This window comes from Pezoporus wallicus, unplaced genomic scaffold (genome assembly GCF_028554395.1).
Source record: "Pezoporus wallicus isolate ANWC-B61680 ecotype Strahan unplaced genomic scaffold, APGP_CSIRO_Pwel_v1 contig_7068, whole genome shotgun sequence".
NCBI classification, from domain to species: domain Eukaryota; kingdom Metazoa; phylum Chordata; class Aves; order Psittaciformes; family Psittacidae; genus Pezoporus; species Pezoporus wallicus.
In genome coordinates, this window is record NW_026635623.1 from 1,168,600 (window position 1) to 1,312,778 (window position 144,179).

Consider the following 144,179-nt stretch of genomic DNA (forward strand, 5'->3'; position numbering starts at 1 on the left):
GGGGAGCCACAGTTATAGAGGAGCAAGCAGCCAGGAGAAGGCAGGTCCAGCCCTGCTGCCTCTGCAATGGAGGGCAAGGGCTGGGCAGATGAATGTTACTTCTTGGTACATCCTCCTCGCTTCTGCCTGCCAGACCTGCTCTGTTTAGAGCAGGCGGCATACAAACTGGAATGGGAGATGCTCTAGTAGCCCAGCATGCAAGAATACTATCTCTATTTTTTTCCTTTCAAAATAGACTAAACTCAGCAGCAAGACAAGGTTCACGGTCATGATGTGCCACCTTCCTTTGGCTGCTACTTTGCTTAATTGCACTTAAAGGCGCAGTTCAGTCCCTACAGTCATCTCTTCCCTCAAACACTTCACTGCTTCTCAGCACTAGAGTGCCAGCTCTTCAGGTTTTATGCATCTGCTTTCTCCCTGGGACACGTCATCTGGTGCTGTGTAGAAAACGAGGGTGTCTGGACCATCAGCATTTCCATGCTGAAGTCCCCTCCTTATCACTTGGCTGTGTTAAGCACTTACCCTGCAAACATGAAGTATTTATGTACCCCACCAGCAGGCTGCACCCATGCAGGAAGCTGGTCTCAGCATGTGTATGCTGCAGAGATGGTGGCAGATGAGTTCATCCTTTGGTAGCAAGCAACATCAGGATGTATTCCAAAATACGCAGCCTTTTGGGGCAAAGATCTGTGCTAGAAGTGACGAATGTGTTCTGGTGAGTGGTACACCCATCACCCAAGCTTCAGGCCCTGATGTAATGCCTCTGTGAAAACAGAGCGGGCAGAGGAACAGCAGAGACCAAATTATCCTTGTTCCTTGTGCAACTCAATTCCTCACTTGTGATACTAGACTGGTACCCTCCAGGGAGAAGAAACTGCACTGCCAGAGGAACATTCACATCAAATCTTGAGTTTCTGCATTTCTAAAAGTTCTTCTGAGGGCTTAAGGAGGACTCTTTTAGGAAACCAGAATCAGAAGCCTTAAGGGAACAGAAGATTTGCAAAGGGCTGTGGTGAAGGACTTAAGGAGGAATTCTGCTTGGCCAGAGTTGGTGAAAAAAAGAGAAAGGAATAATGTATTCATACTGAGCAATTATTTTTTCTAGAAACGTTCTCCTGCCTAAATGATAACCAAGCCCTGGCATTGCTGTGTGCTATGATTTAATACCCCCATAATTAAAGACCGTTGTCATCCAAAGTCCTCACTGTGCAGAGAAAAATCAGCTCAAGAGCAGCAGAAATGTTTTTTAGAAGTTGAAGGCTGATGAGCATGAATTCACTTGTGAGAAAGCTTCCGACACACAGTCTTCAAACCTCCTGTCAGCTCCCACCCTGTCCCCAGGGCAGAGTACCGGTGCACTTTCCCCAGGGTACCCTGCCACAGCCTGCTGGCCTTGCCCAGGTAGGTTTGGTCAAGGGACAGCAGGGTCCGCAATACCCACCCACGCCTTTCCCACTGAGATAACCTGAGGAACAATGGGCAAGACAAACCACGAAATGATCCAGGAGCACTGAGGTGCTCCATAAGTGATGAGGTTATGGAGATGTAACCTCACATCTCACTAGAGATGTTGGCTCTGTTCTAGCTACAGTGAGCTCTGCAATGCTCACTGCATTGCATGAGGGGGGCTTAAAACAAACCCCTGTACTAGGGGTTGCACCATTCACACTCCAGCCCTTGAAAAGGTCCCAAGTGTTTCTTTGGAAATTACTGCTTTGACAGGTGAGAAGTCTTTATTATCACACTTAAGGTGCCTGAATAGATCCCCCAGCCTCCTCACTATGCTTCAGCCATGAGGAAACAGTCACATAAATAATTTAAAAATCAATTAATAGACCAGTGACTCAATAAAATGACAACTCTAACACAAACCAGGGGCACAAAACTTCAACACTGTATTCCACTGAAAGGACTTCCATCACTCCTGAACATGCTGTTTATGTGCAAAAACACCTTTCTTGTAGCATTGTGATACAGAGCTTCCACAAGTATCTTTTAGCTCACGTAAAGCATCCATGTGAGCAAAGTGAATTTACCATGAAACTAAAGTGAGTGTCAGTGTAGACTGTTTTCAGATGTCAAGACAGACGACTATGAACTTTAAAACCTCCCTCTTCTGCTTTATTGACAGGTAAATTGTTCAAAAATGTTCTCACAATTCAATAATTACAAAGACTTAGACTTACATTAAAAAAGTAAAAACCAGAAAACCCCCAAAGCAGTAGTGTCCAGCTCCATCTGAGCCCCTTTATAAAGAATCTGTGAAAAAGAGCAAGTACTGTCGAACACTTAACATAACAGGATTAAATGTTGACTAGAACACTCAGTTCAAACTAAAGATAAGTGCACGTCCTATACAGTGTTTCAGAAAAGAACATTAGCCATTGGTGTATCATTAGCCCATTTAAACCAAATTTTAAATACGTGACATCCAACTGTCATAGAATTGGCACAGAAGGCACACTAGTGTGACAATGACAAACTGGATATGCCAGCCGCTGAATTAATTACAAGCTTTTAATGAAACATGGTCACAAATCTTTGATTACTAAATGTATAATACATGGAAGCATGAGATTAAATATACACACAAAACATCACCACTGCACGTGGGCCATAGCAAAATATACAGGAGTGTGTTGTGCATTTTTCTACATGATCAATACTTGATTAATAATCATGGGGTCTTCATGCAGGTGAGGATACAATGAATGAGAAAAGCAGCACCCCCAGTTACATGTCCTTCACGTTCCACTTTGGTAACCAAAAAACCAGACTGATGTTTTAGTGCGATATAGTCCCTTAGATCAAGCAGACTTTGAGGGCAATGTGTCCATGAGAAGGCTTCCAGCTAAACAATGTAGTGTGTCCTTACACCAAAAAACCCATGAGAAACAACTTCTCGGAAGGAGATAGGCAGGATCTAGGAGTAAAATTTTCTTTCCCAGCAGTAATTACAGATATTTTAAAAGCCCTGACTAATGCCTGATTGATGAGGACTAAAAAGCAGGGTATAGGTAAAAGATAACTGGGAGTAAGTCCTATGTACAAGACTAAGAAGTTGGTAGAAAGATAGAAAGACAGTTATGCAGCTGTATACGTAATGGCTAAATGAATTAAAAGGCCACAGAACTATAACCAACTTTTATTTGACTTCCTGGTGATTCTACTAATGTTGGAAACGACCTACAGCTTCCTAGCATTCTCCTTAAGATTTAGGAAACAAATAGTTATGGGAAAAAGGGAAGAGAGTATTCATCTGAGGATGTAACCAGACCTGCCTGCATTTCCTATTTAGAGGTTCAAATTGTGTCTAAAAGGATTTCCTGCTAACGAGACATTACATCATTCTATAGAAAAATAATATTCCTGATATTGTAGCAACATTATCAGTATCTCTCTCTATTTCTTTTTCAGCATAAGAATAAGACTATTTACTGGTGGCCTTAAATGGTCCTATGCAATAAAACTGTGTCACAGCTGTGCAGAAAGGAATCAACCGTAACTGAGCAGTGAACAATTCTGCATAAAAAGCTCGATCGCTATTTAGTAAAGAATTTTCTTCATTTCAATAGTTTGTATCTACAATCTGGACATATATTCTTGTACAACACTAGAGATTCAGTGTCAGTCTTGGCACTAGCATCCAAGAAAGCTTTGCCCTGCTCTTGAATACTCCACAGAGTAGTGGATGATTGAAGCCAGAGTAGTGAGAGCAGTAGTGTTATGCATCACAGGTTGACTGGTCCAGTCCGTCTAGCGTAAGCTGATTCCTATGAGGAGAGTTGGGGCTTGGGGGACCACTTGGATTTGAGCTGTTGGAGGGAGTAGAGTGTTTGGTGGAGTCTGAATCAGGCTGTTAAAGAGAAACATGGAAAAAAAATATGCTTACTTAAAATCAATTCTTCACACTCCAAAGCTTTCGAAGGCACTCAAAAATTAGTGTGAGCAACACTTATGAAGCAGTGTGTATCAGATTTACTTCATTGCTAAACATTCATGCAAATACTTCCATTATCATCAACAGGCCCTAGTGCAGTCCTGAAGGTGACCTCCTGACATAACAGGAATTATGGCAAAGTAAGTGGAAATTGCTACACCTCAGGCTCCCCTAGCCACTGCAAAGCTTTCCTGTCCGAAAGCATCTCTTTGTTCACTGTTACCCTGGATTTACCAGCCTGTGTTTTTTAAACAGTTTTTATAGCCTAGGAGATTTATCTGTCCATATAAACATGTAAACAATTACATTCAAATCATCTTCAATTTGGTGAGAAGGAAGGAAGCAAGCATATGAACCCTTTACAAAACAGCAAAAGCATGTGAAGTGCCTGACAAAAGAGTGAAGCTTGCCAAGTATCAGCCTGGTGATCTGGAAACAGAATATACTTACTGGAGACACCCTGTGTCAATATCTAATAAAGACAGTCTATCCACAGTTACTTCCCCAGCGTTAGGTTGGTTGCTGAATATTTGCCTTCACAGACTGGTCTCACTTCAACAGGATGGCTGGCAAGTTTCCCACTATTTCGGTGAGTTACAACTCTGAACACTGCACACATTCACAGCTAGTGAAATACTGCACAGGAAAACCTGCTACTATCACAGCAAGTTATTTTCAAGAAAGGGAATGCATATTTAGCAAATAGATTGAAAGGTAATATCCTGCAAGAATGCTGTTCACAAGGTTTTGCATGGCTCAAACAATAATAAGATCATCCGTAACAAGATTATCCTAACACGTTCCAGTTCATGCTGCGATAAAGCCAAAATCCTAAATAAAGCCAAAGGGTGTTATTAGAGCCTCCCTTTTCAAGTTTCAAACTACTATTAAGAAGTCATAAGAAATTGTAGCATCTACTGAAAAAGAAAACATTGTAAAAACCACTACTTGTGCCTACAAACAGCAACTGTCATTAGAGCATGGAACTTGGAATTCAGGAAGGATGCTGCAGAAAACCTAAGTCAACTGACACAGTCCATCATCTGGAAGATCAAGACACTTTAAAGAACATTTATATTTAGAAATTCCTATTCTCACACACTTTCAATGGCTTATTCAAGGCAACAAAGGAAGTTGGAGCATAGCTGTGATCAGAACTCTGGACAAGTGCTTTGACTTGGGGTGTACTACGGCATCCTGCAAACATCTGCCTTCAGGAAAACACCCTTCAAAAACCATAACATTACACGGGCTCCGCGGTTGGGTACCAGAAAGTACTAAAGATGCACAGATCCTGATCTAAGGGTTTGCCTCCCAGATTATTATTTGCCTAACACTTCCCTTGCACAGGCAGTGCTTGAGTAAAGCTTAGAAGAATCTACACCCATGATAAATCAAGGAAATAAAAATGACATCTTCTCTCTTGATTCAGCAATGCCAGTTTCGTACAGCCAGGACATTTCTGTTTAGTGGCTACTGGCACATACTTTTACTCTTGCTAAAAGCAGTCTTACTTATTTTAAAATATGGTTCCTACTCAAGTTACAAGACAAAAAGTCTTCCTTAAGGCAGCACAGAAAATTACTTAACTAGTCATATTACTTTGCTATTCTATGCTAATAACCCAGAGAACATTTTTAGGAGCTTTGAGGACACTTCATCAATTAGTCACATTTCCCTTGTCTACAAAGCTTAATCCAAGACATGATACTTCTTAAAATATCACTATAAAAAGATCTTTTCACAGCTTTACTTCTGGGCTGGCATCTCTAACTTCCAGGCTGGAGAAAATATTTGTGGAAGGAAAACATCTCCATAAAGAACAGTTTTTATGAAGTATTTCCTCAGAAATTTAATTTGTTGGAAGAAAAAAAAAATCTATGGCAACAGGATATCATCAGTTTCCATTTAATAAAAGCTACTTTACCTCTTTGTCAAACTCCTGGTCAGGATCAGACGTACTTCGGGAAGGCACAGCTCCTCCCACATCACTGCCACCTGTAGAGAAAGAAGGAAAAAAGACAGGTTTACACCTCTTGTTGAACCTGTAAATTACAGCTGAGAACTGACAAGCTTGCTTCCAGCCTTACTTGATGAGGGCCATGAAATATAGGTTTTGTTTCTCTGCTGCTGCTGTTGCCGTGAGAGGTTAGCTGTAGATGGACATGGTTTTTCATCCTGTGCAGCAGGTAGAACACTCTGCAGTTGAAATGAAACACCTTGTTGATTAGCAGCAAAAGTGATCCAATTAGGAGCTGTTACTCATGAAAACTCTACTGTGCTTTTGAAGCTATTACAACCAGTGTTGGTAGAAAAACTGAACTTACTTGACCACATCCACATATTTTCAGTAACAGACACAAACCCTGAGAAAGACAGAGAAAGAACTAAGCCCCACAGCAGCCACCGGAACCTGTCAGCCAGCAAACTCTCTATGAAGGGGCAGGGACTGTACCAACAACTCTGCTTTCCTTCCTCCTCCTGCTGAAAGGACAAATGCATTACACTCTTCTGGGCTAGCTGAGAAAGACAAGAGAAAGCCCGACTAGCAGCTATAAAATGGAAGGTACAGAACATAAAAGTGTACCTTTTTGCCTTCCTCTCTTGGATTTAATACTAAAATAGCTTACAAAATGCTGTATTTGTTAAATACAATATAAAAATAATGCTATAAAGCACTGCAACTTACATGCATGTTACCTTCACAGCATTAGTTTCCCTCTCCTTGTTTTTGCTCTAGATTTGGCAAAGTGCCACAAGCACACCACTCCAGTTCCTAACAGTTTGTAGCTACTCCTACCCTTGGATAGGGAAGCAGAGGAGGGACAGGAAGAGGAAGAAAGCAGAGGGGAGCCTTGCAGTGAGGAATGGTCACCCTTAAGAAAGGTTTCAGCAGAGACAGAGCTCATGTGATAGACATGCTCAAAGCCTGTTGGAGGTGACAGCAGAGCAGAATGCCATGAGGACGAGGGGGAAGGAAGTTCATTCTATTATTTTAAGAAGACAAGAAGAAGGAAGGAGGAGAGGCTGATTATTTACAAAATTACCAACAAGGTCCTGGCAGTGATACCCGTTTCTTTCAGTGTCTCATTCGTAAGTCAGCTAACAGTATTTCCTTGCATTGCACATTAGCCAGGTTTACCTTTCTCAAAATGACTAAAAGAATTTTGTACAGGGACAATACTTGAACCCCATACAGCTCATCTTCACAGTTTTTCTGAGCAAGAACAAATGCACATATATCTCTCTCTCTTTAAAATGCATTTTACCAGCGGGAGGTCCATGAGAACCTGCATTCCATCTCCTGGTCCCATATGAGCCACGTGGTTGAAATTCGTTGGGTTAGAAATCATCTTCGACCTTAGCTCAGGGTCTCTAAGCATTTCCCTAGAAGAACAGAGTGATTTTTACTATCAGCATTCCCAGTCTCTGCACATCATCATATCTTAAGTTACATACCACGATTAAATTCTTACCGCCTTTGCTGTAATCGCTCTTCCTCAGGAACCTTAAATACAAATCTTCTTTTGCTCCTAGTTCGAAGCATTTGCTTCTTGCTGTTGTCAGATGTTTCTGGTACACTGAGGACAGCTCCTGCTGTAATATCACAATGCAATCTCATATACATAGTTGACCCAGACACATCCAATAAAAGTTTCATCTCATGCAAAGGCAACATTGCTTAAAATTGTCCTGTTAGCTTCGTATCATCTTCCCATTTCTCCCCTTGCTCAGTACTCACCTGCAAATGCGTTCTTGAAATATATTAGTCTTGGTGGCTCGCAGTTAAGGAGATTGAGCGTGCCATCCATGTTTAATGGTCTGATCTGTTTTGAGGAAGGAGGCAGAGAATTAACTCAAGCCTAGCATACACTGCGAAAAAATATCTCAATTCGGAATTAGTCCAACTAAGTTCTATATCTAAAGAAAACTACTTACCCTTCGGAGGCCAATAGTCTGGACCCATTCCATAGTGTTAACATCAAATACGTCAACACCATACTCGCTGTACACTGTTACATACGAAGAATTGCAACCTGCATAGATTAAAAAGAAACATAAAACCCTAATGTGGTTTCAGTAGTCCAGAACTGACATACCTTTGGGCAAATTTCAATACATACATGTTTTCCACTTCATGAAATATACATTTTAAACCACTTTCTCCCAGCCCTGCTTTCAAACAGATATTTTTGTGATAACAGTTTCGCTAACGACAACTCCAGCATCATGGAAAGGTTTGAGTTTGACCCTTTCAAGTATTTTTAAACTTCAAATTATGAGTTCATGAAATTGCAAAATGGCATCTGAAGTTTTCAGGCGCATACAAATTTGCTACTTGGCAGGAAGTGAGCAGCTAGCTTCTCTATAGATGCAGATTACTTCATTTTGGAAGCAGCGAACTAACTCTACATCTGCTGCAGGGGAAAAGAGAGGGCCACCATCTGTGAGGTGGGTCATGAAGTCATGATGTGGATCTGTTCTCAATTTCCTTCCTCTTTTGCTAACAATTATCTAGCTTTAGATATTCACGTATGGGCTGCTTTCATCAAGTTAACAGAAAAATGTCACAATGCTTAAAGCTCACAACCCATTTTCTCTTGTCAAACTTTTTTTTTTTTTAAAAAAGCATAAAAGGCATCAGCAGACAAGTTTATTTTAGGTCCAATGAAAAGCAGAGATCCTCAGAGCTTCATACCAATACACCTTGCTCATGTAAAGACTAGAAATTTATGAGATTTAATGGAGAAAAGAGCTGCTTCAATAAACAAAAGGAAAATAACCCAGTAGGAAATCAAACACACCACAGAATCCTCTTAGAAGAACTGAAGTAAGGTTGTGGTGCTATTTTTGAAATTCATTCACAGAAAGCCTCAGACCTATCGTAAATATATATCCCAGAAATGATTTCTAGTCAAGTATTTATTATACAGGGTCATGGCTGGCTTGGAAGTCCAAATCAAAGGACACTACTGAGCATCAGACAGAAACACCAATTGCTTCTGCCTGGCCAGCTTGTAGCCAAGGTAGCACTTACCAGTCAGAGCTGATGAGCTTGATCAGACCTCAACTGGTTCGTAGAGAGACATGTATGTGTCTGTGCTGGGGCTGCCCACGCTACAGCACTGATACTTGCTGGCTCCACATCTTTGCACTGTGCTGTAATCAAGCCAAGCAGCCCCACAACACCTACACTGACTCTTCACAGAACCAGCACATTAAGCTGGTTTAGCTGCAATGTAGACAGGCCACCCAAGATAAGAGCTGACTGTGTTAGCACAGACCTCAGCCTCTCCTAGCGTGAATGGACTGAATGCCCTAGAAACATTTTCTGCATTGTACCCTAAAACCTCTCCTACAACGTGGTCCTTTACCACAGCAGAAATTGCAATGAGGCAGAACCATTTGCACTCTGATGATCTCCTGATGGAACATTTAAAAACAGCCACCATCACTAGTCACTAACACTAGGAATGAAGAGGGAGGACGAGGCTAATGAAAAGGAAAGCAATAGTTTCCTTTGGCAGCGGAAAAAATTGCTTTTTCTAAAAAATCAGCCCTAGGCCAATGCCACTCAGGATTGCATATACAAGAATGCTGTGAAACAGTTTACAGTAAGAACAGCTTCTAGTAATAACAGACAAAACCATTGTCTAGCAAGCCTAGTTTGCTGAAATGCAAAAGAACTAAAGCTGATAAAGGAAAAGGAAACATTAGCTTTAGCTAATGGCGTTTTAAAGTAAATTTGCAGCTACAGTGTTTCCTTGGGCCCTTGCTTCAGACTTCTGTACAGAACTAGGTCAGAATAAAGCAAGCAAACAATTTCAGTTCAAGACAATTAAAATTAAACAAACTTCCATTAGAGCTACGGCCTGGCCTGATCAATGTGCACCTAACTGCTTACTGTACTATTTAAACAAAAAGCTATTTCTTGCCTTCCATCATTCAAAACATTTTAATTGCTGTTTGAGATCCAAATAGAAATCCCAGGTTTATGATTAACTTCCTTTAACTACTGAACACTTAAAAATGCTCTGCATGTACTTCTGTCCTAACTAGCTGATGAAACAATGCTCCTGAAACAAGCAGAGGGGTTGAAAAATTACCCTCCACCTGCCTATATTATTTTTGGAAACTCTTCCCCTAAAAACAGAACCAAAAGGATAACAAAAATCCCACTGTAAGTTCTGCCAAAAGTTGTATTTTTACCTCCCATTTTGTTATCTTTATGAAACTGGGTTTCGGTGACACTTCTTCAATTTTCTATTGTACTTTGAGTACAGGACACAGAAGACATCCAACAGACAACTAGACAGTTACACTTTCTAGGGGAGCAACAATCTTTACAGAATTTCACAGACCAGTAGCGTTGCACTGTCCTGCATTCAGGACTATTCTCTGCAGTTTTTGATTCCATTATTTGTTCTTCTGTATCCTGTAACAAGACAGAGCTTCTCTTCTTGCAGCATTCACTATCTCAGCCCAGGAGATGGCCAATTCCAAAAACTACCATCATGAAGAACTGCGTATCCTGTTAACTCATCAAAACTTAGATGTCGAAAGACAAACCCAAGCAAAATAGAATACAATGCTGATTATTTTTTGACAAGTAAAGCAGCAACAGGGATATGACAACAGAAAAACATATACATACTACAGGCAACAGGAGTTGCAGGCCACATTAGTTCCTGCATGCGTGACCTTCGACCTTGCGAATCGACGTATACTCCCATATGGCTGAAGCAAAGCAGGTATTCCTCATTACTGAGCTCCACAGCACAAAGGGCATCAAAAGACTGCTGTGAGAGGAAGATAAGCGAGGGGTCATTAGGATTTACCAGGTTTATAGATTGTCCATCTCCCTGGATGGTCAACAGAGAGAACCCAGACTGGTAGCCAACACAGAGCTTGTCCTTGAACACTGTCATCCACTGTACAGTTCCTGGAGCCTGAATTTCACCAAATTTTTTGTGGAAAGGTTTAGTTCTGTGAATTTCATAGCAAAAAACCTGTCGCTTGACAGCCACAAACAAACACGTTGAGGAACTCTTCTTTAGCATTCCAGTTGTAATCAATTGGCAGCCTTTAGTTTCTGCAAGCTTAATGTCAAAGTTTCCTTCTGACCCATCCAGAGACGCCCAAGGGTAAAGGTGAACATGATGGTTCCGACCGCAGATGAGGATGATAATTTTCTCTTTGGGTGCAAGCTCTATCTGGTACACCTTCTTGCAGTCAGCAGCTCGGACTATCACTGCAAAGGAAACAAGAGGCGCTTAAGTTAAACAAGAAAACCACCAGGCCTGGAAACACTGCAGTGTTATATACTGATGTCTGAAAATGAATCTAAACAGTGACACGTATCAGATAAGAAAGAGTATGTATTATACATATTCAATCCTTTGTTATTAATTCTCAGAGCAAACAATCAAACAAAGCATTCCTGCAACTCATTCTTGTTGATACAAAGTCTCAGCAATGCTTTGCAGGAAAAGACTGCTTAACATCTGGGATAAACAGAAATTTTTTTACAGAACATCTGTACTATCTATACACTGCAAGACGCTGTATCTACTGAAATGGGTCCCACCTTCAGGAAAATATTTGCATCTTCAGTAGATTACAGAAGATGACCAAATTAGCAGAACACAAAGTGAAGAAATACAAACTATTTAATGATGATAATTGAGTATAAAAAATGCTGTACTGCTGGCAAATGTCTTAGCCAAACACAGAAGCAGAATAGTAAGCAGGTGTTAAACACTCATATGGAAAGGCAAAAAATGCTGTGTGATGGGGAAAGAATAAGGAGGAACCAATTTAAGCTGCAGTGAGAGAGGTTTAGGACAGGTGCCAGGAAAAGCCTTCTCACAGCTAAGGACTAGTTAGGCTACCATGGAAGCTGGGGAGTTTTACATTCTTTAAAACAGGGTTAGAGGCAACTAAGAGGGTTAGGTACAGTATGTTCTGCTTTGGGGATTGTGGGTATACAGGCACTTTCAGGAAAGTACTGAATATTTCATGGAGAACAAATAGAAGACATGAGCCAATTCCAAACTAGGAAACATAATATGCATAAGCCAGTTATATTAAAATGTAACTTTCAGTTTTCTGTTAGTTGAATGTATTAAAAATATTTGTGAATAATAATTTTAAAAAGTAAACTAGAGATTTTATGCATTTTTTTCACCAATAGTTGAATAACCATGCCAAGTTACCAAATTCTGTAAACTTTGGAACAACCTTGGCTGTTCAGATTACAAATCCAAGTGCTTTTGTGGTGTCTCTCCCCCTTGCACAAATAGATGATATGTCTCAAGAAATGTTCTATGAAATAACCAGCTTGGAACTTTGCCACAGAGAAAGATTGTTTTTTTCCCTAGCTCCAACTTCAGCTTACAGTTTAGTTTACTTGTCAAGAACTGAGTTATGTTCTGACCAAAGACCTTTGATATGAGCAGCTAGCAGCTAATTAATACTGAAAATTACACCTGCCATAAAATAAGGGATTACAATTTATAAAAATTCTATTAATATACAGGAACTTGCCATAGAAACCCCCTGCAAAACATTTTATAATTTAAAACCAAAATTGGTAAATCCTTTTCACATTTCCATATGACATGGTGATGCAGATAATCATTCATTCATGAAATGACCTTTTAAATTCAGTGCACAATTTTCTTTTACGCATGAAGCTGTACTGGAATCTCTGGAATTATTTGCATCAAAAGTTATTTTTATATCTAAATACTTAAAGAATGGTGACCACTGGAAGCTTGCTCAAAGGAATGGCATTTATTACTGCTAAAAAGAATTTCAAATACCTGCTGTCTCACTCTGCAGTGCAGATTCTCCCAGAAATGGGCAATGCCTTATTCCAAGCAACAAGCAGCAGTAACATTTCGCTTTCTGGCCCCAAAAATCACACCCCTGACTTCATTTGTTTCTGAAAGTCAAGTAAGTCTTTAAAAACCTCTATTCGCTATTTTATTTTACACTGAAATACAACTTTTAGCATGACTGCAATCCAACTTTTAAATTGCAACAAACTAAATTGCATTGAAAAAGGAAATTCAAGTTCTTCCATTGAAATTGGAATGACAATGACTGAAAACAATCAAAGGGATATTTCAGGAGTGTCTCAGTGATTTTTCCAAATGTGGAAATGGCACTTCTTAATTTCACAAATCTGTATTACTGACCTCAACATCCTCAATTCCCACATAGTTAAAGACACCAGAAAAAAACAAGCTTAAAGGTTATAAATACAGGTGAAGAGAGCACTGGGTATTTTGTTAGAAACACTACTATCAGAAAGCCAAGGTTGTTACCTCTTATACCACAAAAAAACATGGATTTAGAGTGTTGTCTAAATTTAGAGTGCCTCAGGAGTTATGAGAAATTTTAAAAGGTATGTTTGGTGCTTTTAAATTCAGAGAAAAAAAAAACACAACCCAACAAATATATCCTAAGGTAATTTGGAAAAGGATAAATGGTAGTAGATGAATGTATTTGAAATCTGCACTGCTTCTTAGAAATACATTACTTAACTTCTACAAATTCAGTTTAATTCAATTAGTTTATTCATTTTTTTGTTCATTTGTTTGTTCAAAATAAAAATATCTTACATTGGAAACAGACAGCAAAATTAACCAGACTTGTTCTTTGCTTTTCCATGCTTAAAACTGCATTTTGTATGGATTGACCCCAAATATCCCCGTACTCATGTGCTAGCAATCCTTCTGGCCTCCACGCTTTCCCCACCATACCAAGGCATGTCTCCCACTGTTACTTGCACTTGTGCTCAGTGTATCAGGGTAAAGGGAAAAATGCTTCCCTTACTCCCTAGCTGTGATGCCTAATAATACAATAGAGGGATAAGCCTGTGCTGCCCAGTGACTATGCAGCATATGCTTTGCTTTGGTATCTGGGGCACACTGTGAATTTACGGAATGTACATGGTAAGTCCTCTGGAAGACCACGCTAAATGGATTCCATTCTTCCCAAAGCAGAGGGCAGAATTCATTAAGAGCAGGAAGGAAAAAGCAGGTTCAGAAGGAAGCATGGGGTCAGGGAGATTAAGAGATAATGGAAAGTGGGCAAGCAAGGCATTTGCTTTGGCCATCATCAGGAAACAGAATGCAAGTGGTTGCGAAATTTCTGGAAGAAATAGACAACAATATGTAGTTGTTTTAATGGGAAGTCTACGAACTCTTGCGTTGCTTGCCCTGGCTGCCTAACTTCTAATTCATGCCAGTGTCGATGATACAAGCTGGAGTAAGTCTGCTTTGATGTCAAGTTTTTCTTGCTCAATTCAAGTTCTATTTAGTAAGTGCCACTGTACATCAACTGCTGCTGCGTGGGCTGTGCGTGCTCTGTGTGCTGAAGCATTTTGTTACCTGCTGTGGGAACACAGTTTAGGTGAGAATGTGTCAGAATATGCTCAGTAACTCATCCCTTTAATTTCAGCCAGTCAATTGAATGTAATGATAATGATAAAATTAGTGCTTGTATCTCACATTCACTTTTCCTTCTCATCAATTAACTGAGTACTTAACATACATGAAGGGCTGTTGTATAACCTATAACAGCATTAGAAGTGATGGAGCTCATTATTCTCTGTGCAACTACTGCATGCATTATGGCCTAACTTACCATCGCGGGTCACCTCTATCACATACAGCCCTTCTTCTGATCCAATTGCTATTCTATCTTGATCTAAACCAGGAAGGGAAAATAACAACAACAAAAAAAGGCTATTAATTCAGCTCCACTTAATCTTCTCTTTAAAACAGACTGTTTGCTTTGAACAGCTGGAAAAACTTCTGGACAAACAGATTTTCAACAGCAAATCAATTTTGCTTAACTTCATGCAGTCTGTCAAATGCATGCTATATATCATATTTCTGTAACAACCTGTTGAACAGCTGAATAGTATTATTTACTCTAAGTGGATGAAGAAATCTGAATATGAATGCAAGACTAGCATTTCCCCATGTTATTAAACTCCTACAAAGGAATTCAGGTGAGGAATTTATTTCAAGGTGTCAGGGCTCTCACTACAGAAACCCATCTAAAAGCTTCAACAACCCTCATGCACTTATGAAAGTTAAAGCAAACATACCTACAATAGCAGCAGCTAAGCTTGCTTTAATAAGAGGCAGTGTACTGTCATAAGCTTCTTGTGGAATATGCACAACCTGGTTTTTCAGTCTGTTTTTGTGGAGGATAGACTGCAACCCTTCTAGGATTCCAACCCACTTTCTCTTCTCATTCTCATTTTCCGTCAGGATGAGTAGAGAACAAGACTTTGAAGGCAAACCTAAGAGAGAAGCTGTCACCTTTTAACAGAGAGAGTTAAATTAATAAGAGTAATAAAAGCTTTTTTTTGTCAGTATTATATACATCACAGAAGTGTGAAAGTAAAATACACTTTTTTCATGACAACGCGATGATGTACCTGAGGGATAATCAACGCAGCACACAGCTAATACGACCACAGTGCTTCAAAGAACCCCACACAAGCTACAGTGGCTTTGTTTAAAAATACTCAGTCTTGCTTAATTATTCTGAATCCTAACATATGGGCAATGTACGCTACATTCCTTTCCTACAATAATCGGCACATTGCAGTAAAAGGTTCATTCCTGCTCTGAACTGAAATTGCAGTAGCATGCCCTAATTTGTCCTAATTCCTTCCCCCCCCCCCCCCCCCATTTTTTAATAACATTTTAAATGACTCACATGCTTTCTCAGTCAGATGCATTTAAACACAATGGCATTGCTAGGGTCAGTTCTGCATTTTGATTTTGCTACTTGATTTTCAAAGTATTTGTCCAGGAGGAAGAGCACATTATATGTGCATTAAAAGCTCTAAAGAAAAGCAATGTTTTGAGACTGAAATACTGCATTCTCCCACTTCCCCATGTTAAAAGGAAATCACTGTGGTTTCACCTAATTTTCAGTAAACTGTCTAAGGATCTCAAAGCAGAACACAGTCTGAATAGAAAAACTATCCAAAACCTTTCTGTTGTCCAAAGTATGCACTTAGTAGTTCTTAACCTAAGTTTTGTGTCCTGTATGAAGAGACTGGAGTGTTTGTGAGATCATGGGAACTGTGCTTTCAGTCACAGACAAACAGGCCATTAGCCATTATCAGTCCTCAGAACAGACTTTTAGAAAAAACAGAAAAAGGCAGCAAAAGCCACAGAAGTGCAGAACTGAAGGCTGTAGCATGGAATAACACACCTTCAGCCTATATGCCTTGATAAGAAAAACACCGTAAAGGTGGATGATACAGTTAAGCAACACACTCTTCCCAGAAGAGTGAACTAAACAATTAACACTCATCTTAAAGATAAAATATATCTGAAAGTAAATTTGGGACAGTATAGTGTCAAAGACAGAACTTCAGAAGTAAAATGAAAGTGAAAAGCAGTAGGAAAAGAACTGAGTAGTTTCCAATTGCTCGTAGTTGTTATTACCCTGCACCAAGCTTTGTTCACATCTAAGCTGTAACAAAGCATTAGTATTTTAAAGATGGGGGTGTAACGGATAATATTTCTAAATCTGAAAACAAAACCAAACCAAATCTGACTTCAGCTATGGTTTTGCTTCTGATCTACGACTAGACTCCTTGGTCTTTTGAGGGAGGCATCTTAATGCAGGCAAATGTGGAAAAAAAAAAAATAAAAAATCAGAGAAGTTGGTCATAATAGAAATAGCATTATTCATCATACAAGAAATCCAGTGTTTGCTATTGAAACTCAAGGCTCCTTAGCTCAAACTGTTAAACTGTGTAAGGACTCCACTACAGATACTCTTGGCAGCCATGTATCAATGGCAGCACTTAAACTACAGTGTTCGATGGCCTAATATCCAGCTTTAAAATCTGGTTACCAAGGAGAGATAGGAGTCTGAGACAAGTTCTTCCTCTTCCTGGTTTCATGGGGGGTTAGAGGTGGCAATATTTTAGTGTTTGGTAGCATTCTCGTATTGCTTTCTGGTGATGGAAGATCAAAAAGAAATGAAAATCTGTCTTTGGTGGCTACCAATATAACTGTTACATGAAATTATACATATGAAAGAAGGATCAGATTTTTACACAGATGATGTAAAGTAACAGTTTTAGCTGTTGTGTAGAAGTCGCTCTATGTCATTATGTCAGCAAGATGCAAAACTAGCAATAAATGAAATGCAGAAAATAAACTCTCTTATATCAGGTATTACTGGTTTCCAGTTTTAGAAATTCCTTTTTTGAAGGAGAATATAAAACTGAGAAGAGAGGTGGACTTTGGCAGCTTTCTCTGGCCCCTTCAAAAGGTTATCTAAAGGGATACAATCACAAACCAGACTTATAGATAATTCATATCAGATCTCTTTAGTAGGGGATGACCTGATCAAACTGGAGACATTTTGTCATGTTTATCCATGCAAGTATTCTTACATGGGGTTATATTTGACTTTTTTCTTCGATACATTTTCAGTTAAAAACTGCAGGCAGAAATTAGAGCAGCAAGTCAGGCAGGTTATAATGTATGAATGCCTTGTTCTTAAACAAATCAACCACCATTCTGTAGAGCTCATTTTCTCTCCTCAGAAGTTGCTTCCCATAGTATTCTGTGTTTGCTAATTTGCGAAGAAAGCAGGCAGATGGGAATAAAATAACCCATCAAACAAACAAAACCCATTTAGAAAAAAAGTAAAACAAAACTTAAAGTAGTAGTAAACTAAAGGATAGAAATTCACTGCAGAAAATATTTCTACATAAAAGGAGAAAGGACATGGAACTGTTGAAACAAGTCCAGAGAAGGGCCACGAGGATGATCAGGGGACTGGAGCACCTCCTGTATGAAGACAGACTGAGGAAGCTGGGGCTGTTCAGTCTGAAGAAGAGAAGGCTGCGTGGAGACCTCATATCAGCCTTCCAGTATCTGAAGGGGGCCTATAGGGATGCTGGAGAGGGACTCTTCATTAGAGACTGCAGTGACAGGACAAGGGGTAACGGGTTAAAACTTAAACAGGGAAAGTTTAGATGGGATATAAGGAGGAAATTCTTTCCTGTTAGGGTGGTGAGGCACTGGAATGGGTTGCCCAGGGAGGTTGTGAATGCTCCATCCCTGGCACTGTTCAAGACCAGGTTGGACGAGGCCTTAGGTTATATGATTTAGCGTAAGGTGTCCCTGCCCATGGCAGGGGGGTTGGAACTAGATGATCTTAAGGTCCTTTCCAGCCCTAACTATTCTATGATTCTATGAAAAACAAACCCACTGAAGCATTCAAGTAGCCGAGACATCTCCAATGCAAAACCCTAAAGGACCAAAAGATTTGGACTGCATGTGACTGTCAGCTCTTTGGCTTCCATGTTCCACCGACTTGATTCTGTATGACTGAGGATCAGAGACTATGAAAACAGTGAGTCTGTGTATTTAAATGCAAGACATTGTAGATAATGGTTACCGACCTACTCTTCTCTGTATTTTAAAATTTCAGATTAAATATAATCCACATAAAACCTAGGAAAGATGTTCATGTTATTAAAAACGAAAAACAGCATTCAGAGAGAAGATACACTCAAGAGGATATTGTACCTAAGCCAATTATTTTCTAATTTTTTTTTCTATTATACTTCAATATGGAATTAAGGAAATTGAAACTTCATTTTTTTATTTTTTATTTTTTTTAATATACAAGACAACACATGACAAAAACTAGAATCAGTGAGCACAACCCAGCTTCAGACTACTGTGTTACAGCATCAGTTCCTAAAGCAAGAGTCCTCCAAAGCCAAGAAAGAAAAACCAGGATCTGGTAATACCAATGGAAGAGGAGACTAAAATATTATAATCAAGAAAATAAAAAAAGCCGAGCATTGTATATAAGGAAGTAACAAAAGAAGGAGAACTTTGTTCTTTACAATTCAGTTATAAGAGGAGTATCACATTGCTCCTCTACGCATTTCAGAACCCCATGTAAATTCTTATACTTCTGCGTAACTTAAACATTAAATATGGGTAATGTACTTTGCTGTCAAAGCAAAACACTCATAATTAGCTTGTGTTTTCTTTAAAGGTAAATTGATAGCCTTACCCTGAATATGCAAGGGATGTCTTTACGAGTTGCATGTATTACATCCGATGCTAGGACAGAGCTCACACAAAAATCTTCATCTCTAGTAAGAAAGAGAGCAAGAGAATCACATATACGCCCACACTAACATTATTCAACAAAATCTAATTGATATTGCAACTGCTTCAATAGGCTGCAATCTCCTAGCACCGCACAGAGGTCACAACTGCCATCACTGCTTGTTATGCTCTAACAATCCTTGACCTAAACAACTCACAAGCTTTAGTTACATTTCTACAGCATTTAGGATGTGTCAGTTCGTCCACCTGAAGTTAAGTGGGGTGGCTTTATGTAGTTTTGGTTTACCAGCCACATCTAATCTACAATTAGCAGCAAGTATATTGCTCTTCCAGCCCAGCAGACACATTAGAAATGAATAATTCATACCTCAATGTGTAGCAAGAGAAGGGCCTTTGGAAAAAAAGAAAAATTACATAAAAAGCTCTTGGCAACATAATTATAGTTTGTGGGATTCAAATAAGGGTTTTCAAAACAGCTAGATTTTATTCTCTATTACAGTAAAATAAACAGACATCGGAACAACTTTTGCATTTCAGAGTGCTCCACCCCAGAGGGCTTGACTACACAAGCCTTTTTAAACTGAATATGACCAAGCTGATCACCGTAACTGCCAATTTTAGTGTAAAGATGACACTAATGCCTGAAACCTGCTCATGCTAGAATTCATAGCTGTGGTGGTTAACATCTATTAAAACATCCAAGAATCCTCAGAAGACAGATTCAAAGAGGCAGCTACAATAAGCAGATAAAGCATTGGACAGTTGATACAGTATCTGGCTAAGTTGCTTCAAGCAATGCACTGATGTGAATGCTGCTATTTGCAACACTTCCACACTTCTGCTCCTGCTGTCAGCATGTCAGAGAGAGCTGACACTGACTGAGAATAAATGCGAGAACAGAACAGCACTGGTGCAAGCTCACAGTCCTACTGCCTGGAAAAAATTCAGATCAAGGTGCGTGTGCAAGCAAACTTTATATTTGACAGAGACAGAAGGTGCTGTAACATTAAAAGGTATTACACTTTCTTGATATTTCCATAAATGGAAACAAAGAAACTTATTGGTTACTCTGATCAATGTGAGTCTCAGATCTTTTTGCAGACAGTACTCAGTGGTTGAAGTGGTTCACCATGAAAAAGTAACTTCTGTCAGAAGGCAGTGCCAAAACTACTTTTACTGCCAATTAGTTGGTGTTTTTCTGAAGACTACTTCTGTTTTAATAATGTTCCTGAAATTACTGGGTATGGGATGATCTGTGACTTGAGGTTGAGGTCAGAGTGCGTGGCAGGGAAAAGCAATCTAACAAAGTCTATTTTTTTTTTTTCTATGTGTGCATATGGAATTCAAGGAAGAACCATGCTAGTAACATTGTAAATATTAGTGATTGTAGTATAAGTGACTATAAAGACACTTCAGTGACTTGCTATTGAGACAACCGATTTAGCCTAACTATTAGCTGCAGTCTATATACAGAACACACAAGTCTTGTTGGACAGAGCTCTCATGATCTTAGTTTCTCATGTACTATAAATAAATATTCCTGATAGTAAAAAAAAATACAGAGGGTTTCTACTCTGTCATAATAATACGAACCTGAGATCCAAGACTTGACTTGCAACAACTCCAGGCTGGGTGGATTTTCCTTCAGGCACATCATATAAGAACAGCTTACAGTCACAGACAACTGCATAAGCTCTCTGCCACCCTTTCTTAACTCCTGTAGGCTTTGGGACCTGCATATAAATAACTGATTGCTTATTAAATGTAAGCACATGTAGTAGGCACAGAAAGCAAGACATTTAGAAAAGCTTATACTTATATCAATGGTATTGAAAGATGTTCTACTTGCTCTTCAAAACAGAGTTAAAAATGTCAAGTAATCAAACAATCTTTTTCCTTAAGTTCAACCATTCCCTGTTACAGTTTAATAAATATATTAGGTAGCACTAGGACAAACAATGGGGCTTGTATATTCCACAAATGCCAAAATGGTAGGACAGTTTATCTTTTATATTATGCTTACATCAACGATGACACCAATTCTTCCTCAAAACATGCTTCCCCCCCCCACTTACGAACATTGTAGCTACTAATCTACTAACCTTTAGCTGTTCCAGTAAAACCAACCATTTCTCCCACATTTAAAGCAACGAAGGTTAAATAAGTTGACGGCACACAAAGCCCTAAGGCTTTAGCACAGTTTAGGAGATCTGTTTAAACGTACTTAGAGGTTCCAACCTGCATAGCTCTAAGTGGAGTTTAGTATTCTCTTGTCCAAGAACAAAAGACTGTTACCTTTACATAACCTTTATAGGCGGTTCCTATTCCTCTTTGCACATCTACTCCAAGAGGCCTTTTGGCTTGCTCAGGGGGTATAGGACAGACCTGAGGTGCACTATCCTTGCAGGAAACATGGCATGCAAATGAACACACTAAGTACAAAAGAGAAAATGCACAGTGAAACGCCTGTATAAGTCATAACAGAAGATTAACATAGGTTAACCTTATGCTCAGCAAATCAATTAATCACACTGAAACTGGCAGTCAAATATTGCAATAGCCCACTATGCTAAACAACTGAACACACCTAGTCTGAGACTCTCCAAAGTGCTTTTATTGTCTCTTTTAAGCCTATTACTTCTACAAAGGGCAGGAACTGAATCCAGATTTCAAGGCAACTTATGAAAGCATTTTCCAGAAGGAAAAGGAGTTGGTCAGCCTCACTGGTATTAAGCAGCAACTAACCCAGTCACTGAATTGAAAAACTATTAAAGAAGGAATAAAAATTACAGGGCAGTGATAGGAAAGAAATATAGTAGCTGTTTAATTTGATCCAAGTATGCAAGAATAATGCAAAGAAAAAGTAAAACTAAACTGACAAAAAAAAAGGGGTTAAACTATTAAACACAGGCAATAGAGTTGAAAGCGTTAATAAAGTAAAAACCAGGGGACAAAGACTGAAATGCTGTGTGGTGAAAGGGACATAGAGTTTAACTATACTAATTGTTGCATCCTTTCTTATCATTTACACCACAGTGTACTTAGCAAGAGACAGGGGTTTCTAGGTCTCCTGTCTGTAAAGCGCTTCACACAGAAGCGCTACACAGCAAAAACTCAGCATATCCACCACTTCACATGAGATAGACTACAAGAACTGCAGAATGAATTAACACATGATATCAGGGCATTTGACCCACAGTTTATGGGCCAGATCTTTCCACGGAGACTTTGCTGGTTTGTCCCAGCTATCCTGTTTCTACCAGTAGGCTTGGGAAGGCAGTGCGAGTGGCACAGCACTGTGCTCTATTCTCTGCTTTCTCCTAGCCATATTCTCAGAATTGGGCATTTGGCAGATACTCTATCCACATGCAGTCCCATAGTTACAAAGGGTCAAAGGATTCCAGTAAACCTGGGAACAGCCTGTTTCTCTGCTAGAGCTACAGACTGGCCTACAAACCCCCTCCTCATGATGCCTGAGGGAACAGCCAGGAGAGAGGGCAGTCCAGAGCAGCCTTTCCAGCTTGTTCTTTGAGCTATGGTCTGCTCCCAGAAGGACAGGGGTTACCAAAAAGTCATGCATGGAAAGTGCTGCATGTGCTCTCCAAGACCAGATAATAAATTCAGCTCTTTCAGGAGGCATCGTAAGTATTTGTGACTGTGAATATCAAAGCACACAGGTTACCTAAATAGGGAAAATCCACAGGATACAGCCAGTTCCACAGGCCTCTAGAAGTGCAGCTGTATTTTACCATAGTCTCCAGCATTAAAAAGAGGGGGAATTGGGAAAAGCAAGTGTGTGGGAGTAAACATTGCAAAATTTTGTTCTACTGGAGTCATCTGTATTCTCAGGTCAAAATGATTGTGGTTTTGTTGTTTTTTTTTTTTCCTGTAGCTATCACTACGTGGAGTAGAAGACGCAAACTGGAAAACTAATCATGCAGAGTTTCACCAAAATATGAGAAAAAACCCCCAAACCAAATCTGACAGCTACACTAAGGGAAAAATGCCATTTCATACTTGCAGGAAGAGATGCAAAACAAGAGTTTAGAACTGTCATCAACAGGAGACAAAAGGAAGCCCCAGGGCAAGTGCTGGCGGAGCATAGGTGCTCCTGGGGAAGAGCTGACACCAGAAGATTTTCCAGGAAAAAAATCCTGAAGGGCAGATGAAGCAATCTGAATATGATACTGAAGGTGTCAGTGGAGAGGGTTTCACTAGCAAGAACTAAGCTGGGCACAGACATACATAAGGTTATTTACACTGTGCTGCCTTCAACAGATTTGTGTGTTCATGTGTCTAATCAAGGTACAGATAAATATTTTCAAATAAAATTCCTCCATATACTCAAACATTGAATTCAATAGTGACACATGCATCACAGAAAGCACTGTAAATAAAACCAATGGACAGTGAGACAGGCTACAGGTCAAAAGCCCCAGCAAATGGTCCTCCCAACATATGGGGTTTAGAATCAGGATAGCACAAAACAGACAGACTCAGATTTCTGGTACCAGAGCATTGCTGTAGTCTTCTCCACTATGGAAGCATAAAGCAGTCCTGCTTCCCCACTTCCAACTCCCAACTCACAATGTAACAACACTAAAGGTAGCAGAATTAATTAGCAATATGAAAGGGAACCATATTCTTTGATTTTAGAAGTCTGATGATGATATAGGAGAAAGGAGAACCAGTCAGTGGCAGCTACACCTCTCATTCCCTCTCCGTGGAAATGGTTGTGCTAGACTACTTTAGAGTTTTGGGACAATTTTTCAGGGACTTGCTGAAAACAAAAAGTTTAACTGACTCACCGTCACAGGCATAACCTTGTCGAACCAATCCCACCATAAGAGAAGTGCAGTGACTACACTGAGTGGGGCTTGTGAACGACTTGATATTGAGCTGATGAGCTTTAGGCTGAAAGACACATTCAGGATAAAAAAAACAATACAATTTTTACTTTCTGTACTTATGTAATAGAAGCAACTCCCTTCACCACCCTCCAGTGTATCAGAGTGTACATTATGAAACCTGGGCTTCTTTCAAGTAAGTGCAGCTTGTAAAAGATGTTGCAAGACAATTTTATTTCCAACTGCATAAGACACTTAAACCCAAACCTACAACCATTTCTTATCATCCCTTCTGACAAATTAAAACCCACCAACTTGCATGTGGAAACATTTGATTAAAAACACAGACCTAACAAGCAAACACATGACAAACCCAAACAGGACAAGAACAAACACAGAGGGCTAGTTTATAAATGGCATTTTTTCCTTTGTTCTTTATAATAAGGTTAGCACAGTCCCCCTACCTTTGGTACAGCTAGAGAAATGGATTGAATGGTGGGGGAAGGAGCAGCAGGCATCCTCTGAAGCCGAATTGGTTCCTGAATCACAAAAAACTGTAATTGAGCAAAATGAGGCTTCAAGAATTTGTTTCAAGATTGGGGTGGCAAAGCTTATTGTGGTCTGATTTTTTTCCTTTCTTTTTCTTCAAATTATTAACAATTTTATCATCATTTACATTGCCATTCTGATTTAAGAGAAACAGATTGTGTTTTAAAGCACTCACAGGAAAGCCTGCACACAAAAACACAAGCAGCAATACAGAAAACATACGTAAATGAGTTACACCAACATACACAGAGCCAGCAAAAAGGTTTCATTTGCAGATGTCCTCAAAGCAGTTGCAATTAACACTGACACGTTGTAAATAAGCAACATTCAATCCTTCTTCTTCATAATGAATGCTGCAGCATGTATTTATCATGAACAAGACAGAGACTTTCTAGTGAATTACTCTTCAGGGTAAAAAAACCGCTCTTACTTCTTGTTGTTGCTCTGCAGTTACAACCAAAGTAGATGGTAAAACTTCCGACTTGGGGCCCTGGGTTTCCTGCTCACTAATAGAACTGGTCTGCAAAAGTGACAGCAAGCATGTTTAGATACCACAGATCTGATGAAGTGTTCTCACATCAACAAGATGGAAGCAAAAACCAACGCTGATTTCTATGTGCAGTACACATACCTCTAACAACTTTCCACTCTGGAAAAAAACAAATAAAATTTTTCCTCAAAATGAACCCTGCCACCTGATGGAAAAGCTGTAAAACCGGAAGTACTGAAATGCAAAACATAGGCAGCATAAATGCTGCAACAGCCACCTTCTCCCAGCAAGGCTGTGTCTAATCTCTTACATGCAGGTATGGAATGATGTCTGAGAAGCTTGGCAATCAGCCATGGAATAGCTTATTTCTCATGGTAGCTTACTACAATAGGATTTTTATAGCACACAGCAGCCAGTAATTCTGCCAAAAGAAAAATTCTTAAAGTAGTGCTACACCATCTTTTAAATAATTGTTTAAAAAAGGTTGGCCTCTGTTATTAAAAAGAATCACATCTCCTTCATCACATTGACTTATATTTCACTAAAATTGATGAATAGCATCCATTACAAGCCTTCTATTAATTTCACACTTAAATTAGCAACTACTATTTGCCAGCACAAGGGGGAAGTATGCTACAATTCCAGAGCTAAAGCAGCTGGATGTGGAAGTAGGACACTGTATTACTGTACTCTAAGGACATCATGAAAATCATGATTAACAAACATCTGATTAGACATCACATCAATGATGTAATTAGCACTAAAGGCACCAAGTAATGAATCACTCACTTCCCAGCCAGTTTAGACAAGAAGACAGCTCAAGTTCAGCTAGCTCACTAAATATATTCAGATATTTGTTATTTTTTGAGTTATGAATTGATTGGTAGAGCTAGGCCAGTTAAGATCAAATTCTACCATTATGTAATATGAACTATTTGAAAATTCTAAGTGTGATTCAGCTTTAGCCATATAGATAATAAAAACATAAGAAAGTAAGCCTGTAAGAGGTTTAGTGGATTAAATTATAGAGAAGTCAAGAAAGCAAAATATCTAGTTTTAGAAGGCCTTTTTTACTACGACAGGTCACAACAAGGAGACAAAACTACTTGCAAAAACTTACTTCTTCCCAAAAGGCTAGCAGAGAAGATGTAGACGAAGAAGAAACAGAATCCTTTGTTGTAACAGATATGAGGGATAAAAATGATCACTTATCACCCACAACAAAACTTCAGACAGGATATTACTAGGCTAGCTAAATAAAATGTTTTGTATGGCCAAATGATATTTATCCAAACTAAATTAACCCAGAGGAGATGACACTGACTACAAGTACACATGAAAAAATATTGTTAACGGAAGTCATCTAGTATCAGCAATTTTAATGTAATTTGTCAGAAAATGTCACCTACATTTCCACGGCAACTATAATTTATTTCAGGATCTGTAGAATGGACTGTTGATTAGTTATGGCCTTGATATTCAATATGTCACAGTTTTAAGTATAACTGTCATTTTTTAAAGTAATGTTTTAAAGTAACAAGGGCAGTAGATAATAATTATTATTCAGATAGCAGCATGTATCATGTTTCTCTCTCTTCTCCCCATCTCATCCATACAGTACACCTCGCTGCTTAAGCAATGAAGCCAGCATGGACATTTTGTGACTGATAAAGAGCACATACACGAAGTGTATGCAAATACCACAGCATGGACATAGTTTTCTTTTCAGCAACAGTGACAATATGAAAAAAGTACACATTTCAGATATAAAATCTAACCAGATCAATGAGGTTTTAACTCAGATCCATAAACATAACAGCTCTTGGTTTTATCCTAAGCTGTCTATACATTTTGCTAAGGGGTGGGGTGGGGGTGGGGAGGCAAAAATTAAGGGAAAAAAAACCTCCTGGAAAATCTTCAGGGATCAAGAGTTATCAAGAGTTCATGAAGTAAGGAAATGTGATTTCAATGTTGCATTTAACAGCTGCTTCCTCAGGCAATGCACAAACCCTCTAAAGTGAAACGCCCATTTGGACCTGTGATTTGTATTATTAGTTTTCTTAGGATCAGAGGGTGTGTCACGATAAACTTATACCAACATCTGTGGGTGCTCCGGTTCTCTTCCCTGTTCCTACTACTCTAACCACTGCATTAAGATCTGGAGCCAACAATTTTACATATCTGTTTAAACACTCTTTGAACTGTATGAGTACTTTTCTTTGTATTAACTGGCATCTTCCAACTGCAAAGCGTTTAATCCCTTATTTGTAACAGGGTGTGCCAGCCTTTCCAAAAAAACCTGAATATAAATTATTTAGCCAAACATTTGAGATTAACCTAAACAAAAAAGCTAGAATGAGAAATAATGAATGTGAACTTCTGGGAGTATTTCCTAAAGAAACCAGCTTCTCTGCAAAATGCCAAGCTATCTGACATCTGCTGGGGATTCAATTCTGCATGACACTAATTTGGCTGATATGCCAGATCCAAATGTGCCATATAGTGCCCAAGTGTTATTTTACATAATAAAAATATAATTCAGCTATCATATTTTTATTGATACTTAATGTAATAACTCACTCTGAATGTCAGATCACGTGCAAGAGGAGAAGTGTTGAAATATTCAAAAATGGAATCTTGAAAGTCTGGAAGTTTGAGACCTGAAACCCAAAGCAGAACAGGCTTAGCTAAAAGGCAAAATCACAGGTGGTGTTGGAACTCTGTTAAGTAACAGTAGCTTTAATTACCTGAATCTGTTCTGTATTTTTCTTCCATTTTTTTCTTCAAACCTTCCATCTCTTCCAACAGTTCCCTATTTTTTGCTTCTGATTCCTTTAATTTACTAAAGCAACACAATATGATCAAAACTCAATGTGAAATATCTCAAAGGCAGAAATAGCAGTGCACAGAGTTGATAATTTCTGGCCCTACATCTCTGAGGTTTCATTTAATTCCTGGTCCTACATCCCATTTTGGAAATGAGGAGTGGCGATTTTTTTTTTTTTTTTAATATTCCCATTTTTAAGGCTGATAAATTTTATTTCCCCCCTGAACAGGTACCTCACTACTCTACTAGAGAGTGAAAACTGTACTTTAGACTCTTGCTATCATTGCAGATACCTGCCAAACAAAATTATTCTAAGAGTAGTTTGGCTTTTAATTCTCAAGAATACGCCTATTCTCAGCTTAGTCTAAGAAAAGGTATTGAATTTGCTTTTATGCTTTTTCCCCTCAGGTGCCAGAGGGAGAATGAGATCTGTATCTCATTACTAAGCTATTCACAGCAGTGAAACATTTACTTGAAGAAATCTTGAGGATTCTCATTTGACTATGTACGAAACATGTCTGTAGAACTGGATCTTTTTGGCAAAGTCCAATATCCCAAGCACAATGGGCCATTCTAAGAAAGTTGTTACTGTTCTAATCAGCAGTTTAGAAACTGGTTGAAAAAAACAGTTCTAAATCAAACAGAAAAACAGAACTGTTTTTCAAACCCAAAGAGAACCAAAGACCTTATTACCTTTCAAAAGACATATTTGCATCTTTAACTTTTCGTAGCTCTTCCTGAACTAGTTGTTTGGCACGAATTTCTGCATCAAGGGCTGACTGTAATTCCAGCCTGGCTGACATATCCAACTTCTGACTGCGTCGCACTTTCCAAAGTGGATCCTGTTGCAGTAAGTTACTGAACATTAATGTCAACAGTCTAAAGATATTTCTGTTCTTATTCAAAGACATAAATCAGTTTTTACACTGCTTCAAAGAATGCCCTTTAAGTTAGTTATGGACAGTGTACCTGCTGCATAGAAACTGGTCAACAGACAGGCTTTGTTACACAAAAATGAAGTAATGAGCAATTTTTGTATTGGTTAAACCAAACAAACACAATATGCTTGAAACCACAATACTGGATAACCAAGCATGGAAGTCAAACTGAGAGAACCCATTGAAAATACTTAGTTTTCATTGTCCAGTCTTGAAAAGAGGCATAAAACTTGCACAGTGACATACCAGGCTTCCAAACAGGAGATCAGTGTCAATATTTAATGTAAAACACACCAATCTAAAACATACTAGAAATGGCAAAACCATGAAAAATATGAAACGATCCAGGTCTTGAGATACCCAAGACACACAGAACACTCACCTAAACAATTCTTAGGCTTGCTAAGTAGTATATGCTATACTTCCGCATACAACACACAATTCTGCCCTCCTACCCCAAAAGCTAATGTTCTGAGCTTTACCAGGCACATTTGCAGTGTGGACTACATTTTTTACATTGCCTCTCTAGTCACACATGAACTTGCAGACATCAGTTGTGAAAAGAAGAGGCATTTTTTATGTTGAGAAATAATTGTCTTAGATCAGGTTCTGCTGAAGTTACAAACCCAGTTGTAATATAAAGAACAGAGAGTGTTATTAATCAGTGCATATTGTTTTATATTGTTCTTTTCTGGCTGTAGCTAAGAAGAAAATGCCAATTGCATTTGTTCTGATCTTTTTTCCTATTAAACTTCTCAATATTATAATAGTCTCTTGATGATGTAGGCAAATGTTAGCTCATAGGAAGTCGTAACTTTTTCTTATTCTCTCCTATTTATAGGTTTGGAAGGGGTGAGTAACTTTTTATTTCTACAAACCAGCAACAAATGGACTTTTTGCACAGCAGACTGTGTTGACTGGCATGGCTAGGGACATGAACTTCCATGCCTAGCTGCAAACGGCTCTCCCTTCCTTATGCAGGACATTTTGTACCTACCAAGGCAAAACAGCGGTTTTGTCTTTGAAACCATACTCTTTTGTGAGAGCTCTTCTATTTTGCAGATTTTGTTGGGAATTCATGTTACTACTGTGTGGGAAAGTTATGGCATAAGGTCTTATTGCTCTGCATGTAAACAAAGCTACATGTTCTCAGTGTGTCACAAGTTTGTAACAATATCTGTCAGCTAATACATGTTCACAAAAGAAAAACTTTGTTATCTCACAGTGTAATTAACATTATTCCCTAGCATCTTCCATACATTCCTGTATTCCTCTTTAATGGTTTAAGTTATTGCTTCTTCTCACTGTTTAACACAGTACTATTTAACGCAGTTTGTGATGGCAGATATTAGTATGAAACACCTCACCCTGTAATTCACAGAACTATCACAGAATGGTTAGGGTTGGAATAGACCTTAAAGATAACCTAGTTCCACCCCCACCGCCACAGGCAGGGTCACCTTTCAACTAGACAGGGCTGCTCAAAGCCCCATAAAACCTGGCCTTGAACACTGCAGGGATGGGATGTCCTCAACTTCTAACTATCAAATTCTGATCAGATTACCTAGTTGGATTTCACAAGCAATAGGCAAAAACTAGAAAGCAGAGCAGAGGATTTGTTATAAAATAATTCTGATTATGAACAGATAGCTGAAAGTAAAAATACAGCTTCTTAGATGTCCCCAGGACAGCCTGAATGCTTGCTGTTTTCTTACCAGTGTTCGTGACCCCAGACTAGAACTTCTCAATGATTCTAATTCTTCTGTCATCTTGGAAGCCAATGCTTGGAGATAGCCACGAGCATCCTTCTCATCACTTACCCTGTTGTACAATTGCAAACAACCGTTACTTAAAAGTTTCATGGCTCATAGCACCAAATACTGCAGCATGAAATAATCAGCGTCTGCACTGGATTTAGGGACATTAACAGAAATGGACTGAGCAGACAAAACTCTCCCGCAACGAGAAGCTGAATATATCTTAAATTGTCTGCTTCAGATTTTTCTTTTATCTGATTCTCTTGATTGTGGAGTTGCTAGGGAAACTGAAGTTTGCCTTCCACCATCAGCAAGAGTTCTGTGAAGATTCACTGTTATTGTTTAGAACATAATCTGCATATTGCTTGTTCAATTTTTATAAGGGCTACTTTCAAGTCCTTCTTGTTTTACATGCTGAAAATACTTGCACACAGCTTGCTAAAACAGCAAATAACAGAGGGAAGAACTGACCTGTAAATGAAGTGCAAGTGCTTGCCTAGTGCAGCTAGTGACGGCCTATATGTTAATATGGACCATTTAAATCATAATCATCTTCCTGAGTTTATCAAAATATTCCAATGTGGGTGATTTAATGAACACATTAGAGACAAAGCAAGTTGATTCCAAAACCCTCTCCTATGTTCTTAGTAGCATCTGACAATTTCATATGCATTACTACTTTGCAATAGTAGACTAGAAAGCAGAAGAGAGAGGGTTAATCAATACTCAAAAGTACCATGCTTTTGTTGGTCCCAGACACAGAGAAAGGGTCTACATATACTTTTGAAAAAAAAAAAAAAAAAGCCAATCAGTATTTCAGAGGTTGAAAAAGGCCATCTGATCTCTGAACAGCACATACCATTGAATAATCTCTGCAATCTGAGCTTCCCAGTGAGCAACAGACTCCTTCTTTGCTGCTAGGTCTTGGAGCTCATCTTCCAGCTGCCTGTTCTGTGCTGTTAATTTGTCCACAAAGGAGCAGAGCTGAAATAAAAAAATAATTTTACTTTGCAACTTATGTCAGTTTCAGACTTTTTACACATGCATATGTCTACACACCTATAGAATCTGACCAAACGAGACCATCCTGGGCTATCCAGAACAGACCAAAGAGCTGGAAGTAGTTCTTTTTTTGTGGAACTGGAGGCTAGCTCCTTAGCACAGAAGAAAATATTGCCAGTTCACACAAAACAAAGGAAAAAGAGAAAGCAAGTGCAGCGGTCATTGAGAAGAATGAGGTTTAACTGTAAGCAGGCAGGCAGTCTTTTGTAAATGCTTTGCTCTTCGTGCTGCCTTCATGAAGGAATCAGAAGGTGATGCTCTCTGAGCTGTGGAAATCAATCTCACAACTGAGATGCTAAAGTTACTGTTTAGCTAGATCTCTGATGTTTATATGGCAAAAACCAACTTATTTTATTCAGATACTGCCTGAACACTCACAGATCATGTTCTCACCAATGAGAAGATTACTTCAACATCAGAAAGTAAGAAAGTTAAGAATTATATTTTGCTTAAAAATATTCCTTAAAATAATTACCCTCTCATTTTCTGTTGTTAGCTTTTTATTGTCTTCCAAGAGCATAGATCTTTCACGCTCATACTTGTCTTTCATTGTTCCTACTGCTTCCTCCATTTCACTGTGCCTAAGAACAAGAAATAGAAACACACTGTAACACTGCTGACCCTGTAGACTGGGATTTTCAAACAGGAATAAACAGAGTTAAGGTGAAATACCAGCCCACACAGATATCTATGCAATGCAATACACAAAAAAAGAAATCCATAATGAATGAAACATGCCCAAAAGCTTACCTCTCTCGCTTTGTTTTCTCTAATTTATCCTTTAATATCATGATCTCTTTCTGCAGTGCAAGCTGATGGCTCTCTGAATCATGTACTTCCTTTTTCACATTTTTGACTTCCAAGACATGTGATGCTTCTCGTCGGACCAACTCCTCTTCATAAAATAGGATTTTCTTTTCCAGCTCAGACTTAATTTTGGAAAGCTCCTGCTGATGCTCTAGTGTGGCACCTGCTGTCCGGCCTCCCTGCTTCAGCTGCAGAAGATGATAAATCATCAGGAAGAGATTATAAGACCTATATTTTGGGAATATGATTTAAAATTAGAACTGTCCAATTGGTGGCACTGGGGAAAATTTTTATTTGGCACTAATTTAAAAAGGGGCTGTATCCAAGCATTAACCCCCTAAGTGACTGCTCCTGCTTCCATGACCCTAATAAGGGATTCAAAAGGGTTGCAGAGATAACAGATTTGGACTACATTGGTTTAATATCTGCTTAGAATCTAAATACACCGGACATTTTCAAGACGTTGATGTACAATGAGATATTTGAGTCTTTCAAGCAAGAAAAGAAAAGAAATCCTAACAGGATTTATTAGGTCAGGTTTCTAGTAATGCTGTAGTTTCAAGGCTCCCACAGATATCAACAGTTGAGTAAGCAAAGCTATTTCAGCTCTTTATGCCATGAGTAAACATTTGTCAAAAAACATGAACCTTTAGTGCTTCCAGTTCATTTTCCAGTTGTTTGGAGAAGACCTCACTGTGCTCACGAAGCTTGCGTTCTTTTGATGCTTCTGCTACAACTTCTTCAAGTTGGGCTTCCAGCTGTAATGAGCAATTTTAAGTCATTTCAGTACAAGACAGTGATATCTGTGTCATTCATTTCCTTTCCTCCATATGGAAGAGCAGCAAGTTTTCCTTATTTCTATTTTATGTTACACCACTATAACAATAATCTCAATGTCATAATTGTTTTCCTTTCAGTTATCCAGGCATCCATCTGTCTCATGCAGTAGAGCTATTACTATATGACTATTTGTACTGATACAAACTACAATATGTGCAGGGATAACTGCATGGCTTCTATTAATGCTAAAAGAAGGAAATGGCACTAGGAAGTCATTGCAGTTGTGAAAGAAGTAAGTCTCCCACATTTACAGGTCAGCTCCATGCCTCACTATCTACTAAGTCAACCTTTGAGCCCAATAATTGCAAAATACTTCAAACACGAACACTAAACACTTTTACCTTGCAATTAAGGAAAAAATAAACTTGATCATCCATTTATCAACTTCAGGAAGCTTATCAGAAAGACAATTTAGATTTAGTGGCAACTAAGGCAACTGCTGCAATTCAAGTAACAGTGGCACAGTTTTAAAACCTGACAGGAAGAGCAAGATTTGTTTTTCTGTATTCAAAATCAACTAGCAAAGTTGTTTTCAAAAGGTTTGTATTTAGAATTGTGGGCCAAAGTAATGAACTTACAGACTATGTTCTGAATAGAAGAATGATACAGTCATTAGGAAAGGGAGAACAGAGGAATTTACAATGACAAGAACAGGAGAATATTTAACTGAATAAGTAACAACATTTGAATGCCCCTGCTGCACTCTGCTGTAGAGACAAGGTTCCACAGCCCTACAAATCAAATATGGTGCCATAGCCCTTCAACCTTCCCACTTAACTACCACTTCTTATTCAAGGATAAGTCTGAGAAAACTTCATATCTTAACTACATTTTCATAGACTGCCCTTCAATTTGCCAGACGTTTTCAAGCAATGTTTATAAAGCAACAAATTTCTCTTCTACACTCAGAAAATACATAAAATTTCATGATTTTTCAGGGATTAAAATACTTCAGGTAAACCACAATAGCTGTTTTTTCTGCCCTCTTCTGGTTATTCACTTCATCTTATGTAAAACTATAAATTGCTTATAATACTAATTGGAAATTAACTTGCTTAAAGATACTACAGACTTTCTCTACAACGACTAACTACAGAGGAAGGAAAACCACACATTTAGTCTGTATCAACATTCCTCCCCCCAGCTGAACAGAAAAATTCAGCTAAAAAAAGTTAAAATACTCCAATGTTAAAGCACCTGAAGACAATTACAAGCTGACTATGAGTCTTCAAGAATCAAAACATAAGGAACTAAGAAGCTGGGCCTATAGTAAGAATGGTTTTCTCCAAAATAAAAATCAGCCTTGGTTCATTTCCCAATACATGAGTAAAACATTTAGAAAAAAAGTCAAGATGTCCTTTGTGAAATGTAGTAAAGTTAAATGGAAGAGGAATTGGGGCAATTTCTTACAGATGGACAAAGTAAATTATTGTTAACAGTCCAAATTTTTCAGTACAATTACATAAGAGATACTGGATAAGCAGCAGCTGAAACATGTTAGCTATTTTATCAAGCTACCTCTTTTCTGATCTTCTCTGATTTACGGATGTCCTGTCTCATAGCATCAATTTTCTGCATGCTCATTTCCACCTCTTCTTCTTTGTCACGAAGTTGCCGGGACAGCTTCTGCTTTTGAGACCGCAGGTCTCCCATCCTCTCGCTGAGCTCAGAGAACTCCTGCACAGCTAGCTTTCTCTGCTGGTGGGCATCCCTCAGTTCTTTGGACTGTGTCTTTAATCTCTCTGAGGCTTCTACAAGTTGCTGGTTTAAATAAAAAAAAAAATATAATATAGGGTCATAAACCAGATCCCCTCACCTCTTCCTAGTACGGGCTCAGCCCCATCCCAGTACAAATGGCCTGACCCAGTACAAACTGGCAGCTGTAGCCCAAAGCCCCTGAGGATGGCAGGAAGCATGCTGATGTTTGATGTAATGTTAGTCAAACCTCTGAGGAGCAGGGAGTTCCACTCAATGACCCTTATGGGTCCCCACTTGAGATCTTTTGTGATTTGAACCCCATATATTCTTTCCAAGGAAAAAGGAACTGGACATACATAAGCATCACTTGAAAGCTCAACCACCCCACATCAATTCTAAATATTATTTTTAATTCTTAATTTACACTTTTGTTTGTTTTCTGGCTAAGCAGCTGCACTGACATCCCAAGACAGCAGTTACTCTGCATCTAGTGTGGCAGCTTCAAGAATACCACCTCACTTCTAAATAATGTACCTGTACAACAGTAACCATTTTTAAAGGAATGTTTATGCAGACAGCACACTGAATGCACCCATCAAATACACTGTACCAGCACAGAGATGCTGCTGCAAATCTTGTGAAATTCTTCAGAAAACTGAGAAAGGTTCCTTAGTACAAACAAACTGTGAAGTTCCCATACTTAAAAGTTTAAAATCTGTTTCCCCATTCCCCCTTCAAATCTAGTTTAAAGCTCTTTCACTGAGCCCTTCTAACTCCTGTGTAAAGATCCTTTTCCCACTGAGACAAGTGTACCCCATCTGTCACAAGCAGGACCGGTGTCATGTAAACCAACCCAAAACAGAACAATTCTGCCAGTGACACCAGGCTAGAACCAGCTATTGATCTGCTGGCTCTTCCTGTTTCTTCCCTCTTTATTCCCTGAAACCAGAAGGATAGAGGAGAACACTACTTGTGCTCTTGACCCCTTAACCACTTGTCCCAAAGTCCTGAAGTCTCTCTTGGTTGCCCTCAGACTTCTACTGGAACAGTTAAGAATAATTTACATTTAAACTAAACCCATTCTTTAGGTGCTTGTTCCATCTAGCAGAACACTGTTGAGATAAGCAAGATGCCTAGCAACTTCCAAAAATGAAGGTGTGCTACTTTGGAAAACTACTGCACTGCTAACGAAATTTAACAGGTTCACCGAATTCTCTGTAGAGTTTTAAAAAGCAGTATTTGAAACACTAAAATTTCAATCACAACAGAACTGTTCTATATGTACTTTGCAAGACTATTTTTAAATGTATCTATCTTTGAATCAATACCTTATGAAGCTCCTCCTTTTCTTGCCGCAGCACTCTGCACTGCTTTTCTAGTCCTTTCAACCTGTGCATTGAGTCTTCATGTTCTTGTCGGAAAGCCATTGCATCTGCAAGCTGTCCTTCCAGTTTACTTATATCTGTAGATTAGTGCATATTAAAGATAACTGGTCCCAGATTTACACCAATAAAGGAAGCAACATTACTCAAGCGAACTTGCATCACTTTGCTTGGAAAATCAACTTGTTTCCTGTCCTCACCATTATAGACTAAGGTAATCCTGGCTCACTGACACCTCCAAATAATTTTAATATTCTCAGCCTATTAAAGAAATCCTCTTAAGGCTGTGATCTCTAAGTGAAAAAGCCTTAGCACAGGGCTTTATTTTGGTTTTGAGGAAAGCATCTTCTAGCCCTTGAAAACACTGAAATAAAACTGATTTGCTCTAATATCAGTTCTAGTAATTTGTCTTGTAAATAGTTTTCATTATATAACAAGCAAGGTTGCAGTCAGTCATTAGTGCATCCAGCAAGACAGGAAAAGACTATTTCCTAGAGTAAATAAGAACTAAGAGTCTGGGAAGGAAATACCATCCTGCACGAGCAAGGCTGGAGACCTAACTGACCATATCCCTGAGAATTCACTCTCAAAGAAAATGTAACAAATTTGATTTGAAATTATCACCATTCAGTGCAAAGGAACCACCTTTATTATTTCTGCTCAGTCTTAAAGTTGGCAAGAAAACCAACTGCCAATCTCTATCTCCATCTGGTTTTAATTACTCTTTATTTAAACAAATAAATAAGAAATTGCACAAGGAATAACCGTCCCTCTCAAGTTCCACTGATGTCTGTGGCAGAACAGGAAATTGTACCTGAATCCCAATTCAGGGATCCCAAGCACTGCTGTAACGATTAAAGTATTATTCCTTTTCTCACTTCAGCACAAACCTCCTCCCACCCTACACGAACCAATGCCACTTGTTAAAACAGACCTTACTGTTACTTTCTATATTTAAAAGGACACAACGGATGAAAAGCTAGATAAACTTGAACCATTTGCAGAAGTAGCCCCTTAACCTATTTTGATTTAAACCTAACTCCAGCATATACTAGAATAGCCTTTTTTGGAAGGATAATCTGTGTAGGAGAGCTGACTTTTACAATGCATGTACCTAACAAAGTGGGTATATTGCCAAACTGCAGGGAGGAAAAAAACAACCCAGCATAACAAACTCAGCATCTGAACTCACTTATGCTATCCTACAGGCCCCTATAAACCTCTCAGCCAGGTCATTAGGGTTCAAAACTACCATTTTGTTTATCACCAATTTCCAATTAACAATTAGATGCTAACAGGAGGTTTGCATGGATAAACTAATAGCATTGTCAGACAACAGATTTTCAGTGACATGGATGAGTCAGCCTTCTCTCAGGACAGATGCCAGTATTTGTTTTTCTGCAACGCTCAATGCTTCCTAATTAATGCATGACCAGACAAACACAAAGTGAACAGGAGCTCAGAAATATTTAAATGTGAACTATTATTATACATCTCCACACTTATCCTCTTACGTTACTAAAGAGCAACTAGTCTTTTCTCCCCACTGTCTCTTACACCTGTCTCCAGGTAAAATCCCTCGGAAACAATACTCCCCCAGAAAAAGGAGAAGAGAACAAGATCTGCTGAGATTTTTAGGGAAACAAGGATCACAGAAAATATTTAACTGAAACCATCCACACAATTCATCATACTCTAGACTCTCCATGATAGTATAATGCTATCAGGCCAAGCAATTGGAAAAAAAGGTGTTCATCTGGAAAAACTGAAATGCCTCTTAGTATTGAACGAGACTGTTACAAACCCTTTGCTTTTTAGCACCTCAAGAACATTAATTCTACTTATTGCACAAAACCAGTGCAAAACATTACTAGGAAGAGCAAAATAAATTGCATTACTATAATTACTTTGACAGAGGCTTACCTGTTAATTTGTTTTTCAACCGTTCAATTTCTTCATTTAATTTTTTAATCTCCTTATCACGGCTTGTATTTACTGTAACACACACTGGACCCTGGAGGTTCTGCATTGTCTGTGTAGATTCTTAAACACAGAAAAAGAAGGACAAGGCTTTCAATAAAATACATTCCCATTCCTCCTAACGAGCAGAATTAAGAATACTAACAGATAGAAACCACCAACCTTGCAGTTTTCTGTTTAAATCCTGCTTTTCTTGCTCTAATTTCCGTATTTTCTTTTCATAGCCTTCTATTTGTGAACTGCTCTTTAAGTCACGCTGGACATCCGTATCTTTGGTTACAGTGTCAGACTGCATTGCACTCTTTAAAGTGCCTCTATCAGATAAAGAGCTGAAAACAAGTACCTAAATTAGAACATTTTAATAAATACCCACAGCAGACTATAGCAGTGACATGATGGAATTCCAACAAATATCCACCTTAAATTTACAAGAACAATTAGTGCAGTAATTACTACTGTTGAGACAACTGTCAAGGTAGATAAAGTTGTTACTTCCTAGCTACTGTGTATGCTGCTGTAGAATTAGGATACCTGCATTCAGGACTTTAATAACACAGATGTATATTCCCTTTACAAGGCATAATTTTGCCAAAATTATTGAAAACGTTAACTCTCCCATGCCAAAGGTTATCAAAAGTGAGCAACTTTTTCCATGCTCAGAACCAACTACATTATCTTAGACTACCAGCAGGATTTCAGAGCTAATGAGCTAATCACGAACTGTTCCTGGCAACATTGACAAGACTTACACTCAGCTTCTCAGTGAAGAAACAGCAAGTTTATTGAAGTGACCATATGAATTGGTCACTTTTATTGACTTCACCAATTGAAGTGACACATCTAGTTCCTTAACTTTCATTCATTTCAAATAAAATATTAAATACAAAAGTAACTATTCTTGGCAGGCATGACTAAAATATGTTCAGACACTTGGAAAAAAAGGAAAGGATGAAAGTTTATCCACAGGTATACCTATGGACATCAACCTTTCTACATGTTTAGAAATATGAGAATTCCCTGGCACTAGCTGCCTTCAGGAAACAAGTTTAATGAACAACAAATCCTTTGCTTACCTATCAGTTGTGTATGTAAACCCAACGAATGGTAAATGCAATCCAGAAAAGCCTGTATGAGAACTTGGTGGCACCACTTCCTGCATGAAAATAATGTGCATGAAAATTCAGAAGAGAATCAATAAGAGCTAAAGACATTCGAGTTAGATTCAACAGTTAAAGACAGACAGCTTACAGAAAGACTTTTCCTAGTGTATACCAAGTAACAATTGGCATCTACTCTTCATTGTAGAGACTACCACTGTCTCCGGACGAACTTTATTTCAAATTAGGTCACTTAATACAATGACCTGAATTTAGGAGCCTCTTGAACTGGCACTTGAAAAGGTAGCAGTTCAAAGTACAATGCAACCAGTAAAAGAAAAGCCTAAATTTCAAGTTCCTAATTAAACCTGGCACTAATATGCATGCTATTAGTTTTAGTATGCTGGCTACTGTTAGACACATAATCAAGAGACAAGCCAAAAGCTCTTCATTTCTTGGAATACAAACTGATAAACAAAATGCCACAAAGCCCTCTGGTTCCTGTTGACTCGAATTTGTAAACTACCTCTCAACAGAAATGGAGGAGGGCAACACCTATGTACCCAGTCTGAAAACCAACCTCCTGGTTCTTAAAGGAGTGGAGAAGTAGCCATGTGAGTTTTCTCTCACCTGGACAGCTGTGATCGCAAGCTGCATGGAGAATACATGCGTATTTCCGAAGACAGATTTTTTTATTTTATTTTATTTAATAAATCCAAAAACTAGCTCCTTGGAAAGGTTTAAACGAAAAGTACAACTAAGGGTTTTGTTTCTTCTTCCCACCTAAATATGTTTAGCTTGGACTATGTAACAGCAGTCAATTCTGGCAAGTGCTACCATTTAGAATCATAGAACGGTTTGGGTTGGAAAGGACCTTAGCTTGCATATTCTCATCAGTAGTATTTAAGAGAAAGACTCACTGGATTTCTTAATACATCATCATCTACATCAAAGTTTGAGGTGTCAGAAGGACTGCTAACATCTGGAATGTAAGGTGCTTCTAGGTTTCGGATGTTATCCCAATTAAGTCCTTCAAAGAATGCATGAGACTTAAAATCCTCTATTCCATTCTGTCCCAGTCTACGCTCCCTACTGCAGATAAGTCGCTGAATAAGATCTTTTGCTTCTTCAGATACATCTGTAACATGCGATGGAAACTGAAATCGTTCCTAGAAAAAAAAAAAAACAGAAACATTTTTAGAGAAGGAATCCACTCCAGAACCTTCAATGGCAGTTTCAAAAGGAATGTGCTAAATTACACCAACAGCATTCAAAACAAATAGTCAGACGTTGTTCTAGTTCCCGCAAGCAGTGGCAGAGTACAATGCAGTACATTCAGTGACAGAATTTTGTCTTAAAATGGATTTTGAGGACAAGTAATCATTTCTCAATTTCCTTAATACAGATCTGTTTGAAACTAACTGCAATTACAGTAACTCTACTGGAAAAAGCAAAGTCTTCTTTTTTTAAAGACATACAGGAATTTTGACACACTACAATACATTAAAGATCATACGGTAAAGGCAGACCCTCACTGATCCCCTAAAGACATACTCCTTGAAATTTTACTGATTTAAACTTTTACAAATCCATGACAGTAGTCAATTCTTTACAAAACACTGCTATACTTAAAGATGCATTTTTTTAATTTCTAGGTTAAATACTTTTTTTTTTTGCAAAACATCATCTATTATTAACATAAACAAACAGAAGATCTAAAAACTGTACTTACTACTAACGTCTGAAATTATTCTACATAAAAATCAGGAAACCTTTTTCTGTATTTTAGCTTACCAATACTACCACTGTATAGTCAAGATGAGCTTTGTGTTTTGTTTTTTGTTTTTTTTCCAGTAAAGGACAATAGCATGTGTGTGTGTGTACATATATATGTGTATATATATATATGGTGTGTGTAAATATATATCTGTGTGTATATATATAACATATATATAGCTACATTTGCAACCAGTTAGTTAACTGAAGAAATTTAAGTAAGAGAGATATTAATATTCATCACACCAAGGGTTTCATCTCTGGCAAAAATTTAATGTCTTATTCATCACTGCTTCACTGTGAGAGCACAGCATTGTAAACACCAGCTAACTGCACTCATCCTGGGGAGAAGAAAATGCAACAACATACCCTGTAACTGCTTCTAGCTGCCTAGGATGACTAGGCATACAAACACATCCTCCTAATAAAGCATTTGAAAGTACATCATGCACTGGTTTACACTTATTCTTTAATATTCAAAATGAACCCAAAAGTTCCGTCGCTTCTCTACCACTTTGACCCTGGACAAAGCCCCGACCTCATGTTCTTCATGCAGTTCATGTTTTTCTACCACTTCCACTCTGGGCAACTTCCCCCAACCTAATCTTCTTCATGCAGCTCATGTCTACACTGGTTGACTTACCTGTTCCCTTTTCTGTACTGTTACCAGTGTTACAGAACATGTGCACAGCTGTGTAAATAATGCATTACTTCATTTCTACTGCAATCCAGAGGAAACTTTCAAGGGGCCTAACAGAAGAGTTGGGTTTAATTTTAGTTTTGTGATGTCTGCTTAATTTTTTTGACATGAAGTTCAGCATTTACAGAAAAAAAACATCAGTTTGAGAAAGAATTCAATTTCCGCAGTTCAGAGAAGCAAAAACCTGAACCAACAAACCTATACAAGATGGTTCTAAAACAACATGAAAAAGCAAAGAACTGTCACTTCAATATCTTTAAGTGATAACAGTTTCTCTGTAAACACTTAGTATAGCTCTTACTTCATGATTCATAATCTTCCCATAGGTTTCCACTAATGACTCTGCATAAAAGGGTGTTTCACCATACAGCATTTCATACATGCAGACTCCCAGTGACCACCAGTCACATTCAGGCCCATATTTTCCCATTCCATCTTCCATTGCTTGCAGTATCTCAGGGGAGATGTAGTCGGGCGTACCCACTGCCACTGATGATTGTACCTTAAAGAAAAGGTAAACACAATTCTCGTAAGTTTTAAGGTTCTCTGAGCAACTTACACAATAGTTCTTTTGATAAACAGAGACACCACGACATGAGTCTGGAAATGGAGATTTATAAATTCACAGCAACAAAATAAAATATTAAGAAAGTAACAAAGACTGTGAAGAGTAAGTTCCAGTCTACTTCTACATAAAAATCTACTGATGTTTTATTCTGAACACAGCAGAAACTCAAAATAATCATAGCCATTAAAAAAGCAGACAGATAAAAGTAGAACATAGTTTGCCTTTGTGTCTAATACTTTAAAATTGCAATTGGCTGCCTGAAGTTGAAATTAAAATTGAGTAAGTAGGGAGTTCAAGTCCTGTGCCTGAATTTTACAGTTTCATTTGAAGATCATAAAACAAGGTCCTCAGGCAAGTAGTCCCCTATTTTTATTATATCAGAAATTAGTTAAACGCTTACTGCATAATATGTAACTGGATGCAACACAGGGGTGAGGTGGGAAATTGCCCTGTGCCCAAGCAGTAAGGAAGCCCTGACCATCGGGGCAGTAGCAGAGCATTTCTAATTTTTAGGACTATGTTCTCAGGTTTCATGCAGAGTTATAATGGCTCCTTCCAATTTATTTTGCATTTTAACATGGTAAATCCTTGGCAGGCATTTTATGACTACAGTCAAGTTTGTGCCAAGATGCATGAATGCTGTTACATGCCATACTTTGGCAGGACTGGCACCTCTGGAAGCACCCTAAATTAGGCAAAACAAACAAAAAAACATCACAAGTGATTTAGCTTGTAGGGGTGTATCCAGTATAGTGCACAAAATGGCAGATTACCATAACAATGCTGTTCCATTTCTAAAAGGCATATAAAACTGCTTAGTAATTGCCAGAATCAGAATCATTTAAGCTGGAAAGGACCTTTAAGATCACATTGAGTCTAACCATTAACCCAGCACTCACAAGTTCACCACTAAACCATGTCACTAAGCACTACATCTACATGTCCTTTAAATATCTCCAGAGGTGCTTCCTCCACCCCTTCCTGTGCAGCCTGTTGCAGTGGTTGACAACCCTTTTGGTGAAGAAGTTTTTCATCATATCCAGTCTCCCCTGGTGCAACTTGAGGACATTTCTTCCTGTCCTATCATTTCTTACTTGGGAGAAGAGGCTGCATGAGGGCTTCATGCTGTACCCTGTCCCTGAGCTGTCTTCCTGCTCAGGGGGCTTGGTACATGGAGAACACCTGGTCTTACTATTGAAGACTGAGGCAAAGAAGGCAGTAAGTACCTCAGCCTTTTCCTCATACTTTTTCACTATGTTCCCTCTACATCCAATATAGAAGAGACATTTTCCTTAGCCCTCCTTTTGTTGCTAATATAATTTTTTTATTGTCTTTTATGGCTGTAGCCAGATTAAGTTCTGGTTGTGCTTAGTTGTGTTCTCATTTTGAATGACACGCACTTCAGGTCTAGCATGGCTTTTAGGTTCCTGGACACCTGTGATTCCAACACAAATAGTATCAAATGTCTATCGTTTTTTAACAAAGGGTCTTTGGACAGTTCATAAAAATCTCAGGAGAACTCAAAAGGCCAGTAGCAAAAGAAGTGAGTGAAAAATATTAACAAGAGATAAGGTTAAAAAGTAGCAAGAAGATGAAGATGTCAAAAATGATTTATAAGTATGTTGGGTTATACTCTTCCCTCAATTTTTAGCATGTCAATAAGCTTACAACCTACGACCTTCCCGATGCACACTGACAACGAATAACAGCTTTAAGTAACTCACTTAAAAATCCCCACTATAATTAAATTTTGCTTCATACATACTGTGCCATCTTCATTCATTTTCAGACAGGACCCAAAGTCTGCCAGTCGTATGTGGCCATTCACATCCAAAAGAACATTATCTGGCTTTATGTCTCTGTTATAATAGCAAGGAGTGAAAAAAAGATTTAAATATGAAGTATTAGTTCTGCTTGTAAAGATTAATCTTGAATCAGAATAACAAAGATTTTTATGCTGGATACCCACTGATGCAAACTCTTTTTATTGCACTACTTAAAACCCTCTCCTGCACAACTTAGAACTTTGCCCAAAATATTAAAGCCTTGCATTACATCAGATTTTCAAGCTCAAAGTTTATTGAAGTATGGTCAAAAAACCAAGCAGAACAATTACAGTGAGCCATGTTGACAGAAATGGATATGCAGCTTACTTCATCAACATAATTTTATGATTATACTCATAAAATCATAGAATACTTTGGGTTGGAAGTGACCTTGAAAGGTCATCTAGTACAACTCCTCTGCAATGATCAGGGACAACTTCAGCTAGATCATGCATCACAATAAATTGTTTAAAGGCAAGAAAGATGAAAAAGAAAGGGCAATCTTTTAATCTTGTCATTTTTTTTAATTGTTTTTTTTTGTTTGTTTGTTGTTTTTTTTTCTCACCAAAGCTGGTAACTAACTTCTGACTTCTTACCTAGGAAGATTTTTTTAACGATTCTCTACATTTTGTTCAGCATTTCCATTTGGCCAGTATTTTTCATCTGCTATTCCAGACTTTCTATACACTGCTGCACAGCACATTTGCTTCTATGGATACCTGAAAACCTTTGCATCATATGTACCTGCAGCAGTTACTCTACAAGCCAGTGAATTCCCTCAGCTCTGGGATCAGGGAAATGCCATTTCAAGGGGATACCCTAATATTAGAAAGTCTCCAATATCAAGCAGTGTCTTTCCTATTTTTACATATCTATATCTGTATCTATCTATCTATATATATATATCAAGGTATAAAACAATATACAACATGCTAAGGCTACTAAATGCCATGAAACAGAGATTCCCATTTTACTCTAGCTCATTACTTGATATTCTTTTTGATACCAGGAAGGAAGCCAAAAAGGATTTACTGAAGAGCATGTTAACTGAATTTAGTCCACCAATTAATCAAATTTTATTTCACCACTTTGTTCTCAAATTCACACAAAGTATCAGTAAAAGATCAATCATCCAGACAACTTCATAAAACAGTCCTGATACATACATTTTTTAATTAATAGTCTCAAAAAAGGCCAAAGATTTTATGATATTATTTTAAGAGCACCTAGCCAATATGTGGAGAAGAGGGCAAGAAAGGAAGAGAAAAGAGCAAGTGCAGAAACTAAAGTCAACTCAGCTATGCACCAATTCTTCAGGCTAAAAATGAGAACATCCATGTCTTCCAAAATAACATATGCCCATCTCCTTTCCTTTCTTTAGCCAATACATCCAGGATCAACTTCCAGTATGCTAGCATATTATCATGCCAATTTCAAATGTTATTATTACTCTGAGCAAGCCAAGGAAGATAATCAAGCCTATTAATGTGTTGCTTTGTGGCTTTTTTTTAGATATATTTATTCAAATAATATTATCTATTAATAATAAAACCATATGTGCTTTACCTTAAACCCACCAGTCTTGTTGCACCATAAAATCCTGTATTTCCTTTCAAATGGGAAATTCCAAGCACCACTACATGTGTCCAAAAACATAAAAAATGTGCAATAGCTTCAGCTTAATTTTTGAGGAAGAGACTAGAATTACTAGGAAGTAGAGAAAAAAAAACCATATAATCTAATCTACCTTGCTACATATATGTGGAAGTTGACAATGTCTGATTTTTTAGGTGCTAAATTCCACAGCTTCACACTTGAGGAGACTCATGAGAAAAATCATGATAGCTTTAACACGGGTCCTCATATGTGCAAAAATCCTGCCAATCTGATTTTTTTTTCCAATACAAACTTGACTTAACACAGTTTAATCAAGGGCTAATGCTTTGAGATTAATTACCGAAACTTCACTAATACTGCTGCTCATTAACAGTATTAAGACAAAATATTAAGTTCCACATATTGTCAACATTCCCTTACAGTCCCCTAAGCACAAGTCAAGCTCAGTAACTGCAGAGGACTACTGGAGCTCATATATAACTATACACAGATTTGTTTTATTTTTTTTTAAAGGACACTTCTCACAGTGCCATTCAAAGCATGAGCCAATCTCATTCGATACATCTCTGCATTTCCGCTTTGCATGCAGATTTCGCTTGCCTAAGGGGACACTGTTGCTGTTCAGGAAAGCTTAATGCCTCTCTCCGAGCTCCACTGTTTCCTATCTATGGCTTAACAGGTCATATAAGCCTTTAAATGGCCCTTGAAATCCTCTCCAGAGCAATCATGCTTCCTCCTAATCCATTCCAGTTGCCAAGCAGTAATTTCTTGGGCATTCATACATCTCCTATTCAAAGTGTATGTGTTGGCCTTGGAGCCATTCATTCCTATTTTCCCAACAGACACTCATTCATCCCTATGCAAAAATGTAGGCTGGTCATTTAGTCAGGCCACCTTCCTCGGAAATTGGTGCAATGACGTCTCTGGTAAACTTCTGAGTCCACAATATTTAATATTCACAGGGGTATTGCAGAGTTTATGCATCTTTTATCTTTTTAGTTTTTGAAACAGTGATCAAAGTCCAAGCAGAACAGTTCAAAGCATTATAGTTTGAGAATTCCCTGTCTTTTTAATGATTTAATTGCAAATAAAAATCACCTCACTTACCTGATGGTTTACACCATAAATTTCTTAAGGGAGACAGTAAAACTGTCCTTAGTTCATAGACTAAGATAAAAGGCATAAAGAGGTAAAGGGACCTGGCCAAGTTTACCTGCCAAACCAGATACAATGCCATTCAGCCAGGACTTTCAGTGGCTTATCATCAAACTACTCATATGGCCATAAGCAGATTTCAGTTAGCTAAAAAAACCTCCGAGTTTACTGAAATTAAGATATAAAGTCAGTATATAACAAGACAGCTGCAAGGCTTTCCAGAATTAGTATAATTTTGCTTCCTAACTGACATGTTATACATAGGTGTTAAATCTGAAAAGCAAACAAAAGATTGAAATTCTCACTTGATCAAGACTCTCGCCATAATGAAACAAAATATTCATCAAGTGCCTTCCATGCAGTACTCACAGCCCCTCTAAAACAGTTTCTCTTGGAGGAAGCCAAAGCAGCAGCATAAAAAGTGTACTCTTATCTTCCTGACCCATTTCCTCTGACAGACAACAAGGAACATTATATATTCTTAAATACTACAAAACACAACCTAAGTTAGCATGATGGTAGGCACTGATCCGGAATACGCATCCTGTGTTGAAAAACTATTAGACCTGCACATGCCTTCTCATTACAAAACCTTTTCAAAGATGACCTCATTTAAACAGATGCACTGATATCATCATGGGCTTACTGTGTATAATTTTGCAGAATGTCTAAAAATTTCCAGAGAATTCAAACTGCTTCTAACGTCTAGGTTGGCTCGGACAAAGGCAGATAAATATTCATTAAGTGAATTGAGAATAAGTCAAGAAGCCTGATTAAAAATAGAAGCTTTAGTAAAAGGTTAGTCAGCTAAATGTCACTGCTTCTAACATCAATCCATCAAAACTTGTTATTTAAAATGTAATAGCTTATACAGCTATTATATAGCATATAGCAAGTACTCAGAGTAATTTGCCTGTGGCTACTGTGCTCACCTGTATATGAAGCAGTATGATTACTATCAACTTCATATAACTATACATGTATTTTTTGCCCAGTGAGATGGTATCTTACCTGTGGACATAATGAAGCTCATGTATGGAATGTATAGCAAGCACCATTTCACCAATGTAGAACCGAGCCATATCCTCAGGAAGCTTGTCTTCAAACTTACTGAGAAGTGTCAGTAAGTCACCACCAACATAGTAGTCCATCACTAGATACTGAAAAGGAGGAAATAAAGCAGTCAAGTACTGAGAGACAGCTGGTAAGGAAACAAACAAACAAAAAAGTTCATGAGTTAACCCCTGATAAAAAACCAACCCCAAAACCCTTCCACTAACTCTTCCAAAACTTATCACATCACCATCTTCAAATACTCATCTTAGCACATACCGCATCATGGATGCATAACATAGCTGGCAGGAACTTGATAACACTATACATTAGGAGTGCCTGTGACAAGTCAGAAACACTGTCAAGCCAGAGGCACTACAGTGGGAAATTTAAAAATCAAACATCAATGTTCTTCTGCATATATTTCATTGCAAAAATAATCAGCCTCCTAGGCCAATCAGCCATTATCCTATCTACGGAAAGACACAGATAGGGTGACTTGAAATAAAAGGACTTAGACTTGCTATTGGTTTTTCACACCACAAAACAAGAATTACATTTTAGTTACTTCCTAGCAATATCCACCTAAATCACTTCAACTACAATGATTACCTAGTACTACCAGTCGATCCACTTTGTTCCATACTTCCCAAGATGATTTGATCCGTGATTTTAGAAATAACTTTGCTTATTCTGGAATAAAGCTTTCCAAAACAGTCATCTTATTCTTCTACTCTAGGTAAAGCAACCTACAATCCACTGTCCCTGCCATACACTGATCTTCCACAAGGGAAGCAAATTAAAGAAGACAGGAACTCAAAAAGGAACACCAAGCGCAATACGAATAATTTCCTTGTTATCTTTTGGCTTAAAAGAGTGACTCCAAAAGGCACAGGTTTTTCCATTTTTCTCCACCTTTCTCAAAGTATAGCATAATCTGATTTTTTCATCACTTATGTTAAAATTGATCACTTTGTATTGCACAACCCATCAAGGAATTTTAAACAGGTTGAAACACTGTACAGATGCAACAACTATGTTTGAAAACAAAAGGCTACAGACAGGAACTAGCAATCTTTTGAAAGGGATATTGTATTGAAGTATTTTCTCTCAAATTCAAAGCTAAGAGAGCTTACAGAGCTTTCTGTGGGAACTGAAATATCCTCCTGTCAGAGGCAAGGTAATGAACTTCCCTCAGCTCCCACAGTGTTCATAACTCAGCAAGAACTCAGCTGACCCATGAAATGAGGCACTTGGATCAGAGGGAGATGGCGATACCTATTCTATAAGAATGACAAATTTTATTCATCTTCCAGTTCACAATGATCTTCCTGCCAGGAGGCAATTCTCCTTTCACATGGGTTTAAAATAAAGACTGTTCTGACACTAAAATCTACAGGAATTGCATTTCTTTCAGGGAAGTGACTACATCAAACAGGGTGAGAGTAGCTGGAAATCAAAGAAAGACAAGACACCAAAATACTCTCATGAATACTCAGAAGCCTGTAACAGGCTCACAGCAGACAAACACACATATGCCCTTTTTTGTGAATCAGACTGGGAATGAAAATTTTTCTGGTAAGTCTCCAGAAAACTAACAGATGTGAATTTGGAAGAGACGTCCCATACACATTTGTTGTATTCGTGGACTGTGTTTCACATACACTCTATCTGCTTCAGCAAAATCACCAGAGGCTTACTTAACCTGTCTTGACTCAAACTGTCTCTATGAAAGCTCTCCAAAAACCAGAAAAAAGCCATGCTAGCATTTCCGTGTCATGTCATTTAAGAACTGGCTGTTTAGAAAACACTACCACATGGTGTATGTGCCTCTTAAAAGATTTTAAAACTACAGAAGAAGAACTAGAAAATGAATTCCAGAACATACACATTTTGTAGAACTTTCTGTTTCTTGCTTAAACGTAAGTTCTGCATCACCATGAGCTCTACTAATATTAGAGGGCATAAATCCCCTATCATTTTTAGGCTCCCCAAGGACAGCTACTACTTTTCTACCCTAACAGCTTACCTTCTCTTTATGTTTCTCATTCTGAACCTTTTATCATGCAGCCAGAGAATGATGGCAACCCTAGGTGCGGGAAGACACCAAGGGTCTCTCTCTGCTTCAGGGTCAGCTTACGTGGTTTTGTATTTATGAATCTTCAACCACCCTGACATCTGTTGGAGGGACGGTACAGCCCAGCAAAAGCAATCCAGGAGGTTCCTCGATTGTGTGGAAGACAACTTCCTTCTGAAAGTAATAGAGGAGCTGACAAGGAGAGGTGCCATGCTTGACCTCGTGCTCACCAACAGGAAACGGCTAGTTGGAAATGTGACGCTCCAGGGCAGCCTTGGATGCAGTGATCATGAGATGTTCAAATTCGAGATCCTCAGGACAGTGAGAAGAGCGTGCAGCAAGCTCACTGCCCTGGACTTCAAGAGAGCAGACTTTGGCCTCTTAAGGAACCTGCTTAGTAAGGTTCCATGGGATATAGCCCTAGAGGGCAGGGGGGCCCAAGACTGATATTCAAGGATCACCTGCTCCAAGCTCAGGAGTGTTGCATCCCAACTAGAAGGAAGTGCAGCAGGAGGGCCAGGAGACCTCCTTGGATGGACATGGAGCTCCTGAGGAAAATTCAAAGGAAAAAAGAGGCTTATAAAAGTGGAAGCAAGGACAGGTGGCATGGGAAGAATACAGGGATATTCCACTTAAACTTGAGAAGAAACTTCTTCTCAGTGAGGGTGACGGAACACTGGAACAGGCTGCCCAGGGAGGTTGTGGAGTCTCCTTCCCTGGAGACATTCAAAACCCGCCTGGACACATTCCTGTGTAACATTATCTAGGTGTTCCTGCTCCAGCAGGGGGATTGGACTAGATGATCTTTCGAGGTCCCTTCCAATCTCTAGCATACTGTGATACTGTGATATTGCCCGGGAAGCTAGGGACTAGGTTAGGAAAGCTAAGGCTCAGTTAGAATTAAACTTAGCTAGGGATGTTAAGGATAACAGGAAGGGATTCTACAGGTATGTAGCAAATAAAAAAAAGACTAGCGACAATGCAGGCCCCCTCTGGAAGCTCTTGGGAGAACTGGCTACTCTGGATTTGGAGAAGGCTGAGGTTCTGAATGACTTCTTTGCCTCGGTCTTCACCGGCAAAGGCACTGGCAAAACCACCCAAGTCTTGGAAGGCAGATGCAGGGACTGTGAGAATGAAGAGCTTGCACCCACTGTAGGAGAGGAACTGGTTCGAGACCATCTTAAAAGTCAATGTGCACAAGTCCATGGGTCCTGATGAGATCCATCCATGGGTCCTGAAGGAGCTGGTGAATGAAGTTGCGAAGCCGCTGGCCATCATATTTGAAAAATCATGGCAGTCAGGGGAAGTTCCCGATGACTGGAAAAAGGGGAAGATAACCCCCGTTTTCAAGAAGGGGAAAATGGATGACCCAGGCAACTACAGACCAGTCAGTCTCACCTCTGTGCCTGGCAAAATCTTGGAGCAGATTCTCCTGGAAGGCATGCTAAGGCACATGAAAAACAACAAGGTGCTTGGTGACAGCCAGCATGGCTTCACTAAGGGGAAATCCTGCCTGACCAATTTGGTGGCCATCTATGATGGGGCTACAGAACTGATGGACAGGGGTAGAGCAGTTGATGTCATCTACCTGGACCGGTGCAAAGCGTTCGACACTGTCCGACATGACATCCTTGTCTCTAAATTGGAGAGACATCAATTTGATGGATGGACCACTCGGTGGATAAAGAACTGGGTGGACGGCCGCATGCAAAGAGTTGTGGTCAATGGCTCAAGGTCCAGCTGGAGACCAGTAACGAGTGGCGTCCCTCAGGGATCGGTGTTGGGACCGGTCTTGTTTAACATCTTTGTCGCTGACATGGACAGTGGGATTGAGTGCACCCTCAGCAAGTTTCCCGATGACACCAAGCTGTGTGGTACAGTTGATACTCTGGAGGGAAGGAATGCCATCCAGAGGGACCTTGACATGCTTGTGAGGTGGGCTGATGCCAACCTTATGAAGTTTTAACTACGACAAGTGCAAGGTCCCACACCTGGGTTGGAGCAATCCCAGGCACAGCTACAGGTTGGGCAGAGAAAAGATTCAGAGCAGCCCTGCAGAGGGGGACTTGGGGGTGTTGGTTGATGAGAAAATGAACATGAGCAGGCAGTGTGTGCCTGCAGCCCAGAAAGTCAACCGTATCCTGGGCTGCATCAAAAGGAGTGTGAGCAGCAGGTTGAAGGAGGTGATCCTGCCCTTCTACTCTGCTCTTGTGAGACCTCACCTGGAGTATTGTGTGCAGTTCTGGTGTCCTCAACATAAAAAGGACATGGAACTATTGGAACAAGTCCAGAGGAGGGCCACGAGGATGATCAGGGGACTGGAGCACCTCCCGTATGAAGACGGGCTGAGGAAGCTGGGGCTGTTCAGCCTGGAGAAGAGAAGGCTGCGTGGAGACCTCATAGCAGCCTTCCAGTATCTGAAGGGGGCCTATAGGGATGCTGGGGAGGGACTCTTCATTAGGGACTGTAGTGACAGGACAAGGGGTAGTGGGTTAAAACTTAAAGAGGGGAAGTTTAGATTTGATATAAGGAAGAAATTCTTTCCTGTTAGGGTGGTGAGGCACTGGAATGGGCTGCCCAGAGAAGTTGTGAATGCTCCATCCCTGGCAGTGTTCAAGGCCAGGTTGGACAGAGCCTTGGGTGAAATGGTTTAGTGTGAGGTGTCCCTGCCCATGGCAGGGGGGGTTGGAACTAGATGATCTTAAGGTCCTTTCCAACCCTAACTATTCTATGATTCTTTGATCACTTGCTATTATGCACAAACATCACTGGGAGTAGATTCCAGAACCTAGTGCTTTCTCTTTCAGAGTACTGATGTCCACACCAGGTTGGAGAATCAAGCTCTGATGCCCGTTCTTGTTTTTTTCTCAGCTTTGCATTCCATTCTACTAGGATCAAGATTAACAGCACAGCTAAAAAGTAAATGCAATCTGTCCAGGATCTATAACATAACAGCATTCTACTGAGATGTGGAAAAACACGGCTATAAACATCTTCAAGCTGAGCAGAGAACTAAAAGAAATCCTTTAGGCCCTGGATGTGTGAACCACTGGTGTGGAAGAGAACCTTCTGTCCAGGTTTTCAGACAAAAGTCACTTCCTGATGTGTTTCACCTTTTTTCATGCATCATTTACAACAGAGCGATTGAGATGCAGAAATACTCCCTCTGTGAGCACCAGACAATTACATGAGATGGATGCTGAGTAACAGACCAAATTAGAAGGCAGCATGCAGAACCAGACCTCAGGCAAGCTGAGAATCTGCTGACTGGCTGTCACACAGAGTGGTTGCTTTCTTAGATACTGGGTCTTAAATTAGATGCTAGATATCTAAATTCTGTCATCAAGTGAAACTTCAACATCTAAATGTCTTTGGAGGCTTCAGGAAAAGAAATGCATCATACTGCTGTAGCTTGCTTCGAATAGATTTGTACAGGATGGTATTAGCAACACTAGATTCCTCTTTATTCTGTCACCACTACTGCGTGCTATCTTGTACAGCTAATTTTTTTCTTAGGTAGCTCCATTCTTATAAGCTATTTGGAAATATGTTATATTTAAGTTAGGTTATTCTTATACAAGTCTGAAGGCTGCTTGGTTTTGAAGGAATTTGAAATCGTGACCTATCTTCATGAGGCAGTGCGAGATAACTAGCCTTTGGGAAGTTGAAAACCTGTACCTATCACAAAGCATTCAATGGAAATATCCTGTAAATGAGGGTCTAAGACCTGACTACTTATTTGCTTAGATGTGCTTGTTATTCTGAAAATACCTTAAATATGACAGTCAAAATAATGTTTTGTTTCAGCATCTGTGAAAATGTTTGAGTATTTTCTCTTTTCTATGCTTAGTTCCTGAACTCATTAGCAGCCTTTTATCATAACATTTTTCTTATTTGTAATCATGACTTGCTAATGTATCCTATCTAAAAAGCATTGAGAAGGTGAAAACTTTCACATTTCAACTATGCCAGCTGTTACAGAAATAGCTGGCTTGCAAACCCCACCTCAGGTAGCCACATGGAAGCTGTATGGTTCAGTATATTGCAGTACACTGAGGCTTTACTGACTTTGCTCCCGACCAGGACTTCTCTGACTTCTGTGACTAAGGTAAACATAACTTGTATGTTACAGTTCTAGTAAGCCATCATTAAAAAATGTAATGGGAGTTGTTGGTTGTTAAAGTCTCTTTACCTACTGAGATGACCAATCTGCTCATTTAAAAGTGTATTTAAATACTTTTAAGAAATAGGCTACTTTTTCTTCTGAGACTTTTAAAATACCAGTATAACAATCTTTAGAATCAAAATTTAAAAAAATTTTGCCATTTTTAAGAAAATCTTGCTTCAAAAGACATTCTGATAATTTAGAATAAAAATAAAAATATTTCTTAATTTTAGAGTTAACACCTCTCAAATTATTTAAATGCAATATTATCCAAAACACTAAACTTAAGCCTGATATATTTTATACAAGGATAGATTAGTTAAAGGTGCTTAACCTCTATATACTATAGTACTATGTGAATTTCTCACTTTCCTGGAGTTACAGTCAGTCCCGTTGAAGTCTTTCTTCAAGGAGAAAACAAGAATGTTGAAACACTGCTGTGAGGCATGAGGCAGACTGATTTACTGCACTAATATCAAATGTACCAAAAATAAAGTTCTTTCATAACCTAAAGCTTTCATTGACAGATGAATCAAACATACCAAATAGTTCTCATCTTGAAAGGCATAGTGCAACGTAGTAATCCACTGACAATCTCCATTCACCAAGACATTTCTCTCCTCTCGGAAGCAAGCTGTCTAAAGGAAGAGAGCGGGGAGAAGCCATTGTCAACATCAACAAGTAGTTTTCACAGGATGAATATATATGGATGTTTTATGGGATTATTTAAAATTACTCAACAGAGGTCTCTATTCATTGGATTTTAGTATGCACAAGTGAGAAGCCAGGGAATCTCTGCAGACTGGGAGTCAAGCATTCAGTCACTCTAATCCTGACTGCAACCTTATAAAGAAACCCTAAAACAACACAACACCTCCCTTCTCCCCCTCCCCAAACTAAAAGAAACCCCCACAACCAACACAGAACCCCTTCAAACCATCAAGAAGCCCACAAACCAATTCAAGTCAACACTGAATCTTCGTTCCATACTGTATTTTTAAGAGCCAGAAAAATGTAACTTGTCACTGCAATCTGTATCAGAAAGATAATGGCTCTACAAAGGTAAGACTGGTTCTTCTAAAAAAGACCTTTGCAAAAAGAGATTAATTCTTACATTACAGCTCCAGACACTGGCAACACACTATAGGAAATAAGCAGATTCTATTATTGTCTTACCTTTGTCCAGTATAGTGCATTTAATTTTCAATAATCTTTCCTCTACTTCAAATAGTACATGGCAAAACTTCAGAGAAGGAAGCTCTGTGTAACAGGTTTTCTCAACATCTTTACATAAAACCAACTTTCATAACTTCAAGCAAGCCCTCCTTTATAAAAATATATTAACACTTTTGTTGGATCAGAATCGTCAAGATGCAGGACCCATTCAGACAGCCATTATGAAGATATTCAGCAGCTGCAGACTCAAGCGTTTGAGTTCTAGATAGTAATTTTTTTTGTTTGTTTGTCAATTGTCACTTGTCCAGATGTCTTCGAAAATGTACTACAGAAGGAATGTGCCTGGGAAGCCTAAGTTTTTTCATATACTGATTGCATCTTGTAAAGGTATCTCAAACAGTTTTCCCCCTAAGGAAGCAAAAGTCAGTTTACATTTCTACTGAAAACGACCATACTGTGGCCACGTTATAAAGTTAGCAATTATTGGTGCAGACAAATGTAAACTGTAATTAAATGTTAACTGAGAGTGGTTTAACGGTTTATGAATGCAAGGCCAAAGTATCACTCTACAAAAGTTTGGCAGCAACAGCAGCTCTAAGTAATCCTATCCTCTGCTCACAGCACCAGAGCACAGCACTTCTCAGTTCTTCTGGCACCACGATGCAAAGAGGCTGCCAACACAGAAAACTAGTTTGTTTATTTTTGAAGACATCAGTTCCTTGATCCAGTTCACTGTGCTACCTCAAATAGCGAGGGAATGTTATGAACACTTCAAAACTAGTAATGCTGCTGAACACTTCGCATCATGAATTCAAAGTATAAAACTCCCCTCCTCTCCTTACTCTAGCTTAAAAGGCCTTGAGACGTGCCTTGAAAAAGTATGACAGGTTACTTCATCAGCCAGTCAGGACTTATTTGCAACTGTCAACAGTAATACACTAATGACTATGTATTCTGCCGTCAGAACAACAAATACAAATGGTCCACCTTATCAACATAAATGGCATGCCTATCTACTTGCAACCCATTTATGGATGTCAGTTGACACTCACTAATCTTTACTGTATTTTAGTGGTTTCTGACCATATGGTTTTTTTCTTGCTGCTAGTATACAAATACGCAGTATTGAGGTAACTTTTGCTACATTAAATGAGTCATACAAAACAAACAAACCAGTATAACAACGTGCTTCTTAGACCACTTATACAGTGGATATGAAAACAGAGTCTGCTTTTCAGTGGAACTGCCTGCTTAAGAGGCTACTCTATTCTTGCAGGCTTCATTTTAAAAACTAACAAATTTTACCACATTTGGGAAATTTTAATGCCCAGATGTTTTATGAACTTGATATGCAGGTTATAAAGCTTTGCTTATCCAGAAAAGCCAAATCAAGCCAGCTAACTGAACAGGAAAAGACAATGGGGCATAGCAGAGAAGACAGTTTATTATCCTTTGCAGTTGGGGAAAAAATCAGTGGAAAGAGAACTTAACTGGACTGTTACTTGGGAAAACTGTTGCTCACCTCACATTTTTCTTGGTGGATTACCCTCTTCTACCTGTTGTGCCTGCCTGACAGGGTAAGAGGAGTCAGCTGTACACTTTGAAGACAATGTGTAGGCAGCAGTGTTCTCAGAACATCTCTACATGTAAAAGTTTCAGGTATTTAGATAGGTCATTTAATTAAATCACTTTAAAAAGGACTGAAGTAAGCCAGCAATAGCTGCATTTCATTAGAGTCTGAGAAGTCCTACAAGCATTTGGGTTTAAAACAATTCTATACTGACCAATTAATTAACCCAACTGGAATCTGTGTAGAAAGGGCACCGAATTTCTCTCATATAGGGGAAGGCTTAGCGCAGAACTGCTGATGCAGCACAGCCAAGAGTGTGAACTCTCCTGACAGCTCAAAGAAATGCCGAATGGCAGTGGCTGCCACCATAAAGCATGGTCTGATGGACAAAGTGTGACTAAACCAGGCAAAGACTGTGGTGAAGAGGGGCTTAACAAGAGGGAGCAGATTTATTCACAGGAAAAGAGCTAGCTGGCAATGACTCACTAAAAGGAAGGGAGGGACTAGAAGGGTAGGCTGGGGGGGGAGGTGGTGTCAGAAGGGGACAGAAGAATGGGACAGGGAAGGGTCAGCATGCTCAGCCCTCAGCAAGCAGCTAGTCTTTGCCCTTAACAGAACTGCTGCAAGTATGGATGCACTACATGCATTTTCCCTTCAAATCTATTGCTCATTTACCTGCTGACTGTAATATTACACTTGCCATAAGGTTTTCCTCATGCAAGAGTAGGTATTCTAGGAATACTTCCTATGGAATACTAAGGAACACTTCCCATGGCATATTCTTAGTAGGTCCTTCCCTAATCTGTTATATACCCGTTCACATTTACATGATTTGTTGTGACACTGTACAACTCCTTTTACTAAAAATACCCTCCTAAAACAGATCTACCTTCTTAACACATTTTGTTTTAGAGTCTGAAGCTGTGATTCCAAAATATTTACTTATAGTTTCACCAGTTATATAAATCTTGTTACAAACTCTAGGATCCAAAGCTCCTTAATGTATGCTTTCTGAACGCAGGAGAAAAAAGACCTTTCCTGATGTTTTTGTATACAGCTGTAAATGTCATAGGAGCATCAATCTCAGCTTTCATGTAGCCTTTAACTTGCCTTTATTATAAACAAAAATCTGGCCAATAAATTCAGGTTAAGAACTAGGGCAGACTGTCTGGTAAATGAATACGCAGTAGTGCTGAGAACAACAGATGCCTGGAAGGGACTGTCAGACTTGACTGCATTAAAACAGCTTAAGAAAAAAAAAAAAAAAAAAGAAAAAAGAAAAAAGAATCCAGCTCCTATGTTCACAAAATAATTCTTCCTAATCTTCAAGAGCTTCAATGTAATTTTCCTAATGCCATTTAAAAAATTCTCTGCATTAAAAAAAACATATTACTTACCTCTGCCCTTTTAAGCATCTCCCATTTATTCAGAATTTTCATTGCATAAATGCGCTCTGTACACTTCATTTTAACAACTGCAACCTGAAATAATAAGGTATCTTTATTTAACAAAAGCAAGGTTGAAGAAATGCAATATTTAAACAGCTTAATATTCACACAAAAGCACAGTCAGAGAAATGCAGTTTTCAAACAGCTTAATGCTCACAAATTAGTAAGTTACTAAGGAGTCATCAGCAATCAACACATAAACTGCAGCTTGAGTCTTTGCTCCTTCTATATTTCTCCTACATTACCAGCATGTGCTTGATGCACAGCACACTATGTGTGGTCAAGTGCTTCATGATCAAGTACAGGGCGATGATATAGAAGGAGCATGAAGCTTTTCATATGAAGATGCGCAGTAAAGCTGCATTGTTTGCCAAGAACAAGCGATGCTTGTATGCCATGCCTTCAGCCAATGAGGCAACATTTAAAAGGGCAGCCTAAGAAAACAAGAGATGCTGCTGTTAGGAGAAATACACTTCATTTGACTAATTTGTTGTCACATTTCAGGTTTCAGAAACTTGAAAGATATTTGTAAATGAACACGCTTTTTTATGTACTGTATGCAGTTATTTAAAAAGAAGTAAAAACAGTATCCATTTACTTATTCATCATTTTGCTGGAAGCACATTACTATGCACCCTGTGTATTAGACTTGCTTAGACAGGTCTGTTATGAACAGTAGCTGTGCACAGAGCTGTACAGTGGAAGAAGAAAAACAGAATAAAAAAAAAAACTTCAAGTCATAGGAATGCAAAGATTTTATTTTGAACAGGACTTGAATTTTCCAAGACCAAAACTAATTCTTCTTGTAGTAAAGCCATCATTTCCACACAATTTTTCTAGCTGGCTAAAGAAAAGCAGGCATCATGACTAAGAGAGCAACATTTTCACAGGACCATACATGGACCGCTTGAATATTTCTGCTGCTTCTCAGACAGTCTCTATTTCAGAAGCAGAAGACCAAGCAGCTTGCATTGCTTCCAACAGAGCTCTGAATAGCAGCAGGAAAACTAACAGAATGACATCAGCTTGCCTCTCCTGTTGCTTAAAATCTCTTTATCTATAAGGGATTCAGGAGCTATAGCAGCTCTAAGATGTTGACTATAAACCAAGGCTGGAATAGTGTAGAATCAAGCAGAGCAACAGTATACAAAGTCAGAAGTCTTGCGGAGGAAAGAGGTAAATATAAGATCTCTCTGCACCTTCCCAGTAAAGAAATTCCAGATAAGGGGGAAACTGCTCCTCCAGTAACCCAAGAATGGGACATTCGTATTTAGACAGACACCTCTCAGCAGGTGCATACCTAACCTCCACCACTCAGTGCATGAAGCTCCACTCAGCAGGTCACATAAAGAAATGAGTGACAACTAGCATACACCTGTACGCAGTCGTGTAACGGAAACCCACCTTAAGAAAAGAACAAGCAGGTACCTGTCACAGGAAAGATGTGAACCTAGCCTTAAATGCAGCTGGGATAGACACAGCACTAAGAAGCAGCTTCTCTAAGTGATGTAGAATATCCACCAATACATTACATTCCAATGTCTCCTGGCCTACAAACACCTCCTGCAGACACTGTTCATGCTGTTGGGGCAGGATAAGTAAGATGAGGTCTCAACCAAACACATGAGGTTCTTTGGCACTTGAAACTGTTTAACACTGGCCTTTAGAAACGGTCCAAAACATACAGACTTGCTCCTAGCCTTACCATGGCCTTGCTGCTAAAAGCCATTGTAACAACGTCTCTCCATACACTTAATTGTATCATTACCCTGATACAGCTGAAAGCACACTGTAAGTCAAACTGTACCTTAATTGCTTTGTGGAACTGCAAGATGCTGACACTACCCACTATAAACTCAGAACACGACAACTCAGAAAATATCCCCATCTCCACAGAAGGGACAGTCCAGAACTGAGTGCAACTACCTGCTGCAGGCAAACAAACGCTCTCGGGCAGAAGCAATTTGCAAGTAGAGCTCTGTGAGCCCTGAAGTAGCATTATTCAAGTTCCATTACAACACAACACTAGAACTGCTCTACTGTTTAAATACAAACATAGTGCACAATTCAGAACCCAGATACTCATCTACTGCACTTTATTTAAGGCCATCAGTGCCTGAAAGCACTGGAGGATGGATGAAGTTTGAAGCATGCTCCACTGCTGAGGAATGATGCGAGCCTGGCATTGAGGACATGCACAGCTGAGGAGCTGAGCAAATTTTAGAATAGTAGAAAATGAGAACAGGCCTGGAAAAAGAAAAAAACTAAAAAGGAAGCCAAGTCTGTAGGACCTATTTAGCAATTCCCCAGTTGCTAGCTATACGAGTGCTATTTATTTTCAACTGAAAGGGACTGCTTAGAAAAGCTTAATTGAAACCTTCAGAAGGAAGATAATTGCCTTCTGTAGAAGAAAAAGTAGAATTAATAAAAGGCAAGTTGACTCATATTTTCACATTAAGTGGTTATATGGCACCAGTGAACATACTGCTGCTTTAGTTGTAAGGGTGACAGCAGGACAGCTTCTTGTGTCTGCAGAAAAATTCATACAACCATGCAGCAAAACAGGGAATTGCCCAAGAATTTTACCTCTGAAAAGAAATCTGAAAGGTGCAGGAGTTGCCTCACAAAACCCAAACCTCAGTGATGTATGAACTAAAACATGAAAGCACAAACTAATTTATGCCTTGATAAACTCAGCAGTAATATAAGCAAGAATACTGTTGTAATATTGCAAGAAATCCTATGCCTGTAGTTCCGTAAAACACCTCAGTGTGTCCTCAAGCTTTCTTTTACTTTCTTCATCAGGTGGCAGTATTTCTAAGTTTACAATTGTCACATAATGCTTTGGCTGCTTCTGACATGCTGCAGTATTGTTTTTTCTTACTGCTGTATTAATTTCCCTTTCTCTGGCATAGCTCATAATAACCACTGTGACATGACCGCTTTTGTGAGATCAAACAGAAATCTCTTATATTGCAATTGTGCTAACCATACAAGATATCAGGTTGTAAATATGATGGCTCCTATACTACATACCAATCCACCACATCTACTAACATAAGAAAAAAAAACAACTCAGTGTTCAGAGGCATTCTAAAGGATACGGGTTTGCACACTGCTGCAAATAACTACTTTAAGAACAAAAGCATTGCTTCTATCTTCTATCTTTACAAGCCAACTGGCCAAACAAGTGCTTACATTATGCACAGGCTGTAAAAGACCAGGATTTAATTTTGATTAGTTCATTCTTTATTTCTATGTCTATTATAACCTACACTGTAATAGAATTTAAAAGAAAAAAAAGTATGTTAAGGATAATGAAAAAAATAAATAAAAAGAAAAAGCACAAGCAGAGGTATAAAATAACTTCTGAGGAACATTTAATAGCCTAAAGTATACCAGGCCTGGACAAGATAACAGCTATGACAGGCACACAAAATGATAAATGTCTTGAAGGTGAATACAGAACAATTATTTGCTGTTTCTCAAAACACAGAAATCAAAAAGCACCAAATAAAATTTTAATTAAGGAAGTATTACTGCCACACAACAGTTCTGGTACTCAGCCACAGGCTGCTGTGGACAGCGAAGTATTCAGACAGTATGTAAGTGCGTGCTTAATTACCTGAGTAACACACACAGCAGAAGTCTCAGTGACTACTGACCACTGTGGTTAGCGAGCCCCTGAACCCACCGCTGCTGGAAGCCTGGAAAGGTTCAGCTCTGCTCTGTCTTTGGATTCTCCTCCTGCACCTCTGTACCCGGCCAAAGGGATGGGATGTGGGCTAACTAATCCACACACCTTTGACCCAGAATAACTCTCTCTGATACCTGTGTCAAATTATGAATGTAAACTTACCCAACTTGTATCTCATTATGCTATGTTGGAATGGAGAATCAGGAGTTCTGAATACTTAACCATCACAGAGCAGTGTGGTAGAGAGATGTAGGTGCTTCTGTTTTACCAAGTCTTAAAACACCGATGAGGAAAAATGCAAGATGCAGGAGTTTCCTCACCACTACATCCCCCTGCCTGTCCGCCCTTTCTAGGCAAGCCCTTAATAGGTCTAAACTGTTACCAGCTGATTTGATTACTGTGACTGTGACTCATCATGCTCAAGATTCACTACAACAGGGACACTGCAATAAAGATCAAGTGTAGTTTTCTCACAGACTTCAGAAAGCCTGATGAAGGCTCGTGCCTACATCTCAACCAACTTTAAACATATTTATGTCAAAAAATGTATGATAACTGGGGCTAAAGCATAAGTGAGAGCCAGCCGTGGTAACTACAACCACCACAAGCCACAACACCCTATCAGATTTGTATTATTCCTGCCATCCATTTTTTCCCTGTACTTTTTGCCTCAAAGCTGTTTCACTTGTACTGCAATAAAAAAGAACCAATAGAGCTAAAATATAATTTTCGGACTTCGGCAAAAGCTAGTATTTTACTTCTTGAATTGGTTTATAGAAGTATTTAGTTGCATTTTGATCTTCAAAAGCCACATGATACTGACATTTAGGGCTGCAGTGTGCAAAGCCATCCTAATCTATGTTCCACGTTTCCTCATGCCCTGACAAAACCTACATGGTGAGAATCAGGCACCAAATAAGCCTCTACAAATATGACAGAACTTCCCACCAGTGTACTCTGCCCTTTGAGTGACACAATCAGCATTAGTAAGCAGTAATCAGTATGGCATGTGAAAGTGCAGAAATCATCTAAATGCAAGCTTGGATATACAGAAAACAACTAAGACAGTTAATAAAAAGACTTCTTGGGAACCATGCTCCCATGGTTTTTAAAAAGACAAACGTGACTCTAGAAGTCATAGGCACATACACACCACTAGGGATGGGCAAACATTAGTGCTTTGTAGAAATACAGACTCACTGGAAACTGCACACAGAGCCACACCTCAGAGAAATACTCTATTTGGAGCAGGTGTGAAGGCAGGCTATTGAGATGATCAAGGAACTAAAGAGCCTCTCATACTACCATAGGAAAAGGAAAAGCTTTACTTGTTTAAAAGAAAAAAGTGGATATAATTGTTACCTACAAACAAAATTGGAAGGAAAAGCATCAGTTATAAGGATGACAAAAGATAAAAGATCTGCTTAGCCTAATGGACAATAAAATTACATGGATAAAATAGTGTAGAATTACCATGAATTAACCTTTGGCAGGAACTTGGAATGGCTTTAGACATTTGAGCAGAAGCATTAGACAAGCCTTTCAACTGGGAGAAGAGACAAAATGTCATTTCAATTGTAAACAATTTATCCGTAATGTCTTATTACCAGATTCATAATTGAATATAACGGTCATTTCCCTCAGTTAAGTCTTGTTTACGCCACTTTTACTATTTCTGTGTCATGCTATTGATACCTTGGATACTAGCTACTGAAAAAACATTGCAAGGACTGCTCCTAATAGTCTTGGATACAAAAAGTCTTTTATATGCTTCTCATTAGTTAACGGTTTTAATACTACATCATTGAGGAAAAACTGGTCTGGACAGTGCTCTCAGTTTTCCTATGTCTGTTCTACACTTAAAATGAGCAACCAGAGCGTCTTTTCCCAGGGTTCATACAACATGGTACACATTTCCTAAGCAAAAGCTATTTTTTTGAGCACACAGCATGGATCTTCATGATTTGCAAATAAGAAATCACAAGTGCCAGCCAAGAAAGGTTCTGCAAAAGAAGAATAAAGGCCCTGAATAACACCTAAGCTCTTCCTCAGCAGTCGGGGGTGGGGGGCTGCAGAGACAAATGACTGGCCTCGCAGCAGCACTGCAGTGAACCATGTTTCTCCAGCTCCTTGCAACCTGCCTGTCACCATAGTAACTTGGTGCTGCCGTACAAACAGACACGGAGCTGGGGAGAACCAAGATAGCAACCAGCTCTTTTGAAGCATTTTTCAAAACAAAGCAACTTCTTTCTTCATCCTTTTCCACAGCAGAAAATAGTTGCTTCAATTTTATTATGGGGGGGGGGGGGAGATGAAGAGCATACTAGAAAAGCAAAGCTAATAAAGCATTTCTTCTGCTTCATATTCTGAATACTTTGACTCTTTGAATAGCTGGATGAGGAGTGTCATATGTTGTGTGCAATGAATTCTGTTAATCTACGATGTAGGAAGTCACAGTCCCTGCTGGGTACTTAATACCAATCACCAAAGCTTCTGAATAAAGAGACAGCCTTAATTGCAGTCTGTAGGCTCACTAAGCCCCAGGTTAATTTCTGGAAGAACATAAAAACATTAAACTCAGTACTCTACAGCTGTGATTACCAGTTGGAAAACACACAAACAGCTCTATGTCTTACTGTTAAGCACAGCTGTCCACAGCAAGCTTAGATTTTGCATATTCACTTTTGAGCCTCACTGCACCCTTAGCCAGTATATTACAGAATCATAGAATGGTTTGGGTTAGAAGGGCCCTTCAAGATCACGTAGTTTCAACCCTCCTGTCATGGGCAGGGACACCTCCCTTTAGACCAGGCTGCTCAAAGCCCTGTCCAACCTGGCCTTAAACACTTCCAGGGATGTGGCACCCAGCTTCTCTGGAAGTGCTTCACCACCCTCAGAGGAAAAAGCTTCTTCTTAACATCTAATCTAAAACTACCATTTTCCAGTTCAAAGTCCCCATTAGGTACTGGAAAGCTGCTAGAAGGACTTCCCAGAGCTTTCTCTTCTCCAGGGTGAACAACTCCAACTCTCTCAGCCTGTCTTCATAGGAGAGGTGCTCCAGCCCTCTGATCATTTTTATGGCCTCCTCTGGACTTGCTTCAACAGGTCCACATTCTTCTTATGTTGGGGACCTCAGAGCTGAATGCAGTACACCAGATGGTGCAGGCCCTTGCACTTGGTCTGTTGAACTTCACGAGGTTAGCACTGGCCTACCTCTTGAGTGTGTCAAGGTCCTTCTGGATGGCATCCCTTCCCTCCAGCATGTTGACTGTACCACACAGCTTGGTGTCATCGGCAGACTTGCTAAGGGCGTACTCAATCCCATGTCCATGTCACCAACAAAGATCTTAAATAGCACTGGACCCGTTACTGAACCCTGAATAACACCACTTGTCTCTGGTGTCTTTTGAGTGTGACCATCCAGCCAATTCTTTTGCCACCCAGTGGTCCATCCCTCAAATCCATGTCTCTCCAGTTTATTGACAAGGATGTCATGTGGAACAGTGTCAAATGCTTTGCAAAAATTCAGACTGATGACATCAATTACTCTTTCCCTATCCACCACTGCCACAGCCCCACTGTAAAAGGCCACCAAATTTGTCAGGCACAATTTGCCCTTAGTGAAGGCATGCTGGCTGTCACAAATCACCTCCTGATTTTTCACATGCCTTAGCATAGGTTCCAAGAGGAACCGCTCCATGATCTTGCCAGGCACTGAGGTGAGACTGACCAGCCTATAGTTCTCTGAATCTTCCTTTTTAACCTTTTTAAAAATGGGGATTATGTTTCCCCTTTTCCAGTCAATGAGAACTTCACTGGACTGCCACCACTTCTTAATTATGATGGACAGTGGTGTAGCTACTTCATCCACCAGTCCCTCAGGACCCATGGGTGCATCTCAGCAGGTCCCATGGACTTGTGCACTTTCAGGTTCCTTAGATGGTCTTGAACCTCATCTTCTACAGCAGGTGGTTCTTCATTCTCCCAGTCCCTGCCTTTGCCTTCTGTGACTTGGTCGGTGTGACTGGAGCTCTTGCTGGTGAAGACGAAGGCAAAAAAAGTCATTGAATACTTTGGCCTCCTCTTTATGTCCTGGATAATCTCTCTCATTAGGAACCACATAATATATCAGAAACAAGAAGATCAGTCTTGTTCTCTCAACCATTATTTATTTTCTTCTGCAAACACATTTTTAAGTCTTTTGATTCCAAGTGAGACTCTAACTAAGCATCCTGAGACACATACGATTACTAAATACTACACACATCAACTCTGTACACAACAGCATTTATATCAAAAGGTATTTCTAATCCATCCAGAGCACTAATACTTAGGTGGGGCACGTTAAGAGTTTTAGCTATTTTTGTGCTAAGCAAGAACAAGCAGTTGCACCCTTCTGCTGCAACCACAGTAAGCATTGCTCATTCAAGAGATCCTTGCTAACAAACAAGGGAAGGAAAACAATTGTTTCACATCCCATACTGCCAAATTTCCAGGAGGTGTCAGCCACATTATACAATCCAAGTTATCAACCTAGGCACATTCTGACACAGTTCTTTCAACAACTGCTCTTCACTGAAATACATGAATCTACAGCAGCATGCGTAATTGGTCCTTTACACAAAAGAAGAGAGATCTTAAAGACTTACATTTCTAAGGGGTCAGATGAAGCTTGCAAAGCAGCAAGTGCAAGTAGTTAAGAGCCAGACAGTTCTCATACAACAAGATCCTTCTCCTATCTCTTTCACTACACTGCAGCACAAGTACTTCCAGTTCCCTTGGCAGGCAGAAGCAAAAAACCAAGAACACAGAAGGCACTTCTTAGGCCAGCATAAGTTTCTCAGGTAAGTACAATCTCACTAAGCACAGGCTCTCAGGACATTACTTCATTTCAAATAATGGTCCCCAATATTTCTAGACAGAAGTAGTAACTGGGCACATGCGAACTTCAAGCCACAGGTAGTTTGGTGGGGTTTTTTTTTTGGTTTGGCATGTTTTTTTAAAGGTTTAAAAGCTGGAATTTTCCAGTCTGTGCTCATATTGTTTAAATCTTCTCCTAAAGAATGTGCATTTTCACTAGTTCACTCTATACAACATACTCATTCTTGTCTACAAAGAGACTTCTACATTAATTTTATTAACAGAAACCAGATAAAAGAAAACCATTTAGTTCTGATTTTATTTCAGGGTGCTTTTAAATCATTAGTAGCTTTATTCCTCATGGAGATTGCCCCTCTCTGCGCATGAGCTATCTGCCTATATGACCTGTAAAAAAACAAAACAACCCCAAAAAACTGAAAGTAACATTGGGGTACTCATTAAAATGTTCCACCCAGCTGGGTATACACCCAGGCAAATATATCCTAGGAGAGGGGGAAGAGCCACAAAGTAGTTTATGCTTCTTACAGCTAACATTTCAGGTTACATGCTATTCTGTCATGCACTCAAATAACATTTCGAATTTTGAACTTCATAACTATGAAACTTCTGAAAAAAATAAATTATATTCTCAAGGCAGTGACTCTAGAAGTCAGAGCCTTAAACATTGCTGTAAAGCATATTCAGACATTCAGTTTATCCTGCATGCAAAGTGGCTGGCTTAGTTCATTTTTAGGGTCATTTTTTTCTATTGTTTGATTTTTTGTTTTTAACAAGAGCTAATGAATAACCTTATAACTACTAGTATCCCATCAACTAATTTCTAACATAGTTCCTATGTATGTATGAACATCGTATGGAAAAATCACTTATAGCTTCCCCATTCAGTTTTCTAAAGCGTTGCTTTATACAAGTCAGATACCCCAAGTCCCTCAAGAAACTAGATTTTAGTTTCTTATTATGAAATGTCAACCTTTATACAATTGCTATTTTTTAATGCTTATAATATTTGGCAGTTGTAGCAATGTAGTATACAGAAGGGTCAAAGGATTCATTCATAAGCAAAAAGCATGAAATACTCTCTGGCAAGTGGGATTAAAAGATAATGAATTTAAAAATCAATGATGCATAATTTAAACCGATAAAAAAGTTTCAAGCCACTACAATTATAAACTAACACTTAAATTGAAATACGAACAAGATAACATGATATTAACAGATAACTAACACCACTGACTTTGTGACCACTCACAGCTCTAACAGAAGGATGAAATTAAGATACTTTCTCATTCCACTTCTGTGAAATTTCATTTCCACTGGGGTGGATGTGATACATGAAATGCTTTAGGTAAGCTCCATGCTTTTCCAAACGGAAGAATATGAAACACATTGTTGATTCAGGCACTCCAGACACTATTAATATGAGTTTCCACACAGAATTTGTATCTGTTATACACCTTAAGACTCTTGATCCAAAGCCAAGAAAGGTCATAGCTTTCCCCCCTAGCACACATAAACTGAAACCTCTTGAAGTTCTTACAAATACTTCATCTGCTGTTGTACTGAGATTTCCAGTTGGTCAATTCCTTAACTGGAGAACATCTACTGGAAAAAGAACAGAGCAAGTACTATAGAAAATGGCCCTTCCTTAAAGTTATACTGTGTGAAGGCATTCCCAACACTGACTCCATCTGAAAGTCACTATAAAGGGTTCCCATTTTTGATAGCTGTAGCATTCACGAGCCTAGCTCTGAAAAAATCCAGAAACCACTTCTAATCCCACCAAAAGACACATTGCCAAAACACTAATCTAGCATTCTTTAGATATCAGTGGTCACAGCCACTACAGCAAGTGATTCGGCACAGCAAGACCAGAACATCAGATTAAAGTAGCCTGTGTTAAGCCTTCACAACTATACTGTGTGGTGTTCAGGACTGTTGCTTCAGACTGTACCTAGGCTGGTCTCCTGGACCTAACCTAAATGTTCTGAAGCTGTCAGGAGAGTCAAACCCAGTGACTGATCCTTATGTATTCCTTGGGGCCAGGAGCACATTTGGTGCACACCTGGAATGGAGATTCTGGTTTAGTTTCTTCCAAAGGAAATCGAGCTCATGCACAGCAAAATCCTTCTGCAGGAAGTGGGGGCACTGTCTTAAAAAATGTGCTACTGCTTTGATTCAAAACCCTAACGAAGAGGTAGACTGTTACCTACTACTGCCTTGGTTCTCTACGCCTTTTATCTACTCATAAACCTCCCTGCTCAGACCTCTTTTCTGGACTTAATTTGTAGCTTTCAGCCATTCTTTAAGACTTAACTATTTTTTTCCCATTTCTGCTTTTTCCTGACAAACTCATTGCGGTAACTTTTTGCTCTAAAAGCCATATTCGAATAATACACACCAGCTAAAAAAACCCAAACACTAAAGTGTTTGTTTTTAGCTGATTTTCATGCAGTATTTCCCCTATCCTAAGATAACACTTCCTTTTTTTTGGAGGGGGATGTGTGCAGTGGGGAAGGGGGGAGTTGCAACTCACCAAGTTCAACAGCCACTAGAAAGCAAACTTGTGTCTTACATGTCAAGATGTTAGTATTTATTTGGACATTTTACCTAAAATGCTCAAGTTTGTTCAGCAGCTATTCTCACTATGCATCACATCATTAGATGATGGTTCAGATGAAGAAATGTTCTTGAAACACTAATTTCTGTCATAGGTGTCTGCTTTCCTCAAAAGCAGTTTCTGAAACAGCTTAGAATTATGCAGATATAAAGCTATTACTTCACCCACTATCAAGTGCTTATGTACACAGAAATGTCATTGCTTTCTGAACCCAGGTTGAGCAGAGTCCTGGCATTTTTCTATCTATACCTTTGTTTCATCATCAAACCCTATGTGAAATATCTTGAAATGTCCAGGGCACACCATACTTGGAAGGAAAGCCCTGCACTGCAGATGTCCTGTTCTTTCTGCAGACACCATCAGAGGAAGACACGGAAGCCTACCTAGCCTTAGCCACTGGCAGCAGAAGTTGTAACCAAGTGCTAATAGGCTGAAGTGAGCCGCTAATGGCTGTCTCCACATTTGACTTTGGTGTGGCACAACTTAAAAGAAGCTCCCTGAAAGAAATCTAAGGAGTGTTCTTCTAGAAATTCTCTGGTTAATAACCTCTTTTGCTAACATCTGTGGCTTTAGTTACATGCACTTAAATGCTGAAAGGGTTGTCTTTAAGGTTCTCCAGAAGTCTCAGGTATCCTATGCCTAGTGGAGAGGACATGCTCATGAATGCCTTTTGCCAGTGGCAAGCCCTATCAGACTTCTGTGTCTGAAGAGACTTACATCAAGCATGTTAAGAACTAAAGCTTCAATCCAGGGTCCTGCGACTGGCGAGTTGTCAAAACACAAGGCGTTCCTATCATCCCAGCATGATTCAACTTGCTGCCCAAAAAACAGATCCAGCAGCCTTTGATCTTCAAAGATGACATGGAACAGCCTTTGAGGCAGCCAAATGCGTCTTTCTGCATTACCAGATTGCTACAAAGACAGGCAGATGGGTGGAGCAGCCTCTGCGTTCCTACCATAGAAGCAGCCCAGTTCTGTGTTAAATTACAGCAGCACAGAAGAGTACATATGGCAAGTGGGAGAAGAGATCCCAAATTCAGCTGTGCAGCTGCTAGGTGGGACCACCCGGGCTATACAGACATTGAAGAAACACTTGTTTTGCTACACTGAAGTAAGAATAATCCAGCCACAGAAATAGCAGATCTGGGCATTAATACCCTTCTTCAAGGGGATCTTTCACTAGTACCTAGCTACATCCCACATTTAGAAGCATTCTAACACATCTGTGTGAATCTTTTGTCTTTAGTATAAGAAGAGGTTAACTGCAGCAAGAAATCATTTGCACAAACAATTACAGTTACATTACTACAACTGAGAGTAAGAATCTCTTACCTCACCAAATGCACCTCTTCCAATCACTTTGATAATTTCAAAGTCATCTCGATGGAGCTGCATTTCCTTTACCAATTTTGTAAATGGTCTTGCTGTTTAAGGAAAAAAATAATCAATTATTAAAGCGAAATAATTTAAGCCAAAATAACGCATAAACTAGAGGTCAAAAGCATTCACTGCATACACAGCACAACAGCAGTCTTTCAAATACTAGTAGAATTATGAAAAGAAAAAAACCCTACATTATTATTTAAAAAAAAAAAAAAATCAATCCTATATTTGGTTCTGCCTTGCTGCCAGCAAATAGAGAGCAAAGTAGTCTTTCAAAAGGATTTCTCTCCCCCCTTCCCCTTTCTTTAGGGTTTTGTGATTTAGTGAAGGACTATATGAAAGAGAGTTGATTCATTATGGGTAAACCCTAGAGAAAATCTGTCCTATCCTTCAGCCACTGGAATAATTCTCCTCTTAAGCAGAGTTCAGCTTTACTTTTGATTATTTCAGCTAGTACCTTCTAAAGCTTTAACAACCCACTCTCAAGAGATAACTGTCTCTACTTGATAGCAACAAAACCATTTCCTACAAAATCCATGGCTAATTTAAGATTTTTGCTTTGAACTATCTTTTCTGTTAAGCAGCAATCACTAGATCTCCGTAAGTACTGAGGGCTGCAACCTAATCGATGTCCAGCAGTTAACTAATCCACATATACTTTGTTTCAATGGTCCCACTGGATTCAGGATATTTCTCAAACTACGTGGTTGATAAATTCCGCTGTACCTACAGATCTCAATCTTGTCCTCTCCAGTTCCCTTTCAGAATATTTTATTTATTTCTATCATATCACAGGATGAGAATTCTTGTTTATACACATTTATTACAATTCATTACTCTAATTATAAAGACCAAATTAGTAAGAAAAAACAGTGGTGCAAGCTAAACTGCACAAGAGCAAGTGTGGTGCCTATAAAGGGGCAGCTTATGCATTTAACTTAGCACAAAAAAAAGATCGCTCTTCTTCACAAACATTATTAAACTAAAAAGATTCAGTTTTTAAAAACACATATTCTCCCTTTTGAATAAAACTTCACAGAACTACAACCTGTAATTTAACCCAGACTCCCATTTTACTCACATTATCGTTAAGCTAATGAGTTATAAGCCAAACAGACTTCCTACAAGAGGGGTCATTGCCTTGACAATGTATTTCAGATGTTAACACAAAGAAACCAAATTTTACAAACACACAGTAGATATGGAAGTCTGAACTGGAGATTACAGACTTCAAAATTCATATAACAGCTAATAAAAAGAAGAAATTGGTGTACTGAAGAGTAGGCACACTGCTTCTTTGTATTACTTAGGAGAGGTATTATTGAAAAGGTTTCCCTACAAGTAACACGCTTTTCACTGCATGTTTCTTGTCTATCCAAAGTACAAAAGTTAAGAGCAAGACTACTGGATTTTCTACTAGATTACTCATTTCAGCTGGGCAGAAATATTGAACGACTGCTACCATTTCACTTCAAAAAATGCCAGAGTCCTAGGTTGGTCCTGTTTTTTCCATTTCAATTGGTCAACTGAAGTACTACATGTTAAAATGAATTAGTTCAATAGATGTAAATGAAAAAAAAGAAAAAAAAAGTATTCCCTCCCTAAAAGGAAGTTACCGTTTTGACAAGTTAATTGTGCACTTAACTCATATTGGCTTTTTGTGTTTAGCAGGTGTTCAGAAACACTGCACATTCAGTGATCTCTCTTGGCAGGCTGAACACCAAACATGAATATTCAAATGTGCAGAAAAATTTTGAATTGGATAGGGCTTTCTCTGAAATGGAAACAAACCCTTGAAGTCTTTGTCAAGGCATCCAAGATTCCTTAAAAGGAAGTAAAATTTGGGAATAAAACCTAATATCCACAGAATCTCATAATCACAGACTTAACAATAGAGGTTATGCAGCAGATCAGAGCTCAGAGGAGGCAACACACCAGTAGTTCATTTAAACTTATATTTACTTTACTGGCATCTTGGAGTAGAACCCTCTTTACACCAGGATGTGACCTACTGCTTTTAAGTACTGGATTGAACAATTTTTACCTCTTAGCAAGTTAAATAAAAAAATAATTTCCAATTTGCTTTCCTGCTCCCAAGCCAGGAGGCTGCTGTTCCTCAACCCTCTAGTATCCAGACCAGTAACATCCGCAGAACTGTCAAAAATGAGTGAGCAGAAACTTGCAACATAAAGTATCAGAGAGCTGTGTTCACTGTGCTTGCTAGAATGATGCTGAGGGATTGATATACCCACAGTGATATACCATAAAGCTGGTAAAAAGCTCCAGCTTCTCCTTTTATATATCACTACTTTATAAAGAGGGAACTCAAAGCCAACTTCTCTCCATATACTGGAATGAATAATTACACTTTACTGATTAGTTTTGATCCCAATATTAAAAGTAGGACTTACTCTTTGGAGTTGATTTAATGCTTAATGAAAGTATTTCATCCTGGCAAACAGAAGCATTAGTTGTATTGGGGGTTTTGTTGGCAGTGATTATTGAATTTTGTTATATATACTGTTGTCAGGGTAACATTAGCCGAGAGTAATTGCAAGACTTTGTTTATTCATGACTGTGAGGCTGTAACGAGAATTTGGAATAGGTGTTCCATGTGCAATATATCTGCATGCATTACTGCTTTTTCTCTCAGGCTGATTCTACATTATTGTACTCACACTTGTTTGGAAAAAGGGTGTTCTCCATAAGGACACATAAGAAAAATCAAAACAAAGTAAACAAAAAAAAACCACAACCCCAAATCAACAAAACCACTAGTTTTAAGGAGCCAAGAAATGTATGCTCTCAAGAGTATAATACAAAACAGGAACAGTCGATGTCTTGGTCAATATTCACAATGGGAAATTAAATGCCAGCATTTATTTCTTCAATTGAAACCCCTGGTTTGTTTGAAAGACATAACTCTCTACCTGCAAACAAATTCTATCCTGATCATATTCTCCTCTTCCCTTGATAAATGGGACTAGGATATTTTGTTTGCACAAAAGGAAAACATCTACTTGAATAATTTGAAAACATCATTTGAAATGCAGTCACAGGTAAATAGGTTTGTTAGCTAGTGCAGCTACACTGCAGACAATTTGTGTTATGCCACCTGATAAAAGATATTTGAAGACTGTTTCAGAATGATCAAAAGCTGCATCAACTGCCAGCAGAGACTATCTGAGACAGCAGACTAGACGCTCTACACTGAGACCCTGGGAATGGGTGCATGCCAGCCTCTGTCAAGGTCAGAAGCATATGTCAAATTTCCTCTCATTTCTGACAGCAAGTCAGGGAAGGACAGCATTGTCAACACCATCCTCAAAAAATAATAGGAGAACTTTTCCCAAGCTAGACTGTGGTTAAAAATAAGAAGTGTTGAAGTATGTCTTGGATTTCTACTTTCTGTTCAGATATTGAACCATTCAATATATGTCAGTAATTTACTATCTGGAATCACAAAACCTAGCACCTTTACAATACAGTGGAAAAAAAACCAAACCCCACTGGGTTTATGATAACTACTGCTTCAGTGGTGGAGTTATCCAATGGCTCCAACTTGAGGACTCCTGCCTGTGTTGTTAGGCACTGAAAGTTTCCAGAAATTGATAGTCACAAAAACCACCGAGTCAAAGTTGCCAAATGTTCAAGAACATCTGATGTTTTGTATCACTGGCACCTTCAAGTTTTAAATAAATGTGACAACTGCAAGAAAATAATACACAGAGTTACAATTCAGGCTGAAGGGGAACTCAGGAGGTCTCTACTTCTGCGCAAATCACAGTCAGCATTGGTTTCAGACCAGCTTACTCAGGGTTTTCTCCATTCAGATCTCAGTAACTTCCAAGGATGGTAACTCTACAGCCTTCCTGGACAACCTATTCATATACTCAATGACCCTGCACCAAAGAGTTTCACAGTTCTGAAGTGATCTTATAAGTGATTTGGGGTTTAAGTCATTATATAACATCAGGATAACATTCAGGTATATCTACCCAGAAGCTATTTCCAAACTGCCTGGCCATACAGAAATGCATCTGCCACCACTCTCCCTTTATCTACTTATCCCCTTTACAAAACCTTGTGGTAGGAAACTATGTGAATTGCAAAATATTAATGTCAGGGAAACAACAAAATGATGCAGATAATTGTCTGTGGAGCCATACTCCCACCAGGCAGATCCAATATTTTATTTAAGATGTTTTCTTTGGAAGAAGAACATGAAAGAACAGTAAGTTTTACCATTTCCCTCAAACATCTCTCTGAACTTACACTGTAGAATCAAGTTAACTTGTTTGCCCTTTGTGCTCCCTTTTCAAAGAAACAGCATTCCTGTGATACTGCTACTAAAACAGTAGGCTGGCAGGTTTAACAAGTTAGTGCTTGAACACATGTCTTGGGAGATCCCCACACCCAGGTAGCCCCAACCTGCTTACTATGGTGATAAATACCTGTTACAACCCACACTTAACTTTTAGAGAAGTACAATCTTCTTGCTACCTAATTGTGAAATTTCCCATGTATTTTGGAAATGTTGATTTTTGTTAATTCTTCCACCCTTTGTTGACTCCAGTCTTAATGTGGCCAATTATACAACCTTGCCTCCATTTTCCTGTGCTGGCCTGTTTCCTTTTACAGTCCAGTCCTGTGAACGCTTTTTTCCAGTCTGGCTTCCTAAGGAAATAAGGTATGTGCAAGCAGACTGGCAGTCCAAATCCCATTCCTACTGCCTGGCACCTTTCAATTCCAGTGAAGACCATTAATACCCCCTTTACCAAATTTAACTGAAGCTGTCCAAGTTGCTACAAGTTTTATGAAAAATAAGAATTCCCCCCCCCCCCCCCCCCCCCGAACCAAAACAAAACCCAACCCAGCAGAGAACAGTATTTAAGTGTTGAAAGACCAGGCTGGAAGGGGCTTTAAGCAACCTGGTCTAGTGGAAGGTGTGCCTACCCATGGCAGGGGTGTTGGAACTAGTTGATCTTGAAGGGGCCTTCCAACCCAAACCATGACACAGGAGATTGAAGAAAGGTAGCTTACAGCAGAAAAGGGAAGGCAGTATGGTAGGAAGGGCAAGGGGTTATTCCACTGAGCCTAGTAAAGGAGGTAGGTCCCAATTCTACTTCACCTAAGTTCTGCTGTTTACAAGCAAAAGGTGACACATTCTGTGTTCCCTGACACATTTTCTGCTGAGCCTTTGACTTCTGCCATGACTTCCCTCCCAGTTTTATAACATACATACACACACTTCAGTTTTTCTGTCTGCCTCTTGCTCAGTGATCTGATTCTTCATCATTCATCAACATCCATTAGTCAAACTCAGTGGTGCAAGACTTTGGTTATCATTATAATGGCACAAGCTCCACCAAGTTAAAAACCTGAGAAGCACAACCTGGTTACATCTTGCAAAGTGCTTCCAGCCCTTGCAGAACAGCCTCTTGATACAGGACACTATTTCACACACTGTCAGAGTCTCCTCTATCCTTTGAGCAAGACCATCCAGTTTTATAGTGCCTGGCTAGTCAGTACTTCATAATTTTAAGATATTATCTTCTAACAGTATTTATCTGAACTGAGATGCCAGCAGAAACAGACTTCTATACACTAATACAAACACTAAGAAAAACTGAATCTTCCTGAGGCTGACTGCCAGCATTTTTCAAGAGAATAAATGGTAACTATTATTAAATATTTCATTGAAATACTTAATCTGATATACAAATGTTAAAAAAAAATCCCTCAAATTTTCCTGAAGAAGTACCACATTTGCAGCCATGATTACAGACTTTGCTTTGTTTTATGAAAGCCTTCTGACAATAGTAAGATAGAGTACCTATCCACTTTCAATCAGATACCTTGCTGGCAAATAACAGAATCATGAGGTTGGAGAAGATTTGGATAATTACATGCAAAATCCTCAAAGGTTAAAAAGGATAAAACCATCATTACTTTCAGGCACAAATCAAGACTGAGTGCTCACAGCTTTTGCACTTTGCTCCATGAGTGGCTTTATCAGTTACAGAACGGACCTTGGCATTTAGAATTTGTATACCAGTTTGTGACAACTGCACAAAAAATCACCATGCTAATGGGTAATGGCATCAGGAAATGTTTTAAAGAAAAATATTGGTCAGTAGTTCTGCTACTGATCCCAGTAGCGTCAGTAAATTGGCCAGCAGAAGAGCAAGCATTTACCTTGAAGCATCATCCCTGTTCACTGTTACTCTTCTTGCGTGGCAAGCCCCAAAAGAGAGTACTGCATAGAAGACTCAATATGTAGAAGTATGCTACCATTTGCCAGCTCGTTGATGAATGTAACCACAAACACTTAATAGCAGGCTATCTTCCTGACTAAGCGCATTCACTGCTTTTCATTCTTACAATGAAAGGACACTGAAGATAATACTCAAGATTTGTACAGACAAGTAAGGAGGAACAGGTAGATGGTTCCAAGTAGTCCAAGTGATAAAAAGTGTTGCCAATTTAATTCCTGTCAAAGCCACTGTGCCTCTCTGATCCAAGAACAAACACCAATGACTTTTAAGACAGTAGCTACAGAAAAATAAGCCAGGTGGGGTTTGTCTTTCTTGTTTTTTTCTACTGAAGTTGACCTGGGAAGATGGAACTGTTAGTACTAAGTCTGAACAAAAATGTCACTGTAAATAGCATTTCATTGGGAAACACAGAAGTGACTTACCATCCACACTAGCTTGGTGCAGCTTCATTATACACAACATTTTAGCACACAGCTATCAGGACACAGAAAGACTTTTTAAAGCACGATGACACATTCTGAACAAGAAACCCTGCACCTTTATGAGTACTAACCAAGGCATTTCGAAAAACACTCAGCGTCTTGAGATTAAAGTTCTAGCCCAAACCTCAGGAGAATTAAGAAAGCTCCAAGAGAAACTGTGTTCCTGACTGCAGCCTATAGCCCAGTTCTTCATACCCCTTTCGAACTTGTCACATTTTTTGGGAGAGGGAAAGCTGCCATGCCTCTCTTACCTTTTCCTAAGGTTCCCAGCTCTTTCAATGGGCTACACACCAACCACGATTCCCTGCTGGTCTATCAGCCTCTTGAGCCTTACAAACTTCAATACCTTTCTGTTCTGCAGGAGCCCAGTAAGATCTGTGCGCTGTCTTTTTGAAGAGGCTGAAATACTAGATCTTGCTTCTACCTGAATTTCATAAGGTTTTCAAAAGTGGACCTTTCCTTGCTCTTCAGGCTTATTAAGAAAATGCAAAGAAAAGTTTACTATTCCAGAATAAAGAAACCTTTCCACTCTTCAGTAACTGTTGATACTTGATGTCTTAAACTTCATCTTCAGTCCTTTCATTTTCTTCAAGACAATCCTATTCAGCACAAAAGACGCATGCACACCAGTGCTCTCTGAATTACAGATTACCCCTGGAACTGTCCGACATCCCAGACATTTGAGACAACTGAATAGTGGAGCTACATGACCACTTTATTCCAGGAAATCCTTCCTGCTGCTGAAAGAGTTCCTCCTTGTTCCTTTCCACCACGCTTCAATCTATTGTCTGGATCATCATCAATGCTCACCTGGTATGTCAAACCAGGGAATGTTTCCAGGAAAAAGCTAATTTGTCTATCCTGTCCCCTCCTGCTGAACCATTCACCCAGTGTGACTCACATGCTGCAGTGACATTGGATCCCTGGCCCAAGGCACGCATCAGGATGAGGCTGGAGAAGTGCAAAATGGCCTTGTTTTTGAATTTTGCAGGTGTTGGAGAGGCCCTTTAAGCCACAGCAAATAGTGACCATGTACTGAAGCGCATCAGTAACTGGAAAAATTCTTTCAAGCTTCTACATGAATCACTAGTTCCAAACAGTAAAATTTCAGTGATTCAATTTCTTTAATTCCATTTAAAAAGTTGTAAATATTGCTAAATCTTACTGCAGGATGAATAATCTAAAAAGCCTAGTTAATATATTTTGTAGAATAGTTTGAGAATTATGAATGCTCAGAAAAGCTCTTTGATTTTGTCACTTTTCAGATAATTTCTAACTAGAGATTAAGAAAAAAATTTTAGCTCACCCAAATTTCAATAACAACACATAAATGAATTTAAATGTCATCAAGCCAGTACCTCTTGCACACCCTGCTAAGAAATAAAACACTCCCAATCTGATAGCCACACTCTGCTGATAAAAGCTTACATACACTTACTTAATTATGAAACCACCACTTACATTAATGTAGGAGCAAAGTTCTAGCTTTCTGACTGCATGCTTTATTTTATCATCAAAGTAAAACTTGGCAAGACAAGCAGCGTAACTGTTTTATCAATTACTTGTAGTAAACACACATCTTTTGTTTTACCAGATACACACAAGATGCTCTCTCAAGTTACTAAAACCTTAATACATGCATTATGTAACCTAACAGTTCATACTTTACATTGGTTCTATGATGCCACCTCCTTTCTTTTAAAAGTTAGACTTCTATTAATACATTCTTCTTGACAAAGCATCCTACACAAATGCAGAATCACAGATTACAGAATCCCAGGTTGGAAGAGAACTCAATGTCCAACCTTTCCAGGCAAAGCATGACCTATACTAGATGTTCCAGACAAATCTTACAAGCGTCCAGTGTTGGGGAGTCCACCACTTCCGTGGGGAAATTATTTTAGTGGCAGATTGTTCTCATGGTGAAAAATTTTCCTCTTCTGCCCAACTGGAATCTCCAATTCTAAACCAGCAGAAACCCAACCTACAAAGACACATAATGGAGCTATCATCCTTTAGCTCAACAACCTGAATCATCGTCTCTGAAGGGTCAGGAGCTTTGACACCAGTGCAAGGAAGAACGGTAATGGAGCACAGTTCTTTTTCGGAGGCCATCACCTGAAGTAGCACACACAAGGAGAGATGAAGTGCCCATGCAATGGCCGTCACAGCAGTCCAATTGCTGCAGAGGTGGCTTGTCTTGGTGCTAACACCCAGGCAGCTGCACAGAAAGTTGGGTAAGGGAGCAGAGTGAAACGACAATTACATTTTTTGTGATGCTTCTGTTCTCAGCCAGATCAACACCATGAACCAGGAAATGTAAGACTAAGGGGATGAGCATGACATCAGCTTACAGTGCTACAGGATGCAGTAAATACTGTAAGCTGGTTTTCAATTTCAGGAGTTCAGATAGCAACAGCTACTTTAAGCACAGGTGCGGCACATCTTTCTCTTCACTTCCTGTTAAATGGCAGCAGGCAGCAGGACATTTTCTCAGACGTTACGCCCCCTATTTCAGAACTTCCCTGGAGATCCAGATCTAATTAAAAGGTGAATTAAAAGTCAGAGTTTTGCCATGGGAAAAGGTCATGAAGACATGTAACAAGTAATTACTGTAACCAGGCACAAGAATATTTAGAGTAGCTCAACTTACTCAAACAAAGAAGAGGGCAACTGACTGTCTTTAAATCTGCAGAGAATACTAGTAAGTCCTGTGCTAAGATTTGTTACACATTATAGTGGAAAGCTCAGAGTGGCTTTTTTACTATTATAAATACTCTGACTTCTTCAGCTCCCTTTCTGCACCAGGAGCTCTGCATCCACAGCCATTCTGCCTTGATCTGCTCCTTCCAATGCCCTTGGCTAAGAGCAACAAAGAGAGAGACCTTTACAGCAACACTATTTTCACAGATTCAAAGTGTTAAGTCACTATTAACAAAACACAAGGCAAGCGGGGCATTACGAGCATGGTCAGTCACCTGTAATAGAAAAATCCCTGGGATCGGGGGTATTCAGAAGACAAGCGCCTCTCCAGAAGGCAGGATGCTTACTGACACTTACGTGCTCAGAAAGGATGCAAAGAGAGTAGAAAGGGAAGAGAAATACATCTCTCAGCCTTCCAAGTGTGACAAAAACTTTACCCAGGTAAAGCAACATTCTTCTCAATTCACTATGCAACTTTTCCATAGTGTCTTACTGACTAAGCACATTTCAAAATTTGTCTGTATCTATCCCCAGACTTTTCTTATATTACAGTTTAAATTGAAAAAGGAGAGTATAGATTTTGCAGCGGGGAGAGGAGAGAATAAATCTACTGGAAATCTATGAGGAGTTCCTAAACCTGGCTTTAGACACAGACTTCCAGAAATGGAGTCAAACTGTGTGGTACACGGATCATTAGCAGAACACATTTTTTTTAGAGTGCTCATGGCTCAAAAAAAAGCCAAAACTGTCATTACTAAGAAATAAACCAAGACACCTCCAGAATTCTGTTTTAGAATATTGCCATTTAAGTTACTGTTTTGCTAAACAGCATCAACTAATTATTATGAAGTTTCAAACTGACCAAGATCATAACACCTGCTATTAAGAATAAAAATCCATCTAAGGCTTGCTTGGAAGCAGGGATTTGGTTGGTTGGTTGCTTGGTTGGCTGTTGCTTTTTTGTTTAAATAGACATTAAATAACACTGAAAGAAAACATTTTTGAATAAATGTTGATTTGGAATATTAAGGCCAGGTTGGACAGAGCCTTGGGTGACATGGTTTAGTGTGAGGCGTCCCTGCCCATGGCAGGGGGTTTGGAACTTGATGATATTAAGGTCCTTTCCAACCCTAACTATTCTGTGATTCTATGATTAGACAAATGACAGTTTATACAACTTCCGATTTTAAACTGTCCTTTAAATCAAACAGTTGTCCTTAGGGCAGTCAAATCCTGGAACAGTTAAGAGTGAATTTTTAAAATCCAATGATTTAGAGCACTACTGAAGAGATTCAACATCACATGCATATGCAAAGCATATGGAACAAGAATCTAAAAGCAGAATACTGTGTCTTTTCCTAGAGATGTTTCCAGGTCTCCAAGCATTATAAATTCATCTTTCTCTAGTACAGTCGGGATGGAGTCCTCCGCTCTTCTCTTCCTCTCAACCTTTCTTATTCAGCTTTTTGCTAATTAATGTACAATACACCAAAAAAGCTCTTTCCCCTTATAGCAATTTTTTATGTATTAAAGAACACACTTTTGCCTTTGTTTAGTATTTTTAGCCCATCACTTCCTAACACCTTTGCAATGATATCTTTCATCATTCCTTAAATCCAGTTTCTGGATCATGATTTTAGACAACAAGCTCTCAACAGACTGCCACGCCACACGACACACTGTTTAAAGGACACACAATTCTAGACATTCCCAAACCTCTTGCAGGCTCCTGGAAGCTTATACCCTCACATGCCTCCCATTAATGCACACCCCAGCATGATTAGCAGTATTCCAAGCTCTCTGGGCTCTAGCTTCTTCCTCTTTCTTGCATATGCTTAAAGCCAGTAGGAAACAAAAATATGTTCATTGTACTTAGCCAACACCAAAATTACTGCCATTAACATACAAAAATTATTTCAATCATTGCAGTCACAGTTGTAAATACCACATACCATTTCAAGGTAGATACATAAAGTGAAGTTCATCCCAACAGGTTTTTATACCAGGTGCAGCACCTGACAGAACATTCTGCTTTTAAGCTTGTTGCTTTAAGACAACTGCTCAGTTTCTTACACTCCTCCTTGCTTGAATTTATGAGTAAGATTATCCACATGCCATCTCTATTTAATAAAGTCTACACAGAATCATAGAATAGTTAGGGCTGGAAAGGACCTTAAGATCATCTAGTTCCAACCCCCCTGCCATGGGCAGGGACACCTTACGCCAAATCATATCACACAAGGCCTCATCCAACCTGGTCTTGAACACTGCCAGAGATGGAGCATTCACAACCTCCCTGGGCAACCCATTCCAGTGCCTCACCACCCTCACAGGAAAGAGCTTCCTCCTTATATCCAATCTAAACTTCCCCTCTTTAAGTTTGAACCCATTACCCCTTCTCCTATCATTACGGTCCCTAATGAAGACTCCCTCCCCAGCATCCCTATAGGCCCCCTTCAGATACTGGAAGGCTGCTATGAGGTGTCCACGCAGCCTTCTCTTCTCCAGGCTGAACAGCCCCAACTTCCTCAGCCTGTCTTCATACATCCATAATACTTTTGCCCTAGGATTTATTTCCACGCATTTAAGTAGAGAATTCCTTTTCCTTCCTCATTTGCAGCCCACCTAGACAAGAGTGTTGATCTGAAAACAGAAAATAAAGTACCAGGACATTCAGAACAAGCTTGTAATAGGCTGGCAATCTCAAATCTTCATCTATACCTCAGGCTCTATTCTGTTGGCTTTCAATCTTTTTCTTCACTCATACTCGAAAATAACAACCAAACATTTGGTTGCTTCAATGCAACAGTAGGCTGAACACCTTCATGCCAATACAGATGCAGTTGAAAAAACCTACCAGTGTAGACATGCCTTTACACCTTTCCATTTCCGGAGTAGGAACCAGGAAAGATGAAGTCACTTCCTTACAGAAATCTTCTGAAATGGTACATGGCCTCTGAGGAGACCACAAGCAGAAGGACAAGGCAAATTCTGCCAATCTTCAAGATACTTTAAGCTGTTGCAATGTAACTGTAAAGTAGTATAGATATTGAGGCAACTATTTACACAGAGAAAAGCCAAACAGTTGGCTGTCTTTCACATGATTTTAGCTATACCCTATTCCTTCCTCTTTTTCCACAAAGAATTTAATATTTTCCTTTACTAATTTATCTCCAGTGTCATCTAAGTAAACCTTGGCTACTTTGCCCATTCAGTGATTGGTTTAGCTCTTAAGTAATATTTTCCACTTGCACAGACTCACTTAAAAAAATAAAAACATTCAGTCCCAAACCACAATCTTTTAAAGACAGTCAAACATTTCACCCTTGATACTGCAGACCAGACATGATAGTTTCATTTTTGATGCAGGTATTGTGGAGCTGAGGTTCTGTTCCATACACTTCTTTGAAATTTTTTACAGAAAAGTCTGGAAGAGATATGATATTTATTTTCTCCCCTTTACTTTTCATCTCAAGAGTCTCAATATTTATGCCACTTTACATCATCTTCTTCTCTAACCTACATGAAAAAGGTGATCAGAACTGCTTGTTAGTAACACATCATTCCATCTTCAGGTTGCCACTGTGAATCCAGCAAGGACATGAATATTACCAAAAATGTTTTAATCTCTTCATAGCTTCATGGCCTTTAAAGTAACAAAAACAATTAATTCTTACACAGGAACAAAAATGTGCAAAATTATTTTAAGTAATTTTACAAGAGCTGAGTAGTTTGTGCGGTTGCTGGCAAAGTTTGCCCCGACTAACTGTTCTGGCTTCTTTTCTTCCTTTAAAATACAGCTGGAGTGCTTACAACTGTATTATAAATGAAAATCTATGAAGGACCACTTTTCTGAAGAACCACTCTGTAAGAAATGCATTTTCAAAGAACCAAGACTGGAGTCTTATTTTTGTTACATGAACATAATTTAACACATCAAAACCCCCAAAGTCTAGTAGGAGTCTTTGAGTTATTACATAAGAAAAACTTTTCTTCAAGTAAATAATTTCCATCTCTCTCTTTCAAAATCTTTTTTAACAGACATTTTAATACATAAACTCAAAGTATAGGTTACCACTTCTGGAAGTACCAGGTAAAGACATCTGGCCTGACCACCATTTGTAGTATATTGATCAATATTTAGGACTTGAAGGGATGTTTTTGCTTTCCCCAACCCTTTCGAATCCATGTACCTGCTTATTTTTTATTCCAATCCTGCAAATTTTAATTCAAATACTATGGCTCCTCAACAATCTATTTCTGGACAAATGGTAGAAGATTGCAAGTTGACAGTGTTGATTTCCTCTTCCACGAATTGTTATGCACAGCTAAATTTATTTCCTTGCCAATTTTTTTTTTTGTTTTTTTTTTAAACACAAAAGTGATAACTAACAGTCTCCATCTAAGTGCCTCAAAAAACAGAGAGCGCAGGTTCTTAAGTGTTACATGGGACATGATGGGGGAAGGAGAGATGAGGGCAAGGAGATTGAAGTAAAGAAGTAGGTCTTGCCCATGCTTCTCTTGCAGAAAGATAATCCGTTATCTTTCACCAGCTGTCACTGATTTCAGAGCTACCCACAGAGCTCTGAAGGTAAATTACTACAGCACATTTTCCAGTAGTGTCTGTATTATTCATTCTGCAGCTATCAAGTATACACTTGAAGACAGAGCCATTATTACCAATGTGCACGATGACATATTACAGCCACTGATGTAAAAGATCACTGCAGCAATGAGTGCACAAGTGTGCATTGCTGTTTTAACAACATCACTGCAAAGTGCCTTTTCTAAATATAAATAGGAAATAAGAAGTAAAAAAACCTCTGAGCAATGAAATGAAAGAGGAAATTAAGGAGAGGGAGCTATGTCTTGTATTATGAGAGGAGGGGGATGATATTTCTCTGCAGTTTTATGCAGCAAGACTCAAAGAAAAAAGTTATTGCCATTACTTCACTACCTGTTTTTTCCCCACAAGGTATCTGCACAGTGTGCAGGTACCTCCCAAGAGGGAAGCGATATGCTGCAGCTGTGAAAACTCCCACACATCAATCATAAACACAACTGAGGGCTCACAACCACAGCATCCAAAACAGCTATACAACATTTTGAACAGAGTTTCTTCTAAAAAACCAACATACTTTATAAATTGCTCACATACACAGTCCTTGCCCCAGATGGGTAATGAACCATTATATTATATAGGAGAGTCAATGAAAGTCTCCACGACTTAGCTGATGGCACGCGTTCTCTGGCAAGGATGTCTACCAGACTTCCAGGCATTTAGAAATCATGAGAATTTTGAAAAAATCTTGTTATGTCCCAGGAATACGCAAGCAACACACTCAAAACCCCAGATATACAAACCCTATGCGTAACTACAACAAACCACTAATAAAGGATTCAGTTCTTGAGTTTTGCCCCATTTGTGCATTGTTATTCTCATCACCGATAGCACTTCCCATGCTATTTTCCATATACCGATATGATTTTGAAACAATGTTGTGTATTTTGGTTTGTTAAGTGCACTATGATCAAGAGAGTATCAGCATTAAAACCATGTTGCAAATCTAACATCATGAAAGTCATACGAGCTCTTATTTTACAGATGAAACAAAAGAACAGTGACTATGTCACATTAGATCTTTACGACTATGAGGAAGATTTGTTTCACCCTGTTGTTAGCAACTGCTTAGGCAGACTCCTTACAATGTCAGATATAAGGTTATTATAGAAATCCTACTAGATGGAGATCCCTTTCTGATATAAGAATGTATCCAGCAGAAGAGCTAAACCTGTAATTTTTTGTAAAGGATGATTCAGGCTCACAGTCACACGGAGATTGCAGGATCTTCTGAGAGCTCTGTAGAACAAAGCTTTAAAATACCTCAACCGCTATCAAGGGTAACAACTAGATATACAGAAATCACACCTGGGAAAAAGCACTAGACATAAAACACAGGTTCAAAGTTCTTGAAACCTGTTCTGGCAATTCTCCTCCAGGAACAAGGAAGCAGGTGCATTTATTAAATACATGGCACAATAACGTGAACAAAATTTAGTTTTCCATCATTTACAAGCCTTAATGTTAAAAGCTTGTCAATACTTATGTTCAGAATCATGGTAAAATGCCAACCAATCAGGGTAAACACCTAAGTTACCAAAAAAAAAAACCAACAAAAACCCCAAAAGGTAATTTACACAAGTTGTGTCAACTACTTTATCTACAGTAACAAGATTCTGTTTCACGTATTTCTTTTCATTCTGAGAAGTATGAAGAACAACTGGTTCCTATTAAAGGAGCCATGATGTTAAATACATTTACTAATGGAGTGGGGGAAGATAATACTGAATCACTAAATAATTTTAGTTTGGAAGGGACCTCTGGAGATCAGAGTCCAACCTTCAGCTCAATCTGAGATAACATCAAAGTTCAATCAGGTTACTCAAGGCCTGTTAGGCTGAGGTATATCTCCTAGGATGGAGGGACTATCACCTCCCTGGGTGCCTCTTCCAGTGACTGACTACCTTCAGAAGGAATATTTTTTCCCCCTTACACAAAATCAGAATCCTCCTTGTCACAATCTGTGTTCACTGCCTCTCCTTGACACTGCACCTGAGAAGAGTCTGCCTCTGTGTTCTCCGTATTCACGCAACTGGCAGTTGAAGATCAAGATCAGATTCCCCTTCTCCAGGCTCATCAGACCCAGGTATCCCAGGCTTTTCTTGCACACCACATGCTTCAGGCCTCCAGCCAAGTCAGTGGTCCGCTGCTGGACTCACTTGAGTTTTGCAGTGTTTCTTCTGTACTGGGAACACCACAACTGGACAAAATACTCCAGAAATGTCCTCACAAGTGCTGTAAAGAGCAGGATAACCACTTCCCTCAGCCTGCTGGCTATAGTCTTGCTTTTGCATTGCGGTACAGCAGACAGGCAGCCTCCGTTTCTGCAGTAATGCAGTACTGACTTTAACTAACTGTTTACCAGGATCCCCAAATCTTTTTCTGAAAGGATACTTTCTAGTTGGTCATTCCCTGATGTTTACTGCTCCATAGTGCAAAACCTGACACTTGTCATGCTGAACTTTGTGAGGTTTTTTTAGGACAGGAAATATAACACTGGTATGCAAAAGGTAAAGCATAGAATTTCTGCTGTCCCTGCCCTCAAAAAGCACCTGAAATATTAAATAAAACATTTATAATGTGTAATAGTACCCACAAGAACAGGAAGTTTATGATTAGACTACCTGTAACTCTGATTCTGTCAAAATCAGGGCACTTCTGCTCTAGTTTGAGCCACTTAAATGCTTGCATGCCTTTAACATTTAGGATAATTACTGCAAAGTCCTTTCCTAAGAGCAGTAAATGCTTGTCCATCACTTTTTTCTTTTTAATGAAAAATCCCCCCCTTTTTTCTTTTTCAAAGTGTCAGGTCTTTTGTCTTTACAATTCAAATCAGGACAGTGGCAACTTCAGGATGCACAAGGACTTATTATTTCTAGGAAGAAAATTATGCCAGCTGAAACCAGGACATCATGGATGTAGACCTGCCTGGGTCAAGCCTGACCAGAATAGCCCTGTTGGCACAGCACTACACCCAGCAGTCTAGTAAATCCTGCTGGCCTGCAATAACATACACAGAGTGATAACCACACTTCAGCTGCCTTAATAACCAACAAATACTTCTAAGGATAAGATAAAGACAGTCTGTGGGCCTGATGCAGCCTTCAGTTCAGTATCCCTGCTGTGTGTTGTCCTGTATTACATTATATGGAGTACCAGGCCAGCAGAACCACAGTTTCAAAACAGCTGTTTGTATATTGTCATTATTCCTAGCTTAAATATTAATTGTCCAGGAAACCAAAGGCTGAACTTACTGGTAATGGAACTCTTCAGTTACATAACAGAGTAAGTTAACACAGTCAAACTCAACTCCTCTGCACAATACCACACCACATGACTACGGCATTTTCTACAACCAGTTAAAGTGCGTCTGTAAGGAAAATGTTTGTGCTTCTTCCCTGTGACACAACAGGCTAACTCATCTGTAACTTCTCAGAAAGTCTGCTCTGGAAACTGAATTGTTGTGAGTTTAGGAAAAATACAGCATTACCCATAAAAGGCAGAAAGATTAAATATCACAGACTCCTGTCTTCACTCTGTGTTTATAACCCAGCATCTAGTGGTTACTAGCTACCAGTTGTTCCATTAGAACCTTTAGATCACTTTTAGCCATTTGTACACAGAAATTTTCTTCTCCCAGCCTCCTGTAACAAGTCATATAGGGTGAGCTTCTGAATCACTAAAGTTTAGTTTCCTTTTTTTCAGGTGACTAACATGGGAGGGTTGTATCCTAAAAGGAACCACTGATAGCAAGTGTGCAGCAAGATCTCCTCCTTGCCCTAAAGAACATCAAAACTAAAAGGAAAGAAAATGCGGAGAGATGTTATATTCCCATTTCCCTCAGATGCAGTGCAAATGATCACAGACTAGACAAGGGAATCCCAATCCTTTAATTTAAAATCTTCAATACAAACTTCTTACTCAAGTATACCTAGCTGTAGAAAAAAAATACACTTCTTTGGGTCTACAGTCCAAGAATAGTCAGAAGCCTGCACGACAAAGCCTGCAGACATGCACACTAGGTGTCCATCTCTCAGCAGTAACAAGAGACAAGACCATAGCCAGGTAGCTATCATACACAGAAATGGGGGTGGAGGGAATGGCAACCTAAGTAATCTTAAAGAAAAAAAGATAGATTTAAAGACTAAACGCACTTCTTGAAAAGAAAACCCTTGGAAACATATTTCAAAATTTTAACAGGATCTTCATGCCTGAAGTCACCCTCCTGATGTTTCTCCTCTGCCTTAATTACAGTAAAATAAAAGACACTCAGAATACTCTGGCTTTCAGTATTGATAATCCAAGTCACATGGGCAGCAGTAAAGGCAGCAGCACACAGAAAAGCTTCCAGAAGAAGCCAACTTTTGAGGAAGGATGTGCAAAATTAACATAACAGATGTCATGCTGACACAAGAGCAGAAATCTGAAGGTGTGCAAGGCAATGGAGATGACTCCCTCAAGGTACACATGGATTTCTGGAAGAGGAGAGGAATCAGGGACAGAGGAGTTCCTCAAAAGTGGGAAAAAGGTTTCAGATGCCTCAGAAGTACTACCAGGCACTTACTGGAAACCTCATCCTTCCTCAAAATTTGAGGACAGAGATTTCCCCCACCCCACTTAGCACAACTCTAAAAGGGAGTTTTAGATATAAAAGTTTTAAATGCCTTCAATTAGAAAGCACATATTCTTTACCAGAAGGGGTATTTTCTGACCTCCTTTTTTTACAGTACTAGAGGGTTTAAACCAATTTAGAGCATGATCTGTTTTTATGTACCTTTCGAGAACTGGACCCAAAGCTTTTCTTTAAGTCTCATTTATCCAGGGAAGGCATACAGTTTAGCTCTTAGGCTAAGGGACCACTCCTTGCAGGGAAATTATAATATATTAAAACCTCCTATACTTTAGTGGTTGCTGTATTTAGGGTAAATCTATGCTATCAACCTAAAAAATAGTGAATCTACATCTCATGGATGTGGAATGTGGGATGTACATCCCACAGTTCCCAATAAAAGTACAATATGGCCAGAACAGCTGCAACACTCCTTTAAGACTGACTTCCATATATCTACTTTAAGTGAGTTAAAAACTCATTTCATCTTACTTATTACTTCATCTTTCACTGCATTTTTAATGAAAATCAGAAGAGTATAATACAGGTTTAATCTGAATTACAAGCCCAGACAGAATTTTGTACAGAATTCTCTAAAATCCTGAATATGCACATCTTGCTAACCTGGCATAAACACATTTCAAGTAGGACTTCACAAAGCAATTATCCATGTTTATTTTTATGTTGGAAAACAACTATAATTGGTGAAAAGAATCTGGGATATATATATAATTTTGTTGTTTCTGATCCTTTCTCTTTTTGGCCTTTTTGGGAAAGGCAGCTGTACATATTCAGACCTCAATGGCACTACCTTCAAGCAAACTAAGAACTACACCTCAGCTTTCATTAATGTACCCTTGATTAATAAACTCCACATATTTTCAATGATTCAATATTTGGTGAAGACATCCCCACTTTTTTCCAAAGCTCAGACTCCTTTACAGAGGTCTCAGGTTGGGTATCCTGAGTCAAGTTTCAAGCCTTAGGCAACGGTTAAGTAACAACAGGTTTCAGAGTGTTAAGACCCTGATGACATGAATGACAGAAACTAAGATCTCAGGCACTTCAGGATGCCTAAGGCCTCAGCTGGCAATGATGGATGCACACACTTAATTTGAATGCACCCTAAGTATATCTACAGACACGATTACTGAGGTCTATGCAAAATCGGGGCTTAAGAAAACAGTGTGTAGATTCCTATTGAAGAAAGGTACATTCATTACAGTGAACAAATAAGTTTATAAATGAAAGCCTGCATTCTGGCAATCTGCATAAACTGATGAGAAAAATAGAGTGGAATACTTTAGTATTAGGACACAGCTAAAATGAACAGATCACACTGAACCACAGAAATGTATTCAAAACTATAGACCTAGAATAGAAAAGCTTTTTAAAATGAAATCCTTTGAGAAAAACAAAAAAATGCTAGAGCTTCAGTAGGATATATTAGTAAGCAAAATACAAGCTCTTTGGTAACTACATCAAGAATATGCTGAAATTCTCAAGTGTACCTTATGGAAGACTTAGAAAATGAACCTCAACTCTGTTTGAAGTATTATCAAAGGCAAAAGCATAAAAAGCTTTAACAAGACCCTTCTATTTTTCTAAACAAATTTGCCTGTAGTCCATCCTACTCAGCTTTTCAGACACAGGTAATGAAAAAGATGTATCTATATTCTGTTTTTGATTGTTTAGGTTAAGTACTATAATTTTTCCTTTTTGTAATACCCATCTAAAACCAGCTTGCACAAACTGCCTCAAATTACAAGCAAGGGATAAAATACAAGTTTCATAAATTTGAAGAATCTATAGTAGTTTAACATTCCCAACTAATCTCAGCTGCAGATCAACATTTCTAAAACATCAAACATTAATATATAACCATAAAGTAAAAGTAGCTTGCTAAAAAAAGCTAATGAGACAAGTCTCTTCAGTTCTGACTCACAGTTAAAATAACTTGTTTCTAGTAGGTGTAGAAGAAACTGACTCACTCACACATATGAATTATTTGCAAAAAAAAAAAAAGTTAGTTCAGCTTCATTTGATAAAAAAGTTCATTATACTGAATCTGCTGACTAAACCAACATCCAAGTCATTTCCACTGGTAACGCGTAACTGTGCCAACGCCTATAAAAATATTAGTTTAAAAGATGTAAATTAAGGAGCTTTTTTTTCAAAATATGACAAATGAAAATTATGTGGATTTCTAAGTGAAACGAGTCAGAAAAAAATGCTAGATTTATGGATGTAGATGAAACCTTACCTCTGCATTCTACACCTTATCATGTACCATGAGTGAGAAGCTACTAGCAGCACACATTTTTTTTCTACACAACAATAAATTTATGACTTATTTACCTCTTTTAAGTTTTTATACATAAATAAAAATTAAAATCAAAAATATAAGCCACAGCCTTTAACATACCACATAATTCCTCAAGCCCTCACTACTGCTATTCATCAGCAACTCTATCCAGAGGAGGAAAGTGACAATGACTTCCTCCTATGGGACACAAGAAAAGCTTCACCCAGGACATGAGTCATTTTAACAGCACATGCCAATATATCTCACATCCTCCAGACCACTTTACTTTCCCACTGTCAAAACATGACTGTGACATTCAGTGCTAATGTTTCACAGCATAAAATTTTACAGAAAAAGTCATTAGAAGATATTGCTTCATTCTAAAAATAACATATTAGAAAAGATGTACTGTAAAGGGTCCATCATACATACAGCAGCAGGCTTTGAACCTCATGCCCCAACTACAATGCCATCAAAGCAGTTTGGGCTACTTCAACAAGAATTAATCCTAACATACTTTTCAGAAGAACAAAACCAGTTTACTCAAAACAGAGAATGCAGGAAACTGGGATTTGGTGGCCATGTTCACACTACTCTGCCAGATGACTGTCAAAGACTTTATGAGCAAAGGCGATCCAAGCTACAGTGCCCCATCTCTGACCACAGAAAAGCCTTCAGGGAGCAGGAAAAAGCTCCAGCTGCATCCACACTGCACTGTGCACAAAGAAACCATGGCTGCCGCTGCCACCACCACCACTGGCCTTTCCAGAACCTCTGCAAGACACCCTGCCCCAGTGGGCCCACATCCACACCCTCCTGGCTGCTAGCTCTAGTATAAGGGATTGTAATAGGCTTTGGCAGATAGCGGATGGAAGTAGGAAGAATTCAGGCCAGAACCTGAAATTCATCAGCTGTCTTCATTATCCAACCACACTCACTTCACACGTGTGCCAAACAGGCTTATCACTCACTGTACAGCTTTTGCCTGCACAGAGAAGGATATTATACAAGCTAGCAGAGCCCGACGTCTCTTCCTGGCTTTCTATGTGTATTTCTGTAAGCAGGGGTGGCAGGCAGGAAGCGCTAAAGGGAAGGATGAGAGGAATTTAAGCCCTCAAGTCAAGATACACAACATGTTATCATGTGACAGTTTTTCCTGGTGCAACCCGAAAAGGCCAAAGATCCTCATAACCAGCCCTCCAAGTCTGATAATTCTAAGGTCATCTCAAAAATACTTATGGATAGCTTCTGCCTCCTACAGCAGCACACTCAGCTACACATTGTGCCCTCACCCCTACCTAGTACTTTCTCTAGTACATCAATGCCTGTGGCAGTCAGAGGAGTAGGTCTACCCTGCAGCTAGTTTTCAAGATGCTCTAATGCAGACTGGGAAGACCTTTTCTCAGGTCCACATCTACACGTCTAAGTACAACTGTTTTCAGGCTGAAAGAACAGGCTACACACTCTTCTGCAGAAAGGCCACCTGTAAGGTTCTCCATTCCCTCACTAGATTATTTTTTTTATTTGAAAGGTTAAGCTGCCTCTTTAAGCAGAACTAGAAGGAGAAAGTACATCTGGGAACAGACCTGCAAAGTTCACAGAGCTCCCCTCCCTCCAAGAGCAAGATGCAAACCTGAAGCCCCAGTTCTAACCCAACAGTGTGAATCACTGCACCAGCACAACAGCAACCCTTTCTGATGAACTTTACATGCATGATTTTTCCCATCTATGGCCTGTTGCGCCAGACTGTCTTTGAGGGCTTGGCAGCAGGTGCCCAGTTGGCCTTCTTGTGCTAACCACCTGCAATCTTCTTTCTTTTCCCCAGAGCTTCAGCCCCCTTAAAGTTCCCCCTCTCAGGAGGGATAAAAGCAAACACCCAAACATAAAACAAACAAAACCAACCAACAAACAAAAAACACCAAAAAAACAACCAACCAACAAAAACAAAAAACCAAAAACCAACAAAACAAAACCAGCCAACAAATAAACAGCCACCATCCAAAAGCAGAACACCAGTCCAGCCAGGCAGCAGACCTTGCACAAACTGAGAATGCAGAAGATAAGTCAGCATTCAAACAGATGGCTCATAGCACATCAGGAGAAACAGTCCACAGAAGTATGCCATGCACCTACCTAAAGGTAAAAAAACCCACATTTCAGATCAATCTAAACTACTGACACTGTTTTTGAGGTGTTCTCACAGAGAGCACTAGCCAGTACATAGTCCAGGAGTGAGACAACACTGAATGAACTATGTGGGGACATGTGCCATCCTGCCCTCTGTAGCATGCCAAAAGTACAGAACAGGGTCAGAGAAAACAAAGGCTGGAGCAAGAAAGAGAGTCAACGCAGCACCAACAGCATTTTGAATACAAATAAGTCCCATTCCTGTCAGGCTGTTCTCTCAACATGCTTGCCTACTGGCTGCAAACTGTGCCAAGCAGCTGTTCAAAAATGGAGCAGCCAGTTGCACCAGTCCCTGCTGACTGGAAGCAGAGGGCAGCGAGCACCAGCCACAGCCAGCTAAGATAACTCCCGAAAAACAAGGTGATGTCAGACAAGCATGAACATGATGCCAGCCAGCAAGGTGACCTGCAAGCAGCCATTCTAGTGCAGCATTATGAAAGATTCAGATTCCTCAGTATGACAGGACAAGGAGCTCCACAGGGAGGAACACCCTGTACCTGAAAGCTGAAGGACAAGCAATGCATGGATCTGAGCTTCAGCCATGCTGCTCCAGCACTTCGTACTTCTCTCCTTGTCACAGAAAACAGGAACAGCATACCTTTTTTTGCAGGAAGTGTCTCTTAGGAGGTCCCTCTGCAGTGCATGGACAATACCACCCACAGCACCCAACCCTGGTGTGCACCATAATCCATTGGATAAGCCCAAAGGCCACACAGACTCCTCTGTGCTTGTCAGGTAGTCTTCACTAGTGGCCTAAATCAGCTTCAACAAGGGAGGTACCTCCACAGACTTTCAGGCCCACATAGACTGTATTAAAGGCTTTCTAGGACCTAGGACTGTCCAGTTCCAGCATTTCCCCAGATGCCAGCTAGGTCGCTCTCCTGACAACTCAAAGGACAAGCAAAGATGGTCAAGCAATTTGGCTTCAGAAGCACAAGTGTTGTAGCAGCTCAGTTTCGCTGATGACTTTGAGAGGAATGAGCAAGTACAACCAGAATAAACAGGACTCCTCACTATTTCTCACTCTGGGAGCAGCAGATGTAGCAACAGTTTAAAAGGCACTAAGCACAGATCTGGGAAATTCTTTCTGAACACGTAGACATGGGTCTGCTAACTAACAGACTTGGTCTCAATTCCCAGTAAGAATACTGGGCATAATTTCAATAGCTACTATATAAACAATACAGTGATAACCAATTGGGTGAAAACTTATCCAAAAGGATTCGTAAATAAAAATAACTAGAGGAAAAGGTCTTTTGAGCTCCTCACTTGCAGCTCAGCTAGCTCTTCTCCAATGACAGTTGGCGTAAAGGTATGCGTATTATAATTCCGGTACATGGAAAAAATATAGTCTGTTCGAAAGCTCCATTCACCATGGGAAAGCTATGATGGCCGAGGTTAAAATGGCAGATTCTTACAACATTTCTAAAGCAATGGAAGCTGCAAGCTGCCTCAAGGCGAAAGGCCACACCCTACACTCTTCTATGGTTAGCAAATAGGAAGATGATTTTGAAGAAATAAGCCTGTGGCAGGACTGCAAGGAAGCAGCAGCAGGATTGACAGGGCAGAAGCAATGAGATCCAGCATTTGGGGGTCACCAGCCTCTGCAGGTGAGGTGTGAGGCTTTTACAGATGTTGAACAGGGAGAAGGTGGTGTGTCACAGGATAAACATGAGGCATAATTTTTGGAATCCCCACTTCCCTTTTCCCACAGTCATCAGCTCCATAATATGAGCAGCATCATTGCTGCTGTCACACCACACAACTCAGCATCTCCTCCGCACCCCACAGCCAGGAAGAAGCTCTGCCTCAACTGCCACACCTGAGCTCTATTTTGGCAATTATGAATGCAAGTCCATTAGCCATGCTGAATCATTTTAAGGGAATTTTATATGTGCGATACCTCACACCCAGTTTTAAATCCAAAATACTAAAGAAATGCTTGTTATGTAGCTCAGTTTAATTTAACCTTAATACCTATGCAGCTTATTTCCATTGTCTGTGATAAGTCTCCATTTTGTCAAAAGGAAATTCCTTCCGTCTCCAGTTGATAAAGAAACACTGATCTTCAAAGTATATTCCAAATATTTAACTACGCTCTCATGCTTCTACAGACACATAACAGCACAGAAAACTTGTGTACATCAATTCGGAATATCTTCTAACAGAGAATCAGGCTGTAATTAAGACTGCACATCCTGACATGAGGAAGATTAGCGTGTTTGGCATGATATTTTCCTTATTAGCTGGAGGCAGAAACAAGTTCCTTGTCAGTGGAAACATACTGTGAGGGCATTAGGACACAGATAAAAGGTGCCTCGTTGGCATTTGTTTTTAACAGCTTGAAGGAAAGACAGGAACAGAGAACACCAACTATGATTGGAATACTATTGTTGATGGAACACAAATACAATAATAAATAGCAGTCCAAATTAGGTCCATCCCCTTACCATCAAGAGCCTGGTTTATAAACTTTTATCCCTACCCTGCAGCACCAGATGGTAGCTCACATACATTTCAATTATTTATTGAATAGGCACTTTGTTATACGAGGGTAAACCCACACTGCAGTAAGAACTACACACTGTTTTTACTGCAAGCTATACTTTTCATCAAGTCAGTAACATTTTCACATTCAGTGAATAAACAGAATTAAAAGGAGCGATTTTATAAACAACTGGACAATCAGTCCCTCCATCACACAGAAAGTGACAACGCAGGGATCAATCAGTAAGACACAACCCCCAGCAGTGCTATAGAAAAAAGCATATCATTTTTTGGGCTGCCTTAAATCCTTTCCTCAACTTCAGTGCTTGAAGTACCGTCCTAAATTTGTAGGTGCTCACTCATTCAAGCCGTCAGCTTGGGAACAAGAGTGTAAAACCAGATTACACTTTGTAGAACACATACAAATCTCCCACCACAAAACAAATAATCATGTTCCCCAGGCTGCAGCTTTGCAGGGCAGATGTGATAAAGTGGTTAATTATTCAGTTGGCAATCGCATTACTGACGTCAATAGGAGAGTCCAGGAAGTGAATCCTCTTAGTCTGTTAGTGTATGACAAAGAGTGGTGGTCCCCACAGAAATTAAGGAGAACCAGCTGTCCCTACATGTTAGTGTAGGTCTGTAATGCTAAAGACATACATTTGCATTTACTGAAGTAAATCAGCCCCTCCCTCCCCCTTAGGAAATCCTTTGTTTTGGTCGCTGGTTTTCTGGGGGGGGCTTGGGGTTGTTTGTTTTTTTTTGGTTTTTTTTTTGTAAGAGGGCTCTTTAAAAGCCTAATTAATTGTACATGCAAGGAACAGCTGATAAATGGGACAATATACTTGTGAGCAGTGATCTCTCCTCCCTCCCCTCCAATTCTCAATCCATGAAGAAGTTAAGCCACCTTTATCATACATGTTTATTCATAACTTAGTCAGCCGAATAAACTAGTCGGCCGTCAAGGCCATTTTAACATAAATTCATTTAGGCATGCAGCAGGGAAAGATCTCTCTCCCCAAACGTGTAGTCAATAGTTTCAACTAAGCAACACTGGAGAGAAAACTTTTATCCCAAGCATTATTACAAGTATCTGCGTTTTCTTTTGTCAGCACGATCCAGACTACTGGAGGTTTTTCATTATCAGGCTGCTTAACAGTAGGAAACCATTAAACAAAGCTGTTATAAAGGCTGCTTAGAATTGCCCTATCCTTCGGGGGCATGCCCAAGACTGCATGATGAGCGGTAACTGCTGTTTCTTCAAGACATACACACACAACATATGCCCCCTTTATCAGCAACAATCCGGCTCAAGAGCTGTATCTCAAAGCCGGAGCCTGCTGCTCTCCCTCTCCTCCCCACCGCAGGTACCGAGACTCCGAGGAGCGCTGCATTAGCTTGACATTTCGGGTTAATCCGAGCAGGGTTTCAGGCCAAGGACACTCCGGTGCTGTTCCTGCTGCGGCTGCCAAGCAGTTCGCCTGGGGCCGAGCGGGGCAGGGAGGAGACCTGCCGGGGTCAAGCCCCGGCTGGTTGCGGGACCGTTCCCCAGGGAGGCTTCGTATCCAGGGGCGGCGTCCCCACTCCCCGCCCGGTTCGGCCGCCGATGAGAACGGCGAGGAGCGCACTCCCGGGGCAGCCACCGCCCCTCGCCCGGGGATCCCACACAGCCCCCCGCGATCTGGGCCCCGCCCCCCTCCCCAGCTGCGGCCTGGCCCCGTCTCCCCATCGCCATCCTTACCCCACTCGAGGAAGTCGGAGACGTATCGGTCGCGGCGCAACGGCGAGTCGCGGCTGCACTCGGCGTAGACGCCGACCAAGAGGTCGAGCAGGGTCTCCACGCTCAGCACGCTGTCGTTTCGCTGCGGCCCGTCTAGCACCAGCTGCTCCAGCCGCTTCAGCCGCACCTTGGCCGACATGGTGCCGCGGCGGCGGGCGCAGGGCAGGGCACGGCACGGCCGGGCGGCCGCGAAGCCGGCGGAAAACGGTGCTCAAAGGCCCGTGCGCCGCGCTCAGCCGCGCCGCACCGCCCGCGCCCCGCGCCGCCTCCCGCCCCTCACGGCCACGCCGGGGCCGAGCGGCTCCTTCCACGAGCTCCGCCTCAGGCACGGACGGTCCATGGGCCGGACCCGGCCACCGGCTGGCTCCGGCCTCTCCCCGGCGGCGGGGAAGAGCTGCTCCAACTCCCACTCCTCCTTCCCCGGCAGCGACAAACCCAGGGAGTGCGGCCCCGGCCGCACTCGGCCACGCCCACCACGCAGCGCCTCCGCGCGTAGACGTAGGCAAGACCACGCAAGATTGGGCCGAGCGCCGCGCCGTAGGAAGGTGGGGTAGAGTTGGGTTTGTCCGTTCATGGCCGCGCTTCGGCAGATTCGCTACGGAGGATGTTGGGAAAGGGGCGGCGCTGTGCTGTTCACTTCCGCACTTTCGTCTCCCGGTGTCATCCCAACAGCGGTTCGGGTATTAGGGCAGGGACGGCGGTGCTCTAGAGGCCGGGCAACCCCCTCCGAGCCACCCAGGGCAGCAGCGGGCTGTGTCAGGCCATGGCTTCTGTTGGGAAGACAGGGGTGACCCCAGAGGCCTGCGTCCCCGCACGCCTTCGCAGTGCACTACTCGTTGACGGCGCCGATGTGGGGCTTGGGAGGCTTCTCCAGGCATGGCTGGAACCGGGCCTTCCCTTTCACCTCTTCAGCCACGATTCCCTGCCCTGCAGCTGGGCTTGCCCCTGTAGATACCCTGGCAACGGGCCCAGAGTTGGCAGGGCCCCATATCAGGAGATGGCGCCTGGAAGGTCTAGCTATCTGAACCTTTCAGAACCTACCTGGTGATAGGGTTTTATTTCAAAGCACCAGCTAGCCTGGGCAAATAGAGCCCTGTATGTTAGCAGCAGCTGTCCACACTCCCTGGAAGAAAGGAGCTGAGTGTAAGGCACTCAAGCTTTCTGCAGTGTTTTTTTTTTGGTTTTTTTTTTTTTGCATTACCACTTACTCTGAGAACTGTTCTCTCTGGAGGCTGCAGCACCTGAAGGCAAGATGCTGAGTAGCTTGAGATGGGAGTTTGTCTCTAGGAATGCAGCCAGTCAGGTCCTGATGCAAAGCTGAACTGGGAAGGATGCATTTTCCTTACTTGTCTCCCCTGGCAAGTAGCTGGAGTGCTGTGCATTGAAACTCATCACACTGGAAAGAGAGACAGCTGAGTGCTGGTTCTGTCAGGGCTGGGAAACCCTCTGCCTCCGGGGCTGGAGCTAGACAGGCGTTTGCGCCGTGGTAGCTGCAGTTGCCAGGGGTCCTTCGCAGTCAGACATATCAGTTGATGAAAGAACTGTATGTTTTCAACCATCACCTTCAGGGCCATTGGCTAGACCAAATTCAACCAGTGCAGCATACATGGAGCTGCCCTTTTCAAAGGATCAGACACATAACCGGACAGAGCTAGATGGACTATTGTGTAGCAGAAAGTATTGCTCCCAACGTGACAGAGAGGTCCAGCAGATGATTACAGACATACTTGTTTCTAGAAGCCCCTGCCCTCAGGCATGTCTGACACCAAATACCTGTTAGATCTGAGAGTTATTCAGGTTGTAATAATACTGTGCTGTGCATTTGGACCTACTACCTGGATCAAGAAGGTACAGGCATGTTGAGACGTGTTAATTCAAAAAAATGCAAGTCAATAGAAGATCCTGTGAATCATACTTTTATACCCTGAACCTGTAATTTTAAAATAAAGATACAGTGGACTAAAATAGTTTATTTTGTTTTTCCTAGATGAGTTCTCTTTGTACTTCCTTCTGCAGGCACCCACTTGAGAAAAATATTTCACAGCAGATATCAAAGTTTTCATTGTTCTCTCTCTGTGTTCCTCCTTGATTACAGTTGTATCACCTGATCTCGAACTGTTTACTATCACAGATATGTTCATTTCAGAATCCTTCACATTTTAACAATCCCTTTTTTGTTTTGTTTTTTTTTTCTGGTGCTGTTGTTTTTTTTTTAAAGGAGAATTTAACATTTTCTACTTACTACCACTTTGAAGACTTATTTTCGGGCAGTTGATCAGAGTTGAGTTGACTAGGGAGAGCAGAGTTTTCAAGATCCTGTTACAATATCTATCTTTCCCCTTCTTATCTGTTCCTGCAGATGGTGATTATCACCACCTCCTTCAGCAAGGAAGAGATTATAAAGGAAACCGCAGCTGAATGAAGAAATAGCTGTTTTCTGCCTACCAATCACTGTAATGTTTCCAGTCTCAGTCTGGTTTTCATTAGTAAAATTCAGGGATTTCAAGAGCTATTCCTGGCTTACACCAGTCAGAGGGAAGAATCGACTCTTGTGCTGGGAAAATGACAGATGGGTGACAGATGATATTGAAGCCTGCTTTAACAACTATGGAAGGCTTAGTGTATCAGACCAGCACGTGCAGGATTATTTATGAGCGATATTGCAGGTATTCCAGAATTAGCTGAAAGATTTCAAAAACTCTTGCAAAGATTAAAAAGCCTTGTGTACTGCAAATAATGCTGGGTTTCCACCGCAAGGTTTCAGTTATAAAAACCTGCTGAGCTGAAAACTGACGTTCAGGGTACATGGTAAAGATGTATGTAAGCTTGGAAATGTAGCTGAATGTATTCTGCTTCTGTTACTCATCTGTGCCAATTCCATATACTAAAAATAAGTGTGATCTGGCTAAAATGAATTAAATGATCCATCTTACCAGTTCCTTTTTCCTGTGGTATATTTCAGTGGAAAAATACAGCCCCCTTTTCTGGGACTGATCTGATTTCAAAAATTCTCTTTTTAATTTTTTTGTGAAAAGAAATATAAGTGAAGGGTTTCTCAAGTACGTATTTTCTGGAATCATTGCAGACCCACAGAACTGAAGGCATTAAGTTCGTATGGCTACTGAAAAGTTTTTTCAGATCCAATCAAGTTAAGATTTTTATTTTTTTTTTTTTAGATTTGGCTGTACTCCAAGTGACTTAGTAACTAGTAGAGAGAGAAATTCTGTTACAGAATTTTGATGGCAACCGGAAATAGCTGTGTCACCACTTTATGACTTCAGGAAAATCCACCCACAGATCATTTTGGAATTGAGAAGAACGAAGAAATATAAAGAGTATGGGCAGAAGTTGCAAACATTGCTCATTAACAATGAAGACCCCCATGCTAAAACAAAACAACAAGTATCTGCTTTGTCATTTTCAGACAGATAATTCTAGAAAAAGAGAGAAAAAGCACCAAGCTGCAGTCTTTTATTTGCTTTTTGTTTTGATTGTTTTTATATTAATAAGCAATGAGAGACTTTGAAGAGCTAGAAAATTTAGCTAGAAAACATAAATGTATTCTTCTCATTAAGGAAATGAGATGAAATATCTAACTGACAGAGAAGTTGGCTAATGTGCAGCAAGGGAGGAGTTTTCTAAGGATTCAGAAAGCAAAATATAATGAAGTTTAAATCAGAGAAAGCTCATAGGAATGAGTTCCAAAAGTAGAATACAAGAAAGAGTTAAACATACCTCAGAGCAGCACAACTGGTTTATATCTTGTTGTTATCCTAGACTTTCCTTCCTGGAATTATGTTTTAGGAAGCTGTCACCTTTCCAGCTCTGTTTGTATTTGGCAATATTCTAAAAAATTCCTTCTTGCCAAAAGCAGTTTAAATCTACAGCTGTGATCCATACTGGGAGCCAAAAATAGTCTATCAGTGGGGGCTGTCTTTGATGACTTTGCATCATGTAAGCCTGAGCCTTGAGCTAATGTACTTGATATTAAAAGCAACAGCAGCTAAGTCACCATTGGTGTGATGTTAACAATGGCAGGAAGTATATAGAAAATTTCTCAAAGAAGACAAAGTCTCTGCTCTTTTGATAATGAATGCTAGAACCCTTCCTCAGCTTCCAGGGAGGTCTGCCTCAGCTCACTGTTAAAGCACTAGCTGAGCAAGGGAGTTTCACAAATGCTCTCATCTTTGCACGTAATGATGAGTGAAGTGGTAGGAAAGAAAGGGCAGTTGCTCACAGAGAAGCGCTGGGAAGGGCTGAGAGTCTGGTCATTTCCAATTTTTACTAAAATGCTTTCTCATAACAATAATTAAAAGGAAAAAAAGCCAGCAAACCCATATGGCAAGCTACCTTCTGCTAAGTGCTTTCTGCCATTAAGTGCATTTGTCAGCAGAGCTTCTGTTTTGCTCTTGTATCTAGCTTTTAATGATGTCATAACCCAACATTTTGGACTGAAGGTAACACAAACTGGGATATGAAAAGATTTTGCACTTGATGTATGCTTTCCTAAAGAGAAAAAAAAAAACCAAACCCAAACCCAAAACCAAACCTAAGGAAGCAAAAAATCATTAGGTGCATTAGTAGAAACTGTTAGGGATGCTATCACTTCTGACCGGTTTGTTTTGGAGTATTTAGGAATCAGAGTGCCAACACAGGCAAAGAAACCATGCTAATCCCTCTTCGAGTCTAGATGCAGCAGTTTCCCAAACCATGCTAATCACTTCTTCCAGTCTAGATGCAGCAGTTTCCCAAAGACATTGTTGGTTTTTTTTTTTCCTCAGTATTTTTTCTTTCTACTGTAGTTTTCTTACTCAATAATTTATGCCTATTTAAAGTTCACCTGAAAGAAGGGAACTTGCCTCCCTATTATTGCTTCAGGAAGCTGTTAGTCTTATTGATCAGTACGTATCCTGATTACAGACAGTTTAATAGAAGGAGCACATCAAATTAACGGGCTTCCCATTCCATTCATGCTTTGAGAGTAGCATTAACTGAAGTGGGCAGCTGCTTCCATCAAAATCATTGTGATGACACTTATTCTGAGTTTTGGGTTTTTTTTTTTTTTGTCCAGAATTTGTCTGAAGATGACTGAAGTGCAGGGAACTAGGGGTTTAGATGAGGCCATTGTTGTGGACATCTGGAGCAGAATGTCATCACCACATTTAGGCAACACAACAGCTCATTTTCATTTCAGTCCTGATTTCTAGTATCCTAAGAAAAGCAGTAGCTCAATGAAGCAGTCTGCTTAAGCACGTGGCAGTGTTGAAAGAGTGGCAAAACAAAACATACCCCCCCACCCCTTAGACTCACGCTACTTCAGGGATCTTCAAAGGAGGTGTGAACAATGGTGCAGAGATGATACTGAAAAAACAAATAGTGGTCAGCAATTATGACATCTTGCAAGTAGCAGTACCGTGTCTTGCTCTCTCTACAGCTGCCATTTTTTCATTTAATAGTGTTGTGTTACTGCAGCTTCACATTTGCCAGACTCAGTCAGATCAATCCTTACAGAAAGCATGAAAAGCATCGTGTTGCTAGAGGCAGTTTTTTGTGCCTAAATTGATGCTAGACCAAGATTATTCAATTCTGGTTTGTGGTCTTTTTTATTTTTTGCTAGATACTCTGGCACTCTGGTTCAGACAAGCTGACAGTCGTACTGTTCATTGTTGAGAATAAGACAAGTTTTAGATATTATGTGCGAAAAATAGATAGAAAATGTGTTCCGTTTTCTTAGCTAATCTGTAGGATTAGTTCTCTTGGGTTGCTGAGGGTGGCAGTGTTATTCATACTGCATTTTAAATTAATACTTTTTTTTATGTCTTGAGAGAAATGACTGCAGATGAAAAATAAAACTTTTCCAGTCCCCTCTCTTGAGCCTTTAAAAATCTGTCACTGACTTTAATAGGAGTGTTCCCATGGAGATAAGCACAACTAAGTCTACCTAAAAGGAAGAGAACTAATCTGCTTTGAATTAAATATTTTTGAATTTTAAGTAATGCAACTCTAATACACACTTCATTATTCTATGACAAAGTGCTCTTTGAGTTTCAGAAGCTGTATAATCAAAATAAAAAACAAGTTCTATTGTATTCCCTTCCCTGTGGTTCCCTCCCCACAATGGACAATCCATAGATAATAGTTTTGTGGTAATGAGAAGTTAAAATCAGAAAATACTCCAATCTGATTTTGAGATACAGTACAGAAATAGCATTCAGTAAAAATACAGTTGTACACTGCCCTAAAAGAATCAGGAGATGCTGTGTAAAAAATGCTTTTTCTTCTTCAGTTATGATGACCTGGCAAACCATTCTCAGCTGATGGTTCTTTATTATAATTTCTGAGCACTTCTGAGCAGAGGTGGGACCAAAATGGCTTCAATTTATTCACAGCATCCTGGGACAGTGAAAAAATAACTTCAGCATCAAATATCCTGAAAGGCTGCTCCTGAGAATTCTCACTTTTCTGTTCAATAAAATCTCTTCCAAAGCCAAAGTGATTTTCCCGACAATGTGCAAAGAGGCATTTTGCTCTTACTCATTTGCTCTGAACAAAGATTTCACCCAAGCTGCAGGCTGCTCTTGGCTGCACCATTACACACCAAGAGGCACTCAGTCTGGATTTACACAAATGCTGCCTTTGTCTTGTGCCTTACCCCTTCTCAGCAGAGCTGCACAGAAGCCGTCAGTCTCACGTTATGCCAGCAATTACCAAGATTTGTAACAACATTGACAACAATTTGGAAGAGACCTGAGGTTCACAGCACTGCAGGCAAGTGTGACTGCTGCCCCTGCCTGAATCCCCTTCTCCTAGCCACTGCCAGTCCCGCCCCCACAGGAAATATTTGATCCCTTCTTCCCACCTCCCTGATAGAGGCTGGCTCCCTGTCACTCTCCATGTCAGCCCCCTTCTCTTCAGGACTAGTGATGATGAGCTACTCGTCCTCAGGTAGCAGATACTGCAGGAGTGGGTTGTGGCACTCAGCTGTACTTTTCAGGAGTCTGTGGAGATCATGCTGTCTTCTGAAATCAACAGGAAGCACAGACAAAAAGCCAGGGAGGAACCTGAAGAGCTGGACATGCACCTGATAATTTAGGGCTGGGGGCTGCATGGTGGCTGATGATGCTCCTGAGAGGGTGTTCAGCCCCCTTAGAAGACGTGGCAGCAAGCTTCACTCTTCAGCTTCAGTGAAGAAGGAAAGGACAACTGGTGGTCCTGCACAGGTCTCTAGCTCTATAATTACCAGCCCTCAACCACTCCAGGCGATAAAAAGTTATCTACAGTCCCCACTCTTTTTTCTTGTTTTCTTTTTAGCTCTGTACTGTTCTCTCCATATAATGCCTGAATGATCCATGCATTTTAGAGCAACTTTAAGTTATGAAAATTGAATCTGTGATGAGCTGCCTCAGTTGGGATTTCAAATTCTCAGATGAGAGCAAGCACAGTGTTATGGGTGTGGGTGCACTTCCCACTAACATGGGGGTAGAGAATGCGCTTGCTAATGTGTGTGAGAGTGTCAAACATGCATTTTATGGCATCACACATATCCTATCAAAGCCCTGTTTTCAGTGACAAAAGACCAGACAGTGATTATCACATGCTGACAAGAGCCTGTAGTCCCAGGCGAGGAGGTCCTCCAACCACCAAGCACCATGGGAGCAGTGGTAAGGAGGGATTCCCCAATAGCCTTGGGTTCAGAGACCTGCTTCTCCATCGTGAGATATAAAGGCAGATGTTTAGTGTAAAAGGAGGCAGCTGCTACGTTTATCAGTTCTGAGTCCGTTAGCTTGATGACTTTTCTGAGTGCAAAAATGAAGACTCTGCAGTGGCCATTCCACAGGCTGAATGCTTAGCCTGGACAGCCCAGAAGAGCATGAAGTGATTGCTCTTTCTGAGAGCATCACCTCAACTACTGTGTGCATTCCTGGACCCCACAGTTTAAGAAGGATATTAAGGTCCTTGAGGAAGACTAGAGGAGGGCAACAAAGCAGGTAAATGGGCTGGAAGGAATGTCCTAGGAGGAGCAGTTAAGGACACTGAGCTTGTCTAGTTTTGAGAAAAGGAGGCTGAGGGGTGACCTCATTGCTCTCCACAGCTTCCTGAGGAGGGGAATTGGGGAGGTGCTCATCTCTTCTCCTTGTTATGCAGGGACAGGACATGTGGGAATTGTTTGAAGCTGCATGAGGGGAGGTTCAGACTGGACATCAGGAAGCATGTCTTTACCAAGAGGGTGGTCAAACACTGGAACAGGCTTCCTGGAGAGATGGTCAAGCCTGTCAGTGTTTAAGAGGCATTTGGATAATACCTTAACAACATGCTTGAACTTGTTCAGCCCTGATCTGATCAGGCAGTTGGACTAGTTGATCCTTGTAGGTCCCTCCCAATGGAAATAGCCTAGCCTAGCCTAGCCTAGCCTAAATGGATACTGCTTCTGTTCCTGACGTTAAGCAGGAATGGGGTAAATTGTTATGACTTCATTGGAGTCAATAGCAAATTGAAGAGACTCTTATGTCAGTAATTAAACTCCTCAGGGCTGATCTTCAGCTAATAGAATCCAGCTTCATTGAAATCCACTGTTGTCCAGCTGACCCTGAGGTTTTGATATCAAAGATGCTGGGTCTAGGATAAGGCCTAAATTTAATTTTGTGATGGTCCAGGAACAGGATACATTATTTCAAAGCATCCATCATTACTGCAATTAATCAGTGCCTCTCCTGGGCAAGGCCGTCTCTTTCAATCATTAAAATGCTGCTTGCCAATCTATGATTTGCCCTGCAGATGTGAAAATCTGCACTGACATAATATATGTAAAGCATAAGTGATTTGACTATTTCAGGTTTCATTTAGGTGTGTAGCCTATGGTTGCCTCAGGTAACACCAAGGTACTACTTGATCATGATAACATGATTAAGATGCAAATACGCATACCTAATTTAAATACATTTGTACTCTGAACCATCCACCTGGGCGTAGTTTCTGAGAGTAAATGCAAAGTACACACAGCAGGCTTCAGCTGAAGCAGAATCTCAGGAACAGCTTCCAAAGGTAATCACTTATTGTCATATCAGAGTTGAGGTCACCTTTTTAAAAGTGCTGGGCATCCACATGGTAGGCAAGGTCCTCACTGCTTGTATTCCAGAATCACAGGTCACGGAATGGTTGGGGTTGGAAGGGAACTCTGGAGGTCATCTGGTCTATCCCCCCTGCTTAAGCAAGGCCACCTAGAGTCGCTTGCTCAGGACCATGGGCAGTACCTCCAGGGATGTAGACTCCGCAATCTCCCTGGGCAGTGTTCTCCCTGTGCCAGAGTTCAGTCATCCTCACAGAGAAAAAGTGTTTCTTGATGTTCAGATGGAAGCTCCCAGGTTTCCATTTGTGCCTCTTTTCTTGTCATTGGACACCACTGAAAAGAGCCTAGCTCCATTCTCTTTACACCCTCCCTTCAGGTATTTATACACATTGATAAGATCCCCTCTGAGCCTTCTCTTCTCCAGGCTGAACAGTCCCAGATCTCTCAGCTTTTCCTCATAAGAGAGATGCTCTAGTCCCTTAATCATCTTAATGGCCCTTCACTGGACTCTCTCCTCTATTTCCATGTCTGCCTTGTACTGGGGAGCCCAGAACTGGATGCAGTGCTCCAGCTGTGGCCTTACCAGTGCTGACTAGAGGCGAAGGATCACCTCCCTCAGCCTGCTGGCATTATTCTTCCTAATGCAGTCCAGGATACTTTTGTCCTTCTTTGACACAAGGACACATTGATGGCTCATGTAACTGTCATATTTTCTGGGGGAAACAGGCTTTGTGCAGGAGGATATCACTCTTGGAGCCAAGCCTCACAGTTAGAGAGCCTACTTAGACACTGTTCAGCAGGACTGATAGGGTCTCTCCTCTGAACATAACAAAGAGTGTACTAAGCTAACCAACAGATCTTATCAGGTCCTTAACTAGACCTGTCCACCCATCTATCTTGCCCCAGAACTATCTGATGTGTTCCTACTGAGAAAGCCTTCATAAGAAGCAGACACCACTGAGCAAGGTGATATGCAGTTCCTATTGTAGGATCCTGCTGGACCTCTAGAGAAATATGAGGATGGCATTGGCTGGTGGCACACGCAACAACATGAGGCTACAACCCAAGGTCTCAGCCATACTGAGCCCTGGGTGGACACCTACCCCAGGATTTTGACCCTAACATCATGCAGGCAGACTCGTGTATCTAAGGTGCCTTGTAGCAACCCCTGGCTTGTCAAGATGCAGCCCTTGACCTGCCAAGATGCAGCCTGATCAGACTGGCCCTCTCCCCTCAACACCCTTTACTGGTGTTGCTGTGAGTAGCTATCCTGTCTGTGTGGGACAGGCTGTCATTCTGGCAGTGAACTTGTCAGTGTTAGCTTTACAACTGGACTCAATGATCTTAAAAGTCTTTTCCAATCGAGATCGTTCTATGACTCTATGATTCAATGATTTCAATGCATCTGGCATGTAGTCCTCAGTCTGCAGCACAGGTTAAACCCAGATGTCTTGCAAGTTAACAGTTTGTCCTGTTCTGCCTGCACCTCCTCCTACCTACTGCATTTACCCTTGAGAATAATTCCTGAGGCTCCAGTGAAGGTATGCTTCGTTTTCACTACCTTGAGGCAGAGCTGTGAGCCTCATTCATCACAAAGTAGAAGCTCTAATGGTGTTTTAATGGCTCTTTCTAGTTAGTGTATGACCATGAAGAAGGGCTTTTTTATTCCCATGAGCATACAACCAAGCCTCCAGTAACTTTGCTTGCGGACTCCTTTCCCCATCGTGCTGAAGAAAAGTGGCCAGGTTAAGAAGCTTGGTCCTTCAGACTGCAGGCTGGGCATATGCTTAACATCTCTCCTATAAGAGCCCTGATTTGTAAGAAACTCAAACAGACCTTGGGAAACACCAATTATAATATGTGCAAATGACTTATGATAGAAAAGATCTAGAAACTTGAATGTGGAATGTTTTGATCTTATGCAGTTCAGGCCACTCCCAAAATAGAGCATTGCAACCAGAGGCGTATCACAGCTATGGGAATGTTGAGAGAGCTGGAAGACTGTCTTTTAAAAATGAGCAAACCCAGTGTTTTGTAGCAGAAGCAAGCCAGCTAGACATGCAGTGTGAGCATGTATTATGATGAGCCTGGGTTATTAGCAGTCACTGATTTGGAAGCCCTTGGTGAATAAATTTGCTGTTTCAGGATAAAAAAGAGACCATGGTATCTGCTTTGTCAGTAGTCACTGCAGAAGTGAATGATGAAATAACAGGAACAGTCCATAAAGAAGTATTCCAATCATGCTAGTTTTCTCAACTTTGTCATCAGAAATGGGCAAGAGATCTACAGTGCTAAAATAGAAGAAGAAACCAATCACATGGTAAAAGAGTCCTTGGGCTATTGATAGTTACAAAGGAATGAGATCAGCTAACTGTGCCACACTTAAAGATATGGCTGTGCAGAACTGGAGATCTGTTAATCTGGAGAACTCTTAATCATGCCAGTCATTATTAACATGCTCAGGTTCATCAGCAGCAGTACTAAGGAACCTTTTCCTGGTGGATCTGTGCCCTTTGCACTAACACTCATTCCTCCACTTGTCCTCTACATCATTTCCACAGCAGCATCCTCAGATCTGCTCTGCATCCAGCACTCCAGTCCCATACCTGCCTTTCCCATCCATGCTTCCCCTGCCTCTCTCCTCCAAGCCCTGCAGTATGCCAAAGCATGGCTAATCACAGTATTTCCCATTCCTCTGTTGTTTCCCACCTACCTCTTACGAGCTTTCAACAGAGTGCCGTGAGCATCCTGGCTGTGTTTGTTGCCAGACCTGGTAGGTGAGGCTGGAGGCAGTCTTGCCTTTCTCTGTGGGAGGGCACAAATGCAGCATCTCTCTCCTCTATTAAAACACTCATTTGCACAGAACTTGCAGGAAGGCAATGTCTTTGCTATTTCTGTGCTTTTGCCAAATTTTGTAGGTATCAGGTTCTCTAGTTACTGATGCGGGGGAACACCAGACATGTAACCAGAAGAGAGGTTGCTAAGGAAATCAGAAACAATCATAACATCAGGCATCTCAGGTGCTCTGACTGTGACTTGTAAGACTGCCAGCATCAGAAATACCTGCATGATGACGAAGCAGATGAAGAACAGCCATAGATACACCTTGGAGGCATTGAGGAACCCAAATCTTGGTAGAGATGTTACAGAAATGCTAAGAAGAGTTTTAGGGTTTGACTGAGTGTTGGATGAGTTACAACAGATGTTGGTATCTGCAAGACATACACAACATGGGGAAGGTGATACAGAAGCAGCTGAGGATTTATGTGCAGCATAATGGATCGTTTGCATTCAAAATCCAGCACAATCTCTTGCAGAGGAATGTGATGCTGCTGAAAGTGGGTACAAAGCTGATAGGATGAAGCAAAAGATATTTCTTGCTGGACATGAGGGAGCAAAGTAGAAATGCATGTGAACTTTTTTCAAAAGTGGCAGTGAAGGAAAGATAGCAAGTGGGAGTGAGTCCTATGAAGAATAAAAATGGGAGCTTTAGTCTAAAGAATTCAATTGCAGAAAGGCAGAGGATCACTTTAATGAGGTCCTTAACAGAGAGGTGAGCAAAGGTGAAGAGTAAGTGGATGTTTTCCCGGCAGCAGAGCTGTTTGCAGCAGAAATTTGGAATAAAAGATGGAAGAGATGCTTGGGAAGCTCAGGACCAACAAGGAAGCAGGGCACAGAATGTGCTTGCTGAATTACTAAAAAACGGGTGGTGGAGATAAGATGAAAGCCTTTAGAAGCTATTTTTATTGGCTTGGAGGTTTGAAACAATAATGGAAGGGTTGACCATGACCTAAATTGCATGCTGAGTTTGGAGAAAGGAGGAAAACAAGAGAGTGAGAATGTCAGAAACTGCTCTTCAAGGCCTGTAAAGTATCACTGTGACACTGGGGAGAGACAGACCCCCTGTGCCAGGGAGCTGCTTAGGCTTTACTGAACACAGGACTCAAGACAGCCTGAGATGGTTTTAGTACTGACAGCCCTGGAGGCCTTTCAGCCAGTGCCTTGATTCAAATGAGCAGCTCTCTGGGCTCAGGCTGGACAGACGCAGGGACACACAAGCCCAGCATTCTCCCCATGGCTGTTGAAGCTGTGTTTTTAATATATATTCCTGTGCCTGTTTCTGGATGGCCTGGAAGTTTCTTCTCCATCTTTCAGCCCTTGTCACTTAGCCTCAAACACTACCCATCAAACCCATGCTATCCAGAATATCCGAATTCCTGAGCAGGCTCCCCTATATGAAACATGTGTTTACTGCATCTTAAAGATCCCTTAAATGGAAGAGCAGAATAGAAACCTACCATAGCTCCTGAGATTTAATCCAGTCCGAAAGCAGCTTTTATGGAACTGCTGCTTTTGTTTTGTGCTGTATTCACAGCAAAATGCACAGGGAATATGGTGCAGATTCTGCATTCAATACCATCAACAACGGTGTTATTTCTCCCAGTTTTATTGCAGCAAAACTGAATAGGAATCTCAAATACTTCGCAGTGTCTTGCATGACAGTGCTATTTGCAGCTTGGCCCTTCTCCCTGATTTATTGTTTCACATTAGTCACCAACATTAAAGCCCATCTCTCCTTTACTGGCTTCGGGTCAGAGACTGATGCCCTGATTCACTTTGAGGAGCACCCAACTCTACAAACATTCCCACTGACGTTCAAGAATCTCCAGTTCAGTTTGCAGTGCAGGTGGTTATGAAACTGTCATTTGCTTCTACATGAAATATAACTGTAAAAAAAATTCCAGCATGTAATTTTCACAGTCACCTTTCAGAGCAGAACTGTATTGCACACAGCCCAGCTCCTTTCCTGCTTATTAAATCTCACTGTTGCCTTAACCTGCAAATATTGGTAACTAATAATTCATATCCCAACCTAGTCATTTAAAAATACAAGACATCAGAGATAATTAAAGTCTTCAAATGCTTGCTGGTTTGCTCATGTCTTAGCCTCCTCTCATAAGCTGTTTTTAAGCCAGTTGTCTATCTAACTAGATGCTTTATTGCACTATCATACCACAGCCAATTGTTAATTAATCTTTAACTTTTCTCTTTATGAAGTGCTTTTCAAAAATCTTGGCACAAAATAACCTCTCTATTTTCTCTCACTATCATCCCACTAACAGCTTTGAAACATTGCAGCAAATTAGTTATGCAAGACTTCTCATCATTTCACATCATCTGTCTCATCATTGTAAATAAGGCACTGAAGCACTGGTTTACCAAGACCTGTTTCAAATAGATTATTGCATCCTTCAGAAATATTTTCTTCCTAATACATGTTTATGTTGGGCTTCCCGCTCCATTTTACTGCATTTTTCTTTTGGGAATATGGTCTCACTCTCACAGGATCAGTTCAAGTATTTTTGTACTCTGCAAACTCTATGCTGACTCGCCTTTAATTGCCTCTATGTCCTACACGTTTTTGCTGTGCTGGCTGGCAAATTCAACCAGCTCTGCGTTCCCAAGGTAGAGAAAACCCAACAGATTTCTGCAGCTTCTGTAATCAGTCCCGTCAGCAGAGTTGCTGAAAGGCTGAGGAACACCAGCCTTTGTCCTGGCAGCATGTCATTGCTTAAACACACTTTAAAGGTACTGCAACTGCTAGGACATATGGTGCAAAATATGTGCCGGCAAATCGTTTCCAACTGTCATGGTCTTTAAGGCCTCAAGATACCTCATTTGGCAGCCTAGGCTGTGGCAAGCACATTGCTACATCCTGTGGCATCCTCCTTTACTCTGACTTATATCCACTTGAGCAGAAGGAAAACAGTAGCAGCAGATTGATTGCAATATAGTTGCCGTTTCTCAATGCAGAAGGTTTTATTTAAGATTATATTTGCCCTTTATCTTCTGTCTTGCTTGTACCTGTCATGTCAGTAGTTACCGGGTAGGGAAAGGAAAGAAATGCAACCCCAGATAACCCAGCAAACAAACATGATGGGCTAATTTTTACTGAAGAAAGTTTTCCACTTTGCATGATTCAGCAGCAGCTGCCATAAAATCTTTGATTGTTTGGGGTTTGTTTTTTTTATGATAGTGGAATAAATAAGGACTTATTAATGCTCAGGAAACAAACAAACAAACCAAAACCCAGAGATTTTCTTCAGCTTGCTAATAAACCTGGCAGTTTACTCTCCCAACAAAAGCAATATATCTAGAAAAGCAGCAAGTACAATTAATTCATGCTTGACCTGATGCCAGTATCCAAGGACACAGAGTGATCTGAGCTACAAGGCAACAGCAACTTAATTCTTTCTTTTAGGACACTACAAAGCAAATGAAGTTCCCTGAAATGGCTTTTACACACACGCCACAGCCAGGCCTGCCCAGCAGCCACTCGTGGCACTTGGCAGGCATGCAGCACACATGGGCTTATCCTTCGCTTTGGTGTGAGCGCTCCCATTTAGTTCACTCAAAGCTGGCCAGGCTCCATCATAACCAGTAAACCAGCAATTCCCTTCTCTCCAGGATGCTGGCACCCTGTGCTGGTAAGCAGAGCTGGGCTGCAGCCCACTGCCCGCCCAGCTGAGCCAGACTAGCCCAACCGCTGGTGCCTCTCCTGCTTCCCCAGGACTGCAGTGGCTGAAGGAAACTTCTGGTCCCTCTCCAGAGAAGCCTCTGTGAGCATGAGCAGGAGAAGCCAGCCCAGCCACTGCACTCACTGCTGGCTGTCACATGCTGCACTGCAACAGCAGGTTTGGTGTTGCAGGTAGCAACCTGAGCCCTGGAGAGCTTGAGGCCATGTCCTCATGGGTGCAGACTAGTTCATCCTCCTTCCCTACCCCATGACTTCTACACAGGTGTCTTTTACTTCAGCTTGAAGAGAGCAGCAAAGGAAATCAAATCCAGTATGAGCCCCTGGAAGTGAGAAAGGGTGGGCTAAGCTCCGTGTAACACAGTGACTGCTGCAGCCAGCAAGGGCAGAGCTCAGAGCTCTGCTCCTTCCTCAGGGAGATGCTGTCAACAACTGGTACAGCCAAATGAGCTCATGGCTCCACACCAGTGGAGATCCTTGAGAGCCAGGGTATAACTCAGCAGGCAGTCAGCTTCTTTTTCCAGTCTGAGGTAAGATGGGCATCTGTGGAGAGGTAATATGGGATGGTCCAAGTCACTGCATGGCCAACTCACCCTGCAAGGGCTCATGCCTGTGCATGGGAAGGGACAACACGCAGTGGTTGTAGAAATGGAGGAGTGCAGGGCAGCTGTGCCTGGTGGAGCCTGGGCTTGAGCCCAAGCTGCAGCCTCAGTCTCTTGAGATTCTCTCTGTTTGCTGGAGTGAAACAGGCTCCTCTGGGGCTCAGTCAGAGCAGAAATCCAATTTGGATGGCTAGATGTGCCTGAGTTTCTCCTGTCTATGGGCATGGAGGAATCCAGTTTCCTCCAAGTGTGCATGCATATGTGTGTGACACAGTGAGCCAGTCTCAACTGATGCTCGAAGACATCTGAAACATTAATCTGAGCAAAGTCTGGAAGTAGACACAAAAATGTGTAGAAAAAATATAGAAATGCATAGAAAATAGTCAAGAAAGCTACAGATGGGAACAGTTTTGAATTAAGCACCACTTGAAAATGTGATGATTACTTTAGCCACAAAAAAGCCGGCAACTTGGTCTTAGATTGCAACAGTCCCAGTGTTGGAGCACATGAGAGATGCTGCAAGTGAGCACATACAGTGTAGCTGAGTCATGGTGGTGGGAAACAGAGAGAAAAGAGAAAGATGGGCTCAGGTTGTGGTTGGATACTACCAGAGCTCCAGCAGCAAGACCCCTTCCTGCTCACTCCTGTGTGAGGCTGGATGTACGGGGCTCTGTCCCTGCACTCCTGCCAGCATGGTTATTTGTTGCTTCTCCCTCCATTTCATGGTGAGACCACACTGGGACAGAAGCAGAGGGGGCAGAAACCACTGTCATGTCTCAGGTGGAAAATGAGCAGGGGCGGGGAGATCCTTCAGAAGCACCGTTGCCAGAAGCAATGCATCCTGCATCCCTAGGCTTGGTAGGACGTTTTCATAGAGAAATGAGATGCAAGCACAGGAAAATATCTGTGTTTTCTCCTCCTGGGTGATGGAGAACATTCTACAATTAAACTGAAATAATTCTTTCATAGCAATTGGAGTGACAATTACTGACAATGGCAGGCAGCTGTTGTACTGTGACCATGGCTTATTAAGCTAATCATAATTGTCTCCCTGTTACCTTGTGCTCCTCCCTGTCTGTATGGGGCATCCATCTGTTGTTGCTTGTTCTGTAATTAAACCGGAAGCTCTTTGGGGCAGGGACTATCTTTTCATTATGTCTTCCACAAGGGGGTCCCAATCAGAGCCTCTAGCTGCTACTCCACTGCAAATAAAGTGGCAATAAATAAGGGAAAATACTCTACTTCTCTTTGATTTGAATACCAGTTACAGCTTAGAAAGCATTACTGCTAATGAGACGTGGTCCGTGAGAGGGAAATGCACTCGAGAGAGACATGCACTTTGCTGCTGGCGAAGGCTTTGAGGGTCCATGTGAGATCCAACCCTCCTGTGACTTGCAGTGTGCCAGCTCTGGCATCCCATGGGAGGGTGTAGGCTTCCCCTCCAGCATCAGTAGAAGAGACATCTGGGAATCTGCCACAGCTTGCTTACCTCCTGGGCCAGGGCTGGCCACAGAGATGGGAGAACCCAGGACCTGTGACCCTAAGTGCCCATCCCTCACAGCCATATCCTGTGCCAGCCACTGGCTTCTCCTGGAGCTTATGCCAATGGTACCTTCTGTGCTGATGTGCATGTGTGTGCATGTGCCTGTGGGCAGGACATGGTGGGGCGGACCTGCCATGGGGCATCCTGCAGCTGGGGTAGCACCAAGCGCAGGTTTGAGCCAAGGAGTCTGGCCCATGGTGTCTTCACCAAGAGCAGCAGTGCTGCTGTGGCTCAGGACAGTGCATGGGCAGTGAGTGGACCCCTGCTCTACTGGGGACACCAGAGCCACGCAGGGCACTAGGAGCCTTAATATCAGGTCAAAATAGGAGGAAAAAAACCCTCCAGATGAGGCTTGCAGTGCAACCTCTCAATCCAGGCAGTTAATTGCTCACATCTTCTCTTTCTAAAGAATCTTTCCCAAGTCCCTATAGAAGTGTATTTCCTCATCTGCATCAGAGGCAGTAAACAAAAGCCCATACTGCTAGTTCATACTTCACCAGGCGTCAAGCTTCGGATGTGTTTTACCTGAAGCCCTAGGAGGCTGGGAGTTTGCTGCAACTGGCACTTTACTGAAAGCCCTGCGGGGCCAGGACCCCTCTCTTTCTCCCGCACTGCTTTGTGATGCAGCAGAGAGGGGTCCTATGTACGGTGGTCGCAGCAGTAGCCTGAGCAGTGTACTCCATGCATGAATCATTTCTGGTGCTCCCGCCAGCCCCTGTGGCATCCCCTCCAAAAGCAGGCGCTGCCTTTGGGATCGCTCTGCTCCCTGAAAACCAGATGGAAAAAACTCTCTGCTCCCGTAAGAGGATATTGCCAACCCGCCCCAGGAGCGCAGAGCCTGATGTGAATATTAATACTGGAGGTTCGGTGGAAAAAATAACTCGAGAGCCCTCTAGTGACACAGGATCCGAGACGCGCCGGGGCTCGGGTGTGGGGGTGTGTGTGTGATGGAGTGTGGGGTGCGTCTGTGGGGTCTGCAGACTCGGGGTGCGGGCGTCTGGCTGAGGGGGAGTAGTGGGAGCCTAGGGAGGCTGGTTTGATGGAGTGGCCTTTGGAGGGGTGATGATTTATAGAAGCAGCCTGTGGCATTGCCACTGTAGGCTGCTGGAAACCCCACGGCAGCTGTGCAGCCTGTAAGTGCAAGGTGACCACCAAGAAAGCCCACTGGTAAGATAACATTACTGTCCCTGCCCTGCCTTTTCCCAGCTGTCCTGGCTCAGCAGCAGCAGCTCTGTTACCCAGATTCTCTGATTCTTCAGCTTGTTCCTGCCTTGAATTCATACTCCCCTGTGACACAACGTTTTCCATGGAAACCAGTGATAAAGTCACAGACAGATGTTCCTTGCAGTCCTGTCATGAGCTGCCCTTTGATACCCATGAGACAAAAGAGGCAGCTGGCAGTACCTTACCTTAGCCTGCTCCCCTTGTGCCCCCAGGGCCAAACCCCTCTGACCCCAACACAGGCATCTCTCCCCTCCCTCTGTGCAGTCCTGGCACACAACCAGGGGAAGACATCTCTGTTGCTCCACCTGTTTCCTTCATGGGGACTGTACCTGTCCCAGCCAGCTCCCTAGTTTCTATATAGATTTTGCTGTGTCTCTCCATGTACATTATTGCAACTGCAGCAGGCTTGGGTAGGAGCCTACCTGTTCCTTGGCTTCCTGGTGGAAAGCCATTTACTGGGATAAGTCAAGTGAGGAGATGAACAGCTGAGCAAATTGCTGGCATCCTCAGTTGGCAGCCCTTCATTTTGTGTGCTGGCTGGACCAGCGCTGCCGTTGCGAAGATGAGGGAATAAATTCAAATGGGCAGCTTGACTGCCAATATATCTTCCCAATCCAATGTGGTTGCCTAGAATAGAGGGGCTCTCACACGATAATGCAAATTACCATTATAAGTCAAGTAGCAACAATAAATAGCTAGGGTGATAATGCTGATTGTGATTATTGCGTTTATTATGGCAAAGCAAGCCAAGAATGAAATGTGGTTGAGCAGACTTATAAACTATCCTTGGCCTAAGGGGGCTGAAGTCCCCACACAGCCCTGTGCAGTAGCAGAATGGGGACATTCAGATTAGCCACACACAGTTCCTCAGGCAAGCTGCAAGTTACGACCTGTTCAGTCAAAGATACTGGGCTGTCTAATGAACTCCAAGTGTTCTGATGGCTTTCCATATTTTATTTTAAAAATGAGCTCAGAATAAGCAAGAGCTGAGTGGATTATTACTTGGCCTTAGTCTGTTGAAGGATGGAGCTTTTAATATGCGTGGCCAGTTTGCAGAGCTTTTTCTTTTCCACTGCTCTTTTGCAAAGCATTTAAATGTATTGACTTGGAACCATAAAGCAAAACCCCAAACGTTAATTCCAGACAAAAAGCCTTTTTTCTCCAGGAACTCTGATTGGGATGATGCAACCAGTAGATGCAATTGATTTATGAAAGAGCACCCTTGCAGCTCTGACCTCTTGAATATTGCAGCTGCCTTGTGATTAGGATTTTTCAAGACCTGACTGCCCATGAGAGGCCAGGATATGACTGTTGTGGCTGGTGGGCTGGGTGTTATCCTGACCGACCCATCCACGGAGACTGCACAGCAGTGCTTTCTGCCCTTCAGCTACTGCCAGCTGCAGCCTGTGCTGCACTGCAGAGGAATAGGCAATCGCTACTGCATGTCTGTGTCCATAAACCGGCTCATAAATCACCCCAGCAGCAGCCCTGAGAGGAGGCAGAAGCCTGTGATAGTATTTATCCATCATTTCCAGCCAGAATCCTCTTTCCAAAGGACCATTTTGCCCACTCTTAAATCCAAATTCAGTGGTCTTTACAGTGCCTTGCTGAGCACAAGCCAGGGTGGCACAGGATTCCCCTTGTCTGCTGCAGACCCTGCTCACTGCAGCAGGAAACCATATCCGTGCCATCTAACCGTGATGGGTATCATAACCACAGCCCTGTGCTGTAACACCAGTGGGAGCAGGAATCACACTAGCAAGGCTTCTGGCCACTTTCTGCCTGTCAGATGTTACGTATTTCCAGGATATTTCTTCCTCTGTAACAGTTAACGAGTAAGATGAATGAATTGAGCAATAAGATGCCACATTGCTGCCTGTGACTGGACTTCTCCAGCCTGACTTAACTGCAAGTTAAACTCCTAAGTCAGCGGCCCATGAGTCCCTGGGGAGTTAGTCAGAGTTTCTAGCACTCAGGATTGCTGCAGATGAAGCTGCAGTGCCACTCCTGGTTTCATGCAAGCCAGCGTGTGAGCACAAGCCTGGGTGTGGGGACAGTTAGGGCATCCAGCTTGTAGCCACTGGTTCTTCTAAGGAGCCCTGAATTTATAGATTCAACAGTCCAGCTTTGCAGCTTGCCATCAAAGATGTAGGCTGAAATTATTCACTTTCCCCACATTCTCCTTGTAAATTATTAATAAAAAATAAGTATAAAAAAGAAGGAAAGGTAACTTTTGTGTTGCATCATATTGCTATAACACCAAAGCCATGTCATTTTGCCTCGCAGTTAAGAAGCCTTCCTGCAGCTAGACCCTGGGCTCCGCCTTGAAATCATGCTCTATGTCTCTCATCCATTTTGCTCTCCCTGTGCAGGCAGTATTGATGTCTGATCTGTGGTCTTCTGCTATTTGTGGTTATGCTTCTGCTTCCCCACTCAGCAGCTGCTACAATGCCCTCCCCAAATCCACCTGCCAACCACAGCTACCCCTCCAAAATTTTCCAACAGAGGTTTTGTGGTGAAGCAGGACAAATGGAGAGGAGTTTAACCACAGGTAACAAAGGGGCTCGCTTTGTTGCTGCCCTCTGCTTTATGGCCATATTGAAGTTCCCTGTCCCATCCTTCGGCATGAAGACCCTGAAGGAGGAGGGGACCATCCCGGGGGGGGGGCGGTATTTGCACAGCACCTCATCCTGTATGACCCACCTAGGAGCCCACCAAGATGCAGCAAGGGTGGGTGGAAATGCACACCCAGCAGGTTCAGAGGGACCACCAAGGGGGGTCCAATGCAGAGGTCTGGGTGTAACCAGTGACTGTGGAGCAAGGGAAGTATGTGTTGTGTCTCCCCTAAGTACCTGCTGGTTGCCTCTCCCAGGCACAGGCTGAAGAGGACTTTGGCCATTTTGTGTAACAGTAAGTTGAAAAAAAAACCAGAAAAAAACCCACAAAACAATAACAATAACCTGCCTTTGAAATAGGATCAGTGTTACAGTGGTGAATAGAAGTCTGCAATCATCCCTGTTTGGGGCTCTAGGCACCTGGTGAGGAATGGGTAAACTCTTACCACTCAAATGAGAAGTGGATAAAGTCCATTTGCTTGCCTTCACCTTTGATTTCAACGTGCAAGATCAAAAGACTTCCTGCACTGATGGAAACAGTACAAAAATGACAAAATTTCCTCAGGATTCTTATGGTCCTGTGGTCTCCCCTACTTCTCCTGCTCTGCCACTTTATCTGCTGATCAAACATCAGAATTTAAAGAGGCTCATCCTGGGATAAGTACTATGTCTTCACTCTTTTCTATTATACATCAAGAGAGTATGTGGTCCTCTGAAATAAAAATGGATCTGATGGCAAAGGAATCAAAAAGCAGAGCCCAGCTCTGGCCGTGGACTTTCTCCAATAGGGAGACCAGCGCCCAGCCCCTCACTGCTGCTCCTGGGCAATAAATAATTCCAGCTGAAGACAAAGAAGGTTGGGAGAGGCAGACACAGATAACATGAGGCTTTATTTAGCAGCACATTCCCAGCTTGAAATGGTTTGGGTGGCCAAACCACTGGCCTGCATTTATCCCTTGGATAAAAGAATTGTTGGGAAGTAGGTTGCAGGCTACCAGACAGGAATGTGTTTCTAGCCCAGGACAACCCATGTGCAATCTGATCTATGCAACCTGAATGAAAAGACACTGGATCAGTCAAAGCAAAAATTATTTCCTCTGTCAGCTGTGAACTACCTTGCTTTCTAATAGTGAAGATCCATCTTGATGGGGAAACCTACAGGTCTGAATGACACCGTTCAGAAATAGCCTTGTTTTGTTTTCCAAAGACTTGAGACACAAGTCCTAACACACAATCCTTGCTAAATTTTGTGCAAGTGATGTGTAAATACTGATTCTTGTGGAGGAGGAAGAAGTTGTGTTTTCCATGTCATTTACACCCTTTATACCATGAGGCAAAGGAGCTCCATCATCAGCCTGGGGCATGGAAGACCCAGCTATGGCTGGGCATGCTCTTCCCTGCTAAATACATCAGAGATCCCAAAGAAACTTAATTAGTGAGAAGGGCAAGGCAGAAACATCACCAAACGGTATCATTCTTCATACATTTTCTGCACTCAGTGATTTACATTTCTGAAAAAGTGCATCAAGCATATTGGATGGCTCAGAGGCTGTTCTACACCAAAACACTTTCTAGCTCCTTTTTCGCATACTGTCACTAAATCTCATGGAGTATCTCACAAGTGGAAAATGAGGTGGAATTGAAACAAATTGTCCTGAAGGCAGCTGCAGGCTTGTTGATCTTTAATGTGTTGAAGTCTAGCAAGCATCACTTCACTTACAAAATATCCATTTGCCAAAGGTTTATTTTACAAGCTCGATACACTGTTGTTATTATTTGTCTTATTATCAGGCCTTAGATCTGTGCAAAAAATAAGACCTCTTTGAACTTGACAAAGAAATTGTCCTGCATTTTGCAGCTTTAAGCTTGAAATACAGAGATGAGATGAAGGAGGGAAAGGCAGGCACAGGAAAGTTCAGTTACCCACCTGAGCTGATGCAGGAAAGCAGCAGACACTAATTCACATCCCCACAGCTGCAGGTTCATCCTGAGCCTCATGGCAGCTCTGGTGCAGCTTTTGGTGACATGGCTTGTCACTCTTTGTTTGCATCTTAGAATGAGTTATGGCTGGAATACAGAATACAGTTGGTACTGAAACATGGAAATGTAAGAAGGGGAAGAATGAAAGGAAGGAGTGAAGGAGGGTAAGCACATTTTCAGGTGACTTGGGGTCACAGGAATGAAAGGAAAGGGGTCGCAGGCAGGTGGCAATGTTGACAGTGACCTGGCAGACAGCAGCGTAGAAGGTGCCGAGAGAGAAGCAAGAGAGTTGAAAGGGCCGCCAAGCAGGCACAGGGCCACGGCTAGTGAAAAAGGGGCGAGAGCCAGGGTGAAGTGGGTCAAGAAGGGGCAGAGGATCTGGCAGGCAGGTTGGGAATGAGGAAGAAGGCAACAGCTCTTCAAAAGTGCTGCAAGCTGAAGATTTAGATAAAGATTTAAGCCAGGTTGTGGAGTAGATGGAGGATACTACAGAGACAGGCAGGATCAACCCCACAGACCGAGGGAAGCAGCAGGGGAAGGAAATGCTGCGACACTGGCAAGGACACAGCTACTGCAAACTTTAGCTTGGGGGAGTGCAGGAGAGGGCAGAGGAGTGGATGGCCTTTTACTTTGGGTGAAAACACATCTGTCCCTAAACTGGTGGTAAGGCGCGAAAGCAGCAGCATGAAACGATCAAGTCCCAGTAGCTGGGGCCTTGAGCATAGCTGTGAAGCCGAACACCCCCTGGAAAACTCAAATTACTGTATTTTACCTCGCAACCCAAACGATTTCCCCGGCCAGGTATCGCAGCCCTAGCTGCAGTTTCCTTCCTAAGGACCCGCTGAGCAGCTGGGCTAAGTGACGGTCGGGACGCAGGGAGGACAGCCGGGGCTGCGCTTTTTGGGGCGGCCCACGAGAGGGAGCCAGGAGTAAAGGAAAGGCGGGAGCTGGCTTCGCCGCGGCCCGCGGAGCCCCCGTCCCCCCGCCCGGCGGGAGTTCGGGCGGGATGCGGGATGCGGGATGCGGTGCTGGCGGGGTCTGTCAGAGGCTAAACGTGATGCAAGTGGCAAAGGTAGATACCTCTTGTGGTCGCCGCCTTTTCTCCTGCTGCACTACTTCAGGTCTTCAGAGAAACGGGAGTTTGCCATTAGAGTCACAGCCCCAAGCCCCTCTGCCATAGCTCAGCTCCCAGCACAAGGCTAACGGGCTGGGGGTGGTCACGTTAGTGGCTCTTAAGCCAGCATTTTCCCCCTGCCTGACATGATGTAGGGAGGGTAAGGAGGTGAGTGTGAGAAAACTCCGTGTTGCTGGTATGGATGAAGGCTGCTTTCTCATCACCCACTGAAGTCTTCACCTTTTTGCTCCACTGGGAACTAAATGCAGTTTGGAGTTGCCCAGAGATGATCCTTTGAGCCCTAAGCTCATGAGGAAGGTGAGCGCATGCTTGTGTTAAGCCTCTGCTTAAGCACTTTTCTGAATCTGGGCTACAGAGCTCAGCACCTTGCAGGGGGAGATCTGGACTCAGAGAAGCTACATCCACTTATTTGGGGATCAGTCCTTGTATTGCTGAAGTTTGTGGGAGATGTGGTGTCAGCCCAGAGAGCAGGGAGGGCAGCAGTACCTGTACACTTCCCTATGAGGGCTGCCAAACACAGCTTGTGCCACAGCAAGGAGGCAGAAGCTCAGCTGACCAGAGTGAAAGAAACTCTTGAGGCTTCACTGGTAACCTGGCACATAGAAACTGCTGTTTTAAAAAGTGGCTATGAAGCAAAAATACAGCCCTTATTGAAAGGCAAATTAGTAGCAAGCTCTCTCCAGCCAGTGTTCAGGGGAAGCAGACAGGGCCTGTGCTGTATTACTCTACTGAAGCTTTCTATCACACTGTGAGAGGCACAGCCAGGGCTGGATAAATAATACATCATAATTTTCAAGTCCCAGAGAGGTGACTTGGAGGTAGTTCAAAAATTCAATGAATTATCAGTTCCTGTTGGATTCTTTATTTCTCTTGCAAAGGATGCTATCAATCTTGATAACTCACCAGCTACCCAAAATAATAATAAGTAAAAGATCATTATGTTGAAATATTTGTTGTAAAGCAACATAGCAATTTGGAAGATTAATTCAGTCCAGAAGGGACTGTTAGCTAGAGATGGGCTGGACACCAATTACTGCTCTCACTCATTACTTCCATGGACAAGGATTGGGAAAACACCTGCAGTGCATGAATAATTCTCCTTGAGTTAATATGCCTTCATTCAGTGCTGATTAACTCTATTTATACCTCATCTGTGGTGATGAGAGCAATGTGATTCATTCCTTTCTTTCTGTAACTCTCTGATAAACTGCATTTATTTGCCACCTCTGACCTTCTCACGTTGCACGCTGCCTATTAATCCTTCTCAGCCCAGGCTGCTGCTGCCATCCCAGGCCATTCAGTAGCCATCAAACAGCTGCTTCCCATTTTCTTTCCTTCCTTTAAAAGCACCTGCTACAAAAATGTGGGTCAAGGGAGAAAATAGACTGGAAATTTCACTGTGATGGTGGAAGAAAGGGGATATATTTTATGCACATAACATCTGTCTCTGTGGGGTCGTTGTGTTGTGAAGCCTCAAGGTGTTACTGAAGAACTATCAATTGAGTGTGATCTATTTGGGGTATTCAGTCCTGGGTGACTGACAGCTGCAAGGTAAAGCATCCTGGGCATGCCTTGATGCATATGGCATGACCAATTTGAAATCAAATGTTGCCATTGGTGTTACTGAGGATTAGCCTCTGCCATTACACACACACACACACACACGTTTATTTTTCAGGTGTGTTTTAATATTTAATTCTCTAGCTCCTGCTCTGAGTCAGGGCTACAGGGTCCATGACATTGGGCTTGCTCTTCCAAGCAGGCTGATCAAAACATGTTATGGCCAAATACTCTCTCTTGAGGCTGGCAGGATAAAGTCTGCAAAGAGACTTTGAGTGTACAAAATGTTTCTGCTTCTCCCCCATCAGCACAGCAGTACCCAAACCAAGCACTAAAACCTGCCTTAAAATAGGATGTAAAGTAAAAGTATCTGACTACTTGCAAGAAGCAGAGATGCTCTTTTGCTCCTTTGTAAATTGAGTTACATTGCCCAGTGGAAATGCTGACTGGTAAAATCCCTCAAGTTCAGAACAGGAGCACAGACATATAACCTACCCCAGCCTGTGAGCAAACGGGGAAGTTTGACTTTGGTTGTTGCACTCATTTGAGGAATGGCTAGGAGCTGGCATTTTCTTGTAAGCTCCTTTTCATCTCTCTAAGTCCAAGCATCACAGTGCTTGGGTTTCCAGTACGGCATGCAAACATCTTGAAGCTTTAAAATATTACCCTGAGGTCATTTCAGATCATAAAGTTACAGAATCATGGAGCAATTTAGGTTGGAAGGAACTGTCAGAGATCACTTGGTCCAACCCCATTCAAAGCAAGTCTAACTTCAAGATTAAAATGGTTTATCCAAGGCCTTTCCCAATTGAGCTTTGAAAATCTCTAAGGATGGAGATAGCACAGCTTCTGTGAGTGACATGTTCCAGCATTTGACCACCCTTGCTGTGAAAATTTTTCCCTTTACATATGATATCTTATTTTCACACATCATTTCGTGCCAACCCAGATCCAACACTTAGGATCTGTGGCATTTACCATAATCTAGGCAGGATAAAACTTGGCCTTTCTGCTCAAGCCTGTGCTCTACCTGCAGCCTGAGTGTGTGCTTTCCTGGTGTGGGACAGGCTGAGTTCCCTGGAGAAGCTGAAAAACCTCCTCTGGTACCTCAGCCCCACTGTTACGCTATAAATCTTTTTCCTCTGGCTTTCTGAGAACATGTTCCTCTTTTACATTTTCCTTTGATCATTGTTTCAAAATCTTAAGGGATTCAGCTGCCTGCTCTGTTTATCTTGCTACCCTTTCCTCTCATTCAGGGTCTCCAAACACCTTCCATCAGAATGAGCTAAAAGCTTGCACTGAGACTCTGACCCGTTTGTCTAATTCCCCCGTCCACTTGGATCTCTTCACGGGCCTTGTAAGGCTTAAATGTCATTGTATGGTCCATGTAGATGCTTCAACTTAGCTCGCTCTCCTCCCTCTCCTTGCATTTCAAACCTCAATTTTATTTCCAACATGTCCAAGATCTTTCCTTTTCTCAGTAGAGAGCTGTGCTTAGTAGCCCACTCTGCTCTGATGGCACTTCAGAGCCAGGTCACCGTGGCCACCCCTGTGGCGAAGAATTTGTTGTAAATGGCCTCCTGCCACTGATGGCTGTGGTTCAGGCAGTGTTTCTCCCAGTGCTTTTTGTCATCATCTGGTACCCATCAAATTATAACCAGAGAGTGGTGAAGGCTTATTGCACATGGCACGTGGGGAGTCTGGCGACAAGAGGGTCAGAGCTGGCAGGGATAGGGTAAATCCACCCTCGTCACCAGTATGGCAGTGATGGGTGTTAGGCTGCAGGGCTTGCTGGCTCCAGAATTAACAGCTTTGTTCACTCCCTGTAGGCTAGAAGGGATGAACTCCCCTTCCTGTTGCACACCACACCCAAATCTGAGAGGACCCCTGAGATGCTAGCTGGCCATGTGGGAAGCATGTGTTCAGGCTTTAATCCCATGGATCAGGATTGTTTTGCCATGAGACACTGCCTTTACCTGCTTTGGAGGCTGGACATCAGAGGAGGATTAATGCCAACAACAACACTCCTTGCTCACTGCTGTGGGCTCCCGGTCCTCCTTTCCCCACTGGTTGCCAGTGCTGGCCTGGGCTGCCTGCTCTCAACATGGTCCAGGTGAGGTCAGCGGGATGTACAGATGCACTCCTGCCAAGCAGCTCAGTGCCTCCTGCTAGTGTGAAACAGACCCAAGTCAGCTAAGGGCATCTTGCATCTGGAGGTGGTTTATGTTTCCAGAAGATCATCAGGATGTCAAAGACTTAAATAAGAAAGAGGAGGGTTCTTAAAATGTGCATTTATAGCCTTGCTGTTGCACTTCTCCATGGCAGAGGGATATTTCAGCTGTAGGTGAGGTTGGATAACCACCAGCAGCACACTGGGTGGTAGGGGGAACACTGATGGACCACCCAGAAAAGGTTTCATCAAGCTGAGGGATGGTTAGATCTGAGAGGCAGCACAACCGTCCACAAATGGATGGACATTGGAGTCAGGCCGTATGGGGATTAATTGCTGCAAGCCCAGAAAATAATTGTAAAGGGATAACACAGCTGTAAAAAGCAACCCTCTTGCCTTCTCACACCTCTCTGCTTGCAGTGTCCTCCTCCCCTCCAGCCCTCCCTGCTCCCTGTGCATGCTGCCTTAAGGCACATCCTGGAGCTGTGTTTAATGGAGAAGTGATTTGTCTCATAACTGCAGCTTTACACAGTGTGCTTCTGTGGGCGTTACAAATTGCTAAGCAGATTTAAAGTGGTTTTTGAGTTGCAAACTGCAGTATTTCTCCACATAGTGATTATTATTCATCTTTTCCAAGACACCGTGGGCCTGATCCTGCAATTTGCACTCCTATTAAAGTCAGTGCTGTGGGAGTACTGCCGGCATACAGACGGCAGGAGTAAGACCCAATTAATTTAGCTGCAGGGAAGAGCAGGGCAGCAAACAGGATTTTTCCTTTTTTTTTTTTTTTTTTTCCCCTTTTCCTGTGTATGTGTATGATTTCTCTTGGTTCATGGACACTTTCAGAGAGCTATGTCTGGGTGCAGGCTCCTGGCCTGCGCAGCATAGTGTGCATGCAAGCTTCAGGCTTTCTAGGACATGTCCTTCCTCCCTTCCTCCCTCCCTTCCTTCCTCCCTCCCTCCCTCCCTCCCTCCCCCCTTCTGTTGTTCAGGTGACCAGTGAGCCTTTCTCAATGGAAATGTCACCAAAACTGGTTCATAGCCATCAAAAGTTCTCCTTTAGTCCATCTGATGTTGTCCATGATTGGTTTCAAATAGATGTGCCTGTTGTGCTGTAGAGACAGTGATTCTGGTTCTTCCTCCTGAGCCATGTGGTGGGAAGGAGCCCAGGCACAGAGCCATGTTTGGAAAAGCTGAAGGTCTAAAAATGTGGTGTGGCCTTAAGCCCTGACCCACACTAGCTGCCCTGCAGGGGCTGGTCCCCACCAGGAGCATCCTCCATGGGGGTGCTGCAGGGGGCATTTACGTATCTGTTCCTACCCAGCATCAGGGTCTGACCATGGGCCATCTGGAAAATGCCTCTGACGCTCGTTCACTCTCTTCTTCGAGGAAGACAGCTCAGATCTCTTCTGAAGAAGGTGACAACTCCCTTTCAGCAACTGGCCCTCTGCCTGGATGTGGTGGCACCAGAGTGGTGAGCTACTGCTGCACTTCAAAGAGCATAAACCCCAGGATGGCTGCCATAGTGGCCCAGCCCCTGGGCTGACCCACTGGTTCTTATAGAATCATAGAATAGTTAGGGTTGGAAAGGACCTTAAGATCATCTAGTTCCAACCCCCCTGCCATGGGCAGGGACACCTCACACTAAACCATCTCACCCAAGGCTTCATCCAACCTGACCTTGAACACTGCCAGGGACGGAGCATTCACAGCTTCCTTGGGCAACCCATTCCAGTGCCTCACCACCCTAACAGGAAAGAGCTTCCTCCTTATATCCAATCTAAACTTCCCCTCTTTAAGTTTGAACCCGTGACCCCTTCTCCTATCATTATGGTCCCTAATGAACAGTCCCTCCCCAGCATCCCTATAGCCCCCTTCAGATACTGGAAGGCTGCTATGAGGTCTCCACGCAGCCTTCTCTTCTCCAGGCTGAACAGCCCCAACTTTCTCAGCCTGTCTTCATACGGGAGGTGCTCCAGTCCCCTGATCATCCTCATGGCCCTCCTCTGGACTTGTTCCAACAGTTCCATGTCCTTTTTATGTTGAGGACACCAGAACTGTACACAGTACTGCAAGTGAGGTCTCACGAGAGCAGAGTAGAGGGGTACAGAAAGGTGGCTGCTGCTGCAGGACATGGCAGCAGGGTGCACAGCTGTGCCATGCATTACCTCCCTCCAAGGATGGAGACCTTGCATTGGGCTAGGTTGATGAGTGATGAAGTAACAGTGAGCCTTGTGGCATGAGGTGTTCATGGAAACGTGTGTTGCTAAGCGAAAAGGATATTGTGCTTTGTACCAATTAGAGCATTTATAGCTTGCTGATTGCATGCCTCAAGGAGAGCTGTAACTGAGTCTTGGAGTTGCAAATACATGGTCTTGAGGCCAAGGATAAGTCATCCTGCCAGGAAGAGGGTGTTTGTGTGTCTGTGACAATGGGCCACTTGGTGTCCTTAGCAAGGGCTCCTCAAGTCTGGCTGGGCTTTGGACAAGAGCTTCCACCATGTTGGCAAATCTCTGCCTCCTTGCTCCAGACCCCCACAGCACAGGGTAACGCTTGGGCAAAAGGCAACTTCTCCCCCTTATTTGCTTCCACAACCTCTCTAGGATTTTTTCCGGGACTCACAGAAAGCCATGACAAATCTTCCACCCCCTCCCAGGGTGTCAATTCCAACCAGGAACATCTTAGGAAGTGAAAAACACTCTTGAAAATCAAGTTCAAAAAGGTCACGTTTATTTACTTTTCTGCCATGTGCATGTATAACAAAGAACATCGGGAGTGGGGCCATGTTAGTCCTAATTACGGCTCTTTAAATATTTATATAGCTTAATCTGTTCACCTTGCTCTTTGGCATGGTCCAACATATCTGTAAGGCTGAACTTTCCAACTCAGCCTCATTTGTATACTTTACAGGCCTCTGGGTAGCTATTACTTTGTTTTATCCAAGAGAGGGAAAATGCATCACACCAGAAAAATAAACCCCATGTAATAAGGGTACAATGTTAAATAAAACCAAGAGGATAGAAACACAGTCTCCTCTCTCAGAGTCATTTATGCAAATTCTTAACTAATGCAATACCAGATTTCAAGAAAATTAGTCACCAGATATGTGCTGAAGAATCAGCTGAGACAACCACACTTATTTTCCTGTGTGACCTCCATCAAACTGAAAATGACACCTCCAGCAGTAACAGACTAGTACATTAACCCCCTCTTTCACCTCTCAGTGCTTCATTACAACAGGTCTATTCAGATGTAATGAGAGTGGCGGAGAGATAGATGAGATGCTCATGGCTATGATGTGGAATTAGCTGTGCAGCCAGTCCCTTCTTTATCCCTCTTCTTTAAGTCCTCCTTCAAATACCTTTCTTTCAACAGACCTAGGAATCCCAAGCTGATTTCCAAAGAACTACTCGTAAACTAGAGGAGTGAAAATCCAAACTAGTGTTAGTTAATATCCTCCAAACGTGGATCATCCCCATTCTGTACACTGATCATATAGGGGCTAGGTCCATGTAGAAATGGTCCCATAATAAGTCTGTGAGGTATTTGGCCAATTATGGGTAGTTCGTAACACCACCACTGAAATGACAATCAAGAGGTACAGAAGACATGGGCAGCTCTGAGGATTTTGGTCACCTTAGCAGTTTGAAGAACCTCTAGTGTAACATACTTCATCCTGAGTACTCTTATGAGCCTGTTATGCAGGCTAAACAACACATCTGTACCTCCAGGTGCTTCCACGAGACCTTCATTAAGGAGATATTACACCAGAGGAACTAAATGTGTTTGCATAAGAAGTGCCTGATGTCCTCATGCTGCTCATTTCCATAGCAAATTTGCTGGCTAGTCTAGGTCTGAAATAATAAATAAATCAGGTAAGGCACCATTCTCTGGCCTTGAAGCCAACTGGCACAGATTAGCCATTTCCAGTCCATAACACATCTGTTTCTGCCTTTCATCTGGTCCCCATGTGCTGCCCCTTTGGCCCTAATATGCTATTACTAGTATTATTTTTTACTTTCTTTTTCTTGTTCACGGTTCAAAGCATCAAAAGTAGTGTTTTAGTGGAGCAGGGTGATATTTTATTCCTATAAAAATGAGGGTATGGAAAAACTGTGTCACTTTTGTAGCACTGATGAAAGACTGTGAGGATGGTGCTGAACCTGGTGCAGCCTGGCCCTTCATCGTGATCTTCAGTGGATCCTGCCCTCCATGCCATGCCAGGACACCAGACAGCACCAGTCCAGGGAGCAAGACAACAGTTAAAAGGAGGGATGATGGCGCGCACCTCGGGCCTTTCATTTGCCCAAGCAAATGGACCCATAAGAAACACCCATGAGTAGGTGCTTGTGGACTTCCCAATGAGGCTGTTTGGTTTATAGGGTTCATGAAGGCACATTTCAAGCTATGTTTGGCTGGAAGCTTTCCAGCCGACTTTCAGGCCAAGACCTGCTTTCTCCAGGTCTTGAATGTCTCACATGCAAGATTCAGTTTCAACTGACAAAATCTGAGGCCAGGCTCTGGGGTGCCATCCTCTGGATCCCTAACATCCCCAGGCTGGGGATACTGCAAACTGTGGGGTCATAAAGATGTATTTGGAAAGTCTTTTTCTGGGCTAAGAAGCCTTGAGGTTATGGGTCTTTAGGCCCAAATCTGCTGAAACTCTAGATGGAAAAGAAAAATAGTCAAGAAAAAATGTTATTTTGGGTGAACTAGAACTCCTGATCTTCAACCAGCTCTGGTACCAACATTGCCAGTTCTGATAGGTTTCCAAACATTAACCAAGTGATACTGACCTTATTGGGACTGAACTCCTTTGTACCCTTGTGTCCCCACCACAGCTCCAGCGACATCTTGACTACATGCCAGCTCTCTGGTGATATTGTTTCGCTCTTCCCTTCTGTACATGCATCACACAGCTCAGTCATCCAAGACTTGGAGGTTTGCTGCCTACCATGTCCACCCACAGTCAATAGCCGTACTCACTGTCCTCACATCCTATTCCTTTGTTACTGGTACGCCTGCACAGCTCATACAATGCAGGATTCAGTGCAGCAGCAACACATTGGTTAAATAATTAAGCACACTGCAAACCCAGTCTATGTATAACAGTAACACATCCCAGACAGAAAAACTCTTTAGAAAAGGTTCTCTAGGTCGTTGTTTCACTCAGCTGATTAGGAAGGTGAGCTATCAGCAGTGAGCTCCTGTAACTGAGCTACCAAGGTTGGCCAAAGTGCATGCAGATTTTAGGATGCTGTGAAGTGCTTAAGAAGATGGCTGGGAAACTCAGTTAATTTGCAGTGTGCTTATGCTGATCTGTAGGTCATGTGTAAGGGAAATCAGAGCCCATATGGCACAGCACACCCCTGCAAAGCAAAGGTACTCTCCTGGGAGAGAGCTGGCTCTCATTTTCCGCTCCTACAACTGTGAGAAGAGCCGGCTCCTAGTGCAGTCCTGGCATGACCATTGCCTCTTCAGACAAGACCTGTTTGGGGTCTAGGGAGTTTGTACCAGCTACCAAACACTACCCCATTTGCTCTAATGTCTGTCCTGGGGGTGCAGGCAGCACTGAGCCTTTGTCATAGGTGTCTGTCTCTTGGGAAGCAGCTGGGTAAACAACACCTCCTCCAGAAGGGAACTGAAGAATGGGAAGAAAGGAGGTGAATGGCATTCCTGAAACATAGGAAAAGAAACATTTTATCATGGTTGCTATGGAAACTGGGAATGGACAATAAGCACTTAGAGGTTTTATCATTTCCCTTAGCACTTGTAGCACACAGCCTATATGAAGAGGAGCATTGCCACACATAGGGAGACTGACAGATACCTGAATGGGGAAAATGTGTGAGAGAATCTGTGCCTCGGATGACTGAACACATCCCAGCAGAGGGGCTGCAGACAGCAGGGAGATGGCACTTCCTGAGGTGCTCCCAAAGAAAGGAAAAAGGGATAGCATGGGCAATACCGAGTCAAACATGTGGGAAGACTGGATTTGGCACAGAGAACCCCCTGCAAGCCAGGGCACATACCATCCTGGGGCTCTCATTACTCTCAGCCCCACTTTGGCACCTTTTTGTGGTCCTGCACATCCTTAACCCAACCAGGCATTTCTTTCACAACCGTTACTTTTGTGTATTTCCCCACTGCAATCTTTGGGGTTTATTCAGCATGTCTTGTATTACTTCACTCACTCCAATTTGTTTAGGTACATTTGACTGAAAAAGGTCATTTAGTTCCAGCTCAACCCCTAAATGACAGATCATGCCCACACTCCATCAGTACATCGAACATGAAGACATTTCCTTGCCTGCACTGAATTCATAGGCCAAAAATCACTCTCTGCCCCTAGCACACTAAACATCCATTATGTTGTGGTCATACTATTTTGGTCATTTTGCAGAGACACTTTCACCATCTGCCAAAAATATTAAATTTCTGCCTCATGCTCCCACTCACATTCTTGCTCCACTGTTTCCTTCAGGATATCTCTCTTCTTATGGATGTGCAGAAAACCTTCAGGCACTTATCACATGAGGCATATCCTGATGAGAAACACCCACCCTTCTCATGAAGTACTACCTCCCTCCTATCTGTCTTCCTCAAGTACATGCCAATGATCATCTGCAACCACTCTGCACAAAGCTAAATAATTCTTCCTTCATACCAAAACCACTAACAGAGAGCTTCCTTGGCCAGGGAAACAGAGTATACACTGAATCCAGATGCCCAGAGAAAGAAGAGGAACCATAATGTTCATAGCCTTTCTAGAATTAAATTGCCATTCTTCATTCCAGAACCCAGACCCTATTTTTGCAATAACACAGCATCACAGACCTTTTCACATTACATTACTGTCAGTGAATATTTTATCGTGATCAGTCAGCCTCTGCAAATGCATGGAAAATACCTTTTCCTGCTGGCAAAGACTAGGCATGTCTATCATTTACAATCTTTTAAAGCCAGCACCAACACTTACACAGTTCTAGGTTTATGATATGACAAAGCAGAAACCTTCCCATTTCCGATTCCCATGACAACATGTGCTATAGCTGATGTCCCAAGCCCAGCTGGTGAGCTCCTGATCAGCAATAAGATGCCGAGGTCATGGTGGCATGGTTGCCCACTTGGATGGGTGCATTCATGGCCCACCTTCTCTTGTAGCTCTGGGTTCTGCTCATATCTCTAATTGGTCTTTGTTATCCAAAAGCTTTGCCACAGGCAGTGGCCATCCAGTTCTGCACTGCTACCTGGGAAACACCAGTTGTTGCTGCCTATGTGAACCCTGAAACAAAAATTTTGTCAAGTAAAACTGCTTTACAAAATTTGCTCTCATCTTCCTACAGCATCATTTCCTACAGTTGTATCACCTCATTTCCCAGAGTCTTAGGAAACCCCAGATGCAAATTCTCCTGCTTGCCCAACTACAAATGCATGTGCATAATCCCACCCATATTAATGAACATCGTAATCATAGCATTTAGCAGGATGTCTTCCATCTGCTGCCCAATAGTAATTTGAAAATGGTGCCAGGAACGTTAATGGATAGCAGGAAAGGATGTGAATCATGGGAGTTTTGGCAGTTTCATACACTTACCTCCCCAGACCAGTATTCCTGTAGTTTTGGAAAGGCATCCTACAATGTACTGCCAGTAAATTTGTAGAGCACAGTATAAAACAAGGAAGCACTGGACCTCAGGACATCTCCCGAGTACTGAGCAAACTGTGTGCACAAGGATTGTTAAGAGAAGGATCTTAGACTGTCAAATGAAGGAGTGTGGACCAGGGAATTAGATACAGCTTTCCGATATATATATACATATATATATATATATATACACATATATATACATGTGCAGAAAAATACCATCTCTGTATAGACATGGGCAAAGCTCTGAAAAAGCCATTATCTTTTCTAGTTGGCCCAAAGATGTCCTTTGAAATTTTAGAGAAAGATGTGAATACTAGTATACTAGTAGGGAGAAACACTAGGAGGGAGAAAACTGCAACCTCTCTTCCCAGTTGATAGCTGGGATTAAATCTGGAATAGTTGTTTTCCCCTATTGAGCTATATGACTATATTGTGATAGGTATACCATTTGAATCTACTCTTTCACAGTGGGGAGAAACATAGTTCAATTGACTTTCAGTGAGAGTAAGGCCTCTCTCTGGCTATATTAATATACCTACTGGCATACAGCAAACATGATTTGAAGCAAAGGTCTGCAGAGAATTAATGTTCCAGATAAAACTTGTTTTTTATCCTGATGCAGCACCAGGATGAATGGACTGTTGTTAAGTTGAATTCTTTTCTTGTTACCAAGTAGGTCTCCCAGCAGCACTTCTAAAGATAAGGGGATCAGATCTCCAAATTCAGGGTGAAAGTTGATCACTAACTCATGATAGAAATTATTCTCTTGTTTTTCAAGTAGTGGCTATTACTACAGGCTATTGTGTTAGCTTGGAGACACGAAATAACCTATTTTCTTTATCCCTAATACCAAGATTGCTGCCATCGCATTAATATGCCCTTCTTATCTTTTCTTGCTTTTCTTCATTTGGTATGTAACTTTACACTTTGCTTTGCTTGGCGCTTTGCTGTGTAACTTATATCCCAAGAATAGCACAAGTGACGGTGGGTTATATTTATTTGGTAGCAGGTCTGGCAGCTGATCGTCTTCCAGATTGTCCATACACAATATGTAGCTGGCTGGCATGTAGCGATTCCTACCTTGCAAATCTGAGGTCTCCTCCTTTATCGCATTGCTTTACAACAGAGATAAGTGTGTCCTGCAAACATATTTATGTTCATCTGAATCTTTTTATGGCTTTGCTTTGACTATGTTCCTTCCTTTTTCATGTTTGCTTTCCACAATTATCCTAGAAAACACATTTTCTGGTAGGAATACTCACCAAGTGTGAATTTAGCGTGAAAACACATTTCAAACTTATAATAACAACCACTTACATAAAAAAATAATTCCAGAAAGTTACACTCACCCACTTGGGAAAAGAAACATATCACATCATCAGAATATCAACATCTTCCAAGGAACTGGCCACAGTGAGAGATTAGCCACAGAGCACAGATTATTCCAATAAATTACTTAGCAAGTAAGTCTGAACAATAGGTCCATATGTAAATGTTGTGATTGCTTCTCAGATAATCATGAAGAGAAATTATTTAGCTATGTGTCAGATGAATTATGCAGCCAAATACTTGGAAAATAAGTGAGACGCAAGACATTTGTTCCTAAAGGAGTCCTTTTAATCAATTAATCTTGTTACCAAGTTGGCTTCTGACACAGGAAAAATGGAAAGAGAATGAAGCAGAACTGTTTCTTCCTGAAGAGCACTGATTATATGCCAGCAATATCCTTGTTTTAAATCTGGAAAACAAATCTTTGAATGTTAGTAACTTTCATGTATCTTCCTCCAAGTTTGTAAAGTTCTTCCTAGCATCCAGATGTTTCATCTCAAAACTGCTGCAGAGATGCTCAAGGTCATAGTTAACATGATTCTCAAAGAGATTCGAGGAATTAGCAAAAAAGGTTCTTCATGCAGCTGCTTGTCTCTTCTGTTGGATCACAAACTATTTCCCTCTTCTTCCTAAGCTATATCACAGCACCCCACTAAGGAAAAGATTAATACATCTAGTGACTCTCTCTTTCAAAACCACATTAAAATGCTTCTCCAAGAAAAGCAGCCTGCATGCCCCTTGAGCAATGAAGTCTGCCATCTGTTAGGTTTGTTCTTTATAGTCATTTAGAGGATATTAAATCTTCTTTTGTATGCAAGGAGTTAGGTGGTAGAGGGACTTAGCTTTCTATTTAAGAAAAAATAAAACCAACCTGTTCAGAAAGTCATTGTGTCCAGAGAAGAATATTAGAGAGGCATTAAGTAGAAACCCAAAAGACAAGCTAGCATCAGCTCCTTTGAAAGCTGTAAATCATTCTGACTCCTTGGGTGGTTGGTAAATTCATTGTTAGCTGAGTAATCTTTCATTAGAACCTAAGTTTCTAAACATATTTTAAACCAAAATCATCTAAAATGAGAAACCAGGAAGATCTAATGTTGTCAAGGGGGACTCATGGAAAAAGTGTATTCAAACAGAGCCTTTAAAGAAACACATAACTTTCCATTTACATAGCTAAATTGCTTATCTTTGGAAAATCAGGGCTTTTTCAAACTGTTCTCTTTGGTCATGGAGGAAGTGTTAAAGGTAGCTGGTTCCTAAAGGAAAAAAATCCTTGAGAAAAGGTCTTTTGTTTACCTTGGGGACTTAAGTGGCCCTCTAACCTGGAGATTTATGGAACAGGCTAACATTTCCAAATCTGTTGTTTCAGCAGATGCCAGGACTGTTTGCCCAGGTGGAGTGCCCCTTTTGTGAAGTGGAGACTGTTTGCAGACTCTTCCAGCTGGAGGGATCAGGTAAATCCAAACAGTAAATGAAGAGCTAGTGGATCTATGGGCATGCTAGAAGTTCAGGAGACTTGTGCGAGGTCTGATAATATAAAGCAAAAGATATCCCAGACACAGCTGCAGGTTGGGTAAAGAAGAGATTCAGAGCAGCCCTGCGGAGAAGGACTTGGGGGGGTTGGTTGATGAGAAAATGAACATGAGCCGGCTTCAGTGTGCGCTCACAGCCCAGAAAGCCAACTGTATCCTGGGCTGCATCAAAAGGAAAGTGACCACCAGGTCGAAGGAGGTGATCCTGCCCCTCTACTCTGCTCTCGTGAGACCTCACCTGGAGTATTGTGTGCAGTTCTGGTGTCCTCAACATAAAAAGGATGTGGAACTGTAGGAACAAGTCCAGAGGAGGGCCATGAGGATGATCAGGGGACTGGAGCACCTCCTGTATGAAGACAGGCTGAGGAAGTTGGGCTGTTCAGCCTGGAGAAGAGAAGGCTGCGTGGAGACTTCATAGCAGTATCTGAAGGGGGCCTATAGGGATGCTGGGGAGGGACTCTTCATTAGGCATCGTAGTGATAGGACAAGGGGTAACGGGTTAAAACTTAGAGAGGGGAAGTTTAGATTGGATATAAGGAAGAAATTCTTTCCTGTTAGGGTGGTGAGGCACTGGAATGGGTTGCCCAAAGAAGTTGTGAATGCTCCATCCCTGGTGGTGTTCAAGGCCAGGTTGGACAGAGCCTTGGGTGAGATGGTTTAGTGTGAGGTGTCCCTGCCCACAGCAGGCCACAGTTTGCTTTTACTTGGAGGGGTGTCCAGTTCACTTGGAACCGACTGCCCCAGGGGTGGAAACACAGCCCTACCATTTGCCATGGACTGATCCAGACTGCACTGGAACAGGGGCAAGCTCCAGAACACCTGCAATACATTGATGACATTATTGTGTGGGGCGATACAGCGGAAGAAGTCTTTGAGAAAGGGAGGAAAATAATCCAAATCCTGCTGAAAGCCGGTTTTGCCATAAAACGGAGTAAGGTCAAGGGACCTTCACAGGAGATTCAATTTTTGGGAATAAAATGGCAAGATGGACGTAGACAGATCCCCACAGATGTGATCAACAAGATAACAGCAATGTCTCCACCAACTAATAAGAAAGAAACGCAAGCTTTCTTGGGTGCAGTGGGGTTCTGGAGAATGCACATCCCAAATTACAGTTCGATTGTAAGCCCTCTCTATCATGTGACCCAGAAGAAGGATGATTTTAAATGGGGCCCTGAGCAGCAACAAGCCTTTGAGCAAATTAAACACAAGATAGTTCATGCAGTAGCCCTTGGACCAGTCCGGACCGGGCCAGATGTAAAAACTGTACTGTATACTGCAGCTGGGGAGAACGGTCCTACCTGGAGCCTCTGGCAGAAAGCTCCAGGGGAGACTCGAGGTCGACCCCTCAGCTTTTGGAGTCGGGGTATAAAGGATCTGAGGCCAGCTATACCCCAACTGAGAAAGAGATACTGGCAGCCTATGAAGGGATTCGAGCTGCTTCGGAAGTGATTGGCACTGAAGCACAGCTCCTCCTGGCACCCCGGTTGCCCATGCTGGGCTGGATGTTCAAAGGCAGGGTCTCCTCTACACATCATGCAACTGATGCTACATGGAGTAAATGGGCTGCACTAATTACACAACGAACTCGAATAGGAAATCTCAGTCGTCCAGGCATTCTAGAAGTCATCATGGACTGGCCAGAGGGCAAAGATTTTGGAATGTCACCAAAGGAGGAGGTGGTGCGTGCTGAAGAGGCCCCACCATATAATAAACTGTCAGAAAGTGAAAAGCAGTATGCCTTGTTTACTGATGGCTCTTGCCGTATTGTGGGAAAGCATCGGAGATGGAAGGCAGCTGTATGGAGTCCTGGACTACAAGTTGCAGAAACTGCTGAAGGAGAGGGTGAATCGAGTCAGTTTGCCGAGGTGAAAGCCATCCAGCTGGCCCTGGACATTGCTGAACGAGAAAAGTGGCCAGTACTTTATCTCTATACTGACTCATGGATGGTGGCAAATGCCCTGTGGGGGTGGTTGAAGCAATGGAAGCAGAGCAACTGGCAACGCAGAGGTAAACCCATCTGGGCTGCTGCACTGTGGAAAGATATTGCTGCCAGGGTGCAGAACCTGGTGGTGAAGGTACGTCATGTAGATGCCCATGTACCCAAGAGTCGGGCCACTGAGGAACACCAGAACAACCAACAAGTGGATAAAGCGGCTAAGATTGAAGTGGCTCAGATGGACTTAGATTGGCAACATAAAGGTGAATTATTTTTGGCCCGGTGGGCCCATGACGCTTCAGGCCATCAGGGCAGAGATGCAACATATAGATGGGCCCGTGACCGAGGGGTGGACTTAACAATGGACACTATTGCCCAGGTTATTCATGAGTGTGAAACATGTGCTGCAATTAAACAAGCCAAGCGGTTAAAGCCTCTTTGGTATGGAGGACGATGGTTGAAGTATAAATATGGGGAGGCCTGGCAGATTGACTATATCACACTGCCACCAACCCGCCAAGGCAAGCGCCATGTGCTTACCATGGTGGAAGCAACCACCGGGTGGCTGGAAACATACGCTGTGCCCCATGCCACTGCCCGGAACACTATCCTGGGCCTTGAGAAACAGGTTTTGTGGCGACACGGCACCCCAGAGAGAATTGAGTCAGACAATGGGACTCATTTCCGGAATAACCTTATAGATATTTGGGCCAAAGAGCATGGCATTGAGTGGGTATATCACATCCCCTACCATGCACCAGCCTCTGGGAAAATCGAACGGTACAATGGGCTGTTAAAAACTACACTGAGAGCGATGGGTGGGGGAACTTTCAAGCATTGGGATACACACTTACCAAAGGCCACCTGGTTGGTCAACACCAGAGGATCTGCCAACAGGGCTGGCCCAGCCCAGTCAGGACTTTTACATATTGTAGAGGGGGACAAAGTTCCCGTGGTGCATATGAAGAATCTGCTGGGGAAGACAGTCTGGGTTATTCCTGCTTCAGGTAAAGGCAAACCCACTCGTGGGATTGCTTTTGCTCAGGGACCTGGATATACTTGGTGGGTAATGCGGGAAGATGGGGAAGTCCGATGTATACCTCAAGGGGATTTGATTTTAGGGGAAAACAGCCAGTGAACTCAATTGTATGCTGTTGCCTGCTGTGTAATGCTTTTATAGCCCATCAACTAGATGTCTCCAGGTCACCAGCGACTGGCCCTGACTTCCCTCCAGCCATCATCCCAACAGAGAATGAACTTTGAACATCATGGACCGAATGGACTCGGCAGCATTATAGGGATTGGTCCATGCACTAAGAAAATGATTTTTTCCTCTCGGTCTGTATGTATATGGATGTATATATGTGGGAGAGCGATGGTGTATTGAAAATGTGGGATCTGAGCACGACGTGAATGGTATGGAATAAGGGGTGGATAATGTCCTGGGTTCAGCAGTAGCAGTCATGTTTTTCCTTTGTGTTAGCTGGTGCAGTGCTGTGTTTTGACTTCCAGCCTGGGAACAGTGTTGGTGAAGCCGATGTTTTCGGTTGTTGCTAAGTGATGTTTACCCTGACCAAGGACTCTGTGAGGCTCATGCTCTGCCAGGGAGGAGGGGAAGCTGTGAGGAAGCAGAGATGGGGCGCCTGACCCGGGCTAGCCAGGGAGGTATTCCATACCACAGCACGTCATGGCCAGGGTGGGGGGTAACTGGGAGTTACCCGGACGGGCACGGGCTTCCGGGTGGAACTCGTTTTCTTGGCCGGTGGTATCGTATTCTCTTCCCTTGTTATTTTCCCTTATCATTGTTGTAGTTGATAGTAGCGGTGGTGATTTGTATTGTACATTGGTTGTTGGACTGTTCTTGTCTCAACCCGTAGGAGTTGCACTCTTTCGATCCTCCTCCCCATTCCTCCGGGAGCGGGGAAGGGGAGAACCCCGGTGGGGGGGGGGGACGGGACACGGACCTTGATTGTTGTCAGCTCGGCACCACTCACTGGAAGTGAGTGAACAAGTTACCTGACTGGGTTTAAACCACAACATGGTCTTAAGGTCCTTTCCAATCCTAACTATTCTATGATTCTACGATTCTATGATTCTGATTCTATATACAGCAATTGATGGCATGTTATTGATGGATTGCAAAGACATAGACTAGCAGCTTACAAAACAGGCTTTACAACCCTAGAAGCTTTAAGCAGAACCATAAACCTACGTTAGGTTCAGGTTAATTTTATTTTAATGCTGGTAACTGTGGCTGTTTTAAACATCCTGTCTCTAAGTGAGGATTCAAGAAAAAGAAAAGTTGCGAACATTAAGCTACACGGTGTCACCATGATATGCAAAAGAGCCCTGAAAATTGAAATCCTCTGTAGCACCCGCACTGGTGAACCGCCCAGTGCCACACAGGGCAGGTCTGAGCTAGGTTCTGTAGTGTGGGGAAAAGTAATAGCAATTAGGAGGGCTATTTCATGCCATCTCATAGACTAATGCTGCAAACTCCTCCAGACTTACAGGACACAGCTGGCCCAGCTGCCTACCTGGGACTACGTAAGTCACCTCAGAGCTCAGGGCTCAAATAAGTCAGAAACTTTCTAAAATGGGAATTCAGCTGTTCTTCAGTTGTGGAAAAGGTACAAGAAGCCCTCAGAAAAAAACTCTACATCCATTTGAAGTGCTGACCCAGCACAGGGCAGCACCTAGACCACAAAGCAGATCCATTTAAGCCAGCCGGAAGAAACAGATGCAAATTGGAGGAGTCCTCTGGCTCACATCGCTACCTGTAAGGAAAAATAACCCTGTAACTAGCAGCAGCAGATCTCCAAACCCCTCCACTACTCCTCTGGATTCACATACAGTCAGATTCCTACCAGACTCATGTGTCAGCAGGTCATAAAAAGTTTTGAGTTGTCTTTTCTTTTTCCGGCATTCTGGAAGAAGTTGTACTAACAATGAGCCACTGCTTGACAGCTCTGAATCCCAAGCTGTTGGGATACAGTGTGACTTCCAACATATTGCTTCCAGCCCCCACCACCCACAGGGAATGGCCTGGCAGGGGAAGCAGCACAGCCTGTTAGGAGGAGCCTCTAACAAAGAGATCCGTTATTCCCTGCTCTCAGCTAAAGGGCAGCACCTACATCAGCCAGTGCAAGGAGGACAGTTCAGCTTCTGGCAGGCCAAGAGATCAGAAGAGTGGTGATAATTTCATACTTTTTTTTTTTTTGTGCACTGTGTGGCCCAAGTTAAAGGATGCAGAAGGAAAGATACCATACGCAGAAAGGATGGAGGATTTCTTTTGTCTTGAGCTACAGCTTCAAACCCATACAGCAAAGCTAACCCTAGAGGGCTGAAGAAGGAGAAAAAGCATTAAACACCACCAACAGCTGTCAATGGACCTGGCTTTGCTCCAAGATCTGTCAGAGCTGAGACTGATTGGGATATATGGTATCCTGGAAACAGTTGGTACCTTCAGCTGGTTATAAAGTCATATGAATTGTCTCGCTACCACCATAGCAACCATAGTTACAACCACAGCCTCCAGGAGGGAATCCAGGCTGTTGGAGGACAGTCCTGTGCCTATAGACCACATCCGATGGTACTGCAGTGATACGTGATCCAGTGCCAGAAGGGACCAAATTCGGAGTAGGAAGAAAAGCCAGTACTGTAATACATAGCAACTCACTATTGTCGCTAACATTAAGCATAATGATTTAAATGAACCTTTGGCATTATGCAGGGAGGCCCCTGTTATGTCAATCCCTACACGTCTTATCCCATGAATAACACCTGCAGCGTTGCACACCCATGTGTGGGCTGTGCAGGGCCACAGTCCTTGCACAGTGGCTAAGCCAGCCTGTCTGTCCCTGCTTCTGATGTTACTCTGCAACACAGGCAAAAGAAACCGGCTTCTTTCATCTATAGCATTTATGGTTTTGGTAAGACGCACTGTTGTATATACATTGTGTGGATGGGCAGTCGCCTGTATCAGTGCTCAGCTGGTGCAATGGCTTGTTAAGGCATGAGAGAAAAACAGCATATAAGCCATGAGGAATCAAGGTGATAGCTGGGTGGCATGGTTTAGTGTGAGGTGTCCCTGCCCATGGCAGGGGGGTTGGAACTAGATGATCTTAAGGTCCTTTCCAACCCTAACTATTCTATGATTTTATGATCTCTTGCACAGAGCTCTACGGGAAGATACAGAAGATGGACAAGTATGTGTGCAAGCACTGCTGCAAGCATCCGCCCTGTGGAAATGGCACATCTAACCTGGGTACCTTTGACCATAATAACAAGTCAGATTTTGGCAGGGGCTCAGGATAGGGATTTCTCTGATACAGCAGTGGTGGCAATGAGGGCTTGTATGTGGTTCCCTCCTGAGAAACTAGAGATGGCCACATACAGCTGGTGTCACCCAGGGCCTCAGCACCATCACATCTCACTGAGCCTCCTGACCATGGGGTTTTATCTTGACTTAGTGTTCAGGATGAGTGCTCTTCTCACACCAGTCTTACTGCAGATCTGAAAATGCAAACCCCTTCTCTTGGAGCCAAGAATTATTTCCATGGTGTTTATTTAATAAAGGCACCTATCCAATACTTGGGGTCTCCTGGCACAATTAATTATGAATTAAATTCAGTCTCTTCAGTGTTATTCCTGCAAACTGGTTTGATTCAGTTTGCAAGAGTAACGCTGGCTGACTTGACACTGTTCATCATCTAGAGAGCCTTTGCTCTCCAGCACATTTGAGAAACTGCAGTGGGCTTCAGAAACCACAATATG

General features: G+C 41.5%; 1 protein-coding gene across 15 annotated transcripts; it reads right to left on the minus strand.

Annotated features, from left to right (window-relative positions):
• Positions 1-2,096: 2,096 nt before the first annotated feature.
• Positions 2,097-98,936, minus strand: CDC42BPB (CDC42 binding protein kinase beta). Of its 15 annotated transcripts, none has more exons than XM_057397113.1 (39): positions 98,486-98,934; positions 71,022-71,113; positions 58,444-58,527; positions 54,843-54,938; positions 48,017-48,165; positions 44,173-44,266; positions 42,141-42,341; positions 40,284-40,532; positions 39,340-39,419; positions 38,429-38,595; positions 38,210-38,329; positions 36,233-36,366; positions 34,725-34,967; positions 33,014-33,124; positions 32,310-32,554; positions 32,035-32,140; positions 31,357-31,481; positions 30,456-30,561; positions 28,496-28,644; positions 27,723-27,817; positions 27,556-27,635; positions 26,096-26,146; positions 24,916-25,005; positions 24,401-24,490; positions 23,898-24,003; positions 21,385-21,521; positions 20,683-20,822; positions 19,031-19,112; positions 15,066-15,282; positions 14,597-14,659; positions 10,596-11,192; positions 7,880-7,977; positions 7,683-7,767; positions 7,417-7,534; positions 7,210-7,327; positions 6,268-6,306; positions 6,031-6,139; positions 5,868-5,938; positions 2,097-3,856 (listed from the first exon to the last, which is right to left on the minus strand). In XM_057397113.1, exons 1-39 carry the CDS (start codon positions 98,661-98,663, stop codon positions 3,725-3,727), a joined length of 5,247 nt encoding a protein of 1,748 aa, XP_057253096.1. In that variant the 5' UTR covers positions 98,664-98,934; the 3' UTR covers positions 2,097-3,724. The 15 variants fall into 15 exon arrangements, 14 of the variants coding, with proteins under 14 accessions (XP_057253096.1, XP_057253095.1, XP_057253097.1 ...); XM_057397112.1 differs by having other exon boundaries at positions 7,417-7,537; XM_057397114.1 differs by having other exon boundaries at positions 7,417-7,537; positions 24,401-24,475; positions 98,486-98,933.
• Positions 98,937-144,179: the final 45,243 nt, after the last annotated feature.

What these genes read in the sequence shown, in the direction of transcription:
- CDC42BPB (XM_057397112.1), bottom strand. Translation starts at nt 98,663, where the DNA reads ATGTCGGCCAAGGTGCGGCTGAAGCGGCTGGAGCAGCTGGTGCTAGAC. An exon ending in TTCAAGATGAGAACTATTTG is followed by an intron (nt 48,166 to 54,842) that starts GTATGTTTGATT and finishes CCTCCTTTTCAG; the next exon opens with TATCTAGTGATGGACTACTA. An exon ending in GAGCGATTACAGCAAAGGCG is followed by an intron (nt 7,328 to 7,416) that starts GTAAGAATTTAA and finishes CTGTTCTTCTAG; the next exon opens with GGAAATGCTTAGAGACCCTG.